The following is a 144,179-nucleotide window of genomic DNA, read 5'->3' on the forward strand; positions in this document are numbered from 1 at the left end:
ATCTGCACCATGCAGCTGTTATTCTATAGGCTGGGATCTGCACCATACAGCTGTTATTCTATAGGCTGGGATCTGCACCATGCAGCTGTTATTCTATAGGCTGGGATCTGCACCATGCAGCTGTTATTCTATAGGCTGGGATCTGCACTATGCAGCTGTTATTCTATAGGCTGGGATCCACACTATGCAGCTGTTATTCCATAGGCTGGGATCTGCACTATGCAGCTGTTATTCTATAGGCTGGGATCTGCACCATGCAGCTGTTATTCTATAGGCTGGGATCTGCACCATGCAGCTGTTATTCTATAGGCTGGGATCTGCACCATGCAGCTGTTATTCTATAGGCTGGGATCTGCACCATGCAGCTGTTATTCTATAGGCTGGGATCTGCACCATGCAGCTGTTATTCTATAGGCTGGGATCTGCACCATGCAGCTGTTATTCTATAGGCTGGGATCTGCACCATGCAGCTGTTATTCTATAGGCTGGGATCTGCACCATGCAGCTGCTCCAAGAGCACATTGTTTTCAAATACAATGATTGATAGGCAGCTTAAACTTCTTTAATTCAACCATTATTGGGTCCAAATACCCATTTCGATATGTAAACAGCCGTCCAGAACAACCACAATCCGTGAGGCCCAAATAGCTAAATGAGAGAGCAGCAGTGTGATTCACATCAATGCACTATGTAGATATCAATGATAAGTGGTGTCCATATCACCACTGCTGTCGTCCTTACAGGACCTCCAATGGAAGACATAGCTTGGACTGTAGCCGACAAAAGCCTGTTCCTGCCCTTTTTCCCGTAATCCATCAAACACATTTGGTGTGTCATCATAGTTGTCTCTGAATTATGGGCAGACTCATTCACATTGAACAAATTTAAGCTTGAGCCTTTTTTTCAACACTGATTTGAATGTCAAAAAAACCGAGAAGGATCAAGGATTTTATTTTTTGCAAACATTCTTTCTGAATTTAAAAGTAATCATTTAGTTTTTCAAAATAATCTGGAATCTGATTTCAACATTTTTGCTGGTAACGTAATGGATTAAAGTTACAGTTTTTTTTTTTGTGATCCGTTACAAAGTCTAAATTAAATAAATAAATAAGCATTTAATCCATTTTAAATTCAGGATACAACACAACAAAATCAGGAAAAAGTCAAGGGGTGTGAATACTTTTTGAATGCAACATTGCTCAGTATTTGAATAATTTATTTTATACAGTCAGTATCGCTCATCTTTATCAAGGGTATCAATCATTTCCGACCCCGCTGTCGGGACACACTACCGACCAAAAGTTTCATAGCACGTACTCATTTAAAGGGTTTTCTTTATTTTGACTATTTTCTATATTGTAGAATAAAAGTGAAAACATCAAAACCATGAAAAAAACACATTTGGGATCATGTTGCAACCGAATAAATGTTAAACACATCATAATATATTTTATAGATGAGATTCTTTTTAAGGTAGCCACACTTTACCTTCTTGACATCTTTGCACAAGCTTGGCATTCTCTCAACCAGTTTCACCTGGAATGCTTTTTATGACAGTCTTGAAGGAGTTCCCACATATGCAGAGCTCTTGTTTGCTGCTTTTCCTTCACTCTGTGGTCCAACTCATCCCAAATCATCTCAATCTGGTTGAGGTCAGTTGGTTGTGGAAACCAGGTCATCTGATGCAGCACTCCATCACTCTCCTTCTTGGTCAAGTAGCCCTTACACAGCCTGGAGGTGTGCTGGGTCATTGTCCTGTTGAAAAACAAATGATACGCCCAAACCAGATGGGATGGCGTATCGCTACAGAATGCTGTGGTGGCCATGCTGTTTAAGTGTGCCTTGAATTCTAAATAAATCACAGACAGTGTCACCAGCAAAGCACCCCCACACCATCACACCTCCTCCTCCATGCTTTACGGTGGGAAATACACATGCTGAGATCATCCGTTCACCCACACCGCATCTCACAAAGACACGGCTGTTGGAAACAACATTTGTCTCACATTTGGACTCATCAGACCAAAGGACAAATTTCCACCGTTCTTATGTCCATTGCTCGTGTTTCTTGGCCCAAGCAAGACTCTTCTTCTTATTGGTGTCCTTTAGTATTGGTTTCTTTGCAGCAAATTGACTATGAAGGCCTGATTCACAGTCTCCTCTGAACAATTGATGTTGAGATGTGTCTGTTACTTAAACTCTGTGAAGAATTAATTTGGGCTGCAATTTCTGAGGCTGGAAACTCTAATGAACATTTCCTCTACAGAAGAGGTAACCCTGGGTCTTCCATTCCTGTGGTGGTCCTCATGAGAGACAGTTTCATCATAGCGCTTGATGGTTTTTGAGAGTGCACTTGAAGAAATTTTAAAACGTATTACAATTTTCCTTATTGACTGACCTTCATGTCTTAAAGTAATGATGGACTATCATTTTGCTTTGCCTATTTGAGCTATTTTTGCCATTTTGCCATTGGTCTTTTACCAAAAAGGGCTATCTTCTCTATACACCCCTACCTTGATACAACACAACTGATTGGCTCAAAAACATCAAGAAGGAAAGAAATTCCGCAAATTAACTTTTAAGAAGGCACACTTGTTAACTGAAATTGAGAGAATGCCAAGAGTGTGCAAAGAAGCATCAAGGTAAAGGGTGGCTATTTTGAAGAATCTCAAATATAAAATAGATTTTGATTTGTTTAACACTTTTTTGGTTACTACATGGTTCCATATGTGTTATTTTGTAGTTTTGATTACTATTATTCTATAATGCAGAAAATAGTTTTTTTTTAAATAAAGAAAAACTCTTGAATGAGTAGGTGTTCTAAAACGTTTGACCAGTAGTGCATGTCAGTGAGATATCATTGTCAGGAGTTTAATACAACACAACATCCATCCCTACAGTGAGATATAATTGTCAGGAGTTTAATACAACACAACATCCGTCCCTACTGTGAGATGTCATACCCATGTGTATTTAGATGTCATACCCATTTACATTTACATTTAAGTCATTTAGCAGACGCTCTTATCCAGAGCGACTTACAAATTGGTGCATTCACCTTATGACATCCAGTGGAACAGCCACTTTACAATAGTGCATCTAAATCTTAAAGGGGGGTGAGAAGGATTATTTTATCCTATCCTAGGTATTCCTTAAAGAGGTGGGGTTTCAGGTGTCTCCGGGAGGTGGTGATTGACTCCGCTGTCCTGGCGTCGTGAGGGAGTTTGTTCCACCATTGGGGGGCCAGAGCAGCGAACAGTTTTGACTGGGCTGAGCGGGTGTATTTAGATACCATACCCATGTGTATTAGATGTCATACCCATGTGTATTAGATACCATACCCATGTGTATTAGATACCATACCCATGTGTATTAGATACCATACCCATGTGTATTAGATACCATACCCATGTGTATTAGATACCAGACCCATGTGTATTAGATACCATACCCATGTGTATTAGATACCATACCCATGTGTATTAGATTCCAGACCCATGTGTATTAGATACCATACCCATGTGTATTAGATACCATACCCATGTGTATTAGATACCATACCCATGTGTATTAGATACCATACCCATGTGTATTAGATACCAGACCCATGTGTATTAGATACCATACCCATGTGTATTAGATACCATACCCATGTGTATTAGATTCCAGACCCATGTGTATTAGATACCATACCCATGTGTATTAGATACCATACCCATGTGTATTAGATACCATACCCATGTGTATTAGATACCATACCCATGTGTATTAGATACCAGACCCATGTGTATTAGATACCATACCCATGTGTATTAGATACCATACACATGTGTATTAGATACCAGACCCATGTGTATTAGATACCATACCCATGTGTATTAGATACCATACCCATGTGTATTTCCAGAACGTTTTGTCTTTTGAACTCTCAGTTTGACAAGAACTGATTTGCATAGAAATTTGATTTTTTTTTTTTTAGATCGTTGAATTGATGAGATGAAGTTCAGATAAACAAGATCACATTAAATAAATGATGGTCTCCGTCTGTGAGATCAAGTTAAAAGTTTTTTTTTTATAAATAGAAAACACCCAAACCCATCATCCATAAAACAACTCCTCCTCATTATCATCCTGACTGAGCCCTCAGGAACAGAACACACCAGAACAGAGCAGAACAGAACAGAGTAGAACAGAGCAGAACAGAACAGAACAGAACAGAGCAGAACAGAACAGAACAGAACAGAGTAGAACAGAACAGAGCAGAGCATAACAGAACAGAGCATAACAGAACAGTACAGAACATAACAGAACAGTACAGAACATAATGGAGCAGAACAGAACAGAACAGAACAGAACAGAGTAGAACAGAACAGAACAGTACAGAGCATAACAGTACAGAGCAGAACAGAACAGAGTAGAACAGAACAGAGTAGAACAGAACAGAACAGAGTAGAACAGAGCAGAACAGAACAGAACAGAACAGAGCAGAACAGAACAGAACAGAGTAGAACAGAGCAGAACAGAACAGAACAGAACAGAACAGAGCAGAACAGAACAGAACAGAACAGAGTAGAACAGAACACACCAGAACAGAGCAGAACAGAACAGAACAGAACAGAGCAGAACAGAACAGAACAGAACAGAGTAGAACAGAGCAGAACAGAACAGAACAGAACAGAGCAGAACAGAACAGAACAGAACAGAGTAGAACAGAACACACCAGAACAGAGCAGAACAGAACAGAACGGAGCAGAACAGAACAGAACAGAACAGAACAGTACAGAACATAATGGAGCAGAACAGAACAGAACAGAACAGAACAGAACAGAGTAGAACAGAACAGAACAGTACAGAGCATAACAGTACAGAGCAGAACAGAACAGAGTAGAACAGAACAGAACAGAGTAGAACAGAACAGAACAGAGCATAACAGTACAGAGCAGAACAGAACAGAACAGAGTAGAACAGAACAGAACAGTACAGAGCATAACAGTACAGAGCAGAACAGAACAGAGTAGAACAGAACAGAACAGAACACAATGGAGCAGAACAGAACAGAACAGAACAGAGTAGAACAGAACAGAACAGTACAGAGCATAACAGTACAGAGCAGAACAGAACAGAGTAGAACAGAACAGAACAGAGTAGAACAGAACAGAGCATAACAGAACAGAACAGAACATAATGGAGCAGAACAGAACAGAACAGAACAGAACAGAGTAGAACAGAACAGAACAGTACAGAGCATAACAGTACAGAGCAGAACAGAACAGAGTAGAACAGAACAGAACAGAGTAGAACAGAACAGAACAGAGCATAACAGTACAGAGCAGAACAGAACAGAACAGAACATAATGGAGCAGAACAGAACAGAACAGAACAGAGTAGAACAGAACAGAACGAAGCAGAATATAACGGAACAGAACATAACAGAGAAGAATATAACAGAATGGAGCAGAACATAACAGAACAGAGCAGAAGAGAACAGAACAGAACACAGCAGAACATAACGGAACAGAACAGAACACAGCAGAACATAACGGAACAGAACAGAAGAGAACGGAGCAGAACAGAATATAATGGAGCAGAACAGAACAGAGCAGAACATAACAGAACATAATGGAGCAGAACAGAACGGAGCAGAACATAACAGAACATAATGGAGCAGAACAGAATGGAGCAGAACATAATGGAGCAGAACAGAACAGAGCAGAACATAATGGAGCAGAACAGAACAGAACAGAGCAGAACAGAACAGAACATAACAGAGCAGAACAGAACAGACCAGAACAGAACATAATGGAGCAGAACAGAACGGAGCAGAACAGCGCAGAACAGAACATAACGAAGCCCAACAGAGCAGCGCAGAACAGAACATCTGTACTGTAAGGGGAACCAGACAGACCAGAGTAGATGCATCCCAAATGGCTCACTATTCCCTATAGTGCACTGCTTTTGACCGAACGCTATGGAACCCTATTCCCGATATATATCTGGTCGAAGGTAGTACACTATATAGGGAATAGGGTGCCATATGGGAGACAACCTGTGTTTAGAGATCCATCAGGGTCAATGGTACTTCGCATTCAGAGGGAGAGAGGGAGCACTTCTGTTTCTGCTTCAGCTATCATAGATCATTCTGACACCTCTACATCACGCTCCACATATTCACCCACCCCTGGGTGCGTTCCAAATGGCTCCCTATTACCTTTTTAGTGCACTACTTTTGACCAGGGTCCATAGTTCCGGTCAAAAGTAGTGTGTCTCAATAGGGAATAGGGTGCCATTTGGGACGCCGTAAACCTGACACCTCTACGGCACGCTCATCACCGCCAGACACACCTCCTCTGTGGCACAGTCACTCTCTGTCTCCCATGGTCCCATGGTCCCATGGTCCCATGGTCCCATTCACAAATATAAGCAAACCGTAGCTTCACGAGGAAAAGGTAATGTCAATTTGTACCATCATACCCTAGGTCCCCATCTCTCTCCACATTAGGTCTCAGGTGAGTATATAAGAGTATATATTCTGTATTAAACATCTCTCTCCACATTAGGTCTCAGGTGAGTATATAAGAGTATATATTCTGTATTAAACAAGATGTCCGATATTATGTGAGGCGAGAGGAACAACAAAAATATAAACGCAACATGTAAAGTGTTGGTCCCATGTTTAATGAGCTGAAATAAATGATCCCCCAGAAAATGTCCATGTGCACAAAAAGCTTATTTCTCTCAAATGTTGTGCACAAATGTGTTTACATCCCTGTTAATGAGCATTTCTCCTTTGCCAAGATAATCCACCACCCGACAGGTGTTGCATATCAAGAAGCTGATTAAAAAGCATGATCATTACATACAGTAGGTGCAGTTTGTGCTGGGGGCCAATAAAAGGCCACTCTAAAATGTGCAGTTTTGTCACACAATGACACAGATGTCTCCAGTTTTGAGGGAGAGTGCAATTTGCATGCTGATTGCAGGAATGTCCACCAGAGATGTTGCCAGAGAATTGAATGTTAATTTCTCTCCCGTAAGCTGCCTCTGTTGTTTTAGAGAATTTGGCAGTAAGTCCAACCGGCCTCACAACCACAGACCACATGTAACAAGGCCAGCCCAGGACCTCCACATCTGGCTTCTTCACCTGCGGGATTGTCTGAAACCAGCCACCCGGACATCTGATTAAACTGTGGGTTTTCACAACCAATATCTGCACAAACAGAAACCGTCTCAGGGAAGCTCATCTATCTGCTCACCAGGACCTCACCAGGGTCTTGACCTGACTGCAGTTCGGCGTCGTAACCGACTTCAGTGGGCAAATGCTCACCGAGGGCCACTGGCACGCTGGAGAAAATGGGTACTTCATGGATGAATCCCGGTTTCACCTCTACGGCAGATGGTGTCGTGTGGGCCTCTGGGTCGTCTGGAGAGTGGTTTGCTGTTGTCAACGTTGTAAACAGAGGGGGTTGTGGTATGGGCAGGAATAAACTACAGACAACGAACACGATTGCATTTTATCGATGGCAATTTGAATGTCGAGAAATACCGTGACGAGATCATGAGGCCCATTTTCGTGCCATTCATTACCTCATCACAATGTCACAGTTCTTCCATGGCCTGCATACTCACTAGACGTGTCACCCGTTGAGCATGTTTGGGATGCTCTGGATCGACGTGTACGACAACGTGTTCCAGTTCCCACCAAATATCCAGCAACTTCGCACAGCCATTGAAGAGGAGTGGGACGACATTCCACAGACCACAATCAACAGCCTGATCAATTCTGTGCGAAGGAGATGTGTTGCACTGCATGAGGCAAATGGTGGTCACACCAGATACTGACTGGTTTTCTGATCCACACCCCCCTTTTTGTTAAGGTATCTGTGACCAACAGATGCATATCTGTATTCCCAGTCATGTGGAATCTACAGATTAGAACCTAATGAATTGATTTAAATGGACTAATTTCTCTATTTGAACCGTAACTCAGTCAAACCATCCAGGACAGGGATCAGGTTCCATCCCAGACAGGGATCAGGTTCCATCCAGGACAGGGATCAGGTTCCATCCCAGACAGGGATCAGGTTCCATCCAGGACAGGGATCAGGTTCCATCCAGGACAGGGATCAGGTTCCATCCCAGACAGGGATCAGGTTCCATCCCAGACAGGGATCAGGTTCCATCCAGGACAGGGATCAGGTTCCATCCAGGGCAGGGATCAGGTTCCATCCCAGACAGGGATCAGGTTCCATCCAGGACAGGGATCAGGTTCCATCCAGGACAGGGATCAGGTTCCATCCCAGACAGGGATCAGGTTCCATCCAGGACAGGGATCAGGTTCCATCCAGGGCAGGGATCTGGTCTTATGTCTAGTCCTCTACTCCGGTATGGCTCCAGCCTCTACTCAGTGTTCCTGTTTGTCTTATGTCCAGTCCTCTACTCCAGACTCTACTTACGGGTGTTATGTGTCTGCTGGTAACTCCAGCCTCTACTTAGGGGTGTTGTGTGTCTGCTGGTAACTCCAGCCTCTACTTAGGGGTGTTGTGTGTCTGCTGGTAACTCCAGCCTCTATTTAGGGGTGTTGTGTGTCTGCTGGTAACTCCAGCCTCTATTTAGGGGTGTTGTGTGTCTGCTGGTAACTCCAGCCTCTATTTAGGGGTGTTGTGTGTCTGCTGGTAGCTCCAGCCTCTAATTAGGGGTGTTGTGTATCTGCTGGTAGCTCCAGTCTCTACTTAGGGGTGTTGTGTGTCTGCTGGTAGCTCCAGCCTCTAATTAGGGGTGTTGTGTATCTGCTGGTAGCTCCAGCCTCTATTTGGGGGTGTTGTGTGTCTGCTGGTAGCTCCAGCCTCTAATTAGGGGTGTTGTGTATCTGCTGGTAGCTCCAGCCTCTATTCAGATATCTTGTGTCTGCTGGTACCAGTTGTAACAGAGTTAGTTTCACAGCCTCACTCACCAGCTTGTAATGTCTTCACTTGCGCTATTGACTTGGTACCTTTTCTATAGCGTAATTACTCTGTCATGTTATGTGTCTGCTTGTACCAATCCTCTACTCTGTCATGTTATGTGTCTGCTGGTACTGCTCCAGCTCCCTCTTCTTCTTCATGGCGATGTGCAGCTGCTGTTTGATGATGGTAATGTGTGTCTCCAGCTCTGACAGCTCCTGCAGCATGGGGTTGGTCCTGGTTTTTAGACCCACCTGGACCAGGTCTGTCCTCCCGTTAGAGGTGGCCTGTAGGGGGCTCTTCACCTGAGGAGGAAGAGGAGAAAATAAGAGACATTTAGATTACTTCCAACCAATCAAATGGCACGAATCAAAACATAAATAATATATGAGAAATTTGAGAAATGACCCTCTGATTTGATACATTAAATCTGACTAAATTATATCTACTGGTATTGCCTGTAACTGTATATAATAAGGCTGCAGAATACAGGAAATGGTGTCTGCAGGGGTTTAAAATATGTACAATTTCCCAACAAGACTTCCTCTCCTAAAAAAAAGTAAATACTCAAGCTATGTGTTCCTTATTTTTCTGTGCTTGAGCTGGCCTACCCGAGGAGGAGGAAGAAGAGGGCAGTCACAGTGGGGGTACTCCAGGTGGGACTCCTGAGGAGACAGCTTCCTTCTGTTGCAGTTGCAGTTGGACTCTGAGCTGTTCCATGGTACGCATGGCTGCTCCTGTTGTTGTTGGTGGTGGTTACCCATGTTGCACCTTTGGGGTCGAACAAATACACGTCTTTTTGCATCCCAAATGGCACTTTATTCCCTATAGTGTACTACTTTAGACCAGGGCCTATAGTGTACTACTTTAGACCAGGGCCTATAGTGTACTACTTTAGACCAGGGCCTATAGTGTACTACTTTAGACAAGGGCCTATAGTGTACTACTTTAGACCAGGGCCTATAGTGTACTACTTTAGACCAGGGCCTATAGTGTACTACTTTAGACCAGGGCCTATTGTGTACTACTTTAGACCAGGGCCTATAGTGTACTACTTTAGACCAGGGCCTATAGTGTACTACTTTAGACCAGGGCCTATAGTGTACTACTTTAGACCAGGGCCTATAGTGTACTACTTTAGACCAGGGCCTATAGTGTACTACTTTAGACCAGGGCCTATAGTGTACTACTTTAGACAAGGGCCTATAGTGTACTACTTTAGACCAGGGCCTATAGTGTACTACTTTAGACCAGGGCCTAGAGTGTACTACTTTAGAACAGGGCCTATAGTGTACTACTTTAGACCAGGGCCTATAGTGTACTACTTTAGACCAGGGCCTATAGTGTACTACTTTAGACCAGGGCCTATAGTGTACTACTTTAGACCAGGGCCTATAGTGTACTACTTTAGACCAGGGCCTATAGTGTACTACTTTAGACCAGGGCCTATAGTGTACTACTTTAGACCAGGGCCTATAGTGTACTACTTTAGACCAGGGCCTATAGTGTACTACTTTAGACCAGGGCCTATAGTGTACTACTTTAGACCAGGGCCTATAGTGTACTACTTTAGACCAGGGCCTATAGTGTACTACTTTAGACCAGGGCCTATAGTGTACTCCCTACTTCATCGGTCTTTCGGATGACTGCCTTGCCTGGTTCACCAATTACTTTGCAGACAGAGTTCAGTGTGTCAAATCGGAGGGCATGCTGTCCGGTCCTCTGGCAGTCTCTATGGGGGTGCCACAGGGTTCAATTCTCGGGCCGACTCTTTTCTCTGTATATATCAATGATGTTGCTCTTGCTGCGGGCGATTCCCTGATCCACCTCTACGCAGACGACACCATCTACTTTCGGCCCGTCATTGGACACTGTGCTATCTAACCTCCAAATGAGCTTCAATGCCATACAACACTCCTTCCGTGGCCTCCAACTGCTCTTAAACGCTAGTAAAACCAAATGCATGCTTTTCAACCGATCGCTGCCTGCACCCGCATGCCCGACTAGCATCACCACCCTGGATGGTTCCGACCTTGAATATGTGGACATCTATAAGTACCTAGGTGTCTGGCTAGACTGCAAATTCTCCTTCCAGACTCATATCAAACATCTCCAATCGAAAATCAAATCAAGAGTCGGCTTTCTATTCCGCAACAAAGCTTCCTTCACTCACGCCGCCAAGCTTACCCTAGTAAAACTGACTATCCTACCGATCCTCGACTTCGTCGATGTCATCTACAAAATGGCTTCCAACACTCTACTCAGCAAACTGGATGCAGTCTATCACAGTGCCATCCGTTTTGTCACTAAAGCACCTTATACCACCCACCACTGCGACTTGTATGCTCTAGTCGGCTGGCCCTCGCTACATATTCGTCGCCAGACCCACTGGCTCCAGGTCATCTACAAGTCCATGCTAGGTAAAGCTCCGCCTTATCTCAGTTCACTGGTTACGATGGCAACACCCATCCGTAGCACGCGCTCCAGCAGGTGTATCTCACTGATCATCCCTAAAGCCAACACCTCATTTGGCCGCCTTTCGTTCCAGTACTCTGCTGCCTGTGACTGGAACGAACTGCAAAAATCGCTGAAGTTGGAGACTTTTATCTCCCTCACCAACTTCAAACATCAGCTATCTGAGCAGCTAACCGATCGCTGCAGCTGTACATAGTCTATTGGTAAATAGCCCACCCATTTTCACCTACCTCATTCCCATACTGTTTTTATACTGTTTTTATTTATTTACTTTTCTGCTCTTTTGCACACCAATATCTCCACCTGTACATGATCATCTGATCATTTGTCACTCCAGTGTTAATCTGCAACATTGTAATTATTCGCCTACCTCCTCATGCCTTTTGCACACATTGTATATAGACTCCCCCTTTTTTCTACTGTGTTATTGACTTGTTAATTGTTTACTCCATGTGTAACTCTATGTTGTCTGTTCACACTGCTATGCTTTATCTTGGCCAGGTCGCAGTTGCAAATGAGAACTTGTTCTCAACTAGCCTACCTGGTTAAATAAAGGTGAAATAAAAAAAAACAGAGGGATGCTGTATTAGCTAGTTGGCTATAACAGAGGGATGCTATGTTAGCTAGCTGGCTATAACAGAGGGATGCTATGTTAGCTAGCTGGCTATAACAGAGGGATGCTATATTAGCTAGCTGGCTATAACAGGGGGTTGCTATCTTAGCTAGCTGGCTATAACAGAGGGATGCTATATTAGCTAGCTGGCTATAACAGAGGGATTATATATTAGCTAGCTGGCTATAACAGAGGGATGATATATTAGCTAGCTGGCTATAACAGAGGGATGATATATTAGCTAGCTGGCTATAACAGAGGGATGATATATTAGCTAGCTGGCTATAACAGAGGGATGATATATTAGCTAGCTGGCTATAACAGAGGGATTATATATTAGCTAGCTGGCTATAACAGAGGGATGATATATTAGCTAGCTGGCTATAACAGAGGGATGATATATTAGCTAGCTGGCTATAACAGAGGGATGATATATTAGCTAGCTGGCTATAACAGAGGGATGATATATTAGCTAGCTGGCTATAACAGAGGGATGATATATTAGCTAGCTGGCTATAACAGAGGGGTGCTATATTAGCTAGCTGGCTATAACAGAGGGATGATATATTAGCTAGCTGGCTAGGACTATCAAACACAACACTGGAATTCTTCCAAGTCAAGGTAAGCTTTGGATTTACTCATTTATTGCCACCGGGGCCCATCGGTGGCTTACTGTCTGTACACTGTAATATTACTGCATGGTTTTAGTGGGTTTATTAACATGTTTGTTTTATAAGATATGCTGACTATGAAATTACCTTAGCTAATATGGTGCCAACAATGTAGGCTGTGTGTAGCTGTTTGACTTGGAAAGGATTTTTCGCCTGGTCACTTACAGCTGATGTGTTTTGCATTTAAGTCCACCAGCAAAGGGACAAGGTGAGAGGAGTAGAGCGCAGAGATGCCAAAATGAATACAACGTGGCTGCTATGAAAGTGAACTGTGTTTACGCGTGATCAGGGATGTATTCATTCCACCGATTCTGTTTAAAAAACGTTTCTTAATAAACGGAGGCAAACGGAACAAAAACAGGGATAAACATACCTGAGTTTGTCCAATAGAAACTCTGGCTTGCAACTGCTGGATTAATAATGACACCTTACATCAGCTAGATGCAGGAACGAGTGTGCCAGGTGGTATTGAATGAGTATCTGTCTGTCCATGTGTCACTGTCTGTCACCTCAAATGTGTCTCTCGACCTGTGTGCACCTACGCTGTAAACATTCATTCATAGGCTAGGTTGTAGTAACCTCATGATGGGTGTAGGAAAAATTAGAGTATCATGTAGTAGCCTAAACCTATTAATGTCACATTGAGCTAGGATGACAGTCATCCAATACGCTGTAATAAGAATAAGGCCATTCTCATGAAAAATGAATGTAATCCGTCATCTGATCTGATGCTGACATGATCCACAGCCTGTAATCAGGGTGTCACCCATCATCCCGTCACTACTATCATCACTGACAATTCAATTTGCCAAAATGTGATTAATAAAAAAAAGTGACACATGCTGTCAAACTGGAACATTAAATCAAACGTTTCTCAAGTCAATAAATCAGCGGTCTGTCAATTTGCTTCATGCAATGACTTGTTACCTTTTTTCCTTCTTGGCCACAGTCTGCAGTTTACCGTCGTTGAAAGATATGTTCATAGCTCGGTGTAATCTCTGAGGGACAGAGCAAAAAACACACCAGACAGAAACACACCAGACATTATAAACACACCAGACATTAAAAACACACCAGACATTATAAACACACCAGACATTATAAACACACCACACATTATAAACACACCAGACAGAAACACACCAGACATTATAAACACACCAGACATTAGAAACACACCAGACAGAAACACACCAGACAAAAACACACCAGACAGAAACACACCAGACATTAGAAACACACCAGACATTATAAACACACCAGACATTATAAACACACCAGACATTATAAACACACCAGACATTATAAACACACCAGACATTAGAAACACACCAGACATTAGAAACACACCAGCCATTATAAACACACCAGACATTATAAACACACCAGACATTAGACACACACCAGACATTATAAACACACCAGACAGAAACACACCAGACATTATAAACACACCAGACATTATAAACACACCAGACATTAGAAACACACCAGACATTTGAAACACACCGGACAGAAACACACCAGACATTATAAACACACCCGACAGAAACACACCAGACATTAGAAACACACCAGACATTATAAACACACCAGACATTATAAACACACCAGACAGAAACACACCAGACAGAAACACGCCAGACATTAGAAACACACCAGACATTAGAAACACACCAGACATTATAAACACACCAGACATTATAAACACACCAGACATTATAAACACACCAGACATTATAAAAACACCAGACATTATAAACACACCAGACAGAAACACACCAGACAGAAACACACCAGACATTATAAACACACCAGACATTATAAACACACCAGACATTATAAACACACCAGACATTATAAACACACCCGACAGAAACACACCAGACATTATAAACACACCAGACATTATAAACACACCCGACAGAAACACACCAGACATTATAAACACACCAGACATTATAAACACACCAGACAGAAACACACCAGACAGAAACACACCAGACATTATAAACGCACCAGACATTATAAACACACCAGACAGAAACACACCAGACATTATAAACACACCAGACATTAGAAACACACCAGACATTAGAAACACACCAGACATTATAAACACACCAGACATTAGAAACACACCAGACATTATAAACACACCAGACAGAAACACACCAGACAGAAACACACCAGACATTATAAACACACCAGACATTATAAACACACCAGACATTATAAACACACCAGACAGAAACACACCAGACAGAAACACACCAGACATTATAAATACACCAGACGTTATAAACACACCAGACATTATAAACACACCCGACAGAAACACACCAGACATTATAAACACACCAGACATTAGAAACACACCAGACAGAAACACACCAGACATTAGAAACACACCAGACAGAAACACACCAGACATTATAAACACACCAGACAGAAACACACCAGACATTAGAAACACACCAGACAGAAACACACCACACATTAGAAACACACCAGACAGAAACACACCAGACATTAGAAACACACCAGACAGAAACACACCAGACATTATAAACACACCAGACATTATAAACACACCAGACAGAAACACACCAGACATTATAAACACACCAGACAGAAACACACCAGACATTATAAACACACCAGACATTATAAACACACCAGACATTAGAAACACACCAGACATTATAAACACACCAGACAGAAACACACCAGACATTATAAACACACCAGACATTATAAACACACCAGACATTAGAAACACACCAGACAGAAACACACCAGACATTATAAACACACCAGACAGAAACACACCAGACATTAGAAACACACCAGACATTAGAAACACACCAGATATGTAACAGAAACTGCAATGGTTGAGGTCAATCCATTTCATTTTGAGAAATCGACTAAATTAAAATATATTTGATCACAACCCAGACAGCTACGGTATGTATGGTTGAAAGTACATTTAATCTGAGAATATCTTTCTTCAGGAGTATGACTTTCTGGCATAGTGAAAGTTGTTTCTGGCATAGTGAAAGTCTATATTATTTTTTTTCATAGGTAGCACTGGTGCTCCTAACTATAGAAAGAAAGTAGCACCAGAAACAAAACCATTTTTGACTGACTGTCCGATCATTGTTAATTGTCATCAACTGTTACCTTAATGATGTAGAACACATGACTAGAGAGTGGGCCAGCCATTAGAATTAAAACTAACTTTAATCTTTGTATTCAAAAGTGAAAAAATATTTACATAGGTGATTTGTTTTTGGACAAACAAATGTAAAATACAAAACAACATTGATTGTATTTTAAAGTGTGACAGCAAAAATATTTATATAGGTGATTAAACATAACCTTTGTTGTATTTAAAAGTGTTACTGCAAACAGGAAACTGGTATCCATTATAGCATTTAACTAACAGACAATAATAATAATAATAATAATAATAAAAACACGAATAATATTAATAATAGTAATTATAATATTAATATACCTAATAATAAAGTTATAAAAATACAACTACTAATACTAATACAACTAATAATATTAACAGTAATAAAATACCACTACAAATACTAATAATACTAATCATATTAATAGCAATAAAAATAGTACTACTACTACTAAAAATACTACTACTAATAATACTAATAATATTAACAGTAATAAAAATACCACTACTAATACTAATACAACTAATAATATTAATAGCAATAAAAAATACTAGTAATAATAGTAATAGTAATAAAAATACTACTACTGATACTAATACAATTAATAATATTAATAGTAATAAAAACACTACTACTAATACTATTAATATCAATAATAGTAATACTAATAATATGGAAATTAATACTACTACTACTAATAATAATATTAATACTACTACTAATAATACTATTAATAATAATAATAATAACAATATTAATACTACTACTAATAATAAAATTAATACTACTACTACTAATAATAATATTAATACTACTACTAATAATACTATAAATAATAATAATAATAACAATATTAATACTACTACTAATAATAATATTAATACTACTACTAATAATAATACTATAAATAATAATAATAATAACAATATTAATACTACTACTAATAATAGTATTAATACTAATAATAACAATATTAATACTACTACTAATAATACTATTAATAATAATAATAACAATATTAATACTACTACTACTAATAATATTAATACTACTACTAATAATACTATTAATAATAATAATAACAATATTAATACTACTACTAATACTAATATTAATACTACTACTAATAATAATACTATAAATAATAATAATAATAACAATATTAATACTACTACTAATACTAATATTGATAATACTACTACTAATAATAATAATATTAATACTACTACTAATAATACTATTAATAATAATAATAACAATATTAATTCTACTACTACTAATAATACTATTAATAATAATAATAACAATATTAATACTACTACTAATACTAATATTGATAATACTACGACTAATAATACTACCAATAATAATACTAATAATATTGTAACCAGGCAACACGCTGACTATCTACTGATACTTGGATAATTAAATAAATATTTAGTATCCTCTCAAAATAACAAATACATTCCTTTGATCTAGAATGTAGCTAATAAATCAACTTGCTTTTAAGGTTGAAGGTTTAGGGTAGTGGCGTGCCAAGGATCCATGATGGCACTAAACCTCCTCTCGGATTGTGTCCGCGATGCTGCGATGCCAAATGCCAGTTACCTTTGTTCAGAACATCTCATTTCCATATGTCGGGATGATTTGTAATCCATTATTTTGCGTTTGAATTACAGAAAATCATTCTCCTCCTTGGCCGTAAGTGCTGTTAGATTTCATCTCTATCTCAGATAGCTCTGCCTGTTGACGGACTTGGGCTGCCAGCTGTTGCCTGTCAAATAGGTCTGGAAGTTGTGGTGTTCCTAGTGGTGTTGCTGCATCCCTTGTAGTTAGTAGACCTCGTGGTGTTGCCGTAGTCAGTAGGTCTAGTGGTGTTGCTATAGTCAGTAGGTCTAGTGGTGTTGCTGTAGTCAGTAGACCTAGTGGTGTTGCTCTAGTCAGTAGGTCTAGTGGTGTTGCTGTAGTCAGTAGGTCTAGTGTTGTTACTGTAGTCAGTAGGTCTAGTGGTGTTACTGTAGTCAGTAGGTCTAGTGGTGTTGCTATAGTCAGTAGACCTAGTGGTGTTGCTCTAGTCAGTAGGTCTAGTGGTGTTGCTGTACTCAGTAGGTCTAGTGGTGTTGCTGTAGTCAGTAGGTCTAGTGGTGTTGCTGTAGTCAGTAGGTCTAGTGGTGTTGCTATAGTCAGTAGACCTAGTGGTGTTGCTCTAGTCAGTAGGTCTAGTGGTGTTGCTGTACTCAGTAGGTCTAGTGGTGTTGCTGTAGTCAGTAGACCTAGTGGTGTTGCTGTAGTCAGTAGACCTAGTGGTGTTGCTGTAGTCAGTAGGTCTTGTGGTGTTGCTGTAGTCAGTAGACCTAGTGGTGTTGCTGTAGTTAGTAGGTCTAGTGGTGTTACTGTAGTCAGTAGGTCTAGTAGGTCGGGATGTTGCTGTAGTCAGTAGGCCTAGTGGTGTTGCTGTAGTCAGTAGACCTAGTGGTGTTACTGTAGTCAGTAGGTCTAGTAGGTCGGGATGTTGCTGTAGTCAGTAGGCCTAGTGGTGTTGCTGTAGTTAGTAGGTCTAGTGGTGTTGCTGTAGTCAGTAGGTCTAGTGGTGTTGCTGTAGTCAGTAGGCCTAGTGGTGTTGCTGTAGTCAGTAGGCCTAGTGGTGTTGCTGCAGTCAGTAGGTCTAGTGGTGTTGTGTAGTCAGTAGACCTGGTGGTGTTGCTGTAGTCAGTAGACCTAGTGGTGTTGCTGTAGTCAGTAGGTCTAGTGGTGTTGCTGTAGTCAGTAGGTCTAGTGTTGTTGCTGTAGTCAGTAGACCTAGTGGTGTTGCTGTAGTCAGTAGGTCTAGTGGTGTTGCTGTAGTCAGTAGGTCTAGTGGTGTTGCTGTAGTCAGTAGGCCTAGTGGTGTTGCTGTAGTCAGTAGGTCTAGTGTTGTTGCTGTAGTCAGTAGACCTAGTGGTGTTGCTGTAGTCAGTAGGCCTAGTGGTGTTGCTGTAGTCATTAGGCCTAGTGGTGTTGCTGTAGTCAGTAGACCTAGTGGTGTTGCTGTAGTTAGTAGACCTAGTGGTGTTGCTGTAGTCAGTAGGTCTAGTGGTGTTGCTGTAGTCAGTAGGTCTAGTGGTGTTGCTGTAGTCAGTAGGCCTAGTGGTGTTGCTGTAGTCATTAGGCCTAGTGGTGTTGCTGTAGTCAGTAGACCTAGTGGTGTTGCTGTAGTTAGTAGACCTAGTGGTGTTGCTGTAGTCAGTAGGTCTAGTGGTGTTGCTGTAGTCAGTAGACCTAGTGGTGTTGCTGTAGTCAGTAGGCCTAGTGGTGTTGCTGTAGTCATTAGGCCTAGTGGTGTTGCTGTAGTCAGTAGACCTAGTGGTGTTGCTGTAGTTAGTAGACCTAGTGGTGTTGCTGCATCCCCTGCCCGATGCACTTGTCTGAAGTAATGTTTCATAAACTACTCGTGTTGTAGGTTACTGGATCCCCTGTCTGATGTGTTGTAGGTTACTGGATCCCCTGTCTGATGTGTTGTAGGATACTGGATTCCCTGTCCGATGTGTTTTAGGTTACTGGATCCCCTGTCTGATGTGTTTTAGGTTACTGGATCCCCTGTCTGATGTGTTTTAGGTTACTGGATCCCCTGTCTGATGTGTTTTAGGTTACTGGATCCCCTGTCCGATGTGTTTTAGGTTACTGGATCCCCTGTCCGATGTGTTTTAGGTTACTGGATCCCCTGTCTGATGTGTTTTAGGTTACTGGATCCCCTGTCCGATGTGTTTTAGGTTACTGGATCCCCTGTCCGATGTGTTTTAGGTTGCTGGATCCAGATGAGTAATAAGTCTCCCCTGCTGCTATTACTCCACACGTTCCACAGAACTAACACAACATTTTGTCACTAGTTTTGTCCCTCCTAGGCCTCTTGAATTTGTGAAACAACCCCTCTCTAATCATAAATCAGCCTGTCTTGTTTGAGCAGCGATTTTTGGTGATTTGTCTAAATATTGTTACTCATTGAGTTTTTTAAATCTGATCATTATTTTGTTGTTACGGTGCTCCCAAAATAAATGTACTGGTCGCACAGCAGAAAATAAATAATTGCATGTGCTACCCAATTGGTCGTTCTTTAGAGCCCTGGGCGTATACTACACAAAGTTTTTGATATCGGAGACAAAACATCCATATCGTTGCTCGGTTAATGTGAGCAGGTCAGAGAAGCATCGTGTACTTTTCTAACCAAAGTCAAAGTGTCAAAAGTCCTTTCAACTCTGAAGTTAACAAGCACTGTCATTCAATTCAAAATGTATTGGCTCTGTATGGCAAACGTCAATGTCTTACTGGAAACGTTTCTGACACAGCTTTGAGCCACAGCTCCTTGTTGCTACAACAACAATCTCATCGCATCATCACATAATTGTTTTATAGAGACAGGGTGGTATTGAAAATCCTCATGACCAAGTGAAGAATCTCGTAGTGTGTAAACCCCCTGTCTGTGCCACAAGGTTTAGTGTGAGCATCACTATGTAAACAAGACAAAAAACTACAGGAAAGATGTTTGCTTAATGTGAGAGGCTCAGCAATGTTATGATTTTGCAAGTCGTGTAGTGTATGCCCAGTATTACCTGACTAGTATGCAGCCAGTACTTGAACTTGGGGTCCTTGACTCTGGGTATGACAAAGCGGTGGATTATGTGTTCAGCCAGGGTGGTGAGCAGAGACAGAACCAACCCGACACACAGCATCAAAAACAGGCCTGAGAAATGCTTGATGCCCATTTGTAAGGTCTGGAAAGAGACAAGACAAGACAAGACAGACAGGATCAGTATATGTAAGTCTCATCAAAATTGTCTGAAGAGAATAGAGCCAAACACACAGGATGTCTTTAACAGTAAAGTGTAATGTATCGGTTCAGCAGCATCACTATACACTATTCCACATCATCACTGTACACTATTACAAATCACTATTACACATCACTGTATACTATTACACATCACTATACACTATTACACATCACTATTACACATCACTATATACTATTACACATCACTATTACACATCACTATTACACATCACTATATACTATTACACATCACTATTACACATCACTATTACACATCACTATTACACATCACTGTATACTATTACACATCACTGTATACTATTACACATCACTATTACACATCACTATTACACATCACTATATACTATTACACATCACTATTACACATCACTATTACACATCACTATATACTATTACACATCACTATTACACATCACTATTACACATCACTGTTACACATCACTGTATACTATTACACATCACTGTATACTATTACACATCACTATTACACATCACTATTACACATCACTATATACTATTACACATCACTATTACACATCACTATTACACATCACTGTATACTATTACACATCACTATTACACATCACTATTACACATCACTATATACTATTACACATCACTATTACACATCACTATTACACATCACTATTATACATCATTATTACACATCACTATTACACATCACTGTATACTATTACACATCACTATACACTATTACACATCACTGTATACTATTACACATCACTATTACACATCACTATTACACATCACTATACACTATTACATATCACTATTACACATCACTATTACACATCACTATTACACATCACTATTACACATCACTATACACTATTACACATCACTATTACACATCACTATTACACATCACTATTACACATCACTATACACTATTACACATCACTATTACACATCACTATATACTATTACACATCACTATTACACATTACTATTACACATCACTATATACTATTACACATCACTATTACACATCACTATTACACATCACTATTACACATCACTATTACACATCACTGTATACTATTACACATCACTATTACACATCACTATTACACATCACTATATACTATTACACATCACTATTACACATCACTATATACTACACATCACTATTACACATCACTATTACACATCACTATATACTATTACACATCACTATTACACATCACTATTACACATCACACTATTACACATCACTATATCACTATTACACATCACTATTACACATATACTATTACACATCACTATATACTATTACACATCACTATTACTATTACACATCACTATTACACATCACTATATACTATTACACATATATACTATTACACATCACTATTACACATCACTATTACACATCACTATTACACATCACTATTACACATCACTATTACACATCACTATTACACATCACTATATACTATTACACATCACTATTACACATCACTATTACACATCACTATTACACATCACTATTACACATCACTATTACACATCACTATTACACATCACTATTACACATCACTGTATACTATTACACATCACTATTACACATCACTATTACACATCACTATTACACATCACTATACACTATTACACATCACTATTACACATCACTATATACTATTACACATCACTATTACACATTACTATTACACATCACTATATATACTATTACACATCACTATTACACATTACTATTACACATCACTATATACTATTACACATCACTATTACACATTACTATTACACATCACTATATATACTATTACACATCACTATTACACATCACTATACACTATTACACATCACTATATACTATTACACATCACTATTACACATCAGTATTACACATCACTATTACACATCACTATACACTATTACACATCACTATTACACATCACTATTACACATCACTATTACACATCACTATTACACATCACTATACACTATTACACATCACTATTACACATCACTATTACACATCACTATTACACATCACTATACACTATTACACATCACTATATACTATTACACATCACTATTACACATCACTATTACACATCACTATTACACATCACTATACACTATTACACATCACTATTACACATCACTATTACACATCACTATTACACATCACTATATACTATTACACATCACTATATACTATTACACATCACTATTACACATCACTGTATACTATTACACATCACTGTATACTATTACACATCACTATTACACATCACTATACACTATTACACATCACTATTACACATCACTATTACACATCACTATATATACTATTACACATCACTATTACACCTCACTATTACACATCACTATTACACATCACTATACACTATTACACATCACTATTACACATCACTATTACACATCACTATTACACATCACTATTACACATCACTATATACTATTACACATCACTATTACACATCACTGTATACTATTACACATCACTATATACTATTACATATCACTATTACACATCACTATACACTATTACACATCACTATTACACATCACTATATACTATTACACATCACTATTACACATTACTATTACACATCACTATTACACATCACTATATACTATTCCACATCACTATTACACATCACTATTACACATCACTATATATACTATTACACATGAAATGTTGTAATGTCTTTGAATTTTTTTTCTTCGCTTTTTTCGCTCCTGTCTCTGTGTTCTCTGCACCAGATAGGACTGTTTCCTGTCTCTGTGTTCTCTGCACCAGATAGGACTGTTTCCTGTCTCTGTGTTCTCTGCACCAGATAGGACTGTTTCCTGTCTCTGTGTTCTCTGCACCAGATAGGACTGTTTCCTGTCTCTGTGTTCTCTGCACCAGATAGGACTGTTTCCTGTCTCTGTGTTCTCTGCACCAGATAGGACTGTTTCCTGTCTCTGTGTTCTCTGCACCAGATAGGACTGTTTCCTGTCTCTGTGTTCTCTGCACCAGATAGGACTGTTTCCTGTCTCTGTGTTCTCTGCACCAGATAGGACTGTTTCCTGTCTCTGTGTTCTCTGTACCAGATAGGACTGTTTCCTGTCTCTGTGTTCTCTGCACCAGATAGGACTGTTTCCTGTCTCTGTGTTCTCTGCACCAGATAGGACTGTTTCCTGTCTCTGTGTTCTCTGCACTCTGGACTGTTTCGGGTTTTGCCACGTTTGTTGTTTTGTAATTGTGTTCATGTTTAGTTTCACTTATTAAAAAAACATGAACTCTAACCACGCTGCATTTTGGTCCTCGTCTCCTTCGACGGAAGAAAGCCCTTACATATTTCTTGTTTGTTTCACAATGACAAATATTTTGCGTCTTCAAAGTGGTAGTCAGGTTGTGTAAATCAAATGACACAAAACCCCCCCAAAAAATCTATTTGAATTCCAGTCTGTAAGGCAACAAAATAGGAAACTGCCAAGGGGTGTGAATAGTTTCACAAGCAACCTGTATTTCGTTAATATTAAAGTAGTATGATGTACATTACCTCAGTGACGGCGAAGCTCCGTTTTCCACAGGGCACCACCTTATACCACTTGTCATGCAGCATATCCATGAAGCCGTCTGACTTGTACTGGCTCACCAGCTCTGAGATGTTAGACGACAGGGGAGAGTTCTGGCGCAGGCCGATGCCATAACCTGGGAACAGATAAACACACAGAATGGCTTAGAAAACATCATCGTCCCTGTCTTCTTCCTCTGTACTATGGGTAAATAGATACAGACACCTAGACTGACACAGAAAACCCATTGATCAAATGAACTGATGTCATGTCGACGTTGTACAACACATACCGGTAGTGTTGAATATGCAGTACTTGTATGTCTGCAGGTTGGTCATAGCTTAATCTTGCATTATTATAATGTGTGGGTGTTGTTTAAATTCAGAATTTTGGAATTGTCTCCCATTCTAATTGAATTGGCCACATCCTACCGCAGGGGAGCTTCCAGGTTGTATGGCCCCCTGGGCGAACCTCCTACCCCCTTCCCCAAAAGAAGAAAAAAGAAGAAATACCATTCTGCACTATCTGTCATTTTAATTCAGACATTTGAACAAAACCAAAAAATTATCATAATATTTAAAACTATATAAATATAAAAATGTATACAAAAAATAAGTCATAAATATCAAAAAGACAAATAGAGTCTAACCTATTAACCTATTACCCTATTACCCTATTACCCTATTACCCTATTACCCTATTACCCCATTACACTATTACCCTATTACCCTATTACACTATTACCCTATTACCCCATTACACTATTACCCTATTACCCTATTACACTATTACCCTATTACCCTATTACCCTATTACCCTATTACACTATTACCCTATTAACCTATTACACTATTACCCTATTAACCTATTAACCTATTACCCTATTAACCTATTAACCTATTAACCTATTACACTATTACACTATTAACCTATTACACTATTACCCTATTAACCTATTACCCTATTAACCTATTACCCTATTACCCTATTACACTATTACCCTATTACACTATTACCCTATTACACTATTACCCTATTACACTATTACCCTATTACACTATTACACTATTACCCTATTACACTATTACCCTATTAACCTATTACCCTATTACCCTATTAACCTATTACCCTATTAACCTATTACCCTATTACCCTATTAACCTATTACCCTATTAACCTATTAACCTATTAACCTATTAACCTATTAACCTATTAAACTATTACACTATTACACTATTACCCTATTACCCTATTAAACTATTACACTATTACACTATTACCCTATTACCCTATTAACCTATTAACCTATTAACCTATTAACCTATTAACCTATTACACTATTACCCTATTAACCTATTAACCTATTAACCTATTAACCTATTACACTATTACACTATTAACCTATTACACTATTACACTATTACCCTATTAACCTATTAACCTATTAACCTATTAACCTATTAACCTATTACACTATTAACCTATTACACTATTACCCTATTAACCTATTACCCTATTAACCTATTACCCTATTACCCTATTACACTATTACCCTATTACACTATTACCCTATTACACTATTACCCTATTACACTATTACCCTATTACACTATTACACTATTACCCTATTACACTATTACCCTATTAACCTATTACCCTATTACCCTATTAACCTATTACCCTATTAACCTATTACCCTATTACCCTATTAACCTATTACCCTATTAACCTATTAACCTATTAACCTATTAACCTATTAACCTATTAACCTATTAAACTATTACACTATTACACTATTACCCTATTACCCTATTACACTATTACACTATTACCCTATTACCCTATTAAACTATTACACTATTACACTATTAATTACTATTACACTATTACCCCATTACACTATTACCCTATTACCCTATTACACTATTAACCTATTAACCTATTAACTATTACCCTATTACCCTATTAACCTATTAACCTATTACCCTATTAACCTATTAACCTATTTAAACTATTACCCTATTACCTATTAACCATTAACCTATTAACCTATTACCCTATTAAACTATTACCCTATTACCCTATTACACTATTAACCTATTAACCTATTAAACTATTAACCTATTACACTATTACCCTATTACCCCACTATTAAACTATTAACCTATTACCTATTAACCTATTAAACTATTAACCTATTACACTATTACCCTATTACACTATTAACCTATTAACCTATTAAACTATTAACCTATTACACTATTACCCTATTACCCTATTACACTATTACACTATTAACCTATTAACCTATTAAACTATTAACCTATTACCCTATTACACTATTAACCTATTAACCTATTAAACTATTAACCTATTACCCTATTACACTATTAACCTATTAACCTATTAAACTATTAACCTATTACCCTATTACACTATTAACCTATTAACCTATTAAACTATTAACCTATTACCCTATTACCCTATTACCCTATTACACTATTACACTATTAACCTATTACCCTATTACCCTATTACCCTATTACCCTATTACCCCATTACACTATTACCCTATTACCCTATTACACTATTACCCTATTACCCCATTACACTATTACCCTATTACCCTATTACACTATTACCCTATTACCCTATTACCCTATTACCCTATTACACTATTACCCTATTAACCTATTACACTATTACCCTATTAACCTATTAACCTATTACCCTATTAACCTATTAACCTATTAACCTATTAACCTATTAACCTATTACACTATTACACTATTAACCTATTACACTATTACCCCATTAAAACTATTAACCTATTACCCTATTACCCTATTACACTATTACCCTATTACACTATTACCCTATTACACTATTACCCTATTACACTATTACCCTATTACACTATTACACTATTACCCTATTACACTATTACCCTATTAACCTATTACCCTATTACCCTATTACCCTATTAATTAACTATTACCCTATTACCCTATTAACCTATTACCCTATTAACCTATTAACCTATTAACCTATTAACCTATTAACCATTAAACTATTACACTATTACACTATTACCCTATTACCCTATTAAACTATTACACTATTACACTATTACCCTATTACCCTATTAACCTATTAACCTATTAACCTATTAACCTATTAACCTATTACACTATTACCCTATTAACCTATTAACCTATTAACCTATTAACCTATTACACTATTACACTATTAACCTATTACACTATTACACTATTACCCTATTAACCTATTAACCTATTACCCTATTAACCTATTAACCTATTAACCTATTAACCTATTAACCTATTACACTATTACACTATTAACCTATTACACTATTACCCTATTAACCTATTACCCTATTAACCTATTACCCTATTACCCTATTACACTATTACCCTATTACACTATTACCCTATTACACTATTACCCTATTACACTATTACCCTATTACACTATTACACTATTACCCTATTACACTATTACCCTATTAACCTATTACCCTATTACCCTATTAACCTATTACCCTATTAACCTATTACCCTATTACCCTATTAACCTATTACCCTATTAACCTATTAACCTATTAACCTATTAACCTATTAAACTATTACACTATTACACTATTACCCTATTACCCTATTAAACTATTACACTATTACACTATTACCCTATTACCCTATTAAACTATTACACTATTACACTATTACCCTATTACCCTATTACACTATTACCCTATTACACTATTACCCTATTACCCTATTACACTATTAACCTATTAACCTATTACACTATTACCCTATTACCCTATTAACCTATTAACCTATTAACCTATTAACCTATTAACCTATTAACCTATTAACCTATTAACCTATTACACTATTACCCTATTACACTATTAACCTATTAACCTATTAACCTATTACCCTATTACACTATTACCCTATTACCCTATTACACTATTAACCTATTAACCTATTAAACTATTAACCTATTACACTATTACCCTATTACCCTATTACACTATTACACTATTAACCTATTAACCTATTAACCTATTAAACTATTAACCTATTACACTATTACCCTATTACACTATTAACCTATTAACCTATTAAACTATTAACCTATTACACTATTACCCTATTACCCTATTACACTATTACACTATTAACCTATTAACCTATTAAACTATTAACCTATTACCCTATTACACTATTAACCTATTAACCTATTAAACTATTAACCTATTACCCTATTACACTATTAACCTATTAACCTATTAAACTATTAACCTATTACCCTATTACACTATTAACCTATTAACCTATTAAACTATTAACCTATTACCCTATTACCCCATTAAACTATTAACCTATTAACCTATTACCCTATTACCCCATTAAACTATTAACCTATTAACCTATTACCCTATTACACTATTAACCTATTAACCTATTAAACTATTAACCTATTACCCTATTACCCTATTACCCCATTAAACTATTAACCTATTAACCTATTACACTATTACACTATTAACCTATTACACTATTAACCTATTACACTATTACACTATTAACCTATTACACTATTAACCTATTACCCTATTACACTATTAACCTATTACACTATTAACCTATTACCCTATTACCCTATTACCCCATTAAACTATTAACCTATTAACCTATTAAACTATTACACTATTACACTATTACCCTATTACCCTATTACACTATTACACTATTACCCCATTAAACTATTACCCTATTACACTATTACCCCATTAAACTATTAACCTATTACCCTATTACACTATTAACCTATTACCCTATTACCCTATTACACTATTACCCTATTACCCTATAACACTATTACACTATTACACTATTACACTATTACACTATTACCCTATTACCCTATTACACTATTACACTATTACACTATTACACTATTACACTATTACACTATTACACTATTACCCTATTACACTATTACCCTATTAACCTATTAACCTATTAACCTATTAACCTATTACACTATTACACTATTACACTATTACCCTATTACCCCATTAAACTATTACCCCATTAAACTATTACCCTATTAAACTATTACACTATTACCCTATTACCCTATTACCCCATTAAACTATTACCCTATTAACCCCTATTAAACTATTACACTATTACACTATTACCCTATTACCCCATTAAACTATTACCCTATTAAACTATTACACTATTACCCTATTACCCCATTAAACTATTACCCTATTAAACTATTACACTATTACCCTATTACCCCATTAAACTATTACCCTATTAAACTATTACACTATTACCCTATTACCCCATTAAACTATTACCCTATTAAACACTATTACCCTATTACCCCATTAAACTATTACCTATTAAACTATTACACTATTACCCTATTACCCCATTAAACTATTACCCTATTAAACTATTAACTATTACCCTATTACCCCATTAAACTATTACCCTATTAAACTATTACACTATTACCCTATTACCCCATTAAACTATTACCCTATTAAACTATTACACTATTACCCTATTACCCCATTAAACTATTACCCTATTAAACTATTAAACTATTACCCTATTACCCCATTAAACTATTACCCTATTAAACTATTACACTATTACCCTATTACCCCATTAAACTATTACCCTATTAAACTATTACACTATTACCCTATTACCCCATTAAACTATTACCCTATTACCCCATTAAACTATTACCCTATTACACTATTACCCTATTACCCCATTAAACTATTACCCTATTACCCCATTAAACTATTACCCTATTACCCCATTAAACTATTACCCTATTACACTATTACCCTATTACCCCATTAAACTATTACCCTATTACCCCATTAAACTATTACCCTATTAAACTATTACACTATTACCCTATTACCCCATTAAACTATTAACCTATTACCCCATTAATCTATTACCCTATTAAACGATTACACTATTACCCTATTACCCCATTAAACTATTACCCTATTACCCCATTAAACTATTACCCTATTACCCCATTAAACTATTACCCTATTACCCCATTAAACTATTACCCTATTACCCCATTAAACTATTACCCTATTACCCCATTAAACTATTACCCTATTACCCCATTAAACTATTACCCTATTACCCCATTAAACTATTACCCTATTACCCCATTAAACTATTACCCTATTACCCTATTAAACTATTACCCTATTACACTATTACCCCATTAAACTATTACCCTATTACACTATTACACTATTACCCCATTAAACTATTACCCTATTACCCCTATTACCCTATTACCCTATTACACTATTACACTAATATAGTATTAAACTATTACCCTATTACACTATTACACTAATAAACTATTACCCTATTACACTATTACACTATTACCCTATTACCCTATTAAACTATTAACTATTAACCTATTACCCTATTAAACTATTACCCTATTACACTATTAAACTATTACCCTATTACACTATTACACTATTACCCTATTACCCTATTACACTATTAAACTATTACCCTATTACACTATTAACCTATTACCCTATTAAACTATTACCCTATTACACTATTACACTATTACCCTATTACACTATTACACTATTACCCTATTACACTATTACACTATTACCCTATTACCTATTACACTATTACACTATAACTATTACCCTATTACACTATTACACTATTACCCTATTACCCTATTACACTATTACCCTATTACACTATTACACTATTACCCTATTACACTATTAAACTATTACCCTATTACACTATTACCACTATTACCCTATTACCCTATTACCTATTACACTATTAACCTATTACCCTATTACTATTACACTATTAACCTATTACCCTATTACACTATTACCCTATTACCCTATTACACTATTACACTATTACCCTATTAAACTATTAACCTATTACCCTATTAAACTATTACCCTATTACACTATTACACTATTACCCTATTACCTATTAAACTATTACACTATTACCCTATTACACTATTACTATTACCCTATTACACTATTACACTATACACTACCCTATTACACTATTAACCTATTACACTATTACACTATTAGTACACTATTACACTATTACACTATTACACTATTACCCTATTACACTATTACACTATTACACTATTACCCTATTACACTATTACACTATTACACTATTACACTATTACACTACTACACTATTACCCTATTACACTATTAACCTATTACACTATTACACTATTACCCTAGTAAACTATTACACTATTACACTATTACACTATTACCCTATTACACTATTACCCTATTACACTATTACACTATTACACTATTACCCTATTACCCTATTACACTATTACACTATTACCCTATTACCTATTACACTATTACACTATTACCCTATTACACTATTACACTATTACCCTATTACACTATTACACTATTAACCTATTACACTATTACACTATTACACTATTACACTATTACACTATTACACTATTAACCTATTACCCTATTACACTATTACACTATTACCCTATTACACTATTAACCTATTAAACTATTACTATTACCCTATTACACTATTACCCTATTACACTATTATTCTATTACACTATTACCCTATTAAACTATTACCCTATTACACTATTACACTATTACCCTATTACACTATTACACTATTATACTATTAACCTATTACACTATTACACTATTACCCTATTACACTATTACACTATTACCCTATTACACTATTACACTATTACCCTATTACCCTATTACACTATTACACTATTAAACTATTACACTATTACACTATTACACTATTACACTATTACACTATTACCCTATTACACTATTACCCTATTAACCTATTAACCTATTAACCTATTAACCTATTACACTATTACACTATTACACTATTACCCTATTACCCCATTAAACTATTACCCCATTAAACTATTACCCTATTAAACTATTACACTATTACCCTATTACCCTATTACCCCATTAAACTATTACCCTATTAACCTATTACACTATTAACCTATTACACTATTACACTATTACCCTATTACCCCATTAAACTATTACCCTATTAAACTATTACACTATTACCCTATTACCCCATTAAACTATTACCCTATTAAACTATTACACTATTACCCTATTACCCCATTAAACTATTACCCTATTAAACTATTACACTATTACCCTATTACCCCATTAAACTATTACCCTATTAAACTATTACACTATTACCCTATTACCCCATTAAACTATTACCCTATTAAACTATTACACTATTACCCTATTACCCCATTAAACTATTACCCTATTAAACTATTACACTATTACCCTATTACCCCATTAAACTATTACCCTATTAAACTATTACACTATTACCCTATTACCCCATTAAACTATTACCCTATTAAACTATTACAATATTACCCTATTACCCCATTAAACTATTACCCTATTACCCCATTAAACTATTACCCTATTAAACTATTACACTATTACCCTATTACCCCATTAAACTATTACCCTATTACCCTATTAAACTATTACCCTATTACCCCATTAAACTATTACCCTATTAAACTATTACACTATTACCCTATTACCCTATTAAACTATTACCCTATTACCCCATTAAACTATTACCCTATTAAACTATTACACTATTACCCTATTACCCCATTAAACTATTAACCTATTACCCCATTAAACTATTACCCTATTAAACGATTACACTATTACCCTATTACCCCATTAAACTATTACCCTATTACCCCATTAAACTATTACCCTATTACCCCATTAAACTATTACCCTATTACCCCATTAAACTATTACCCTATTACCCCATTAAACTATTACCCTATTACCCCATTAAACTATTACCCTATTACCCCATTAAACTATTACCCTATTACCCCATTAAACTATTACCCTATTGCCCCATTAAACTATTACCCTATTACCCTATTAAACTATTACCCTATTACACTATTACCCCATTAAACTATTACCCTATTACACTATTACACTATTACCCTATTACACTATTACCCTATTACACTATTTCCCTATTACCCTATTACCCTATTACACTATTACACTAATACTATTACCCTATTACCCTATTACACTATTACACTATTACCCTATTACACTATTACACTATTACCCTATTACCCTATTACACTATTACACTATTAACCTATTACCCTATTACACTATTACCCTATTACACTATTACACTATTACCCTATTACACTATTACTATTACCCTATTACCCTATTACACTATTACACTATTACCCTATTACACTATTAAACTATTACCCTATTACACTATTACCCTATTACACTATTACACTATTACCCTATTACACTATTACACTATTACCCTATTACACTATTACACTATTACCCTATTACACTATTACACTATTACACTATTACCCTATTACACTATTACACTATTACACTAATATAGTATTACCCTATTACACTATTACACTATTACCCTATTACCCTATTACACTATTACACTATTAACCTATTACCCTATTACACTATTACCCTATTACACTATTACACTATTACCCTATTACACTATTACACTATTACCCTATTACCCTATTACACTATTACACTATTACCCTATTACACTATTAACCTATTACCCTATTACCCTATTACACTATTACACTATTACCCTATTACCCTATTAAACTATTACCCTATTACACTATTACCCCATTAAACTATTACCCTATTACACTATTACCCTATTACACTATTACACTATTACCCTATTACACTATTACACTATTACCCTATTACACTATTACACTATTACACTATTACCCTATTACACTATTACACTATTACACTAATATAGTATTACCCTATTACACTATTACACTATTAACCTATTACCCTATTACACTATTACCCTATTACCCTATTACACTATTACACTAATATAGTATTACCCTATTACACTATTACACTATTACCCTATTACCCTATTACACTATTACACTATTAACCTATTACCCTATTACACTATTACCCTATTACACTATTACACTATTACCCTATTACACTATTACACTATTACCCTATTACCCTATTACACTATTACACTATTACCCTATTACACTATTAACCTATTACCCTATTACACTATTACCCTATTACACTATTACACTATTACCCTATTACACTATTACACTATTACCCTATTACACTATTACACTATTACCCTATTACACTATTACACTATTACACTATTACCCTATTACACTATTACACTATTACACTAATATAGTATTACCCTATTACACTATTACACTATTAACCTATTACCCTATTACACTATTACCCTATTACACTATTACACTATTACCCTATTACACTATTAACCTATTACCCTATTACACTATTACCCTATTACACTATTACACTATTACCCTATTACACTATTACACTATTACCCTATTACACTATTACACTATTACCCTATTACACTATTACACTATTACACTATTACCCTATTACACTATTACACTATTACACTATTACCCTATTACACTATTACACTATTAACTATTACCCTATTACACTATTACCCTATTACACTATTACACTATTACCCTATTACACTATTACACTATTACCCTATTACACTATTACACTATTACACTATTACCCTATTACACTATTACACTATTAACCTATTACCCTATTACACTATTACACTATTAACCTATTACCCTATTACACTATTACCCTATTACCCTATTACACTATTACACTACTATTACACTATTACACTATTACCCTATTACTATTACCCTATTACACTATTACACTATTACACTATTACCTATTACACTATTACACTATTACCCTATTACACTATTACACTATTACCCTATTACACCTATTACACTATTACACTATTACCCTATTACACTATTACACTATTACACTATTACACTATTACCCTATTACACTATTACACTATTACACTATTACCCTATTACACTATTACACTATTACACTATTACACTATTACACTATTACCCTATTACACTATTACACTATTACCCACTATTACACTATTACACTATTACACTATTACCCTATTACACTATTACCTATTACACTATTACACTATTACCTATTACCCTATTACACTATTACACTATTACACTATTACCCTATTACACTATTACTATTACACTATTACCCTATTACACTATTACACTATTACACTATTACACTATTACCCTATTAACCTATTACACTATTACACTATTACACTATTACACTATTACACTATTACACTATTAACCTATTACCCTATTACACTATTACACTATTACCCTATTACACTATTAACCTATTACACTATTACACTATTACCCTATTACACTATTACCCTATTACACTATTATTCTATTACACTATTACCCTATTACACTATTACCCTATTACACTATTACACTATTACCCTATTACACTATTACACTATTATACTATTAACCTATTACACTATTACACTATTACCCTATTACACTATTACACTATTACCCTATTACACTATTACCACTATTACCCTATTACACTATTACACTATTAAACTATTAACCTATTACACTATTAAACTATTACCCTATTACACTATTACACTATTACCCTATTACACTATTACCCTATTACACTATTACACTATTAAACTATTAACCTATTACACTATTACCCTATTACCCTATTACACTATTAACCTATTACACTACTACCCTATTACACTATTAACCTATTACCCTATTACCCTATTACACTATTACCCTATTACACTATTACACTATTACCCTATTACACTATTACCCTATTACACTATTACACTATTACCCTATTACACTATTACACTATTACCCTATTACCCTATTACACTATTACACTATTACCCTATTACACTATTAACCTATTACCCTATTACACTATTACCCTATTACACTATTACACTATTACCCTATTACACTATTACACTATTACCCTATTACACTATTACACTATTACCCTATTACACTATTAACCTATTACCCTATTACACTATTACCCTATTACACTATTACACTATTACACTATTACCCTATTACACTATTACACTATTAACCTATTACCCTATTACACTATTACACTATTACCCTATTACCCTATTACACTATTACACTATTAACCTATTACCCTATTACACTATTACCCTATTACACTATTACACTATTACACTATTACACTATTAAACTATTAACCTATTACACTATTACACTATTACACTATTACCCCATTAAACTATTACCCTATTAAACTATTACACTATTACCCTATTACCCCATTAAACTATTACCCTATTAAACTATTACACTATTACCCTATTACCCCATTAAACTATTACCCTATTAAACTATTACACTATTACCCTATTACCCCATTAAACTATTACCCTATTAAACTATTACACTATTACCCTATTACCCCATTAAACTATTACCCTATTAAACTATTACACTATTACCCTATTACCCCATTAAACTATTACCCTATTACCCCATTAAACTATTACCCTATTAAACTATTACACTATTACCCTATTACCCCATTAAACTATTACCCTATTACCCCATTAAACTATTACCCTATTACCCCATTAAACTATTACCCTATTAAACTATTACACTATTACCCTATTACCCCATTAAACTATTACCCTATTACCCCATTAAACTATTACCCTATTAAACTATTACACTATTACCCTATTACCCCATTAAACTATTAACCTATTACCCCATTAAACTATTACCCTATTAAACTATTACACTATTACCCTATTACCCCATTAAACTATTACCCTATTACCCCATTAAACTATTACCCTATTACCCCATTAAACTATTACCCTATTACCCCATTAAACTATTACCCTATTACCCCATTAAACTATTACCCTATTACCCCATTAAACTATTACCCTATTACCCCATTAAACTATTACCCTATTACCCCATTAAACTATTACCCTATTACCCCATTAAACTATTACCCTATTACCCTATTAAACTATTACCCTATTACACTATTACCCCATTAAACTATTACCCTATTACACTATTACACTATTACCCTATTACACTATTACCCTATTACACTATTTCCCTATTACCCTATTACCCTATTACACTATTACACTAATATAGTATTACCCTATTACCCTATTACACTATTACACTAATATAGTATTACCCTATTACACTATTACACTATTACCCTATTACCCTATTACACTATTACACTATTAACCTATTACCCTATTACACTATTACCCTATTACACTATTACACTATTACCCTATTACACTATTACACTATTACCCTATTACCCTATTACACTATTACACTATTACCCTATTACACTATTAACCTATTACCCTATTACACTATTACCCTATTACACTATTACACTATTACCCTATTACACTATTACACTATTACCCTATTACACTATTACACTATTACCCTATTACACTATTACACTATTACACTAATATAGTATTACCCTATTACACTATTACACTATTACCCTATTACCCTATTACACTATTACACTATTACCCTATTACACTATTACACTATTACCCTATTACACTATTACACTATTACCCTATTACACTATTACACTATTACACTAATATAGTATTACCCTATTACACTATTACACTATTAACCTATTACCCTATTACACTATTACCCTATTACACTATTACACTATTACCCTATTACACTATTACACTATTACCCTATTACCCTATTACACTATTACACTATTACCCTATTACACTATTAACCTATTACCCTATTACACTATTACCCTATTACACTATTACACTATTACCCTATTACACTATTACACTATTACCCTATTACACTATTACACTATTACCCTATTACACTATTACACTATTACACTAATATAGTATTACCCTATTACACTATTACACTATTACCCTATTACCCTATTACACTATTACACTATTACCCTATTACACTATTACACTATTACCCTATTACACTATTACACTATTACCCTATTACACTATTACACTATTACACTAATATAGTATTACCCTATTACACTATTACACTATTAACCTATTACCCTATTACACTATTACCCTATTACACTATTACACTATTACCCTATTACACTATTACACTATTACCCTATTACCCTATTACACTATTACACTATTACCCTATTACACTATTAACCTATTACCTATTACACTATTACCCTATTACACTATTACACTATTACACTATTACCCTATTACACTATTACACTATTAACCTATTACCCTATTACACTATTACACTATTAACCTATTACCCTATTACACTATTACCCTATTACCCTATTACACTATTACACTATTACCCTATTACACTATTAACCTATTACCCTATTACACTATTACCCTATTACACTATTACACTATTACCCTATTACACTATTACACTATTACACTATTACCCTATTACACTATTACACTCTTACCCTATTACACTATTACACTACTACACTATTTCCCTATTACACTATTAACCTATTACACTATTACACTATTACCCTAGTACACTATTACACTATTACACTATTACACTATTACCCTATTACACTATTACACTATTACACTATTACCCTATTACACTATTACACTATTACACTATTACACTATTACACTACTACACTATTTCCCTATTACACTATTAACCTATTACACTATTACACTATTACCCTAGTAAACTATTACACTATTACACTATTACACTATTACCCTATTACACTATTACCCTATTACACTATTACACTATTACACTATTACACTATTACCCTATTACCCTATTACACTATTACACTATTACCCTATTACCCTATTACACTATTACACTATTACCCTATTACACTATTACACTATTACCCTATTACACTATTACACTATTAACCTATTACACTATTACACTATTACACTATTACACTATTACACTATTACACTATTACACTATTAACCTATTACCCTATTACACTATTACACTATTACCCTATTACACTATTAACCTATTACACTATTACACTATTACCTATTACACTATTACCCTATTACACTATTATTCTATTACACTATTACCCTATTACACTATTACCCTATTACACTATTACACTATTACCCTATTACACTATTACACTATTATACTATTAACCTATTACACTATTACACTATTACCCTATTACACTATTACACTATTACCCTATTACACTATTACACTATTACACTATTACCCTATTACACTATTACACTATTAAACTATTAACCTATTACACTATTAAACTATTACCCTATTACACTATTACACTATTACCCTATTACACTATTACCCTATTACACTATTACACTATTAAACTATTAACCTATTACACTATTACCCTATTACCCTATTACACTATTAACCTATTACACTACTACCCTATTACACTATTAACCTATTACCCTATTACCCTATTACACTATTACCCTATTACACTATTACACTATTAACCTATTACCCTATTACACTATTACCCTATTACACTATTACACTATTACCCTATTACACTATTACACTATTACCCTATTACCCTATTACACTATTACACTATTACCCTATTACACTATTAACCTATTACCCTATTACACTATTACCCTATTACCCTATTACACTATTACCCTATTACACTATTACACTATTACCCTATTACACTATTACACTATTACCCTATTACACTATTAACCTATTACCCTATTACACTATTACCCTATTACACTATTACACTATTACACTATTACCCTATTACACTATTACACTATTAACCTATTACCCTATTACACTATTACACTATTACCCTATTACCCTATTACACTATTACACTATTAACCTATTACCCTATTACACTATTACCCTATTACACTATTACACTATTACACTATTACACTATTAAACTATTAACCTATTACACTATTACCCTATTACACTATTTCCCTATTACCCTATTACCCTATTACACTATTACACTAATATAGTATTACCCTATTACCCTATTACACTATTACACTAATATAGTATTACCCTATTACACTATTACACTATTACCCTATTACCCTATTACACTATTACACTATTAACCTATTACCCTATTACACTATTACCCTATTACACTATTACACTATTACCCTATTACACTATTACACTATTACCCTATTACCCTATTACACTATTACACTATTACCCTATTACACTATTAACCTATTACCCTATTACACTATTACCCTATTACACTATTACACTATTACCCTATTACACTATTACACTATTACCCTATTACACTATTACACTATTACCCTATTACACTATTACACTATTACACTAATATAGTATTACCCTATTACACTATTACACTATTACCCTATTACCCTATTACACTATTACACTATTACCCTATTACACTATTACACTATTACCCTATTACACTATTACACTATTACCCTATTACACTATTACACTATTACACTAATATAGTATTACCCTATTACACTATTACACTATTAACCTATTACCCTATTACACTATTACCCTATTACACTATTACACTATTACCCTATTACACTATTACACTATTACCCTATTACCCTATTACACTATTACCCTATTACACTATTAACCTATTACCCTATTACACTATTACCCTATTACACTATTACACTATTACACTATTACCCTATTACACTATTACACTATTAACCTATTACCCTATTACACTATTACACTATTAACCTATTACCCTATTACCCTATTACACTATTACACTATTACCCTATTACACTATTAACCTATTACCCTATTACACTATTACCCTATTACACTATTACACTATTACCCTATTACACTATTACACTATTACACTATTACCCTATTACACTATTACACTCTTACCCTATTACACTATTACACTACTACACTATTTCCCTATTACACTATTAACCTATTACACTATTACACTATTACCCTAGTACACTATTACACTATTACACTATTACACTATTACACTATTACACTATTACCCTATTACACTATTACACTATTACACTATTACACTATTACACTACTACACTATTTCCCTATTACACTATTAACCTATTACACTATTACACTATTACCCTAGTAAACTATTACACTATTACACTATTACACTATTACCCTATTACACTATTACCCTATTACACTATTACACTATTACACTATTACACTATTACCCTATTACCCTATTACACTATTACACTATTACCCTATTACCCTATTACACTATTACACTATTACCCTATTACACTATTACACTATTACCCTATTACACTATTACACTATTAACCTATTACACTATTACACTATTACACTATTACACTATTACACTATTACACTATTAACCTATTACCCTATTACACTATTACACTATTACCCTATTACACTATTAACCTATTACACTATTACACTATTACCCTATTACACTATTACCCTATTACACTATTATTCTATTACACTATTACCCTATTACACTATTACCCTATTACACTATTACACTATTACCCTATTACACTATTACACTATTATACTATTAACCTATTACACTATTACACTATTACCCTATTACACTATTACACTATTACCCTATTACACTATTACACTATTACACTATTACCCTATTACACTATTACACTATTACCCTATTACACTATTACCCTATTACACTATTACACTATTAAACTATTAACCTATTACACTATTACCCTATTACCCTATTACACTATTAACCTATTACACTACTACCCTATTACACTATTAACCTATTACCCTATTACACTATTACACTATTACACTATTACACTATTACCCTATTACACTATTACCCTATTACACTATTACACTATTAGCCTATTACCCTATTACACTATTACACTATTACACTATTAACCTATTACACTATTACACTATTACCCTATTACACTATTACCCTATTACACTATTACCCTATTACACTATTACACTATTAACCTATTACACTATTACCCTATTACACTATTACCCTATTACACTATTAACCTATTACACTATTAACCTATTACCCTATTACACTATTACACTATTAACTATTACCCTATTACCCTATTACACTATTACACTATTACACTATTACCCTATTACACTATTACACTATTACCCTATTACACTATTACCCTATTACACTATTAACCTATTACACTATTAACCTATTACCCTATTACACTATTACACTATTACACTATTACCCTATTACCCTATTACACTATTACACTATTACACTATTACACTATTACCCTATTACACTATTACACTATTAACCTATTACACTATTACACTATTAACCTATTACCCTAGTACACTATTACACTATTACACTATTAACCTATTACACTATTACACTATTACACTATTACACTATTACCCTATTAAACTATTACACTATTACCCTATTACCCCATTAAACTATTACCCTATTAAACTATTACACTATTACCCTATTACCCCATTAAACTATTACCCTATTAAACTATTACACTATTACCCTATTACCCCATTAAACTATTACCCTATTACCCCATTAAACTATTACCCTATTAAACTATTACACTATTACCCTATTACCCCATTAAACTATTACCCTATTACCCCATTAAACTATTACCCTATTACCCCATTAAACTATTACCCTATTAAACTATTACACTATTACCCTATTACCCCATTAAACTATTACCCTATTACCCCATTAAACTATTACCCTATTAAACTATTACACTATTACCCTATTACCCCATTAAACTATTAACCTATTACCCCATTAAACTATTACCCTATTAAACTATTACACTATTACCCTATTACCCCATTAAACTATTACCCTATTACCCCATTAAACTATTACCCTATTACCCCATTAAACTATTACCCTATTACCCCATTAAACTATTACCCTATTACCCCATTAAACTATTACCCTCCATTAAACTATTACCCTATTACACTATTACCCCATTAAACTATTACCCTATTACCCCATTAAACTATTACCCTATTACCCCATTAAACTATTACCCTATTACCCTATTAAACTATTACCCTATTACACTATTACCCCATTAAAATATTACCCTATTACACTATTACACTATTACCCTATTACACTATTACCCTATTACACTATTTCCCTATTACCCTATTACCCTATTACACTATTACACTAATATAGTATTACCCTATTACCCTATTACACTATTACACTAATATAGTATTACCCTATTACACTATTACACTATTACCCTATTACCCTATTACACTATTACACTATTAACCTATTACCCTATTACACTATTACCCTATTACACTATTACACTATTACCCTATTACACTATTACACTATTACCCTATTACCCTATTACACTATTACACTATTACCCTATTACACTATTAACCTATTACCCTATTACACTATTACCCTATTACACTATTACACTATTACCCTATTACACTATTACACTATTACCCTATTACACTATTACACTATTACCCTATTACACTATTACACTATTACACTAATATAGTATTACCCTATTACACTATTACACTATTACCCTATTACCCTATTACACTATTACACTATTACCCTATTACACTATTACACTATTACCCTATTACACTATTACACTATTACCCTATTACACTATTACACTATTACACTAATATAGTATTACCCTATTACACTATTACACTATTAACCTATTACCCTATTACACTATTACCCTATTACACTATTACACTATTACCCTATTACACTATTACACTATTACCCTATTACCCTATTACACTATTACACTATTACCCTATTACACTATTAACCTATTACCCTATTACACTATTACCCTATTACACTATTACACTATTACACTATTACCCTATTACACTATTACACTATTAACCTATTACCCTATTACACTATTACACTATTAACCTATTACCCTATTACACTATTACCCTATTACCCTATTACACTATTACACTATTACCCTATTACACTATTAACCTATTACCCTATTACACTATTACCCTATTACACTATTACACTATTACCCTATTACACTATTACACTATTACACTATTACCCTATTACACTATTACACTCTTACCCTATTACACTATTACACTACTACACTATTTCCCTATTACACTATTAACCTATTACACTATTACACTATTACCCTAGTACACTATTACACTATTACACTATTACACTATTACCCTATTACACTATTACACTATTACACTATTACCCTATTACACTATTACACTATTACACTATTACACTATTACACTATTAACCTATTACACTATTACACTATTACCCTAGTAAACTATTACACTATTACACTATTACACTATTACCCTATTACACTATTACCCTATTACACTATTACACTATTACACTATTACACTATTACCCTATTACCCTATTACACTATTACACTATTACCCTATTACCCTATTACACTATTACACTATTACCCTATTACACTATTACACTATTACCCTATTACACTATTAACCTATTACACTATTACACTATTACACTATTACACTATTACACTATTACACTATTAACCTATTACCCTATTACACTATTACACTATTACCCTATTACACTATTAACCTATTACACTATTACACTATTACCCTATTACACTATTACCCTATTACACTATTATTCTATTACACTATTACCCTATTACACTATTACCCTATTACACTATTACACTATTACCCTATTACACTATTACACTATTATACTATTAACCTATTACACTATTACACTATTACCCTATTACACTATTACACTATTACCCTATTACACTATTACACTATTACCCTATTACACTATTACACTATTAAACTATTAACCTATTACACTATTAAACTATTACCCTATTACACTATTACACTATTACCCTATTACACTATTACCCTATTACACTATTACACTATTAAACTATTAACCTATTACACTATTACCCTATTACCCTATTACACTATTAACCTATTACACTACTACCCTATTACACTATTAACCTATTACCCTATTACACTATTACACTATTACACTATTACACTATTACCCTATTACACTATTACCCTATTACACTATTACACTATTAGCCTATTACCCTATTACACTATTACACTATTACACTATTAACCTATTACACTATTACACTATTACCCTATTACACTATTACCCTATTACACTATTACTCTATTACACTATTACACTATTAACCTATTACACTATTACCCTATTACACTATTACCCTATTACACTATTAACCTATTACACTATTAACCTATTACCCTATTACACTATTACACTATTACACTATTACCCTATTACCCTATTACACTATTACACTATTACACTATTACCCTATTACACTATTACACTATTACCCTATTACACTATTACCCTATTACACTATTAACCTATTACACTATTAACCTATTACCCTATTACACTATTACACTATTACACTATTACCCTATTACCCTATTACACTATTACACTATTACACTATTACACTATTACCCTATTACACTATTACACTATTAACCTATTACACTATTACACTATTAACCTATTACCCTAGTACACTATTACACTATTACACTATTAACCTATTACACTATTACACTATTACACTATTACACTATTACCCTATTACACTATTACACTATTACACTATTACCCTATTACACTATTACCCTATTACCCTATTACACTATTACACTATTACCCTATTACACTATTAACCTATTACCCTATTACACTATTACCCTATTACACTATTACACTATTACACTATTACCCTATTACACTATTACACTATTAACCTATTACCCCATTAAACTATTACCCTATTAAACTATTACACTATTACCCTATTACCCCATTAAACTATTACCCTATTAAACTATTACACTATTACCCTATTACCCCATTAAACTATTACCCTATTAAACTATTACACTATTACCCTATTACCCCATTAAACTATTACCCTATTAAACTATTACACTATTACCCTATTACCCCATTAAACTATTACCCTATTAAACTATTACACTATTACCCTATTACCCCATTAAACTATTACCCTATTACCCCATTAAACTATTACCCTATTAAACTATTACACTATTACCCTATTACCCCATTAAACTATTACCCTATTACCCCATTAAACTATTACCCTATTACCCCATTAAACTATTACCCTATTAAACTATTACACTATTACCCTATTACCCCATTAAACTATTACCCTATTACCCCATTAAACTATTACCCTATTAAACTATTACACTATTACCCTATTACCCCATTAAACTATTAACCTATTACCCCATTAAACTATTACCCTATTAAACTATTACACTATTACCCTATTACCCCATTAAACTATTACCCTATTACCCCATTAAACTATTACCCTATTACCCCATTAAACTATTACCCTATTACCCCATTAAACTATTACCCTATTACCCCATTAAACTATTACCCTATTACCCCATTAAACTATTACCCTATTACCCCATTAAACTATTACCCTATTACCCCATTAAACTATTACCCTATTACCCCATTAAACTATTACCCTATTACCCTATTAAACTATTACCCTATTACACTATTACCCCATTAAACTATTACCCTATTACACTATTACACTATTACCCTATTACACTATTACCCTATTACACTATTACACTATTACCCTATTACCCTATTACACTATTACACTATTAACCTATTACCCTATTACACTATTACCCTATTACACTATTACACTATTACCCTATTACACTATTACACTATTACCCTATTACCCTATTACACTATTACACTATTACCCTATTACACTATTAACCTATTACCCTATTACACTATTACCCTATTACACTATTACACTATTACCCTATTACACTATTACACTATTACCCTATTACACTATTACACTATTACCCTATTACACTATTACACTATTACACTAATATAGTATTACCCTATTACACTATTACACTATTACCCTATTACCCTATTACACTATTACACTATTACCCTATTACACTATTACACTATTACCCTATTACACTATTACACTATTACCCTATTACACTATTACACTATTACACTAATATAGTATTACCCTATTACACTATTACACTATTAACCTATTACCCTATTACACTATTACCCTATTACACTATTACACTATTACCCTATTACACTATTACACTATTACCCTATTACCCTATTACACTATTACACTATTACCCTATTACACTATTAACCTATTACCCTATTACACTATTACCCTATTACACTATTACACTATTACACTATTACCCTATTACACTATTACACTATTAACCTATTACCCTATTACACTATTACACTATTAACCTATTACCCTATTACACTATTACCCTATTACCCTATTACACTATTACACTATTACCCTATTACACTATTAACCTATTACCCTATTACACTATTACCCTATTACACTATTACACTATTACCCTATTACACTATTACACTATTACACTATTACCCTATTACACTATTACACTCTTACCCTATTACACTATTACACTACTACACTATTTCCCTATTACACTATTAACCTATTACACTATTACACTATTACCCTAGTACACTATTACACTATTACACTATTACACTATTACCCTATTACACTATTACACTATTACACTATTACCCTATTACACTATTACACTATTACACTATTACACTATTACACTACTACACTATTTCCTATTACACTATTAACCTATTACACTATTACACTATTACCTAGTAAACTATTACACTATTACACTATTACACTATTACCCTATTACACTATTACCCTATTACACTATTACACTATTACACTATTACCCTATTACCCTATTACACTATTACACTATTACCCTATTACCCTATTACACTATTACACTATTACCCTATTACACTATTACACTATTACCCTATTACACTATTACACTATTAACCTATTACACTATTACACTATTACACTATTACACTATTACACTATTACACTATTAACCTATTACCCTATTACACTATTACACTATTACCCTATTACACTATTAACCTATTACACTATTACACTATTACCCTATTACACTATTACCCTATTACACTATTATTCTATTACACTATTACCCTATTACACTATTACCCTATTACACTATTACACTATTACCCTATTACACTATTACACTATTATACTATTAACCTATTACACTATTACACTATTACCCTATTACACTATTACACTATTACCCTATTACACTATTACACTATTACACTATTACCCTATTACACTATTACACTATTAAACTATTAACCTATTACACTATTAAACTATTACCCTATTACACTATTACACTATTACACTATTACCCTATTACACTATTACACTATTAAACTATTAACCTATTACACTATTACCCTATTACCCTATTACACTATTAACCTATTACACTACTACCCTATTACACTATTAACCTATTACCCTATTACACTATTACACTATTACACTATTACACTATTACCCTATTACACTATTACCCTATTACACTATTACACTATTAGCCTATTACCCTATTACACTATTACACTATTACACTATTAACCTATTACACTATTACACTATTACCCTATTACACTATTACCCTATTACACTATTACTCTATTACACTATTACACTATTAACCTATTACACTATTACCCTATTACACTATTACCCTATTACACTATTAACCTATTACACTATTAACCTATTACCCTATTACACTATTACACTATTACACTATTACCCTATTACCCTATTACACTATTACACTATTACACTATTACCCTATTACACTATTACACTATTACCCTATTACACTATTACCCTATTACACTATTAACCTATTACACTATTAACCTATTACCCTATTACACTATTACACTATTACACTATTACCCTATTACCCTATTACACTATTACACTATTACACTATTACACTATTACCCTATTACACTATTACTATTAACCTATTACACTATTACACTATTAACCTATTACCCTTACACTATTACACTATTACACTATTAACCTATTACACTATTACACTATTACACTATTACACTATTACCCTATTACACTATTACACTATTACACTATTACCCTATTACACTATTACCCTATTACCCTATTACACTATTACACTATTACCCTATTACACTATTAACCTATTACCCTATTACACTATTACCCTATTACACTATTACACTATTACACTATTACCCTATTACACTATTACACTATTAACCTATTACCCTATTACACTATTACACTATTAACCTATTACACTATTACACTATTACACTCTTACCCTATTACACTATTACACTATTAACCTATTACCCTATTACACTATTAACCTATTACACTATTACACTATTACCCTAGTACACTATTACACTATTACCCTATTACACTATTAACCTATTACACTATTACACTATTACACTATTACACTCTTACCCTATTACACTATTACACTACTACACTATTACCCATTACACTATTACACTATTAAACTATTAACCTATTACACTATTACCCTATTACCCTATTACACTATTAACCTATTACACTATTAAACTATTACCCTATTACACTATTACACTATTAACCTATTACACTATTAAACTATTACCCTATTACACTATTACACTATTACACTATTACACTATTACACTATTAAACTATTACCCTATTACCCTATTACACTATTAACCTATTACACTATTAAACTATTACCCTATTACACTATTAGACTATTAACCTATTACACTATTAAACTATTACCCTATTACCCTATTACACTATTAACCTATTACACTATTAAACTATTACCCTATTACACTATTACACTATTACCCTATTACACTATTACCCTATTACCCTATTACCCTATTACCCTATTACCCTATTACACTATTACCCTATTACCCTATTACCCTATTACCCTATTACACTATTACACTATTACACTATTACACTATTACACTATTACACTATTACACTATTACACTATTAACCTATTAATATAATAATAATAAATAATATATGCCATTTAGCAGACGCTTTTATTAACTTACAGTCATGTGTGCATACATTCTATTAACCCTGGCATTACATGCTCTACCAACTGAGCTACAGAAGGACCACTATTACACTATTAACTATTAACTACACTATTAACCTATTACACTATTACCCTATTACCCTATTACACTATTACACTATTACCCTATTACACTATTACACTATTACACTACCTGTGGATGTTTTTCAGGGCCTACCTTCAAACTCAGTGCCTCTATGTTTGACATCATGGGAAAATCAAAAGAAATCAGCCAAGACTTTTTGGTTGGGAGATCCACAAGTCTGGTTTATCCTTGGGAGCAATTTCCAATTTCGCCTGAAGTTACCACGCTCATCTTTACAAACAATAGTACGCAAATATAAACACCATGGGACCACGCAGCCATCAAACCACTCAAGGTATGAGACGCGTTCTGTCTCATAGAGATGAACGTACTTTTGTGTGAAAGTGCAAATCAATCCCAGAACAACAGCAAAGGACCTTGTGAAGATTCTGGAGGAAACAGGTACAAAAGTATCGATATCCAAACTAAAGCGAGTCGACAGTACCTGAAAGGCTACTCAGCAAGGAAGAAGTCACTGCTCCAAAACCGCCATAAAAAAACATACTACAGTTTGCAACTGCACATGGGGACAAAGATTGTATTTTTTGGAGAAATGTCCTCTGGTCTGATGAAACAAAAATGGAACTTTTTGACCATAATGACCATAATTGTGTTTAAAGGAAAAATGGGGAGGCTTGCAAGCCGAAGAACACCATCCCAACCGTGAAGCACAGGGGTGGCAGCATCATGTTGTGGGGGTGCATAACTGCAGGAAGGACTGGTGCACTTCACAAACTAGATGGCATCATGAGGTAGGAAAATTATGTGGAACTTTATTGAAGCAACATCTCAAGACATCAGTCAGGAAGTTAAAGCTTGGTCGCAAATGGGTCTTCCAAATGGACAATGACCCCAAGCATACTTCCAAAGTTGTGGCAAAATGGCTTAAGGGCAACAAAGTCAAGGTATTGGAGTGGCCATCACAAAGCCCTGACCTCAATCCTATAGAACGTTTGATGCATACTGAAAAAGCGTGAGTGAGCAAGGAGGCCTACAAACCTGACTCAGTTACACCAGCTCTGTCAGGAGGAGTTTAAATGTATTTGGCTAAGGTGTATGTAAACTTCCGACTTCAACTGTATTATCTTTGTGTGGGTGCCCCATGTCGCCCCTGGTAAGATGCCGATGTCGCCTAAATCCGCCACCACAGGATGTAGAGTTATAATTCATTATAATTTGGTTTGAGTGACAGGAAAAATAATTTAATTCCGTACCATTATAAATAAATTCCACTCCGACATAGAAGAAGATGAGAGTTATGTTGAATCTGACAGATCACACTTCCAGATAGCAAAGAATATATCACTTTTATCTGGAAACAATGTTCATAACCTTGTTTAACCTTAGTGTAATTCGCTATTCTAAGCACTGAGTGTACAAAACATTAGGAACTATTACTATTATCCTACTATTGAGTCGTACCCCCTTTTGCCCCCTTTTGCCCTCAGAACAGCCTCAATTTGTTTGGGCATGAACTGCAAGGTGTCGAAAGCGTTCCACAGGGATGCTGGCCCATGTTGACTCCAATTCTTCCCACCGTTGTGTCAAGTTAGCTGGATGTCATTTGGGTCATTTGACCATTTTTGATACACACAGGGAAATGTTGATACACACAGGGAAATGTTTAGCGTGAAAAACCCAGCCGTGTTGCGATTCTTGACACACTCAACCCGGTGTCCCTGGTACCTACTACCCCGTTCAAAGGCACTCAAATATTTTATCTTGCCCGTTCACCCTCTGAATGGCACACATACACAATCCATATATCAAGGCTTAAAAATAATTATTTAACCCGTCTCCTCCCCTTCATCTACAGTGGATTTAACAGGTGACATCAATAAGGGATCATAGCTTTCACCTGGATTCACCTGGCCAGTCACTTTATGTCATGGAAAGAGCAGGTTCCTAATGTTTTGTCCACTCCGTGTATATTTCTACCAACCATTTCATTTGTTTGGCTTTTTAAGGTTTTGGGGTCAACTTCAGGGTTAAATGAATGCATTCTGGGAAATGTAGTATTTTCCACATATTGAACAAAATGTAAGTATTTAATGAAATATAAATGAGAATTTTCTCATACAGGTCTTGTTTTCTTTGATCATACACTTTGTCCTAAAAATAAATTACTTCATCAATATTTTATATGCATGTATATAATGATATCTTTGATGTTTTATGTGATTTCAATTATATTTCCTTTAATTTCAATTATAATTGCACTTCTGTATCCCGTTTAACACTTAAATTCAAATTCAATTCAAATTCAAGAATTGAACTGGAATTTGATGCGTTCAGGTTTGAATTGAGAACAAACCTGTCACGTAGTTAGTTAGCCCTGTCTTACTATATACTTGCTACCAGTGGTTCTATATCTAGAGTGAAGAGAGTACAAAGGGCGTTCCGGGCACTAACACCATTTTTTCATGTCAATATACTTGCCTTCAATCGCGAACGGTTTCCCCACAGTGAGTGTCTTGCATTCTGCATCTATAGACACCTCGTAGTCTAGTAAGGCCTTGTCCATGATGAAAGCATCAAGTTGCTGTGGATCATGCCTGAAACAACAGAAGAAGATTTACTACTGAATTGCACCTCTATCTAACATTGACTAAAATGAATGGGATGAATCTTTTTTTTTTTTTCAATTCAAGTCAATTCATGTCAATTCAAGTCAATTCAAGTCAATTCAAGTCAATTCAGCCTTTAAATGTAGACGTTCAAAATACATACTTTTCTGTTTAATGTCCTAGCGGTTCTAGTTCAAGTGTGAGAATACTGAAGTTCATATTTTTCAAGAAAAAAAGTTCCTTGCACCCAAGTGGGTCACCCAGTAAAAAGTGCTTAGTAATATATTGTGTTGGAAATCAATGACCCAAGCAAAGCTCAGTTAATCCCTACCATTGTGTTGCTGAGTCATCATAATGCTTCAGTAAATGTACATTATCCCAGGGTTGTTTGAAGACACGATGTATATAACCTAATTTATGTCCCTCTAACTGCCCTGAATGCCTCTGCTGATCCTACAGCTATTGTATACAGTAATTATGTGCTTTTGAACCAGAGTTATACTGTTAGCACTGAGGCGGTGTACCCTAGTAGGAAGTTCACTGTGTTCAGCTCACCCTGCACTAACATAAATAACATGAGCATATCTACTTCTGCTAAGCTTCCCAGTAAAGCAATGAAAACAAGCAAGCATCCCAGAAAAGGGCAAAAAATAGCCTATATCAACATATGTAGCCTAAGAAACAAAGTTCATGAAATCAATCATTTGTATTGACATTCATATTATGAGAATCTCTGAAACTCACTTAGTTAATACCTTTGACGATACAGTGGTAGCAATACATGGTTATAACATCTACAGAAAAGACAGGAATGCCAACGGTGAAGGTGTGGCTGTTTATACTCACAACCGCATTCCTGTAAAGCTTAGAGAGGATCTCATGTTAAATAATGTTGTAGTAATATGACTACAGGTTCATCTGCCTCACCTAAAGCCCTTTCTGATGGGAAGCTGCTATAGACCTCCAAGTGCTAACAGTCAGTATCTGGATAACGTGTGAAATGCTTGATAATATATGTGATATCAACAGAGAGGTATCTTTTCTGGGTGATTTAAATATTGACTGGCTTTCATCAAGCTGCCCACTCAAGAAAACACTTCAAACTGTAACCAGTGCCTGCAACCTGGTTCAGGTTATCAGTCAACCTACCAGGGTAGTTTACAAACAGAACAGGAATTAAATCATCAACATGTATTGATCACATCTTTACTAATGCTGCATTAATTTGTTTTAAAACAGTATCCAAATCCATAGGATGTAGTGATCACAATATAGTAGCCATATCTAGGAAAACCAAAGTTCCAAAGGCGGGGCCTAATATAGTGTATCAGAGGTCATGGGGCCTAATATAGTGTATCAGAGGTCATGGGGCCTAATATAGTGTATCAGAGGTCATGGGGCCTAATATAGTGTATCAGAGGTCATGGGGCCTAGTATTGTGTATGAGAGGTCATACAATACATTTTGTAGTGATTGCTATGTTGTTGATGTAAAGATTATTTGTTGATATTTGGTATTGAGGGACAATCAGATGCTGCACTTGACATATTTATGACATTTCTTATTTTAGTTACCAATAAGCACAGTTACTAAAAAAACATGCGCCCATTAAGAAAATGACTGGAAAACTGTTAAATCCCTGTGGATTGATGAGAAATAGAAAAATGGTAAGTTTGAAGGGATGACGCAAAAGGAATGGCAAATAAGTCTGGCTGCACAACCGATTGGCAAACATACTGCAAATTGAGAATCATGTGACTAAACTGAATACAACTAAGAAGAAACTATGCTATAAAATTAAGATAAATTATATAAAGAATGATAGTAAAAAGCTTTGGAGCACCTTGGTCCTTCTGTAGCTCAGTTGGTAGAGTATGGCGCTTGTAACGCCAGGGTAGTGGGTTTGATTCCCGGGACCACCCATACGTAGAATGTATGCACACATGACTGTAAGTTGCTTTGCATAAAAGCGTCCGCTGAATGGCATATATTATTATTAAATAACATTTTGTGCAAAAAGGCAAACTCAGCTCCATCGTTCATTGAATCAGATGGCTCATTCATCACAAAACCCATTTTATTAGGTATATCTATTTATTTATTTATTTTTCTTGGCAAGATTTGCAAACGTAGGCATGACATGCTACCAACAAACACTACAAGTACAACTGACCAAAGACGAGCAAGTACAACTGACCAAAGACGAGCAAGTACAACTGACCAAAGACGAGCAAGTACAACTGACCAAAGACGAGCAAGTACAACTGACCAAAGACGAGCAAGTACAACTGACCAAAGACGAGCAAGTACAACTGACCAAAGACGAGCAAGTACAACTGACCAAAGACAAGCAAGTACAACTGCGTTTGGCAACCAGGAAGAGTAGCTGCTGCTGTGGCAGGAACTAATGGGGATCTATAATAAATCCCAGGAAGAGTAGCTGCTGCTGTGGCAGGAACTAATGGGGATCCATAATAAATCCCAGGAAGAGTAGCTGCTGCTGTGGCAGGAACTAATGGGGATCTATAATAAATCCCAGGAAGAGTAGCTGCTGCTGTGGCAGGAACTAATGGGGATCTATAATAAATCCCAGGAAGAGTAGCTGCTGCTGTGGCACGAACTAATGGGGATCCATAATAAATCCCAGGAAGAGTAGCTGCTGCCTTGGCAGGAACTAATGGGGATCCATAATAAACATCAGGAAGAGTAGCTGCTGCTGTGGCAGGAACTAATGTGTATCCATAATAAACCCCAGGAAGAGTAGCTGCTGGCTTGGCAGGAACTAATGTGTATCCATAATAAACCCCAGGAAGAGTAGCTGCTGGCTTGGCAGGAACTAATGTGTATCCATAATAAACCCCAGGAAGAGTAGCTGCTGGCTTGGCAGGAACTAATGTGTATCCATAATAAACCCCAGGAAGAGTAGCTGCTGCCTTGGCAGGAACTAATAAATACAAATACAAACTATTAACAGTAAATATATTAATGCTGTTTTTGAATGAAACCCAGACAAGCAGACACAGTTTGCAATTCCTTATAAAAATGAATGGATCTTAACATTTCAAAGCAAGTGCCGGTCTTCCCATAGAATAGTCCTGTCCTCTCGCACAATGGGAGAAAGATATTGTATATCCCGTCAACCCGATCTCAGCGCCCAGCTCCATTAACTCGGCTCTGCTCTGCTCCACAGAAGATGTGAGATGACTTGGAAACAGTTTCAGATTTCAAAAGGAAAAGTGAACAAAGCACAGGGCCACTTATGCTGTTACTCATTTCCAGAAGTATAGTTTGATATTGATGATGCCTGGAGACAGTTTCAGATTGGGTAGCAGAGTTGGAGACAGTTTCAGATTGGGTAGCAGAGTTGGAGACAGTTTCAGATTGGGTAGCAGAGTTGGAGACAGTTTCAGATTGGGTAGCAGAGTTGGAGACAGTTTCAGATTGGGTAGCAGAGTTGGAGACAGTTTCAGATTGGGTAGCAGAGTTGGAGACAGTTTCAGATTGGGTAGCAGAGTTGGAGACAGTTTCAGATTGGGTAGCAGAGTTGGAGACAGTTTCAGATTGGGTAGCAGAGTTGGAGACAGTTTCAGATTGGGTAGCAGAGTTGGAGACAGTTTCAGATTGGGTAGCAGAGTTGGAGAATTTGATATGATTTGATTTGAGCCAACTCCAGGCCGACTCACGCCAACTCCAGGCAGACTCAAGCCAACTCCAGGCCGACTCAAGCCAACTCCAGGCAGACTCAAGCCAACTCCAGGCAGACTCAAGCCAACTCCAGGCAGACTCTGTCATGTTTTGTCTTATATTGTCTTGTCATTTTGCTTTCCCTTCTGTTCGTTTTCCCCCTGCTGGTCTTTTTAGGTTCGTTCCCTTTTTTCTCTCTCCCTCCCTCTCTCTCTTCTCTCTATCGTTCCGTTCCTGCTCCCAGCTGTTCCTATTCCCCTAATCAATCATTTAGTCTTTCCACACCTGTTCCCTATCTTTTCCTCTGATTAGAGTCCCTATTTCTCCCCTTGTCTTCCGTTTCTGTCCTGTCGGATCCTTGTATATTGTTCACCGTGCTGTGTCTTTGTCTCGCCCTGTCGTGTCGTGTTTCCCTCAGATGCTGCGTGTGAGCAGGTGTCTGAGTCTGCTACGGTCAGTGCCTTCCCGAGGCAACCTACAGTTTATGGTCGAGTCTCCAGTCTGTCCTCGTCACTACGAGTGGAATTAGTTTTTTATGCTTTGTTTACCGCTCCGATTTGTCTAGGAGTATTGCATATTTCCTTTACTGGAATAAAGACTCTGTTTTCGCCAAGTCGCTTTTGGGTCCTCATTCACCTGCATAACAGAAGGATCCGACCAAGAATGGACCCAGCGACTATGGATTCTCTCTACTCTACTCTCGAGTTCCAGGGAGCGATGCTCGGCAGACACGAGCAGGAATTGTCTGCTGCTCGGCATGCCGTTGAGACCCTGGCCGCTCAGGTCTCCGACCTCTCAGGACAGTATCAGAGTCTTCGTCTCGTGCCACCAGCTACTTCCGGGTCTTCCGAGCCTCCGGAACCTAGGGTTAATAACCCACCATGTTATTCTGGGCAGCCCACTGAGTGCCGCTCCTTTCTCACCCAGTGTGATATAGTGTTCTCTCTCCAACCCAACACATACTCAGAGAGAGAGCTCGGATTGCCTACGTCATATCACTCCTTACTGGTCGGGCTCGGCAGTGGGGCACAGCTATCTGGGAGGCAAGCGCTGAGTGTACTAACAATTATCTGAACTTTAAAGAGGAGATGATAAGGGTTTTTGATCGTTCAGTTTTTGGGAAAGAAGCTTCCTGGTCCCTGTCTTCCCTATGTCAAGGTAATCGATCCATAACGGATTACTCTATAGAGTTTCGCACTCTTGCTGCCTCCAGTAACTGGAACGAGCAGGCGTTGCTCGCTCGTTTTCTGGAGGGACTCCACGCTAAGGTTAAGGATGAGATTCTCTCTCGGGAGGTTCCATCCAGCGTGGATTCTTTGATTGAACTCGCTATTCGCATTGAACGACGGGTAGATCTTCGTCACCGAGCTCATAGAAGAGAGCTCGCGTTAACTGTGTCTCCCCTCTCTCCGACACTACCATCTTTCCCCACTGACTCAGGTGTTGAGCCCATGCAGCTGGGGGTATTCGCATTTCGACTAAGGAGAGGGAACGGAGAATCACCAACCGCCTCTGTCTCTATTGCGGTTCCGCTGGTCATTTTGTCATTTCATGTCCAGTTAAAGGCCAGAGCTCATCAGTAAGCGGAGGGCGACTGATAAGCGCTACTAGACGGTCCTCTCCGTCAAGTACCTGTACTACCTTACCGGTCCATCTACGCTGGACCGGATCGGCAGCTTCCTGCAGTGCATTAATAGACTCTGGGGCGGAGGGCTGTTTTATGGACGAAGCCTGGGCTCGGGAACATGACATTCCTCTCAGTCAGTTAGGGGAGCCCACGGTCATGTTTGCCTTGGATGGTAGTCCTCTCCCCAGTATATTATGTGAAACACTACCTTTAACCCTCACTGTATCTGGTAACCATAGTGAGACCATTTCTTTTTTGATTTTTTGTTCACCTTTTACACCTGTTGTTTTGGGTCATCCCTGGCTTGTGTGTCATAATCCTTCTTTTGATTGGTCTAGTAATTCTATCCTTTCCTGGAACGTTTCTTGTCATGTGAAGTGTTTAATGTCTGCTATTTCTCCTGTTTGTTCTGCTCCCTCTTCACAGGAGGAACCTGGTGATTTGACAGGAGTGCCGGAGGAATATCATGGTCTGCGCACGGTCTTCAGTCGGTCCAGAACCAACTCCCTTCCTCCTCACCGGTCGTATGATTGTTGTTCTGATCTCCTCAAGAAGCGTTTTGCATCCGCTCCTATCCTTGTTGCACCTGACGTCACTAAACAGTTTATTGTCGAGGTTGACGCGTCGGGGTGGGCGTGGGAGCCATTCTGTCCCAGCGCTCCGATACTGACGATGGGGTCCACCCTTGCGCGTATTTTTCTCATCGCCTGTCACCGTCGGAACGTAACTATGATGTGGCTAACCGTGAACTGCTCGCCATCCGTTTAGCCCTAGGCAAATGGCGACAGTGGTTGGAGGGGGCGACCGTTCCTTTTGTCGTTTGGACTGACCAAAGGAACCTTGAGTACATCCGTTCTGCCAAACGACTGAATGCGCGTCATGCTCGTTGGGCGTTGTTTTTCACTCGTTTCGAGTTCGTTATTTCTTATTGCCCGGGTACTAAGAACACCAAGCCTCATGCTTTATCCCGTCTCTTTAGTTCTTCTGTGGCTTCTACTGTTCCCGAGGGGATCCTTCCTGTTGGGCGTGTTGTCGGGTTGACTGTCTGGGGAATTGAGAGACAGGTTAAGCAAGCACTCACGCACACTGCGTCGCCGCGCGCTTGTCCTAGTAACCTTCTTTTCGTTCCTGTTTCTACTCGTCTGGCTGTTCTTCAGTGGGCTCACTCTGCCAAGTTAGCTGGCCATCCCGGCGTTCGAGGTACTCTTGCTTCTATTCGCCAGCGCTTTTGGTGGCCTACTCAGGAGCGTGACACGCGCCGTTTCGTGGCTGCGTGTTCGGGCTGCGCGCAGAATAAGTCTGGTAATTTCTTTTCTGCTTCTGCTCCTGGTCTTGCTGGGTCTCAGTCTGTTCCCTGCCACCGCATCTCTCCTGTTCTTGTTCCTGCCCTTGCTGTGTCTCAGTCTGTCCCTAGTTGTTACTCTCCTGGCCTGTTTGGTCCTGTTTGCTCTAAAGCTTTCAGTTCTCTACCCGTGTCTCATTTTTTTTTTTAGAGTAGTACCCTAGTTTCCCTTTTTATCGTTTTCCGTTACGGTCCTGAGGAGAGGAGTTGGGTTCTTTCTCGGGACGTGCTGGACCGTTTGTGATCTATGATTTCCTCCGTTGCCGCCAGTGTTCCTCCTCGAGAGCGCCAGGAGGCGCTCGGTGAGTGGGGGGGTACTGTCATGTTTTGTCTGATATTGTCTTGTCATTATGCTTTCCCTTCTGTTCGTTTCCCCCTGCTGGTCTTATTAGGTTCGTTCCCTTTTTCTATCCCTCTCTCTCTCCCTCCCTCTCTCTCCTCTCTCTATCGTTCCTGCTCCCAGCTGTTCCTCATTCTCCTACTCACTCATTGATTGATGATTTCCTCCGTTGCCGCCAGGATTCCTCCTCGAGTGCGCCAGGAGGCGCTCGGTGAGTGGGGGGGTACTGTCATGTTTTGTCTTATATTGTCTTGTCATTTTGCTTTCCCTTCTGTTCGTTTTCCCCCTGCTGGTCTTTTTTAGGTTTGTTCCCTTTTTTCTCTCTCCCTCCCTCTCTCTCTTCTCTCTATCGTTCCGTTCCTGCTCCCAGCTGTTCCTATTCCCCTAATCAATCATTTAGTCTTTCCACACCTGTTCCCTATCTTTTCCTCTGATTAGAGTCCCTATTTCTCCCCTTGTCTTCCGTTTCTGTCCTGTCGGATCCTTGTATATTGTTCACCGTGCTGTGTCTTTGTCTCGCCCTGTCGTGTCGTGTTTCCCTCAGATGCTGCGTGTGAGCAGGTGTCTGAGTCTGCTACGGTCGGTGCCTTCCCGAGGCAACCTACAGTTTATGGTCGAGTCTCCAGTCTGTCCTCGTCACTACGAGTGGAATTAGTTTTTTATGCTTTGTTTACCGCTCCGATTTGTCTAGGAGTATTGCATATTTCCTTTACTGGAATAAAGACTCTGTTTTCGCCAAGTCGCTTTTGGGTCCTCATTCACCTGCATAACAGACTCAAGCCAAATGCAGGCAGACTCAAGCCAACTCCAGGCAGACTCAAGCCAACTCCAGGCCGACTCAAGCCAACTCCAGGCAGACTCAAGCCAACTCCAGGCATACTCAAGCCAACTCCAGGCAGACTCAAGCAAACTCCAGGCAGACTCAAGCCAACTCCAGGCCGACTCAAGCCAACTCCAGGCAGACTCAAGCCAACTCTAGGCAGACTCATGCCAATTCCATGCAGACTCAAGCCAACTCCAGGCAGACTCAAGCCAACTCCAGGCCGACTCAAGCCAACTCCAGGGCGACTCAAGCCAACTCCAGGCAGACTCAAGCCAACTCCAGGCAGACTCAAGCCAACTCCAGGCAGACTCAAGCCAACTCCAGGCAGACTTAAGCCAACTCCAGGCCGACTCAAGCCAACTCCAGGCAGACTCAAGCCAACTCCAGGCAGACTTAAGCCAACTCCAGGCTGACTCAAGCCAACTCCAGGCAGACTCAAGCCAACTCCAGGCAGACTCAAGCCAACTCCAGGCATACTCAAGCCAACTCCAGGCAGACTCAAGCAAACTCCAGGCAGACTCAAGCCAACTCCAGGCCGACTCAAGCCAACTCCAGGCAGACTCAAGCCAACTCTAGGCAGACTCATGCCAATTCCATGCAGACTCAAGCCAACTCCAGGCAGACTCAAGCCAACTCCAGGCCGACTCAAGCCAACTCCAGGGCGACTCAAGCCAACTCCAGGCAGACTCAAGCCAACTCCAGGCAGACTCAAGCCAACTCCAGGCAGACTCAAGCCAACTCCAGGCAGACTTAAGCCAACTCCAGGCAGACTCAAGCCAACTCCAGGCAGACTCAAGCCAACTCCAGGCAGACTTAAGCCAACTCCAGGCCGACTCAAGCCAACTCCAGGCAGACTCAAGCCAACTCCAGACAGACTCAAGCCAACTCCAGACAGACTAAGCCAAAACTCAAATGCAGACTCAAGCCGAGAGACTGAGAAACTGCATCTATCTCAAGGCCTTCAGACTGTTACAGTAAACAGCCATCAATAGCACATTAGATGCTGCTTTCCTATATACATAGACTTGAAATCACTGGTCACTTTAATAATAGAACACTAGTCACTTTAATAATGTTTACATATTTTACATTACTAATCTCACATGTATATACTGTATTCTATTCTACTGTATCTTAGTCTATGTATTACTAATCTCACATGTATATACTGTATTCTATTCTACTGTATCTTAGTCTATGTATTACTAATCTCACATGTATATACTGTATTCTATTCTACTGTATCTTAGTCTATGTCGCTTTGACATTGCTTCTCCAAATATTTACAGTAGCAGTCAAATGTTTGGACAAACCTACTCATTAAAAGGTTTTCTAAATGTTTACTATTTTCTATATTGTAGAATACTAGTGAAGACATCAAAACTAGGAAATAACACATATGGAATCATGTAGAAACCAACAAAGTGTTAAACTAATCAAAATATATTTTATATTATTCAAAGTAGCTACCCTTTGTCTTGATGACAGCTTTGCAAACTCTTGGCATTCTCTCAACCAGCTTCACCTGGAATGCTTTCCCAACAGTCTTGAAGTAGTTCCCACATATGCTGAGCAGTTGTTGGCTTTTTCTCATTCACTCTGCGGTTCGACTCAACCCAAACCATCTCAATTGGTGATTGTGGAGGCCAGGTCATCTGATGCAGTACTCCATCACTCTCCTTCTTGGTCACCTCCTCCTTCCTGCTTCACGGTGGGAACCACACACCTCCTCCTTCCTGCTTCACGGTGGGAACCACACATGCGGAGATCATCCGTTCATCTACTTTGCATCTGAAAAAGACACAATCTCAAATTTGGACTCATCAGACCAAGGATAGATTTCCACCACTCTATGTCCATTGCTCATGTTTCTTGGCCCAAGCAAGTCTCTTCTTGTTATTGGTGTCCTTTAGCAGTGGTTTCTTGGCAGCAATTCGACAATGAAGGCCTGATTCACACAGTCTTCTCGGAACAGTTGATGTGTCTGTTACTTGAACTCTGTGAAGCATTTATTTGGGCTGGAATTTATGAGGCTGGTAACTCTAATGAACGTATCCTCTGCAGCAGAGGTACCTCTGGATCTTCCTTTCCTGTGGAGGTCCTCATGAGAGCTAGTTTCATTATTGCTCTTGATGTTTTTTGCAACTGCACTTGAAGAAACTATCAAAGTTCTTGCAATTTTCCATATTGACTGACCTTCGTGTCTTAAAGTAATGATGGATGGTCGTTTCTCTTTGCTTATTTGAGCTGTTCTTGCCATAATATGAACTTAGTCTTTTACCAAATAGGGCTATATTCTGCATACCACCCCTACCTTGTCACAAAACAACTGATTGGCTAAAACACATTAAGGAGGGAAGAAATTCCATGAATTAACTTTTAACAAGGCGCACCTGTTAATTGAAATGCATTCCAGGTGACAACCTCATGAAGCTGGTTGAGAGAATGCCAAGAGTGTGCAAATATGTCATCAATAGAAAAGGGTGGCTACTTTGAAGAATCTAAAATATTAAATATATTGTGATTTGTTTAACAGTTATTTGTTGCATGATTCCATATGTGTTATTTCATAGACCTTTCTTCCTGACAGCTGAAGATCCAAGATGCTGGGTTTTCTACATAGTCTTGGTGTGGTTTACAAAACATCTTTGTCTGTTGTACCAGACTATTACAAACATAAGCACGACACAAACAGGCAGTCTATGTAGCAATGTAATGTTTTTTTTTTGGGGGAGGGAATAGGCCACATGCAGCCATTTAGACAGCACATTAAACACAAGCAAGACACAGACACTCTTAATACCGATTTAAGGATATATTTTCATTGCAAATATTGGCTAAAAGCTAACGGTAGACAGGCTAAAGGCTAAAGGCAGACAGGCTAACGGTAGACAGGCTAAAGGCAGACAGGCTAAAGGCAGACAGGCTAACGGGAGACAGACTAACGGCAGACAGGCTAACGGCAGACAGGCTAATGGCAGACAGGCTAATGGCAGACAGGCTAACGGCAGGCAGGCTAAAGGCAGACAGGCTAAAGGCTAAAGGCAGACAGGCTAACGGCAGACAGACTAACGGCAGACAGGCTAAAGGCAGACAGGCTAACGGCAGACAGGCTAACGGCAGGCAGGCTAACGGTAGACAGGCTAAAGGCAGACAGGCTAAAGGCTAAAGGCAGACAGGCTAACAGCAGACAGACTAACGGCAGACAGGCTAAAGGCAGAGGCAGGCTAACGGTAGACAGGCTAACGGCAGTCAGGCTAAAGGCAGAGACAGCAGACAGACTAACGGTGGACAGGCAGACAGGCTAACGGTAGACAGGCTAAAGGCAGACAGGCTAAAGGCTAAAGGCAGACAGGCTAACGGTAGACAGGCTAAAGGCAGACAGGCTAAAGGCAGACAGGCTAACGGCAGACAGACTAACGGCAGACAGGCTAAAGGCAGACAGGCTAATGGCAGACAGGCTAACGGCAGGCAGGCTAAAGGCAGACAGGCTAAAGGCTAAAGGCAGACAGGCTAAAGGACAGACAGGCAGACAGGCTAAAGGCAGACAGGCTAACGGCAGACAGGCTAACGGCAGGCAGGCTAACGGTAGACAGGCTAAAGGCAGACAGGCTAAAGGCTAAAGGCAGACAGGCTAACAGCAGATAGACAGGCTAACAGGCTAAAGGCAGACAGGCTAACAGGCACGGTAGACAGGCTAACGGCAGACAGGCTAAAGGCAGACAGGCTAATGGCAGACAGGCTGGACAGGCTAAAGGTAGACAGGCAGACAGGCTAAAGGCAGACAGGCTAAAGGCTAAAGGCAGACAGGCTAACGGCAGACAGGCTAAAGGCAGACAGGCTAAAGGCAGACAGGCTAACGGCAGACAGGCTAAAGGCTAAAGGCAGACAGGCTAAAGGCAGACAGGCTAAGGACAGACAGGCTAACGGCAGACAGGCTAACGGCAGACAGGCTAAAGGCTAAAGGCAGACAGGCTAAAGGCAGACAGGCTGGCGAATTTCAATCATGTGCTCTCTATGAAACAATGTAATCAATGCGTGATCATTGAGAAGAGAGTGGTGTTACAGGCTGACTACACCGCTCGCATTGCCAAATACATTTTGAAATCTATGAGATCTATGGCGCTCGCGCGCGCCAACGTGCTTCTGCGTTGCCAAGGGCTAAAATAGAAGTCAGTTCTATTTCTGACGCAGATCGCGCTGCAAGTCCTGCCTCTTCCATCTCCTCATTGGTTAAACCCACGTGGGTGACTGAAAGACGAACAAGGTCAGTGGCAGTAATGCACCTAATTTATAAAAGTTGCCAATCGCAATATAGAATCAAGAGAAGGAAAATCTTAGAAGGAGGAGAGATGAATAGAAACGATTCGGTTGACCATTTTATGTGTGGATTAATTGTCGGAGTAGAGGACCTTGTGCTTTTCAGGTAAAATAACAACTCCATGTTTATATCCCAGGACAAATTAGCTAGCAACAGCAAGCTATCTGTAATGAAGTTCGTCTGTTGTTTGAAGTGAGACAGACCGAAATGCAGCGTGTAGGTTACTCATGACTTTTACTGAAGAAAATAGCGGTACATGAAATAACTGAAAATACGAAAACAACAAACGAGTGAAACTAATACAGCCTATCTGGTGACTAACACAGAGACAGGTACAATCGCCCACGAAATACAACGCGCACTCAAGCTACCTAAATACGGTTCCCAATCCGAGACAACTAGAATCAGCTGACTCCAATTAGGAATCGCCTCAGGCAGCCAAGCCTAACTAGACACACCCCTACTAATACACACTCCCAATTAATACAAACCCCAATACGAAATACAACATATAAACCCATGTCACACCCTGGCCTACCCAAACATATAACAAAAACACAAGATACAATGACCAAGGCGTGACACTATCTAAATAGGACAAATTAGATAGCAAGTGCAAGATAGCTAACTAAATTGCCGTAAATGTTTAATGCTTTTTGACCTGTCCCCAAATTAATGTGTTTGTTTTGATATTTTAACCTGCGCGTCGTGATCACGATTGGTGTAAGGGGACAGCCAGTTTGGGTTCTGTGTTCCGCAGAATTTTCTACGTTACCTTTTTAGGGAAAGGGGGCAGCATTTTCACTTTGGATGAATTGCGTGCCGATGATGAACTGCCTCCTACTCTGTCCCAGATACTAATATATGCATAGTATTATTACTATTGCACAGAGATTATTAGTATATGTGTATAGAAACCACTCTGAAGTTTCCAAAAGTGTTTGAATTATGTCTGTGAGTATAACGGAACTTATATGCCAGGCAAACTTCCAAACAGGAAGTGGAAATTCTGGGGCTGGTTGATTTTCAACTCATTCACATCCCAGTAAGATATGGATCTGTTCGCACTTCCTACGCCTTCCACTAGATGTCAACAGTCAGTAGAACGTGGAATGAAGCCTCTAGTGTGATGTGGGGCCGGATGGCAGCTATTTGAGTCAGTGGTCTGGCAGAATGCCAGTTCCTGGTCAGGCTCATTTCTCATGATATCGCCATGCGTTCCATTACTCTGTTACTCTGTAGACAAAAAGGTTGGAACGTTATTTGAACGTTATGATGATAACACCCTGAACACCCTGAAGATTGATTCTCTACTTTGACCAGTTTATTCGACCTGGAATATAACTTTTTGAAGTTTGCGTCCAAGTTCGCCTGGACCAGAGCCAGCTTTTGGACATGTGAACTAAATGTGCTATCAAAAGTAGCTAATTGGACACTAGTAATGGACATTATGGAACAAAACAATGATTTATTGCGGAACTAGGATTCCTGGCACTGCATTCTGATGAAAGATCATCAAAGGTAAGGGAATATTTCTGATGTAATTTCGTATTTCTGTTGACTCCAACATGGCGGAGAAATGTTGTGTATTTCTGAGCTCCATCTCAAATTATTGCATGGTATGTATTTTTCGTAAAGTAAAAAAAAATCTGACACAGCGGTTGCATTAAGAACAAGTGTATCTTTAATTATATGTAAAACGTATATATATATATATATATATATATATATATATATATCTTTCATCAAATTTTATGATGAGTATTTCTGTTATATGACTCTCTGTAAATACTCCGGATACTTTGGAGGCATTTCTGAACATAAACCGAGATTTGTGGAAATAAATATGTATATTATCGAACAAAACATAAACCTATTGTGTAACATGATGTCCTATGAGTGTCATCTGATGAAGATTATCAAAGGTTAGTGATTAATTTTATCTCTATCTCTGCTTTTATGACTCTATCTTTGGCTGGGCAAAATGGCTGTGTGTTTTTTTGGATTTGGTGGTGATCTAACATAAATATATGTTGTGTTTTAGCTGTAAAAAAAAAAAAAATCAGACACGATGGGTAGATTAACAAGATGTTTATCTTTCATTTGCTGGAATTGTTAATGTGTGAAAGTTAAATAAATAAAAAAATACTTTTGAATTTCGCTGTCTTTTCAGCGTAATGTTGGGTGGGGTCCCGCTAGAGGAACCTGTGTCCTAGACAGGTTTTAACCAAATTGTTCTACGTTACAGTCTCATCCTGACCTTAGTTACCTTTGTTTTATTTGTTATTTTGGTTAGGTCAGGGTGTGACGAGGGTGGTATGTGTTTTTTTGTCTTGTTTTTGTATATCCATGGGGTTTTGGTTTGTCTATGTAAATGTAGGTCTATGGTGGCCTGAATTAGAGGCAGCGAAAGCGGAAGGAGACCTGAGCCAACTCCTCATGCTTACGGTGGGGAGCTGTTACTGGTCAGGCACCGTGTTATGCGGTAGAGCGCACGGTGTCTCCAGTGCGCTATTCTAGCCCGGTGCGCTCTATTCCAGCTCCTCGCATTGGCCGGGCTTCCAGCCAGGATGGAGGGTGCGACATTACCCGGTCCAGAGTGTCCGGCGACAGTACCCAGTCCAGAGTGTCCGGCGACAGTACCCAGTCCAGAGCGTCTGGTGACAGTACCCAGTCCAGAGCGTCTGGTGACAGTACCCAGTCCAGAGTGTCCGGCGACAGTACCCAGTCCAGAGTGTCCAGCGACAGTACCCAGTCCAGAGTGTCCGGCGACACTACCCAGTCCAGAGTGTCCGGCGACAGTACCCAGTCCAGAGCGTCTGGTGACAGTACCCAGTCCAGAGCGTCTGGTGACAGTACCCAGTCCAGAGCGTCTGGTGACAGTACCCAGTCCAGAGTGTCCGGCGACAGTACCCAGTCCAGAGTGTCCGGCGACAGTACCCAGTCCAGAGTGTCCGGCGACAGTACCCAGTCCAGAGCATCCAGCGACAGTTCACAGACTGGAAAATCCAACGACGGGCCACAGTCCAGAACATCCGGCGATGATCCACTCAGCGAGGGTCACCAGGACCAGGGCCTACAGTGAGGATCCGCAGTCCAGAGCCTCCGACGATGATCCACGGGTCAGTGCTACAAGAGCGGACTCAGTGTAAAGAAGGGGCAATGTCCAGAACCAGAGCCGCCACCGAGGTTAGATGTCCACTCAGACCCTCCCATATAGGTTTAGGTTTGCCGCCAGGAGTCCGCACCTTTGGCGGGGAGGGGGGGGGTGTGTACTGTCACGCCCTGACCCTAGTTATCTTTGTTTTCTTTATAATTTTGGTTAGGTCAGGGTGTGGTCAGGGTGATATATGTGTTTTTCTTGTCTAGGGGTTTTTGGGTTTTGGTTTGTCTAGGTAAATGTAGGTCTATGGTGGTCTGAATTGGTTCCAGATCAGAGACAGCTGTTTATCATTGTCTCTGATTGGGGATCCTATTTAGCTTGCCATTTCCATTTTGGTTTTGTGGGTTATTGTCTATGTGTTGTTGCATGTCAGCACTAGTTGTTTATAGCTTCACATTAGTTTTGTTGTTTTGTTAGTTTGTTTAGGTGTTCTTCTTTTTAATAAAAGGAGAATGAATTCCAATCACACTGTGCCTTGGTCTCCTCGTTACGACGAACGTGACAGTTACGCAAAGTGTTCTACGTTACGCAGATTGTTCTACGTTATGCAGATTGTTCTACGTTACGTTATGCAGATTGTTCTACGTTATGCAGATTGTTCCACGTTATGCAGATTGATCTACGTTACGTAGATTGTTCTACATTATGCAGATTGTTCTACATTATGCAGATTGTTCTACATTATGCAGATTGTTCTACGTTATGCAGATTGTTCTACGTTATGCAGATTGTTCTACGTTATGCAGATTGTTCTACGTTATGCAGATTGTTCTACGTTATGCAGATTGTTCTACGTTATGCAGATTGTTCTACGTTATGCAGATTGTTCTACGTTATGCAGATTGTTCTACGTTATGCAGATTGTTCTACATTACGTTATGCAGATTGCTCTACGTTACGTTATGCAGATTGTTCTATGTTACGTTATGCAGATTGTTCTACGTTATGCAGATTGTTCTACGTTATGCAGATTGTTCTACGTTATGCAGATTGTTCTACGTTATGCAGATTGTTCTACATTACGCAGATTGTTCTACGTTACGCAGATTGTTCTACGTTACGCAGATTGTTCTACGTTTAGCAGATTGTTCTACGTTATGCAGATTGTTCTACGTTATGCAGATTGTTCTATGTTACACAGATTGTCCTGCCCCAATGCAGTTATCTAGGCAGCATATCAAAAACAAGTATAGCCCCAGGGTTATTACTTCTGCTGTTCAGAAACATGAGGAAGAAACATAGGTGATGTCCTCATAGGTGATGTCCTCATGACAAATTAGTTGAGGTTTCGAAAAGAGGGTGAGTAAGCGAGAGACATGAAAGAGGGAAAGTTGTGCAGCGGATATGTAAAACAATGTGGGTGTAAAATAACACGTCTTCAGCTCTGGGGTAAATAGATCCAGGGGAGCTGGGCAGTTACCTACGGATCTGCAGTCTCAGGTGTAGCTTTGTGGGCGGTTACCTACGGATCTGCAGTCTCAGGTGTAGTTTTGTGGGCGGTTACCTGCGGATCTGCAGTCTCAGGTGTAGCTTTGTGGGCGGTTATCTACGGATCTGCAGTCTCAGGAGTAGTTTTGTGGGCGGTTACCTACGGATCTGCAGTCAGGTGTAGCTTTGTGGGCGGTTATCTACGGATCTGCAGTCTCAGGAGTAGTTTTGTGGGCGGTTACCTACGGATCTGCAGTCTCAGGTGTAGCTTTGTGGGCGGTTACCTACGGATCTGCAGGCTCCGATAACATTAACATGGTGTAGATTTGTTTAGAGTGCTGGCCACAGCCTTGTAAATCTGTCTCTCTGTGTCAGAGTATTTTATGCGGGATGTTCTGACATATTCAGAACAATGAAATCTCCCATTGCTGGGATTAAGCCTGTACTGGGTTGGCAGGTAGCCTAGTGGTTAGAGCGTTGGGCCAGTAACCGAAAGGTTGCAAGATCGAAACCCCAAACTGACAAGGGAATAATCAGTCATTCTGCCCCTGAACAAGGCAGTGAACCCACTGTTCCCCTGAACAAGGCAGTTAACCCACTGTTCCCCTGAACAAGGCAGTTAACCCACTGTTCCCCTGAGCAAGGCAGCGAAACCACTGTTCCCCTGAACAAGGCAGTGAACCCACTGTCCCCCGAACAAGGCAGTTAACCCACTGTTCCCCTGAACAAGGCAGTTAACCCACTGTTCCCCTGAACAAGGCAGTGAACCCACTGTTCCCCTGAACAAGGCAGTTAACCCACTGTTCCCCTGAACAAGGCAGTGAACCCACTGTTCCCCTGAACTAGGCACTTAACCCACTGTTCCCCTGAACAAGGCAGTTAACCCACTGTTCCCCTGAGCAAGGCAGTTAACCCACTGTTCCCCTGAACAAGGCAGTGAACCCACTGTTCCCCTGAACAAGGCAGTGAACCCACTGTTCCTAGCCTGTCATTGACAACATGTTGGTACCATGTTAAAGCTGTGATGAGTCAGTACTGTATCATGTTGGTACCCATGTTAAAGCTGTGATGAGTCAGTACTGTATCATCTTGGTACCCATGTTAAAGCTGTGATGAGTCAGTACTGTATAATCTTGTTAATGTTAAAGCTGTGATGAGTCAGTACTGTATCATGTTGGTACCATGTTAAAGCTGTGATGAGTCAGTACTGTATCATGTTGGTACCCATGTTACAGCTGTGATGAGTCAGTACTGTATCATCTTGGTACCCATGTTAAAGCTGTGATGAGTCAGTACTGTACAGTCATGACTCACTTCAGATGTTCTATTCCATCTGGGGTTGCTGGTACGTTGTACCGTCTCATGTATTCGTGCATCTCTGGAAAGCTTTTCTTCAGGTAATCCTCGGCACTGCTCTCCCGGACCGTGGCGAAGCGGAACCCCTGTGATGGGTGATGAAGCTGGAAGGACAGAACATATGGAACTGTGGTCTATTATCTCCTGGGACTGATACAGAGCTCTATCACCTCCCGGGTCTGATACAGAGCTCTATCACCTCCCGGGTCTGATACAGAGCTCTCTCACCTCCCGGGTCTGATACAGAGCTCTCTCACCTCCCGGGACTGATACAGAGCTCTATCACCTCCCGGGTCTGATACAGAGCTCTATCACCTCCCGGGTCTGATACAGAGCTCTCTCACCTCCCGGGTCTGATACAGAGCTCTATCACCTCCCGGGTCTGATACAGAGCTCTCTCACCTCCTGGGACTGATACAGAGCTCTATCACCTCCCGGGTCTGATACAGAGCTCTATCACCTCCCGGGTCTGATACAGAGCTCTCTCACCTCCTGGGACTGATACAGAGCTCTCTCACCTCCCGGGTCTGATACAGAGCTCTCTCACCTCCTGGGACTGATACAGAGCTCTATCACCTCCCGGGTCTGATACAGAGCTCTCTCACCTCCCGGGTCTGATACAGAACTCTATCAGAGCTCTAATAGTCTCCCCTGTATTATCTGTACTAGTCTCCCCTGTATTGTCTGTACTAGTCTCCCCTGTATTATCTGTACTAGTCTCCCCTCAGCCCTGTACTAGTCTCCCCTGTATTATCTGTACTAGTCTCCCCTGTATTATCTGTACTAGTCTCCCCTGTATTATCTGTACTAGTCTCCCCTGTATTATCTGTACTAGTCTCCCCTGTATTGTCTGTACTAGTCTCCCCTGTATTATCTGTACTAGTCTCCCCTGTATTATCTGTACTAGTCTCCCCTGTATTATCTGTACTAGTCTCCCCTGTATTATCTGTACTAGTCTCCCCTGTATGAGCTGTACTAGTCTCCCAATCAGCCCCATAACACCCTATGAACCCATCTTTCTATACTCACCAATCAGTCACCAAATCACAAATGAGGAACTATTTATGCACATATTACAAGTAGTACTCATCTACCCACCATACATTTTTATCCCATATTTGATAGGTGTTAGTACAGCTGAGTAGTCCTTACCTTTGGATCGTGTATTCCTGAGAGTTGCTCGAAGGTTTTCTCCCCCACCATGACGGCGGCCAGATTGGCTGTGTAGGTGGACAGACAGAACAGGCAGAAGATAGCCCAGAGATTCATTAGGAACCGCCCCGTCCAGCACTTAGGAGGTTTAATGGCAGCTGTACGGCCAAACAGGATGGCATAGCAGACGTTCAGAGCCGAGGAGAAGGAGAACACCTTATCTCTGTTCCTGCCTCGCGGCGTCATCCCAAACGGGCTGTTCCACTCGTAGATGGTCAGGAACAAGGCAGTAACGTGTAGCGAGACGAATATCCCCAGCCACATGGACCAGTGCAGGGGCCACATGAATGCCCCGATGGGCGCGGCCGTATCCCGGGTCCGTACCAGGATGCCCAGAGAGGTGGAGAAGAACGGGGAGGTGAAGTCTATAACCCTGCTCCGGGCCGAGTTGATACTGAAAGATGTGACGGCCAGGTGGGCCGCTCCGCTGAGAAGATCCCCCACCAGCCCTGTCCAGCGTCCGTTCTTAAACCCACCATACTTGCCATCGCCTACAATATACAGGTCGAAGTCAAACCCCACGTCCTCCGCCAGTTTCTCCAGTAGATCGACGCAGTAGCCGTAGCAACACTTCTTATACTCCATGGGAATGCTGTCGTTGGGCCCCCGCATCTGGAGGAAGAGAGACTGGAGCAGGACTGTGTTGTTGGTGAGGGGGTTCAGGCAGAGCTGACCAGCGGGACAGAGACCGTCCTCATCCACCTCCCGGGTGAAGACGAAGGGGTGCTCCACTAACGTCACCACCCGGAGGTGGAGCCGCGACGGGCGCCGCCAGTCACCTCTCTGGTGGGACGGCTAATTGTTAGACCAGGCAGCACAGTCCATAAGGGAGGGAGAGAGAGAGGGGAGGGGGAGGGGGGGGAGAGAGAGGGGAGGGGAGAGAGAGAGGAGAGAGAGAGAGAGAGAGAGAGAGAGAGAGAGAGAGAGAGAGAGGAGAGGGGGAGAGAGAGAGAGAGAGAGAGAGAGAGAGAGAGAGAGAGAGAGAGAGAGAGAGAGAGAGAGGGAGAGGGGGAGGGGGAGAGAGGGGGAGAGAGAGAGAGAGAGAGAGAGAGAGAGAGAGAGAGAGAGAGAGAGAGAGAGGAGAGAGGAGAGAGAGAGAGAGAGAGAGAGAGAGAGAGAGAGAGAGAGAGAGAGAGAGAGAGAGAGAGAGAGAGAGAGAGAGAGAGAATATAATAGTAGCAGCAGTATCATCATGTTTGGCATAAGTAAAGAGTGGAATGATAGCACAAACACTGGTACCCAGAATACAACGTTTTGACATCATAGACATTGTTGTCACCTGTTTGTTGGTCCAGGCAGTGTAGTCCAGTAGCACCTTGCCATGCTTCCATCGGCCCAGCCTGGCCCACATGGGCTTCCCTATGGGGTCGTGTTGCAGGGACCAGATGAAGTGATGGCTCTCAGAGGAGATCACTGTCTCCTCCTGGGACGAGATGAAACCACTCAGACCGTCAAACGACGTGTTGGACAGAAACCTGCAGGGAGGGGTGGCGGGGCAGGTTAGGGTTAGTGTCAGGTTAGGGTAATGTCAGGTTAGGGTCAGGGTAGTGTCAGGTTGGGGTAATGTCAGGTTAGGATCAGGTTAGTGTCCGGTTGGGTAATGTCAGGTTAGGATCAGGTTAGTGTCCGGTTGGGTAATGTCAGGTTTGGGCCAGGTTAGTGTCAGGTTGGGGTAATGTCAGGTTAGGGTCAGGTTAATGTCAGGTTGGTGTCAGGTTGGGGTTATGGCAGGTTAGTGTCAGGTTGGGGTAATGGCAGGTTAGGGTCAGGTTGGGGTAATGTCAGGTTAGGGTCAGGTTAATGTCAGGTTGGGTAATGACAGGTTAGGGCCAGGTTAGTGTCAGGTTGGGGTAATGTCAGGTTAGGGTCAGGTTGGGGTAATGGCAGGTTAGGGTCAGGTTGGGGTAATGTCAGGTTAGGGTCAGGTTAATGTCAGGTTGGGTAATGTCAGGTTAGGGCCAGGTTGGGGTAATGGCAGGTTAGGGTCAGGTTAGTGTCAGGTTGGGGTAATGTCAGGTTAGGGTCAGGTTGGGGTAATGTCAGGTTAGGGTCAGGTTAGTGTCAGGTTGGGGTAATGTCAGGTTAGGGTCAGGTTAATGTCAGGTTGGGGTAATGTCAGTTTAGGGTCAGGTTAGTGTCAGGTTGGGGTAATGTCAGGGTTAGGTTAATATCAGATTGGGGTAATGTCAGGTTAGGGTCAGGTTAGTGTCAGGTTGGGTAATGCCAGGTTAGGGTAATATCAGGTTGGGGTAATGTCAGGTTAGGGTCAGGTTAGTGTCAGGTTGGGTAATGCCAGGATAGGGTAATGTCAGGTTAGGGTAATGTCAGGTTTGGGTAATGTCAGGTCAGGGTCAGGTTAGGGTCAGGTTAATGTCAGGTTAGGGTCAGGTTAATGTCAGGTTAATGGGTCAGGTTAGTGTCAGGTTAGAGTAATGTCAGGTTAGGGTCAGGTTAATGTCAGGTTGGGGTAATGTCAGGTTAGGGTCAGGTTAGTGTCAGGTTGGGGTAATGTCAGGTTAGGGTCAGGTTGGGGTAATGTCAGGTTAGGGTCAGGTTAGTGTCAGGTTGGGGTAATGTCAGGTTAATGTCAGGTTAGTGTCAGGTTAGGGTAATGTCAGGTTAGGGTAATGTCAGGTTAATGTCAGGTTAATGTCAGGTTAGGGTAATGTCAGGTTAGGGTAATGTCAGGTTAGGGTCAGGTTAATGTCAGGTTAGGGTCAGGTTAGTGTCAGGTTAGGGTCAGGTTAGTGTCAGGTTGGGGTAATGTCAGGTTAGGGTCAGGTTAGTGTCAGGTTGGGGTAATGTCAGGTTAGGGTAATGTCATGTTAGGGTAATGTCAGGTTAGGGTCAGGTTAATGTCAGGTTGGGGTAATGTCAGGTTAATGTCAGGTTAGTGTCAGGTTAGGGTAATGTCAGGTTAAGGTCAGGTTAATGTCAGGTTGGGGTAATGTCAGTTTTTTTAGGGTCAGGTTAGGGTCAGTGTTAGGTTCAGGTTGGGGTAATGTCAGTTAGAACAAGGTTAATATCAGATTGGGGTAATGAGGTTAGGTCAGTGGGTTAACTGTCAGGTTGGGTCAGAATGTTAGGGTAATGTCAGGTTGGGGTAATGTCAGGTTAGGTTCAGGTTAGTGTCAGGTTGGGGTAATGTCAGGTTAATATCAGGTAAGTGTCAGGTTAGAGTAATGTCAGGTTGGGGTCAGGTTGGGGTAATGTCAGGTTAGAGTAATGTCAGGTTGGGGTCAGGTTGGGGTAATGTCAGGTTAGGGTCAGGTTATGTAATGTCAGGTTAGGGTCAGGTTAATGTCAGGTTAATGTCAGGTAATGTCAGGTTAGGTAATGTCAGGTTAGGGTCAGGTTAGTGTCAGGTTAGAGTAATGACAGGTTAGTGTCAGGTTGGGGTAATGTCAGGTTAGGGTAATGTCATGTTAGGGTAATGTCAGGTTGGGGTAATGTCAGGTTAGGGTAATGTCATGTTAGGGTAATGTCAGGTTAAGTTCAGGTTAGTGTCAGGTTAGTGTCAGGTTGGGGTAATGTCAGGTTAGGGTCAGGTTAGTGTCAGGTTGGGGTAATGTCAGGTTAGGGTAATGTCAGGTTAGGGTAATGTCAGGTTGGGGTAATGTCAGGTTAGGTTCAGGTTAGTGTCAGGTTGGGGTAATGTCAGGTTAGAGTAATCTCAGGTTAGAGTCAGGTTGGGGTAATGTCAGGTCAGGTCAGGTTAGTGTCAGCTACTAGCTACTGTGATGAGCTCTACAGTGGACAAGGCAGGTTCCTTCAGTGCCCATTTGGCAGTTTGACAAGGCATGAGCCCATGCCAGGACAGGCAAGGACAGGGCTCTGTCTGGTCAAACAGAACCAGCAGGGGGGTCAGACGTGCTCCAGATCTGAGATAATAAGGGGATCTTGCACACCGATGATGAAGACCGTGAACAGCAGATGCTACAGCCGGCTGTGTGTGAGCTGGAAGACCTTTCCTAAAACATAAACGCTTCCTATTTCATTGTTCTCTTGCAAGCTGTGCTTTTATTGATTTATTTTATTATTTTTATTATGGCAAACTGAGCTGTTGGAGTGACCGGTTGGTGGGTAACCAACAGCTGACTTTACAGTTGTGTTTGTTTGTGTGTGTGTGTGTGTGTGTGTGTGTGTGTGTGTGTGTGTGTGTGTGTGTGTGTGTGTGTGTGTGTGTGTGTGTGTGTGTGTGTGTGTGTGTGTGTGTGTGTGTGTGTGTGTGTGTGTGTGTGTGTGTGTGTGTGTGTGTGTGTGTGTGTGTGTTTGTGTGTGTGTGTGTGTCAGACCACAGGGAAGATTGTGTCAGGAAGGAACACTTTGTTTAGAAACACTGCAGATGTGTTTGTGTGTTTGTTTGCTTGTTGTGCTGGCTGCTACAGCTTAAACCTCCTCAGACTGCAGGGAAGATGTCTGACACAGGTCAAAATCTGTCAGGAAGGAACACTGCAGATAGCAGAATATTTAGAAACACTGCAGATAGCAGAATATTTAGAAACACTGCAGATAGCAGAATATTTAGAAACACTGCAGATAGCAGAATATTTAGAAACACTGCAGATAGCAGAATATTTAGAAACAGCAGAATATTTAGAAACACCGCAGATTGCAGAATGTTTAGAAACACCGCAGATAGGTGAATATTTAGAAACACTGCAGATAGCAGAATATTTAGAAACACTGCAGATAGGGAATATTTAGAAACACTGCAGATAGCAGAATATTTAGAAACACTGCAGATAGGGGAACAGGGGTGGCAGGTAAGGAGGAGGAGGATGAGGAGGAAGATGAGGAGGAAGAGTCTGCAGGCATAAGAGTGAATATGTCCCAAATGGCTCTCTATTCTCTTTACAGTCCACTACTAATATAGTGCACTACCCCACGGGACCTGATCAAAAGTAGTGCTCTATGCAGGGAATAGGTAGTCATTTGGGACGCTGTGGGATCCATCAAAACAGAAAGGTCCGCAGAGCATGACTCTCCTCAGGTCACTGACATGCTCTGAATTGACAGCGGAACCACTGAACCGTGTACCTACGGCAGCAGAATGTCAAGACACTTTCCACTGTCTAAAACTGTCATACAGGGCTCGCTTATCTCAGTCACCTACCTTCCCTGAATGACATTCTACTGAGCTCTATTCAATGTCACATCAGGTGGTCTGTTGTCAATGTTGTTGTGGCATTTTAAAAGAGACATATGTCATAAAACATGATACAGTACATCTAGTGTTGTCCCCATACCAGAGTTAAAACGTCAATATTGATACCAGGTTAAGTATTATAATACTCTATACCATCATATTTGTCAATACCATCATAATACTACATAATACTCCATGTCATCATGATACTCCATAATACTCCATACAATCGTAATACCCCATAATACTCCATACAATCGTGATACTCCATAATACTCCATACAGTCATAATACTCCATAGTACTCCATACAATTGTAATACTCCATGCATTCATAATACCCCATACAGCCGTAATCCTCCATAATTCTCCACACCATCACAATACTCCATAATACTCCCCCCCATCATAATACTCTGCAATACTCCATAATACTATATCCCATCATAATACTCCATAATACTCCACAAAATTCCATAATACTCCACAGCACTCCATCCCATCATAATACTCCATAATACTCCATGCAATCATAATACTCCATAATACTCCCTCCATCATAATACTCCAGAATACCCCCCCCATCATAATACTCCATAATACTCCATACTGTCATGCTACTCCATAATATTCCATAATACTCCCTCCCATCATAATACGCCATAATACTCCCTCCCATTATAATACTCCATAATACTCCATACCGTCATGCTACTCTATAATAATCCATAATACTCCCTCCCATCATAATACCTCCCCAACATAATACTCCATAATTCTCCATACTGTCATGATACTCCATAATACTCCATAATACTCCCTCCCATCATAATCCTCCATAATACTCCACACAATCATACTACTCCATAATACTCCCTCCCATCATAATACTCCATAATACTCCCTCCAATTATAATTACATTTACATTTTACATTTAAGTCATTTAGCAGACGCTCTTATCCAGAGCGACTTACAAATTGGTGCATTCACCTTATGGCATCCAGTGGAACAGTCACTTTACAATAGTGCATCTAAATCTTAAGGGGGGGGGGGTGAGAAGGATTAATCCTATCCTAGGTATTCCTTAAAGAGGTGGGGTTTCAGGTGTCTCCGGAAGGTGGTGATTGACTCCGCTGTCCTGGCGTCGTGAGGGAGTTTGTTCCACCATTGGGGGGCCAGAGCAGCGAACAGTTTTGACTGGGCTGAGCGGGAACTGTACTTCCTCAGTGGTAGGGAGGTGAGCAGGCCAGAGGTGGATGAACGCAGTGCCCTTGTTTGGGTGTAGGGCCTGATCAGAGCCTGGAGGTACTGAGGTGCCGTTCCCCTCACAGCTCCGTAGGCAAGCACCATGGTCTTGTAGCGGATGCGAGCTTCAACTGGAAGCCAGTGGAGAGAGCGGAGGAGCGGGGTGACGTGAGAGAACTTGGGAAGGTTGAACACCAGACGGGCTGCGGCGTTCTGGATGAGTTGTAGGATAATACTCCACACTGTCATAATACTCCATAATACTCCATGTGATCATAATACTCCATAATACTCCCTCCCATCATAATACTCCATGATACTCCCCACCATCATAATACTCCATAATACTCCATAATACCCCCTTCCATCATAATACTCCCTCCCGTCATAATACTCCATAATACTCCATACCGTCATGCTACTCCATATTACCCCATACCATCGTAATACTCCAAAATTCTCTGTGCCATCATGATACTCCGGAATACTCCGTACCGTCATAATACTCCATACCATCATAGTACTCCATACAATCATAGTACTACATACCATCATAGTACTCCATACAATCATAATACTCTAAAACCATCATAGTACTCCATACCATCATAGTACTCCATACCATCATAGTACTCCATACCATCATAATACTCCATACCATCATAGTACTCCATACCATCATAATACTCCATACCATCATAGTACTCCATACCATCATAATACTCCATACCATCATAGTACTCCATACCATCATAATACTCCATACCATCATAATACTCCATACCATCATAGTACTCCATACCATCATAATACTCCATACCTTCATATACTCCATACCATCATAGTACTCCATACCATCATAATACTCCATACCATCATAGTACTCCATACCATCATAGTACTCCATACCATCATAATACTCCATACCATCATAATACTCCATAGTACTCCATACCATCATAGTACTCCATACCATCATAATACTCCATACCATCATAATACTCCATACCATCATAGTACTCCATACCATCATAGTACTCCATACCATCATAATACTCCATACCATCATAATACTCCATACCATCATAGTACTCCATACCATCATAGTACTCCATACCATCATAATACTCCATACCATCATAATACTCCATACCATCATAATACTCCATACCATCATAGTACTCCATACCATCATAATACTCCATACCATCATAATACTCCATACCATCATAATACTCCATACCATCATAATACTCCATACCATCATAGTACTCCATACCATCATAATACTCCATACCATCATAATACTCCATACCATCATAGTACTCCATACCATCATAATACTCCATACCATCATAATACTCCATACCATCATAATACTCCATACCATCATAGTACTCCATACCATCATAATACTCCATACCATCATAATACTCCATACCATCATATCATACTCCATACCATCATAATACTCCATACCATCATAATACTCCATACCATCATAATACTCCATACCATCATAATACTCCATACCATCATAATACTCCATACCATCATAATACTCCATACCATCATAATACTCCATACCATCATAGTACTCCATACCATCATAATACTCCATACCATCATAATACTCCATACCATCATAATACTCCATAGTACTCCATACCATCATAATACTCCATACCATCATAATACTCCATAATTGTCCATACCATCATAATACTCCATACCATCATAATACTCCATAATTGTCCATACCATCATAATACTCCATAGTACTCCATACCATAATAATGCTCCATACCATCATGATAATTCTGAATAAATCTGATCCTTCGGGTGGAATTTAAACAGTAGTGTACATTACATTACATTTAAGTCATTTAGCAGATGCTCTTATCCAGAACGACTTACAAATTGGTGCATTCACCTTATGACATCCAGTGGAACAGCCACTTTACAATAGTGCATCTAAGCCTATTGTACTGACAGACTGGCCTCAAATTACATCCTATTTCTTATAGTAGAATGTGGAGGCAGGGGCGGCAGGTAGACTAGTGGTTAGAGCCTTGGACTAGTAACCAGCAGGTAGCCTAGTGGTTAGAGCATTGGACTAGTAACCAGCAGGTAGCCTAGTGGTTAGAGCGTTGGACTAGTAACCAGCTGGTAGCCTAGTGGTTAGAGCATTGGACTAGTAACCAGCAGGTAGCCTAGTGGTTAGAGTGTTGGACTAGTAACCAGCTGGTAGCCTAGTAGTTAGAGCGTTGGACTAGTAACCAGCAGGTAGCCTAGTGGTTAGAGCATTGGACTAGCAACCAGCTGGTAGCCTAGTGGTTAGAGCGTTGGACTAGTAAACAGCAGGTAGCCTAGTAGTTAGAACGTTGGACTAGTAACCAGCTGGTAGCCTAGTGGTTAGAGCGTTGGACTAGTAACCAGCAGGTAGCCTAGTAGTTAGAGCGTTGGACTAGTAACCAGCAGGTAGCCTAGTGGTTAGAGCGTTGGACCAGTAACCAGCTGGTAGCCTAGTAGTTAGAGCGTTGGACTAGTAACCAGCTGGTAGCCTAGTGGTTAGAGCGTTGGACTAGTAACCAGCAGGTAGCCTAGTAGTTAGAGCGTTGGACTAGTAACCAGCTGGTAGCCTAGTGGTTAGAGCATTGGCCTAGTAACCAGCTGGTAGCCTAGTGGTTAGAGCGTTGGACTAGTAACCAGCAGGTAGCCTAGTGGTTAGAGCGTTGGACTAGTAACCAGCTGGTAGCCTAGTAGTTAGAGCGTTGGACTAGTAACCTGCTGGTAGCCTAGTGGTTAGAGTGTTGGACTAGTAACCAGCTGGTAGCCTAGTAGTTAGAGCGTTGGACTAGTAACCAGCAGGTAGCCTAGTGGTTAGAACGTTGGACTAGTAACCAGCTGGTAGTCTAGTAGTTAGAGCGTTGGACTAGTAACCAGCTGGTAGCCTAGTGGTTAGAGTGTAGGGGCAGCAGGTAGCCTAGTGGTTAGAGCGTTGGACTAGTAACCGAAAGGTTCCTGGATCGAATCCCCGAGCTGACAAGTTACAAATCTGTTGTTCAGCCACTGAACAAGGCAGTTAACCTACTGTTCCTAGACCAGTTAACCCACTGTTCCCCTGAACAAGGCAGTTAACCTACTGTTCCCAGACCAGTTAACCCACTGTTCCCCTGAACAAGGCAGTTAACCTACTGTTCCTAGACCAGTTAACCTACTGTTCCTAGACCAGTTAACCCAGAGCGTCTGCTAAATGACTTAAATGTAATGTAATGTAATGTTCCTAGACCAGTTAACCCACTGTTCCCCTGAACAAGGCAGTTAACCTACTGTTCCTAGACCAGTTAACCCACTGTTCCCCTGAACAAGGCAGTTAACCTACTGTTCCTAGACCAGTTAACCCACTGTTCCCCTGAACAAGGCAGTTAACCTACTGTTCCTAGACCAGTTAACCCACTGTTCCCCTGAACAAGGCAGTTAACCTACTGTTCCTAGACCAGTTAACCCACTGTTCCCCTGAACAAGGCAGTTAACCTACTGTCCCTAGACCAGTTAACCCACTGTTCCCCTGAACAAGGCAGTTAACCTACTGTTCCGAGGCCGTCATTGAAAAAAAGAATTTGTTCCTAATTGACTTAGTTTAATAAAGGTTAAATAAATAGTGCACTACTGTTGAAGAGGGCTCTGGTTAAAATAACTTCACGACACTACATAGGGAGCCCTTTGAGTAATATCTCAGCATCAGTGTATTATCATACTTGACTGAGTAATATCTTAGAATCAGTGTATTATCATACTTGACTAAGTAATATCTCAGCATCAGTGTATTATCATACTTGACAGTAATATCTCAGCATCAGTGTATTTGTCATACTTGACTGAGTAATATCTCAGAATCAGTGTATGTATCATACCTGACAGTAATATCTCAGCATCAGTGTATTTATCATACTTGACTGAGTAATATCTTAGAATCAGTGTATTATCATACCTGACAGTAATATCTCAGCATCAGTGTATTATCATACTTGACTGAGTAATATCTTAGAATCAGTGTATTTGTCATACTTGACAGTAATATCTCAGCATCAGTGTATTTATCATACTTGACAGTAATATCTCAGCATCAGTGTATTTATCATACTTGACAGTAATATCTCAGCATCAGTGTATTTATCATACTTGACAGTAATATCTCAGCATCAGTGTATTTATCATACTTGACAGAGTAATATCTCAGCATCAGTGTATTTATCATACTTGACTGAGTAATATCTCAGCATCAGTGTATTTGTCATAGTTGACTGAGTAATATCTCAGCATCAGTGTATTTATCATACTTGACAGTAATATCTCAGCATCAGTGTATTTGTCATACTGACCAGTAATATCTCAGCATCAGTGTTATTCAATCTGAATAATATAGACCTAGAAATGAATCTATAGACATCAGTGTATTTGTCATACTGCACCAGAAATGAATCCAGATATTTACTGAATTATCATATTGAAATGAATCATTAACTATTGAAAGTAGAACTGAAATAATATAGACCTATTGAAATGAATCATATAGACCTATTGTACTGAATCATATAGACCTATTGAAATGAATCACATAGACCTATTGTACTGAATCATATAAACATATTGAAATGAATCATATAGACCTATTGAAATGAATCATATAGACCTATTGAAATGAATCATATAGACCTATTGAAATGAATCATATAAACCTACTGTACTGAATAATATAGACCTATTGAAATGAATCATATAGACCTATTGTACTGAATAATATAGACCTATTGAAATGAATAATATAGACCTATTGAAATGAATCATATAGACCTATTGAAATGAATCATATAGACCTATTGAAATGAATCATATAAACCTATTGTAATGAATAATATAGACCTATTGAAATGAATCATATAGACATATTGTACTGAATAATATAGACCTATTGAAATGAATAATATAGACCTATTGAAATGAATCATATAGACCTATTGTACTGAATCATATAGACCTATTGTACTGAATAATATAGACCTATTGAAATGAATCATATAGACCTATTGAAATGAATCATATAAACCTATTGTACTGAATCATATAGACCTATTGTACTGAATAATATAGACCTATTGAAATTAATCATATAAACCTACTGTACTGAATCATATAGACCTATTGAAATGAATCATATATTGTACTGAATCATATAGACCTATTGTACTGAATAATATAGACCTATTGAAATGAATCATATAGACCTATTGAAATGAATCATATAAACCTACTGTACTGAATCATATAGACCTATTGTACTGAATAATATAGACCTATTGAAATTAATCATATAAACCTACTGTACTGAATAATATAGACCTATTGAAATGAATCATATAGACCTATTGAAATGAATCATATAAACCTATTGTACTGAATCATATAGACCTATTGTACTGAATAATATAGACCTATTGAAATTAATCATATAAAACTACTGTACTGAATCATATAGACCTATTGAAATGAATCATATAGGCATATTGTACTGAACCATATAGATGTATTTTACTGAATTATATAGATCTATTGTACCGAATCACATAGACCTATTGTATTGAATCATATAGACTTATTGTGCTAAATCATATAGACCTATTGAAATGAATCATATAGACTTATTGCACTGAATCATATAGACCTATTGAACTTAATCATATAGACGTATTGAGCTGAATCATACAGACCTATTCTGAATCATGCAATTGGACTAAATCACCACAAACGTCTTTATTAATGCTTATTATGAGAAGTGAATCAGCATCAGTACTGCACCTGGACAGATATTTCCCTGAGGTCATGTTCCTGGTCTGGCTGTTCTGTGTATCCATGCAGTTGGTGATGGAGGGGATGAGGGCGAGCTCAGGGGAGCGGTACGCAGCTAACCCCACCACCCGGGCCACCAGCTCCAGCCCATCCTGTACGTAGTGATCCAGGGAGGGAGTCCCCATCCTGCCATGGGCCAGCAGTCCCGCCGGCAGCCCCTCGGTCCTCAGCTCCTCCACGTCCTGCGTGTCCCCCAACACCCAGTGGTACTCTGGCAGCATCAGGCCCAGCTTGGTCACCACGTTAAAGATCCTCTTGATGTCCCGGATGTCGCAGCCGAATGTTACGACTGTAGACGTTGACTCCTTGATGGACTCCAGGTATCCCCGTAGAGAGGTCTGGAAGTTGGCCTTGGAGACGGAGCTGTTAGGGTGAGAGTTGGGCGAGGTGCTGGAGTTGGTGATGTTGACCACAGAACCCAGGTGGAACTTGGTGTTGTTACGGAGACGAACCAGGAAACTGGAAACATTCCATTCCTGACAGAGCAGGAGGCTGACGTCATACCAGCTGTTGATCACCAGCAGGGAGTAGAGTAGCTCCACCTGGGGCAGGGCCGGGTTCTGCATCGGCATCTGGAAATGGAGAGGGTTCTGAAGGGAGGGAGAGAGGGAGGGAGGGAGGGAGGGAGGGAGAGAGAGAGAGAGAGAGAGAGAGAGAGAGAGAGAGAGAGAGAGAGAGAGAGAGAGAGAGAGAGAGAGAGAGAGACTTGTTAGTGATATGCAAAATAACCATGTTTAATTTATTTTTTTATTTTTTTATTTCACCTTTATTTAACCAGGTAGGCTAGTTGAGAACAAGTTCTCATTTGCAACTGCGACCTGGCCAAGATAAAGCATAGCAGTGTGAACATACAACACAGAGTTACACATGGAGTAAACAATTAACAAGTCTATAACACAGAGAAAAAAAGGGGAGTCTATATACAATGTGTATATACAAAGTCAATAACACAGATGATCATGTACAGAAAAAGAGCAGAAAAGTAAATAAATAAAAACTGTGGGGATGAGGTAGGTGAAAATGGGTGGGCTATTTACCAATAGACTATGTACAGCTGCAGCGATCGGTTAGGTGCTCAGATAGCTGATGTTTGAAGTTGGTGAGGGAGATAAAAGTCTCCAACTTCAGCGATTTTTGCAATTCGTTCCAGTCACAGGCAGCAGAGTACTGGAACGAAAGGCGGCCGAATGAAGTGTTGGCTTTAGGGATGATCAGTGAGATACACCTGCTGGAGCGCGTGCTACGGATGGGTGTTGCCATCGTGACCAGTGAACTGAGATAAGGCGGAGCTTTGCCTAGCATGGCCTTGTAGATGACCTGGAGCAAGTGGGTCTGGCGATGAATATGTAGCGAGGGCCAGCCGACTAGAGCATACAAGTCGCAGTGGTGGGTGGTATAAGGTGCTTTAGTGACAAAACGGATGGCACTGTGATAAACTGCATCCAGTTTGCTGAGTAGAGTGTTGGAAGCAATTTTGTAGATGACATCGCCGAAGTCGAGGATCGGTAGGATAGTCAGTTTTACTAGGGTAAGCTTGGCAGCGTGAGTGAAGGAGGCTTTGTTGCGGAATAGAAAGCCGACTCTTGATTTGATTTTCGATTGGAGATGTTTGATATGAGTCTGGAAGGAGAGTTTTCAGTCTAGCCAGACACCTAGGTACTTATAGATGTCCACATATTCAAGGTCGGAACCATCCAGGGTGGTGATGCTAGTCGGGCATGCGGGTGCAGGCAGCGATCGGTTGAAAAGCAAGCATTTGGTTTTACTAGCGTTTAAGACTAACTATAACTGGCTGACTAGAACCAGTGTGTCTGTCATCCTATTAGGTTATCACTAATCTCAGCACCCACTGGGTACAGATCAGATCAACATCCAGTTTTGATTTAAATTTGGATGAGTTGTCAATTCAACGTGAAATCAACCAAACATTTCACCATGCCATTGGCTTTAGGTTAAAAGTTGGGTGAAAAGAATAACTGAATTCCCTCCCTTACGTTGATTACTTTTTGCAAATCCAGTCAGTTTTCCACGTTGATTCAACGTCATCACACTGAATTCTTGCTGATGAAATAACATTGATTCAACCAGTTTTTGCCCAGTGACTAGGCCATCACTGAAGCTGTGGCACCAGGGCTTGGACTCAAACTGTATATATAGTATAAGTCAGAAGTTTACATACACCTTAGCCAAATACATTTCAACTCAGTTTTTCACAATTCCAGACAATTAATCAAAATAAAAATTCCCTGTCTTAGGTCAGTTAGGATCACCACTTTATTTTAAGAATGTGAAATGTCAGAGTAATCGGAGACAGAATTATTTATTTCAGCTTTTATTTCATTCATCACATTCCCAGTGGGTCAGAAGTTTACATACATTCAATTAGGAATTGGTAGCTTAACTTGGGTCAAACGTTTTGGGTAGCCTTCCACAAGCTTCCCACAATAAGTTGGGTGAATTTTGGCCCATTCATCCTGACAGAGCTGGTGTAACGGAGTCAGGTTTGTAGGCCTCCATGCACCCACACGCTTTTTCAGTTCTACCCACACATTTTCTATAGGATCGAGGTCAGGGCTTTGTGATGGCCACTCCAAAACCTTGACTTTGTTGTCCTTAAGCCATTTTGCCACATCTTTGGAAGTATGCTTGGAGTTATTGTTCATTTGGAAGACCATTTGCGACCAAGCTTTAACTTCCTGACTGATGTCTTGAGATGTTGCTTCAATATATCCACATCATTTTCCTCCCTCAGGAAGCCATCTATTTTGTGAAGAGCACCAGTCCCTACTGCAGCAAAGGACCCCCAGAACATGATGCTGCCACCCCCGTTCTTCATGGCTGGGATGGTATTCTTCGGCTTGCAAGACTCTTCTTTTTCCTCCAAACATAACATTATACGTCATTATAGCCAAACAGTTATACACTGCTTAAAACATTAAAGGGAGCCCTAAAATAATCCTAGATGTGAATGAATGAAATATTCTTATTAAATACTTTTTTCTTTACATAGTTGAATGTGCTGACAACAAAATCACACAAAAATGATCAATGGAAATCAAATTTATCAACCCATGGAGGTCTGGATTTGGAGTCACACTCAAAATTAAAGTGGAAAACCACACTACAGGCTGATCCAACTTTGATGCAATGACCTTAAAACAAGTCAAAATGAGGCTCAGTAGTGTGTGTCGCCTCCACATGCCTGTATGACCTCCCTATAACGCCTGGGCATGCTCCTGAGGGAACTCCTCCCAGACCTGGACTAAAGCATCCGCCAACTCCTGGACAGTCTGTGGTGCAACGTGGCGTTGGTGGATGGAGCGAGACATGATGTCCCAGATGTGCTCAATTGGATTCAGGTCTGGGGAACGGGCGGGCCAGTCCATATCATCAATGCCTTCCGCTTGCAGGAACTGCTGACCCACTCCAGCCGCATGAGGTCTAGCATTGTCATGCATTAGGAGGAACCCAGGACCAACCGCACCAGCATATGGTCTCACAAGGGGTCTGAGGATCTCATCTCGGTACCTAATGGCAGTCAGGCTACCTAGATGGTACCATAGTGCCTTCTTCCTCTCCGGCCGGGGCGGGGTTCTAAGAAGAAGGACGGTCTGGCGAGCACATGGAGGGCTCTGCGGCCCCCCAAAGAAATGCCACCCCACACCATGACTGACCCACCGCCAAACCGGTCATGCTGGAGGATGTTGCAGGCAGCAGAATGTTCTCCACGGCGTCTCCAGACTCTGTCACATCTGTCACATGTGCTCAGTGTGAACAGCTTTCATCTGTGAAGAGCACAGAGCGCCAGTGGCGAATTTGCCAATCTTGGTGTTCTCTGGCAAATGCCAAATGTCCTGCACGGTGTTGGGCTGTAAGCACAACCCCCTCCTGTGGACGTCGTGCCCTCATACCCCCCTCATGGAGTCTGTTTCTGACTGTTTAAGCAAACACATGCACATTTGTGGCCTGCTGGAGGTCATTTTAATATAATAATAATAATATATAATATAATAATATATGCCATTTAGCAGACGCTTTTATCCAAAGCGACTTACAGTCATGTGTGCATACATTCTACGTATGGGTGGTCCCGGGGATCGAACCCACTACCGTTCCTTTTGTCGTTTGGACAGACCATAAGAACCTTGAGTACTGGCGATGCCTTATCCATTGGCGTTACAAGCGTCATGCTCTACCAACTGAGCTACAGAAGGACCACCATTTTGCAGGGCTCTGGCAGTGCTCCTCCTGCTCCTCCTGCTCCTCCTTGCACAAAGGCGGAGGTAGCGGCCCTGCTGCTGGGTTGTTGCTGGGTTGTTGCCCTCCTACGGCCTCCTCCACGTCCAATTTGTAAGTCGCTCTGGATAAGACCGTCTGCTAAATGATTTTAATGTAAATGTAAATGTCTCCTGATGTACTGGCCTGTCTCCTGGTAGCGCCTCCATGCTCTGGACACTACGCTGACAGACACAGCAAACCTTCTTGCCACAGCTCGCATTGATGTTCCATCCTGGATGAGCTGCACTACCTGAGCCACTTGTGTGGGTTGTAGACTCCGTCTCATGCTACCACAAGAGTGAAAGCACCGCCAGCATTCAAAAGTGACCAAAACATCAGCCAGGAAGCATAGGAACTGAGAAGTGGTCTGTGGTCACCACCTGCAGAACCACTCCTTTATTGGGGGTGTCTTGCTAATTGCCTATAATTTCCACCTGTTGTCTATTCCATTTGCACAACAGCATGTGACATTTATTGTCAATCAGTGTTGCTTTGTGGAGGTCTACAATATTTTTTGAAGGTCTTGGCTCATTTCTTCTGATTTTCCCATGATGTCAAGCAAAGAGGCACTGAGTTTGAAGGTAGGCCTTGAAATATATCCACAGGTACACCTCCAATTGACTCAAATGATGTCAGAAGCTTCTAAAGCCATGACATCATTTCCTGGAATTTTCCAAGCTGTTTAAAGGCACAGTCAACTTAGTGTTTGTAAACTTCTGACCCACTGGAATTGTGATATAGTGAATTATAAGTGAAATAACCTGTCTGTAAACAATTATTTGAAAAATTACTTGTGTCATATACGTATATACAAAGTAGAAGTCCTAACCGACTTGCCAAAACTATAGTTGGTTAACAATACATTTGTGGAGTGGTTGAAAAATGAGTTTCAGTGACTCCAACCTAAGTGTATGTAAACATCTGACTTGAACTGTACAGTATACAGAACCAGTCAAAGTTTGGCCTACTCATTCTAGGATTTTTCTTTATTTGTACGATTTTCTAATAATTTGTTTGACATTTTATTGGTTACTATATGATTCCATATGTGCTATTTCATAGTTTTGATTTCTTCACTATTAATCTACATTGTAGACAAGAGTAAAAATAAAGAAAAACTCTAGAATGAGTAGGGGTGCCCAAACTTTTGACTGGTACTGTATATATATATATATATATATATATATATTCTCAACCAGCTTCATGAGGTAGTCACCTGGAATGCATTTCATTAACAGGCTTGTTAACAGATCATGTCATGTCACCTTAGTTCCTTTCCTTTCCTTTCTTGTTTAGAAACATAACAAGCCTATTTTAGTTTGGTCGGGGGCGTGAGTTGGGGTGGGCATTCGATGTGTTGTTCTAGTTTTGGTTTTCTATGTGTTTGGCCTGGTATGGTTCTCAATCAGATGCAGCTGTCAATCGTTGTCTCTCATTGAGAACCATATTTAGGCAGCCTGTTTTTTCCCACTTGATTTGTGGGTTGTTGTTTTCTGTTTTGTGTTGTTGCACCTTACAGGACTGTTTCGTTCACTCTCTTTGTTGTTTTGTCATTCAGTGTTCAGTTGATTAAATAAATATGAACATGGTCACATGGCATTTTGGTCCGATCTTGACTTGTCTTCCTCCGAGGAGAACTGTTACAGATCATTTGTGGAATTTATCTAATGTGTTTTAATGTTTGAGCCAATCAGTTGTGACAAGGTAGGGGTGGTAAACAGAAGATAGCCCCATTTGGTAAAATACCAAAGTCCATATTATGGCAAGAACAGCTCAAATAAGCAAAGAGAAACGACAGTCCATAATTACTTTAAGACGTGAAGGTCAGTCAATTCAGAAAATGTCAATAACTTTTAAAGTTTCTTCACGTGCAGTCGCAAAAACCATCAAGCGCTATGATGAAACTGGCTCTCATGAGGACCGCCACAGGAAAGAAAGACCCATAGTTACCTCTGCTGCAGAGGATAAGTTCAATAGAGTTACCAGCCACAGAAATTGCAGCCCAAATACATGCTTCACAGAGTTCACATCTCAACATCAACTGTTCAGAGGAGACTGCGTGAATAAGGCCTTCATGGTTGAATTGCTGCAAAGAAACCATTACTAAAGGACACCAATAACAAGAAGACACTTTCTTGGGCCAAGGAACACAAGAAATTGACATTAGACCAGTGGAAATCTGTCCTTTGGTCTGATGAGTACAAATTTGATTTGTTCCAACAGCCGTGTCTTTGTGAGACACAGAGGGGGAGAACAGATGATCTCTGCATGTGTGGTTCCCGCCATGAAGCATGGAGGAGGAGGTGTGATGGTGTGGGGGTGTTTTGCTGTTGACACTTTTGGTGATTATTTAGAATTCAAGGCACACTTAACCAGCATGGCTACTACAGCATTCTGCAGCGATACGCCATCCCATCTGGTTTGCGTGTAGTGGTACTATTATTTGTTTTTCAACAGGACAATGACCCAACACACCTTCAGGCTGTGTAAGGACTATTTGACAAAGAAGGAGAGTGATGAGTGCTGCATCAGATGACCTGGCCTCCACAATCACCAGACCTAAACCAAATTGAGATGGTTTTTGGATGAGTTGGACGGCACAGTGAAAGTAAAGCAGCCAAACTGGGTTCAGCATATGCGGGAACTCCTTCAAGACTGTTGGAAAAGCATTCCAGGTGAAGCTGGTTGAGAGAATGCCAAGACTGTACAAAGCTGTCATCAAGGCAAAGGGTGGCTACTTTGAAGAATCTAAATGATAACATATATTTTAATTTGTTTAACACTTTTTCAGTTACTACATGAATCCATATGTGTTATTTCATAGTTTTGATGTCTTCACTATTATTCTACAATGTAGAAAATAGTACAAATAAAGAAAACCCTTGAATGAGTAGGTGTCCAAACTGTTAACTGGAACTACATATACACACACTACCGTTCAAAAGTTTGGGGGCACTTAGAAATGTCCTTGTTTTTAAAAGAAAAGCAAAAATGTTGTCCATTAAAATAACATAACATTTATCAGAAATACAGTGTAGACATTGTTAATGTTGTAAATGACTATTGTAGCTGGAAACGGCAGATTTCTTCATGAAATATCTACATAGGAGTACAGAGACCCATTATCAGCAACCATCACTCCTGTGTTCCAATGACACGTTGTGTTAGCTAATCCAAGTTTATCATTTTAAAAGGCTAATTGATCATTAGAAAACCCTTTCGCAATTATGTTAGCACAGCTGAAAATGTTTGTTCTGATTAAATAAGCAATAAAACTGGCCCTTAGACTAGTTGAGTATCTGGAGCATCAGCATATGTAGGTTCGATTTACAGACTCAAAATGGCTAGAAACAAATAACTTTCTTCTGAAACTCGTCAGTCTATTCTTGTCCTGAGAAATTAAGGCTATTCCATGCGTTGTTACAACGCTGTGTACTACTCCCTTCACAGAACAGCGCAAACTGTCTCTAACCAGAGGAGTGGGAGGACAAGTACATTAGAGTGTCTAGTTTTGAGAAACAGATACCTCACAAGTCCTCAACTGGCAGCTTCATTAAATAGTACCCACAAAACACCCGTCTCAACATCAACAGTGAAGAGGCGACTCTGGGATGCTGGACTTCTAGGCAGTGTTGCAAAGAAAAAGCAATATCTTAGACTGGCCAAAAAATAGAAAAGTTTAAGATGGGCAAAAGAACACAAACACTGGACAGAGGAACTCTGGCTAGAAGGCCAGCATCCCGGAGTCGCCTCTTCACTGTTGACATTGAGACTGGTGTTTTGCGTTTCCTATTTAATTTGACCTAACTCCACTCAAAAATATCTTCAGCTCCAACGCACCAGCCCTGTTATCCTCACACAAAGCCCCGAAACTGTGTTGTGACTTTGAAACCGAAGCATAAAAAGAAGACGAGATTGATTAATTTGTAAAGGCACGGGTATAAGGGCCCAAAACAGTGTCTGACACATATTTCGTGAATATTTCTTTATGCAATTCAACCTTTACAATTGTTCATGCACTTGTGCTTTTGTTTTGGAATACGGCAAAAAATTTGACCCTTGACCTGATTGGTTATATTATTATTTTTATCTTTATGGTTTCTACAAAATAAGCTTTAACTGGACTTTATGAATTACTAAAACTATATAAATATATAAAACTATAACTCTATTACTAATCGAATCAACAAATAAAGTTGATTAAATGGATTATACTGTAACACTTTTATTGGGAAATGAAAACAGGCCAAAGTTTTTTTTTCTAGGACATTGTAGTATTATACCAAACATGTCCTTGACATCTATCTAACCTAATGACCGTTGTTTTGTTTTTGATTTATATATTTCCACTAATATTTCTTCAAGCAATTAATCCTTTGTAATAGCGCGTGCACTATTTATCAAGCTTCGGTGCTTATGTTTGTGCACCTTGTGAGTTGATATGCACCGGCAGACATTATCTAGCTGGTACCTACAGGCAGAAAGGCCAGGCGGTTCTGGTATTGAGGTCCAACCCCTGGTTGGTCAATAGGTGACTAGAATAGAACACTCATCAATGACTAATCGCTCATCCCCTAGCTGAACTGAGCACTAACCCCTCATCTCCTAGCATAACTGAGCACTAACCCCTCATCCCCTAGCTGAACTGAGCACTAACCCCTCATCCCGTAGCTGAGTTGAGCACTAACCCCTCATCCCCTAGCTGAACTGAGCACTAACCCCTCATCCCCTAGCTGAACTGAGCACTAACCCCTCATCCCGTAGCTGAACCTAGCACTAACCCCTCATCCCCTAGCTGAACTGAGCACTAACCCCTCATCCCCTAGCTGAACTGAGCACTAACCCCTCATCTCCTAGCTGAACTGAGCACTAACCCCTCATCCCCTAGCTGACCTGAGCACTAACCCCTCATCCCCTAGCTGAACTGAGCACTAACCCCTCATCTCCTAGCATAACTGAGCACTAACCCCTCATCCCCTAGCTGAACTGAGCACTAACCCCTCATCTCCTAGCATAACTGAGCACTAACCCCTCATCCCCTAGCTGAACTGAGCACTAACCCCTCATCCCGTAGCTGAGTTGAGCACTAACCCCTCATCCCCTAGCTGAACTGAGCACTATCCCCTCATCCCCTAGCTGAACTGAGCACTAACCCCTCATCCCGTAGCTGAACCTAGCACTAACCCCTCATCCCCTAGCTGAACTGAGCACTAACCCCTCATCCCGTAGCTGAGTTGAGCTTAGATTAGTTGAGTTAGGTGGTGTCTGACCCCAATTATGAAATCGAATCAAATCAAATATTATTGATCACATACACATATTTAGCAGATGTTATTGCAGGTGCAGTGAAATGCTTGTGTTCATAGCTCTAACAGTGCAGAGCTTGTGTTCCTAGCTCCAACAGTGCAGTAATGCTTGTGTTCATAGCTCCACTAGTGGAGTAATATCTAACTAAATGATTGTGTTTCTTGTTCCAACAGTACAGTAATATCTAACTAAATGCTTGTGTTCCTAGCTCCACTAGTGCAGTAATATCTAACTAAATGCTTGTGTTCCTATCTCCAACAGTGCAGTAATATCTAACAATTCACAACAATACACAAATCTAAAAGTAAAAGAATGGAATTAAGAAATATAGAAATATTAGGATGAGCAATGTTCGGAGTGGCATTCACTAAAATACAGGAGAATAGAATACAGTATATACATATGAGATGAGTAAAACATAGACTAAGATACAGTAGAATAGAATACAGTATATACATATGAGATGAGTAATACATAGACTAAGATACAGTAGAATAGAATACAGTATATACATATGAGATGAGTAATACATAGACTAAGATACAGTAGAATAGAATACAGTATATACATATGAGATGAGTAAAACATTATGTAAACATTATCACAGTGACTAGTTAGGTTAGTAAATACAGTAGAATAGAATACAGTACATACATATGAGATGAGTAAAGCAGTGTGTGAACGTTATTAAAGTGACTAGTGTTCCATTATTAAAGTGACCAGTGATTCCATGTCTATGTACATAGGGCAGCAGCCTCTAAGGTGCAGAGTTGACTAGCTGGGTGTTAGCCGGCTAGTGATGGCTATTGAACAGGCTGATGGCCTTGAGATTGAAGCTGTTTTTCAGTCTGTCGGTCCCGGCATTAATGCATCTGTACTGACCTCGCCTTCTGGACGAGACCAGGGTGAACAGGCCATGGCTCGGGTGGTTGATGTGCTTGATGATCTTTTTGGCCTTCCTGTGAAATAAGGTGCAGTAGGTGTCCTGGAGGGAAGGCAGTGTGCCCCCGGTGACACGTTGGGCAGACCACACAACCTTCTGCAGAGCCCTACCATTGTGGTTGGTGAAGTTGCCGAAGTTGACGTACCAGGCGGTGATACAGCTAGACAGGATGCTCTCAATTGTGCATCTGTAAATGTTTCTGAGGGTCTTACGGGCAAAGCCACATCTCTTCAGACACCTGAGGTTGAAGAGGCACTGTTGCGCCTTCTTCACCACATTGTCTCTGTGGGTGGACCATTTCTGATCGTCAGTGATGTGGGCACTGAGGAACTTAAAGCTTTCCACTTTCTCCACTGCGGTCCCGTCGATGTGGATAGGGGGGCGTGCTCCCTCTGCTCTTTCCTGAAGTCCTTGAGCAGCTCCTTAGTTTTGGTGACGTTGAGGCAGAGGTTATTTTCCTGGCACCACTCCGTCAGGGCCCTCACCTCCTCCCTGTAGGCTCATCATTGTTGTTGTTGTTGGTAATCAGGTGTAGACTACTGTTGTGAAGCTTGCAAACCTGATGATTGAGTTGGAGGCATGCGTGGCCATGCAGTCATTGGTTAACAGGGAGTACTGGAGGGGGCTGAGCACGCACCCTTGTGGGGCCCCTGTGTTGAGGATCAGCGAAGTGGAGCTGTTGTTTCCTACCTTCACCACATGGGGGCGGGCCATTAGGAAGTCCAGGACCCAGTTGCACAGGTCGTGGTTCAGACTCAGGGCCCCGAGAATAATGATGAGCTTGGAGGGTACTATGGTGTTGAAGGCTGAGCTATAGTCAATCAACAACATTTACATAGGTATTCCTCTTATCCAGATGGATTGCATTGTCTGTGGACCAATTGGGGCGGTAAACAAATTGGAGTGGGTCTAGAGTGTCAGGTAAGGTAGAGGTGATATCCTTAACTAGCATCTCAAAGTACTTCATGATGACAGAAGATAGGGCTACGGGGTGATAGTCAATTAGTTCAGTTACCTTCGCTTTCTTGGGTACAGGAACAATGGTGGACATCTTGACGCAAGTGGGGACAGCGGACTGGGATAGGGAGAGATTGAATATGTCCGTAAATACTCCAGATCGCTGGTCTGCGCATGCTCTGAGGACGCAGCTAGGAATGCTGTCTGGGCTAGCAGCCTTGCGAGGGTTAACACGCTCTAATGTCTTACTCACGTCGGCCACGGAAAATGAGATCCCATCCTTGGGAGCGTCGATGTGTTATCCTCAAAGCGGGCGAAAAAGGTGTTTAGTGTGTCCTGGAGCAAGATGTCTGTGTTTGCAACGTGACTGGATTTCACTTTGTAATCAACTTTGTAATTGTCTGTAGACCCTGCCACATACGTCTTGTGTCTGTCTACACTGTTTGTATTCGACCATATTCCCAGTCACTTTGCCTTAGTTAAATGCGGTGGTTCACGCTTTCAGTTTTAATAGTCACAGTGTGAACAACATCCCTTATCCACTTCCTGATGAACTCAGTCACCGTGTCCATGTATACGTCAATGTTATTCTCAGAGTCAACCCGGAACATATCCCAGTCCGCGTGATCAAAACAAACTTGAAGTGTGGATTCTGATTGGTCAGACCAGCGTTGACTAGACCTTAGCACGGGTGTACTTCCTGTTTGAATTTCTGCCTATAGGAAGGAAAGAGCAAAATGGAGTCGTGATCTGATTTCCCGATGAAGGCGGGGGAGGGCCTTGTAGGAATCTTGAAAAGGAGAGTAGAAGTGGGCTATTGAATTTCCAGATTGAGTGCTTAAGTCAATGTGTTGGTAGAGCTTCGGGACAGTTTTCCTCAAATTTGCTTTGTTAAAATCCCCAGCTACAATAAATGCGACCTCATCATATATAGTTTCCAGATTGCACAAATCCCAGTGTAGTTCCTTGAGGGCCGTCGTGGTATCAGACTTGAGGGGGAATATACACGGCTATGACTATAACCGAAGATAATTATCTTGGGAGGTAATATGGTCTGCATTTGATTGTGAGGTATTCTAAGTTGGGTGAACAATAGGACTTGAGGTTCTGTATGTTATCACAATCACACCATGAGTAGTTAATCATGAAAACATACACCACACAACATACACTTCTTCCGGGAGAGATATTTATTTCTGTCCGCACAATGAACTGAATATCCAGCTGGCTATATGGACAGGGTTAATATATTCAGAGAGTGCCATGATTCCGTGAGTATGTTACAGTTCCTGATGTCTCTCTGGAAGGAAACCCTCACCCTGAGCTTGTCTACTTTATTGTCCATAGACTGAACATTAGCGAGTAATATACTCGGAAGTGGTGGATGGAAGTGGTGGATGGTGTGCATGCCTCCTGAGCCGAACTAGAAGTCCACTTCGAATACCTCTTCTCCGCCAGCAGTGTCTTGGAGCAGCCTCTGGGATAAGTTCTATTGCCCTGGGGGGTACGAACAAAGGATACAATTTGGGAAAGTCGTATTCCTGGTCGTAATCCGGGTGAGTTACCGCCACTCTGATATCCCAAAGTTTTTCCAGCTGTAGGCAATAACACAAAAAAACGTTCTGGGCAACTAATACAATAAATAACACACAAAATAAAGAAATACTACGAAGTTTCTTAGGAGTTAGATGCAGAGCTGCCATGTCTGTCGGCACCATCTTGACGCAACGTAGTGGACGATACACTGAATTGCCTTGTTAAATAACACACGGAATTGGGTTCCAATTGGGACACAGTTGTTGTCTGGAGATGAGCTGAGGGTCTTTCCAGAGAGGCCGAATAAGATGCTTAGTGAGGTCATTTCCCCAGGGGGCCGGGGCTATAGTGAAGACAACTTCCTGTAATTGACAGACAGAAAACAGGCAAATCTACACACACTAAATAAGAGCTCTTCATCCCTTCATGAATGTATCTCCAGATGTCAAAACAAGGACGTTGTGCCACTTCAGCAGCATATTAAAATATGAGTCCCAATTGACCTGATGGTAACGGTGATTCCTTGTAAATGTCTGGGGACTTCAACCCTGAGATCAAACCTGACTCAGATGAACCTGACTCATATAAGCCTGACTTTGATCAACCTGACTTGGATAAACCTGATTTAGCTTCTGTGTGTGGGGGGGTCATCTATCTATTTTATCTATCTATCTATCCCCAGCGTGTGGCATGGCTCCCAGAATCCGTCAAGTTAACTAATTACAGAACCCTTCAGGGTAACTAATTGCAGAACCCGTCAGGGTAACTAATTACAGAATCCTTCAGGGTAGTAACTAATTACAGAACCCTTCCTAATTACAGGATTTATTTTTTATTTATCAGCCCAATCAACAGGGATTGAGCAACATAAAAACCCTTGTTGCCCTCAGGGCTCTACTCTCATCCCCTTCAAAAACAACTTTCAAGTCCAAAATGGCACCCTATTCCCTATGTAGTGCACTACTTTGGACCACAGTCCTATGGAACCCTATTCCCTATACAGTGCACTACTTTAGACCAGAGCCCTATGGAACCCTATTCCCTATACAGTGCACTACTTTAGACCAGGGCCCTATGATTCTACTCAAAAGTAGGGTATAGGGTGCCATTTGGGTCGCAGACAACCACACACCACTGTTGTAACTGTTATTCGATGTGTATTGATACACAGTAAATAGTTATTAATGGCTAATGAGCAGGAAGTGTTTTCTTGTGTTGCTATAACGTAGCAGGTGGCCTGGTTCTCAGCCTGGGTCTCAGCCTGGTCTCAGCCTGGGTCTCAGCCTGGTCTCAGCCTGGGTCTCTGCCTGGGTCTCTGCCTGGGTCTCTGCCTGGGTCTCTGCCTGGGTCTCAGCCTGGGTCTCAGCCTGGTCTCAGCCTGGGTCTCAGCCTGGGTCTCAGCCTGGGTCTCAGCCTGGGTCTCAGCCTGGGTCTCAGCCTGGGTCTCAGCCTGGGTCTCAGCCTGGGTCTCTGCCTGGGTCTCTGCCTGGGTCTCAGCCTGGGTCTCAGCCTGGGTCTCTGCCTGGGTCTCAGCCTGGTCAGAGAAGTGTGCTTGTAGAGCATAGATACCAATGTTCTGATGATAACTGTCTTATCTGATGTTTGGTATGAGAGAGAAAGAACTGTTAATTACTCTATTTTCAATTGTAACATTGTGCTTTGGCAATATGTATCAATACGTTACACGGTATACCAATAAAGCAACTTGAAATGGAGAGTGGGAGAGACAGAGAAAGAGAAGGGCAAAGTGAGAGAAGGGCAGAGAGAAAAGCAGAGAGAGAGAAGGGCAGAGAGACAGGCAGAAAAACAGAGAGAGAGAAGGGCAGAGAGACAGGCAGAGAGAAAAGCAGAGAGAGAGACGGGCAGAGAGACAGGCAGAGAGAAAAGCAGAGAGAGAGAGACAGAGATGGGCAGAGAAAATGAAGGGCAGAGAGACAGACAAAGTGACAGAGAGAGAAAGGCAGAGACCAGCAGAGAGATAGGGAGAGAGGGACAGAGAGACAGAGGGAGAGAAAGGCAGAGAGAAAGGCAGAGAGACAGGCAGAGAGGCAGAGAGAAAGAGAGAGAAAGAGAAAAAGAGAGAAAGAGAGAGAAGGAGAGAAAAGGGCAGAGAGACAGGCAGAGAGAGAAAGAGAGAGAGGCAGAGAGGTAGAGGCAGAGAGGCAGAGAGAAAGAGAGAGAAAGATAGAGAAAGGAGAGAGACAGGCAGAGAGAGATCATTCGATCCCAGTGGTGTGTACAGTTAATCTTATTTTTTAAATATTTTTAAATCGTTATCCATTATATTTTCTGGAACATGCTAATATATATCATCCAACACCCATGATGCTCTGGGGCACAACTACGGCAAGTCTGTAAGTACAAATGGAACAATCCCAATATATAACATCTCCTCTTATGATGAACCAGTTTGTTACACTTTCACAGCTCCACTCTCTTGTTTTTATCCAATCTCTGTCACTTCCTGTTGAACATGGAAACAGGGAGAGCTCGGTTTGTTCTTTTGGAAATGTATATTGGAAAGTTTCTTAGTGGCTAGCTAACTTTTTAGTTTGGATCCCACGACGCAGTTGGCATCAGTTGCTAGGACTGCTACTCTCTGTTCAGTGATCCTTCCGACCAAGTCCGTGTCTGAGCCTAGCTGTTAGCTATACGCTAGCTGGGGTTCTTGAGGGCTTGAATGCAGCCAGCGACGTGGTTAGCCATTGTGGCTGAGACCACGGATTGTCCACTAGATCCCTGCTGTTTGTTGTTTTTAATCAGTGACCTGCCCTGTCTGGAACTACGAGGAGTAACAGTGTAAACGGTGCTAGCTAATATAACAAAGACCAAAGCCGGTGGGATTACCGTTGAAGACAGTGGTGTCTCTCTATCACAGATAAAGGATCTTTTAAACAAACAAAAATAGTTCTACAAGCAGTTGTGACAACAACAAGAAAATTAGCTTCAAGTGTTTTGTCCAAATACTGGAGGATTCAACTAATAAAAGAATGGACGACCTGACAAGAGAGGTCCAGGTCCTGAAGAACAGTTTGCAGTCCTCCCAGGGTCTGCTCGATGAGTTGAAACAGGAGAACAGCAAGGTGACAGCAATCTGTAAATCATTGCTCTGTGTGTGAATCCATGATAACAATGAGGGACAATCAAAGCAGAACAACAGAATTGCAGAATCTCAACATTACACCTGGACGGAGATTAGAACAAAGTGAGGGAAATGATCTCTGAGAAACTGGAGAGGGACCACAAGTAGATTGAGGTGGAGCGCGCCCACAGGACTGGAAAACCCACCACCGGTGACAAGCCCAGGTGACAGGCCCAGGTGACAGGCCCAGGTGGTCAAGTGGTCAAGTTCCTGAGGTTCAAGGACAAGGTAGCTGTTCTGGAAAGAGCCAAGACCTTGAGAGGAACGTATATCTTCCTCAACGAGGACTATCCTGAAGCTGTGGCCAGAAGAGGAAGTAGCTGATCCCGGAAGCTGCCAGAGCGCGTGGGGACCTTGCTAACATCCACTACGACAGGCTCATTGTCCACCCTCCCTCCCAGAAGACTGGAAGAGATGAGAGAGCCAAGACTATGGGTTTGTAGCTTCAACCCCGCAGCAAAAACCAAATGATTAATGGACTGCTGAATGTATATTTACTCTATCTTGCTTTGTCTGCTCATTTCAATATTATGTCTCTCTGAAAAGCTATTTTTGTACCTTTATTTTACTAGGCGAGTCAGTTAAGAACAAATTCGTATTTTCAATGATGGCCTAGGAACAGTGGGTTAACTGCCTGTTCAGGGGCAGAACGACAGATTTGTATCTTGTCAGCTCAGGGATTCAAACTTGCAACCTTTCGGTTACTAGTCCAACGCACTAACCACTAGGCTACCCTGCCGCCCCTACACTCTAACCACTAGGCTACCCTGCCGCCCCTACACTCTAACCACTAGACTACCCTGCCGCCCCTCCACTCTAACCACTAGACTACCCTGCCGCCCCTCCACTCTAACCATTAGGCTACCCTGCCGCCCCTCCACTCTAACCACTAGGCTACCTGCCGCCCCTCCACTCTAACCACTAGGCTACCTTGCCGCCCCTCCACTCTAACCACTAGACTACCCTGCCGCCCCTCCACTCTAACCACTAGACTACCCTGCCGCCCCTCCACTCTAACCACTAGGCTACCCTGCCGCCCCTCCACTCTAACCACTAGACTACCCTGCCGCCCCTCCACTCTAACCACTAGGCTACCCTGCCGCCCCTCCACTCTAACCACTAGGCTACCTGCCGCCCCTCCACTCTAACCACTAGGCTACCTGCCACCCCTGCACTCTAACCACTAGGCTACCCTGCCGCCCCTACACTCTAACCACTAGGCTACCTGCCGCCCCTACACTCTAACCACTTGGCTACCCTGCCGCCCCTCCACTCTAACCACTAGGCTACCTGCCGCCCCTACACTCTAACGACTAGGCTACCCTGCCGCGCCTCCACTCTAACCACTAGGCTACCTGCCGCACCTACACTCTAACCACTAGGCTACCCTGCCGCCCCTACACTCTAACCACTAGGCTACCCTGCCGCCCCTCCACTCTAACCACTAGGCTACCCTGCCGCCCCTCCACTCTAACCACTAGGCTACCTGCCGCCCCTACACTCTAACCTCTAGGCTACCCTGCCGCCCCTACACTCTAACCACTAGGCTACCCTGCCACCCCTCCACTCTAACCACTAGGCTACCTTCCGCCCCTACACTCTAACCACTAGGCTACCCTGCCACCTCTACACTCTAACCACTAGGCTACCTGCCTCCTCTACACTCTAACCACTAGGCTACCCTGCCGCCCCTATGCAGGAAAGGGCTGAAAATAGCCCATTTTAATACAGTGGGGCAAAAAAGTATTTAGTCAGCCACCAATTGTGCAAGTTCTCCCACTTAAAAAGATGAGAGAGGCCTGTAATTTCCATCATAGGTACACTTCAACTATGACAGACAAAATGAGGAAAAGAAAATCCAGAAAATCACATTGTAGGATTTTTAATGAATTTATTTGCAAATTATGGTGGAAAATAAGTATTTGGTCACCTACGAACAAGCAAGTTTTTTTTATTTAAGCAACATCTCAAGACATCAGTCAGGAAGTTAAAGCCTTGTTGCAAAAAGTCTTCTAAATGGACAATGACCCCAAGCATACTTCCAAAGTTGTGGCAAAATGGCTTAAGGACATCAAAGTCAAGGTATTGAGGTGGCCATCACAAAGCCCTGACCTCAATCCCATAGAACATTTGTGGGCAGAACCGAAAAAGCGAGTGCGAGCAAGGAGGCCTACAAACCTGACTCAGTTACACCAGCTCTGTCAGGAGGAAGGGGCCAGAAATCACCCAACTTATTGTGGGAAGCTTGTGGAAGGCTACCCGAAACGTTTGACCCAAGTTAAACAATTTAAAGCAATGCTACCAAATACTAATTGAGTGTAGTTAAACTTCTGACCCACTGGAAATGTGATGAAAGAAATAAAAACTAAAATAAATAATTCTCTCTACTATTATTCTGACACTTCACATTCTTAAAATAAAGTGGTGATACCTAACTGACCTAAGACAGGGAATTGTTACTAGTATTAAATGTCTGGAATTGTGTAAAACTGATATTTAAATGTATTTGGCTAAGGTGTATGTTAACTTCCAACTTTAACTATATCTAGCCTTAGAAATAAGGTTCATGAAATCAATAACTTGCTAACATCAGATAAATCAAATCAAATCAAATTTATTTACATAGCCCTTCGTACATCAGCTGATATCTCAAAGTGCTGTACAGAAACCCAGCCTAAAACCCCAAACAGCAAACAATGCAGGTGTAAAAGCAAAAGATAACATTCATATATTAGCCATTTCTGAGACTCTCTTAGATAATTGATTGATGATACATCAGTAGCAATACAAGGATATAGCATTTATAGAAGAGACAGGACTGTAAACAGAGGTCTAAACATGCACCTGTTAAGAAACTGACTGTTAGAACTGTTAAGGCTCCATGGATTGATGAGGAATTGAAAAACTGTATGGTTGAAAGAGACGGGGCAAAAGGAGTGGCTGATAAGTCTGGCTGCACATCTGATTGGCTGACTTACTGCAAATGGGGAAATGATGTGACTAAACTCAACAAAAAGAAGAAGAAGAAGAAACGAATCAATGATATAAAGAATGATGGATAAAATACTTTGGAGTACTTTAAATTAAAAGTAAAAACCATTTGCCAATTATTGGTAAAGTGGGCACAAGAAAAAGGGATGCCAAAGTAATTACCCAAGAAAAACCAGCCTTTACTGGTTCTAACACCAATATGCTGTCTGCCAGCTCTTACCAAACTGTTGGAATAAAATGTGTTTAACCAAATACAATGCTACTTCTCTGTAAACAAATTAACAACAGACTTTCAGCATGCTTACGGAGAAGGGCACTCAACATGTACTGCACTGACGACACAAATGACTGATGATTGGTTGAAATAAATTGATAATTACACGATTGTGAGATCTGTACTGTTAGATTTCAATGCAGCCTTTGATATTATTGACCATAACCTGTTGTTGAAAAAACATATAGCTTTTCAACCTCTGCCATATTGTGGATTCAGAGCTAATAGATCTCAAAAGGGTTTTATTTAATGGAAGCTTCTCTAATGTCAAAGAGTGTGGTGTACCGCAGGGCAGCACTCTAGGCCCTCTACTCTTTTCTATTTTTACTAATGACCTGCCACTGGCATTAAACAATCAGAGACAATGACGAACACCTGCCTCTGATTGAGAACCATATCAGGCCAAACATAGAACTAGACAAACTAGACATGAGTGGGCATTCACACCCTGACCAACCAAAACATAGAAACATACAAAGCAAACTATGGTCAGGGTGTGACACCTGGTTTCAAAAAACAGATAAAGCAACACCTCACGGCACAACGCCTCTCCCCTATTTGACCAAGGTAGATTGTGTGTATGTATTGATGTATTGATATGTATTGATATGCATTGATAAATTGTAATGTATGTAGTTCTGTCCTTGAGCTGTTGTTTATTAATAATGCTCTGTATTATGTAATATGTTATGTTTTGTGTGGACTTCAGGAAGAGTAGTTGCTACTTTTGAAACAGCTAATGGGGATCCTAATAAAATACCAAATGAGCCACATGAAATAAATGAACAGCTTTGTAGATCTCCAATAAATAAACACATTTACAAGCTTCTCTTTTCATGAGTAGGCAAAGATTTTGTGGTTGTGTGTGGCGTGTTCCTGGATGGCAGGAAGTTGCGCAAGCATTGGTGTCCCTTGACCCTGAAACGCTTTCAAAGCATGTTTCATGGTCTGTACAAACCTCTCCGGCCGGCCCGTTGATGATAGGACCTGAGGACCTGTAGGAAGGTAGACATCTGCAGTAGTAGACCTCATGATGGCCACTTGTTATGAGGATCAATGACCACGAGAAACATTCTGTCTTCAAATGTACCTGTGAAGTCGATGTGTTGCCACGCCTCCTCTGGTCAATCCCACGGATGAAGAGGTGCAAGTTGAGTTTCATTGCAAACCGTCTGACATGAGGAACATATTTTTGCTTTCTCCTCAATGCTTCCATCCAATCCAGGCCACCAGAAGTAGCTTTCACCTGAGTGCAACAGTTTCAACACTGGTTTCCTCAGCGAAGGCCAGAGTGATAATTCTCCTCCCCCACAGAACACAACTGGACTGTACAGCTCAGTTCTCTTCAAAAGGCAAGGTTTCAGCTTCTGAGCATCTCCTGCGTTGATGTCCATCACTTCAGATAACACCGGGTTTTTTCTGGTGTTTCTCCACATTTGTCTGAAGTAGAAGACTGTTTGACCACAGGCGTTGCATTGCCGTTCTGACTTGTGGTACTTGATGTTGTAGTTGTGTGCTGACAACAACAAAGCCACCTTTGCATTCTGCTGGCAACAGTGACGGAATCCTTGTATGTGGTTCATCAACGGATGATGATCTATAAGGGTAAACTTCCTCCTGTACAGATACTGGTGAAACTTTTCCAAAAAACAATGCCCAGGCCTCCTCGTTCTATCTGTAGGTAGTTAATTTCTGCTTTGTTCAATGTCCGATGTGATAGCGATCGGCTTCTTTTCACCAGAAGGCATGATATGGGACAAAACTGTTCCCACGCCGTAGGGACTAGCATGTCAAGCTAGTTGTGCACTGACAGGTTGAAGTATGTCAGTGCCTTAGATTTCAAGTGGTTTTCACAAATGCTTTGTCCATTTCCATGATTTGGCCTGACCAAGCAATTGATGCAGTGGCTTCAGCTTCACTGCTAATCTCGGAATTAAGTGTCCGTATAAATCCGCAACCCCAGGAAATAATTTAATTGACTCACATTCTCAGGGGCTGGGGCATCCAAGATAGCCATTACCTTAGATTGAGTCTTGTGAAGGTATGTGTCGTCGATGTTGTGTCCAAGGTATTCAACTAATGATCGCTGTAAAGTTTCATGCAAGTTCTGGAGATGGTCCTCTTCATCTTTCCCAGTAACGTGGATGTCATCCAAGTATTCCTCTACTCAAGATCTGCCCTTTGGAACAGTGCTGGTGCACTTGTGATTCTAAACAGTAGATACCAGGACCTGAAGAGCCCCTTGCTTCATCCACGTGCATCTGCAAGTAGACAGAGTTCGATTTTGCTAAACCCCCCCCCACAGATGAGCCCGCAACAAGGTTGTCGATGTGTGTTAGTCCCCTCGTATCCAGATTCCACCATCCTTCTTAAGGACTGGTACGATGGGTGTAGCCCATCCACTCAAGCTGACTGGCTCCCAGTACTTTGTTCTTGACTAAAGCGTCCAAGTCAGCCTCAACTTTTGGTTTGATAGCATAAGGTACAGGGTTGTCCTTTCAGAAATGTTAGTTTGCTGTCAGGCTTAATGCTAAGCTTCACTGGAATGTCTTTCATGCTCTCCAATACATAATCCTCCATGTTTCTTTAAGATGACGGTTACAGCCTTAGTCTCCATGTGTCGTTGTATGCAACGATGGCCAGCCCAGTGTGATTGTCTCCGGCCACGAATGCCACAGTAGTGATGGATAGTCTCCTTTCACGACGTATAGTGTCAGCTTTTCAGTTTGTCCATTTAACTGAACTGTGACATCAGTGATGACTCTTTCACGGTGACAGATTCACCTGTGTAAGTCTTTAACACGATGTCTAGTATGCTGGATGAAGTGGAAGTCTTTAACACTATGTCTAGTATGCTGGATAAAGTGGAAGTCTTTAACACTATGTCTAGTATGCTGGATAAAGTGGAAGTCTTTAACACTATGTCTAGTATGCTGGATAAAGTGGAAGTCTTTAACACGATGTCTAGTATGCTGGATAAAGTGGAAGTCTTTAACACGATGTCTAGTATGCTGGTTGAAGTTGAAGTCTTTAACACGATGTCTAGTATGCTGGATGAAGTGGAAGTCTTTAACACGATGTGTAGTATGCTGGATGAAGTGGAAGGTCAGTGTCTTTCTGTAGACTGTGTCTGACACAAGATACAGCTACCCGTGTCGATCAGAGTATGTGGTCTGAAATCCCACTCTCATCACGGGGTACACGGGGTACGCTCATGGGGTACGCTCATGATCAATTGTATAAATGATAGAACGAAAATGAACTAAACTTTTAAGTGATAGGATTTTTTTGGTCTGTAAATACTTTGCTGCAATGACACACTTAGCTAGCTACCTACCTCGTTCCTTTTTGTTAGCATGTGCACATAGTAAGTACACCATCACATGCTTCCAGGATAGGTGTCTTTTCAGATATCCACAGTGATTCTTTAGTTGTGTACACTACATCACCGCACTCCCTCTCTAGCTCTTAGTCCTCACCTTCGGTAAGACACCTTCATTGTGCACCTGTGTGTCTTTATCAGTTTCTTTAATGAAAATATTTAGTGAACTCCATGACAGTAGCTAAAGCAAGGGGATATAGCCGCACACAAATAGAGCATGCCCTGAGCTCGTGAAGTGAGCACTACTTGGAGTGCTACTTGAGCAAAATTGGAGTGGGCAAAGAAAGCTCACTCCGCTCCAGCTCCTCTCTGCTCGAGTCTTCTTGGGTATGACGCTACCAGCTTGGCACACCTGTATTTGGGGAGTTTCTCCCATTCTTCTCTGCAGATCCTCTCAAGCTCTGTCAGGTTGGATGGTCTCCACAGAGATATTTGATCGGGATCGATGACATTCAGGCCAATGAGTTCAAGCGGGCTGTCATGTGGGCTTTACTGAGTAGTGTCTTCTGTCTGGCGACGTGTCCTTCTGGAAGGTTCTCCTTTTTCCATGGCGGAAATGTGGAGCTCTGTCAGAGTGACCATTGCGTTCTTGGTCACCTCCTTGATCAAGGCCCTTTTCCCCTGATTTCTCAGTTTTGGCCGGGCGGCCAGCTCTAGGAAGAGTCTTGGTGGTTCCAAACGTCTTCCATTTTAGAATGATGGAGGCCACTGTGTTCTTGGGGACCTTCAATGCTGCAGACATTTTTTGGTACCCTTCCCCAGTTCTGTGCCTCGACCTCATGGCTTGGTTTTTGCTCTGACATGCACTGTCAGCTGTGGGACCTTATATAGACAGGCATGTGCGTTTCCAAGTCAAGTCCAATCAATTGAATTTACCACAGATGGACTCCAATCAAATCACAGCTTGATACAGCCTAATCAAATCTCAAGTGATGATCACCATGGAAACTTAGACTGCTGAACCAGGGTCTCAGTGATTTTAGCACCAAGATCTCTTAGACTGCTGAACCAGGGTCTGAATAGTTATGGAAGATGCAGTTAGACTGCTGAACCAGGGTCTTTAATTTTGAGATGCAGTGCATTTGCTGAAAAATGTCTAGCAAAATTCACTGTTTTTTTTTTGGAAATTGAAAGGACACAGTTCAAAAAACTAGTCATAAAATGTTTAGGTTCAAGAGAAGAAATCAGGAAATGGGATAATCAGTGACAATGGTTGTCTGCTGTATTAACTACCAGAGCACGGTGAGTTTAACTCTGTTCTTTAGTACTGTCATGTTTGTCAGTTGTCATGTCTTGTCCCTGTGCTCCCCGTGCTGTTCGTTTCCCAGTCTGCTGGTCTTGTTTGGTTCTGTCCTTCTCTCTCCCCCAGTTCAATGGACACTCTCCATTTTTTCCCAGCTGTTTATTTTCATTTGGTCTTTAGCACCTGTTATCCTTTCCCCTGAGAACTCCCTGTTTATTCCTTTGTGATCCGTTCCTGTTCCGTCGGTTCCTTGTTTTGTATTCCATGCTGTAATTGCGTTTCGCCCTGTCCTGTCGTGTTTTTGCCGTGATTGTGTATCACCCTGTCCTGGGACTCTTCAAATCAGCAGGCTGGAGTGATACGGCCAGCCTGGAATCAACGACCTGCAGTCTGTGGCCGCTCCTCCGTTGCTTTTCCGGTTCCGTTGTTTCCCTGAGGGCATTCACTGCTGAACCAGATGGATTCCGCTGGGGTCCGGGCTGTCGGTGAACCAGGCAGTCTGCTAATTTCTAGTGATGGCCTCTAGCACCAAGATGCAGTGCCTTAGACTGCTGAACCAGGGTCTGTAGTGATGCCTCTAGCACTGTGCCACTTGGAGCCCTATTCTACTGTACTCTACTTTACTGCACTGTGGAAATCCTGAAAGGACACAGTTCACCAAAACCACTAGTCATTGCTAAAATGTTTAGGTTCAAGAGAAGAAATCAGGAAGAGGGATAATCAGTGACAATGGTTGTCTGCTGTATTAACTACCAGAGCACGGTGAGTTTAACTCTGTTCTTTAGTACACCTTTACAGACAGACTAGTAGTTGGGCTAAACTATGAAGTCAAACGTTGTATTATCATCTGTTCTGTCTTGACTGTAGCAAGTTGCGTAGCAAAATATATATATATATATATATATATATATATATATATATATATATATATATATATAATATATATATAATAAAATCAAATGTATTCACAGTTCAGACCGTTCTGTATGAGAGCCACTGCTCAATACTTCCATCAAACTGTCCAATGTTTCCAACAATTTCAGCCATTTTACGTTTCTCAAAAGGCTCCTGATTGTCACTCGGTTTTGTCCTCAACCACTGCAACGTGCTGTTCTGCCACGGCAATATTTTCCTCAGTGACGTGATCTTCACCCACTGATGTTTCGTCATCAATTTCACTAAATTAGTTAATAAGTTAATTCCAAGGTTTGTCTTTAACAGTTGAATAAATGTAATTTCCTTTACTCACTCTATATTCCTCCCTTTTTAATCACCTTGTTTTCCCGCTCCGACGTCCGTCTCTAATGCATTGTGAATGGAAAGCATTTACAAATCAAGCATGAATTAATTTTTAGGCCAAAGTATATTTCAGTTGGCATTGGTTTATTATTACAACAGTCAACCTCTCAAAAGGCCTACTTGGCATATTTTATAGTTCTCTAGTCTCTAGTTATTTCATGCTGAGGGAGGTACAAGGGGAAGGAGGTGAGGTCTCTCTCTCTCTCTCTCTGTGTGTTTGTGCGTGCATGCGCGCGTGTGTGTGTGAGTGCGTGTGCGTTCGTGCATGTGTCAGATTTTTTATTTTTTTTTACCTTTATTTAACCAGGCAAGTCAGTTAAGAACATATTCTTATTATCAATGTCGGCCTGGGAACAGTGGGTTAACTGCCTGTTCAGGGGCAGAACGACCTTGTCAGCTCGGGGGTTTGAACTCGCAACCTTCCGGTTACTAGTCCAACACTCTAACCACTAGGCTACGCTGAGGAGGGGAAGGTTTATACATATGATTTACCAGATGATCGGTTGTTTACTTTGACATGTAACATTATAATTTATGAGACATTACAGGAAATTACCCCATCTGTTTAATTGAATATTGACTTTTGGAGATAAATGCACCTGTTGAAGGTTTTGACGTTCATAGTGTTTTAATCAATAGCCGCCAGATGTGATGATGTGGTGCTATGTGCTGCTGCCGCAACGTGGAGCTATGCGGATGTTCTATAGGATATGTCTCGTCTGAGAGATAGCTACATGCATAGGTCCAATTTACAATTGTGGGTATAGCATATCATTTAATCTTCTAATAATATAGTCTACCCATTTATGCTAATTTGAATGAATGACTGACAATTTCCTTATTTGTTTATGCAGATATAGTTTGTTTAGTCAGATATTGTTATATTCGTTGACAGATTGTTCATGGAGTGTGATTGTGAATTTAGCTCATTACCTTACACAGGAGAGACATGGAAAGAAACATATCAACATTTAGGTTGTATTGTAAATCCCTAAAGCAGCAGGCTGCGCTGTCCCCGTGATGCTGAACACACACAGCATTCCTTCCTCAACTCTTAGTTGTTCTAGCATCTAGTTTCCAAGCGCTCTGTTCCGTTCATGCACCAGCAGTAGGTAAGACAACATTGACACTCGTGTTTATGCACAGGTGTATTGTGTTTGTACAGAGATAGTCGCTTTACCTTACTCTGCCGTTTGAATTCGTTCTGGACAACACTGATGACAGGAACCTGAAGCGCTGACGCGATGAATTCCATCTTCACCAGCTCGTCCCTGGTCTGAGGGAAAGCCATCATAGCAGAAACTCCTTGGACAATAACAGTATGACAAACACTCTGCAGAAACGACATGGGGTCTTCACACACAGGGGTAGGGGAAGATGAGAAGGAGAAAGCGGGTAATTCCCCGAGCCCCGCTTCCACAGCCATCACCAACTCCAGTGAGAGATTATACGGTAACAAACCGACCATGCGGTTTAACGTCTCCATGGCTAATATGATAGAATCTCTTGGCATAAACACACGACTCCCGCTCTCCACCTGTTTGTACATATTTTTACTTTTTGACCCCCTGTCCTTTTGTTGGTTGTTCCCCGCGCCTTTAGTCCTTAGGCTGCGTAAACCGTGGTCATTAACACTTTTGGTCATCTTTTCCAACTGTCTCTCCGCTGCCTCCCTCGAGCCTCCGTCCGTGTCCCATTCATCCACGGGGACAAGGGGTTCTTTCTTGCCCCTGGAGGTGGGATCGTGACTGAAGAGCCGTGGCTGTAGGTGCAGAGCCCCGACGCGCACCGTGTGTCCAATCCGTTTGAGAATCTGACAGGGCTGCGGGTGGGAGAGAGATTCTGGAATCAGAAAGCAGAGAAGCACCGTGCATGTTGCGAGTACAGGAAGCCGCGCAAACCGACCGAACGTACTCCGAATCCCGAGACCCGTCATTACTCAGACCAGAGCCTTCCAACCACACCGAAACACTGAGTTCCACTCGTTCCCCCCTGTTATGTCCCCGCGCAGCGCCAGTTAGATATCCGCTCCCTTCTAATAAATATCCCGGACAGAGAGAAGTTGTGCGCTTTTTCACCAACAGGCGCGAGTGCGGACACAACTCGTGCACAGACACAGAAATCTAAACCACAAATGCGGCTTTTCATGTTCAAAGCTTTTCATTTATTATATATATAAAAACATCGGTTTATAGAACATATCGAGTATTCCGTTTGGTTTCACATATCCATCCCAATGTAGGTAATAAAAAAAACATTTGTGAATGATGAACACAAGCTACTGCACATGATTATAGTTATGTTATTATTCATATCCATGATTTATAGTTAGGTTCTCTCTCAACTTCCATTTGTAAAATACATATACTTCCCAAAATGGATTGCAATATCATCTATTTGATCTTGAGAAAAAAAACATCTGTTATTCCCTTTCTCCTCTGTCCCTCCGTCACTCTCCGAATATCCGCGCTCTTAACCCTGAGACCATGCGCTTTACGGTAAAAATGGAAACCGTAATTTCCGGGCATACTGCAGCTGAAAAAATAAAAACTACAGTCACTCTCCCTCATCATGAGTATGTTTCAAGGATCCAAACACATTAAATTACACTCTGCATTCGTGTGTGTGTTTATTTTCTCCTAGAGTTTTTAAGGTGTTTGTAAAAACGAAATATTTCACTTTTAAGGCTAATTATAGTGGATATGATATATTTTTTTTATTTTTTTATTTCACCTTTATTTAACCAGGTAGGCTAGTTGAGAACAGGTTCTCATTTGCAACTGCGACCTGGCCGAGATAAAGCATAGCAGTGTGAACAGACAACACAGAGTTACACATGGAATAAACAATTAACAAGTCAATAACACAGAGAAAAAAGGGGAGTCTATATACAATGTGTGCAAAAGGCATGAGGAGGTAGGCGAATAATTACAATTTTGCAGATTAACACTGGAGTGATAAATGATCAGATGGTCATGTACAGGTAGAGATATTGGTGTGCAAAAGAGCAGAAAAGTAAATGAATAAAAACTGTGGGGATGAGGTAGGTGAAAATGGGTGTGCTATTTACCAATAGATTATGTACAGCTGCAGCGATCGGTTAGCTGCTCAGCTAGCTGATGTTTGAAGTTGGTGAGGGAGATAAAAGTCTCCAACTTCAGCGATTTTTGCAAATCGTTCCAGTCACAGGCAGCAGAGTACTGGAACGAAAGGCGGCCGAATGAGGTGTTGGCTTTAGGGATGATCAATGAGATACACCGCTTTGTTGCGGAATAGAAAGCCGATTCTTGATTTGATTTTCAATTGGAGATGTTTGATATGGGTCTGGAAGGAGAGTTTGCAGTCTAGCCAGACACCTAGGTACTTATAGGTGTCCACATATTCAAGGTCGGAGCCATCCAGTGTGGTGATGCTAGTCGGGCATGCGGGTGCAGGCAGCGATCGGTTGAAAAGCATGCATTTGGTTTTACTAGCGTTTAAGAGCAGTTGAAGGCCACGGAAGGAGTGTTGTATGGCATTGAAGCTCGATTGGAGGTTAGATAGCACAGTGTCCAATGACGGGCCGAAAGTGTATACAATGGTGTCGTCTGCGTAGAGGTGGATCAGGGAATCGCCCGCAGCAAGAGCAACATCATTGATATATACAGAGAAAAGAGTCGGCCCGAGAATTGAACCCTGTGGCACCCCCATAGAGACTGCCAGAGGACCGGACAACATGCCCTCCGATTTGACACACTGAACTCTGTCTGCGAAGTAATTGGTGAACCAGGCAAGGCAGTCATCCGAAAAACCGAGGCTACTGAGTCTGCCGATAAGAATATGGTGATTGACAGAGTCGAAAGCCTTGGCAAGGTCGAGGAAGACGGCTGCACAGTACTGTCTTTTATCGATGGCGGTTATGATGTCGTTTAGTACCTTGAGTGTGGCTGAGGTGCACCCGTGACCAGCTCGGAAACCGGATTGCATAGCGGAGAAGGTACGGTGGGATTCGAGATGGTCAGTCACCTGTTTGTTGACTTGGCTTTCGAAGACCTTAGATAGGCAGGGCAGGATGGATATAGGTCTGTAACAGTTTGGGTCCAGGGTGTCACCCCCTTTGAAGAGGGGGATGACTGCGGCAGCTTTCCAGTCCTTGGGGATCTCAGACGATATGAAAGAGAGGTTGAACAGGCTGGTAATAGGGGTTGCGACAATGGCGGCGGATAGTTTCAGAAATAGAGGGTCCAGATTGTCAAGCCCAGCTGATTTATACGGGTCCAGGTTTTGCAGCTCTTTCAGAACATCTGCTATCTGGATTTGGGTAAAGGAGAACCTGGAGAGGCTTGGGCGAGGAGCTGCGGGGGGGCCGGGGCTGTTGGCCGAGGTAGGAGTAACCAGGCGGAAGGCATGGCCAGCCGTTGAGAAATGCTTGTTGAAGTTTTCGATAATCATGGATTTGTCGGTGGTGACCGTGTTCCCTAGCCTCAGTGCAGTGGGCAGCTGGGAGGAGGTGCTCTTGTTCTCCATGGACTTCACAGTGTCCCAGAACTTTTTGGAGTTGGAGCTACAGGATGCAAACTTCTGCCTGAAGAAGCTGGCCTTAGCTTTCCTGACTGACTGCGTGTATTGGTTCCTGACTTCCCTGAACAGTTGCATATCGCGGGGACTGTTCGATGCTATTGCAGTCCGCCACAGGATGTTTTTGTGCTGGTCGAGGGCAGTCAGGTCTGGAGTGAACCAAGGGCTGTATCTGTTCTTAGTTCTGCATTTTTTGAACGGAGCATGCTTATCTAAAATGGTGAGGAAGTTACTCTTAAAGAATGACCAGGCATCCTCAACTGACGGGAGGATAGCAAAGCTACAGATGCCAGTTCTTAATTAGTTCATCCTGCTGTTGTAGCATTTTTCCTGCACAGTAGGTAATGCAAACTTGTAGTGTATTTGAGATTTAAAAAGCCTTCTAAAGTTTGTAATTTCCACTTTTACAATTCAGACTTTAATCCACCTAATAATTCACACATCACGTTGCTGCAGGATTATTTTTTCTGCTGTGTAAATCTGGGTCAAATTATGATACATCATCTGTAGGCCCTCTTGAGGTCAGGTAATATGATATTTCTGATGGTCTGCCAAGAGGTCTCGTAGAGTAAGTGAAGAACCTGCTTAGTCTGAATGGTTATTCAGATACATGGTATGCCTAATGTTCCTCTTAACATCGTGCCCAGGGGTATACTTCTACATCAAGCTGCCTCATGCAGAAACAGCTCCTGCCCTATGGGCCCATTTGGCCCGGACAAGGCTACTTTTTAATGCTCATCTCAGTAAGGACAGATGGACAATCCAAGGAAGGAGATATCAGATGATTGATTGCTCTAATCGATCTCACATTTAGAACCATGAGGTGAAAAGCTGACTAGTAATATGCAGAGAAAAATATATAAAATAGTGACCGGCCAGGCAAACTATTAAACAAACAGAAAAATGCATACGAGGAGTTGTGGTAACGGTGATGGTGATACATTAAAAATAATGACATAGGAGAGGAGAGGAGAGGAGAGGAGAGGAGAGGAGAGGAGAGGAGAGGAGAGGAGAGGAGAGGAGAGGAGAGGGAGGGAGGGAGGGGACAGGAGAAGAGAAAGAAAGGAGAGAAGAGAGGAGAGGATAGGGAGAGAGAGGAGAGAGAGAGAGAAGAGGAGAGAGGATGGGGAGAGAGGAGAATGGAGAGGAGAGAGAAGAGAGAGAGGAGAGAAGAGAAGAGAAGAGAGGAGAGAAGAGGAGAGAGGAGAGGAGAGGAGAGGAGAGAGAGAGAGAGAGAGAGAGAGAGAGAGAGAGAGAGAGAGAGAGAGAGAGAGAGAGAGAGAGAGAGAGAGAGGAGAAGAAAGGAGAGGAGGGAGGAAATTATTAATGAAGAGAAGAGAGAGGACAGGAAAAGAGATGAGAGGAGAGAGGACAGGAGAAGAGAGGAGAGGACAGGATTAAAGAAGAGAAGAGAGAGGACAGGAGAAGAGAGGAGAGGAGAGAGGACAGGAGAAGAGAGGAGAAGAGAGAGAGGAGAGGACAGGAGAAGAGAGGAGAGGAGAGAGGAAATGAGAGGGGAGAGGAAAGGCGAAGAGAGGACAGGAGAGGAGATTAGAGGAGAGAGGACAGCAGAGGAGAAGTGAGGACAGAATCAAATCAATGTATTTGCCATTTGCTTGGTAAACAATAGGTGGAGGCTAACAATGCAGAGTAAAGATCAAATCCCAAAATAATAATAACATGGCTATATACAGGGAGTGCCAGGTAATAACATTACATTTACATTTACATTTAAGTCATTTAGCAGACGCTCTTATTCAGAGCGACTTACAAATTGGTGCATTCACCTTATGACATCCAGTGGAACAGTCACTTTACAATAGTGCATCTAAATCTTAAATGGGGGGGGGTGAGAGGGATTACTTATCCTATCCTAGGTATTCCTTAAAGAGGTGGGGTTTCAGGTGTCTCTGGAAGGTGGTGATTGACTCAGCTGTCCTGGCGTCGTGAGGGAGTTTGTTCCACCATTGGGGGGCCAGAGCAGCGAACAGTTTTGACTGGGCTGAGCGGGAACTGTACTTCCTCAGTGGTAGGGAGGCGAGCGGACCAGAGGTGGATGAACGCAGGGCCCTTGTTTGGGTGTAGGGCCTGATCAGAGCCTGGAGGTACTGAGGTGCCGTTCCCCTCACAGCTCCGTAGGCAAGCACCATGGTCTTGTAGCGGATGAGAGTTTCAACTGGAAGCCAGTGGAGAGAGCGGAGGAGCGGGGTGACGTGAGAGCACTTGGGAAGGTTGAACACCAGACGGGCTGCGGCGTTCTGGATGAGTTGTAGGGGTTTAATGGCACAGGCAGGGAGCCCAGCCAACAGCGAGTTGCAGTAATCCAGACGGGAGATGACAAGTGCCTGGATTAGAAACTGCGCCGCTTCCTGTGTGAGGCAGGGTCGTACTCTGCGGATGTTGTAGAGCATGAACCTACAGGAACGGGCCACCGCCTTGATGTTAGTTGAGAACAATAGGGTGTTGTCCAGGATCACGCCAAGGTTCTTAGCGCTCTGGGAGGAGGACACAATGGAGTTGTCAACCGTGATGGCGAGATCATGGAACGGGCAGTCCTTCCCCGGGAGAAAGAGCAGCTCCGTCTTGCCGAGGTTCAGCTTGAGGTGGTGATCCGTCATCCACACTGATATGTCTGCCAGACATGCAGAGATGCGATTCGCCACCTGGTCATCAGAAGGGGGAAAGGAGAAGATTAATTGTGTGTCGTCTGCATAGCAATGATAGGAGAGACCATGTGAGGTTATGACAGAGCCAAGTGACTTGGTGTATAGCGAGAATAGGAGAGGGCATAGAACAGAGCCCTGGGGGACACCAGTGGTGAGAGCGCGTGGTGAGGAGACAGATTCTCGCCACGCCACCTGGTAGGAGCGACCTGTCAGGTAGGACGCAATCCAAGCGTGGGCCACGCTCCACCCAACTCCGAGAGGGTGGAGAGGAGGATCTGATGGTTCACAGTATCGAAGGCAGCCGATAGGTCTAGAAGGATGAGAGCAGAGGAGAGAGAGTTAGCTTTAGCAGTGCGGAGCGCCTCCGTGATACAGAGGAGAGCAGTCTCAGTTGAATGACTAATCTTGAAACCTGACTGATTTGGATCAAGAAGGTCATTCAGAGAGAGATAGCGGGAGAGCTGGCCAAGGATGGCACGTTCAAGAGTTTTGGAGAGAAAAGAAAGAAGGGATACTGGTCTGTAGTTGTTGACATCGGAGGGATCGAGTGTAGGTTTTTTCAGAAGGGGTGCAACTCTCGCTCTCTTGAAGACGGAAGGGACGTAGCCAGCGGTCAGGGATGAGTTGATGAGCGAGGTGAGGTAAGGGAGAAGGTCTCCGGAAAGGGTCTGGAGAAGAGAGGAGGGGATAGGGTCAAGCGGGCAGGTTGTTGGACGGCCGGCCGTCACAAGACGCGAGATTTCATCTGGAGAGAGAGGGGAGAAAGAGGTCAGAGCACAGGGTAGGGCAGTGTGAGCAGAACCAGCGGTGTCGTTTGACTTAACAAATGAGGATCGGATGTCGTCGACCTTCTTTTCAAAATGGTTGACGAAGTCATCTGCAGAGAGGGAGGAGGGGGAGGGGGAGGAGGATTCAGGAGGGAGGAGAAGGTGGCAAAGAGCTTCCTAGGGTTAGAGGCAGATGCTTGGAATTTAGAGTGGTAGAAAGTGGCTTTAGCAGCAGAGACAGAGGAGGAAAATGTAGAGAGGAGGGAGTGAAAGGATGCCAGGTCCGCAGGGAGGCGAGTTTTCCTCCATTTCCGCTCGGCTGCCCGGAGCCCTGTTCTGTGAGCTCGCAATGAGTCGTCGAGCCACGTAGCGGGAGGGGAGGACCGAGCCGGCCTGGAGGATAGGGGACATAGAGAGTCAACATGGTTATATAGAGGGAGTACCAGGTAATAACATGGCTATATACAGGGAGTACCAGGTAATACCATGGCTATATACAGGGAGTACCAGGTAATAACATGGCTATATACAGGGAGTACCAGGTAATAACATGGTTATATACAGGGAGTACCAGATAATAACGTGGCTATATACAGGGAGTACCAGGTAATAACATGGTTATATACAGGGAGTACCAGGTAATAACATGGCTATATACAGGGAGTACCAGGTAATACCATGGCTATATACAGGGAGTACCAGGTAATACCATGGCTATATACAGGGAGTACCAGGTAATAACATGGCTATATACAGGGAGTACCAGGTAATAACATGGCTATATACAGGTAGTACCAGGTAATAACATGGCTATATACAGGGAGTACCAGGTAATAACGTGGCTATATACAGGTAGTACCAGTACTGAGTCAATGTGAAGTGCCAGGTAATAACTTGGTTATATACAGGAGTACTATATACAGCAGAATAAAGGGAGCAGTAGCAGCAGAATATGTGGAACACAGTGTGTTGGGTAGAGTCCAGTGTGTTGGTAGAGTCCAGTGTGTTGGGTAGAGTCCAGTGTGTTGGGTAGAGTCCAGTGTGTTGGGTAGAGTCCAGTGTGTGGGTAGAGTCCAGTGTGTTGGGTAGAGTCCAGTGTGTTGGGTAGAGTCCAGTGTGTTGGGTAGAGTTCAGTGTGTGGGTAGAGTCCAGTGTGTTGGGTAGAGTCCAGTGTGTTGGGTAGAGTTCAGTGTGTGGGTAGAGTTCAGTGTGTGGGTAGAGTCCAGTGTGGGTAGAGTCCAGTGTGTGGGTAGAGTCCAGTGTGTGGGTAGAGTCCAGGGTGGTGGGTAGAGTCCAGTGTGTGGGTAGAGTCCAGTGTGGTGGGTAGAGCCCAGTATGGTTGTAGAGTTCAGCATGTGGGTAGAGTCCAGTGTGTGGGGCAGAGTCCAGTGTGTGGGTAGAGTCCAGTGTGTGGGGTAGAGTCCAGTGTGTAGGGTAGAGTCCAGTGTGTGGGTAGAGTCCAGTGTGTGGGGTAGAGTCCAGTGTGTGGGTAGAGTCCAGTGTGTGGGTAGAGTCCAGTGTGTAGGGTAGAGTCCAGTGTGGGTAGAGTCCAGTGTGTGGGTAGAGTCCAGTGTGTGGGTAGAGTCCAGGGTGGTGGGTAGAGTCCAGTGTGTGGGTAGAGTTCAGTGTGGTGGGTAGAGCCCAGTATGGTTGTAGAGTTCAGCATGTGGGTAGAGTCCAGTGTGTGGGGCAGAGTCCAGTGTGTGGGTAGAGTCCAGTGTGTGGGGTAGAGTCCAGTGTGTAGGGTAGAGTCCAGTGTGTGGGTAGAGTCCAGTGTGTGGGGTAGAGTCCAGTGTGTGGGTAGAGTCCAGTGTGTGGGTAGAGTCCAGTGTGTAGGGTAGAGTCCAGTGTGTGGGTAGAGTCCAGTGTGTAGGGTAGAGTCCAGTGTGTGGGTAGAGTCCAGTGTGTGGGTAGAGTCCAGTGTGTGGGGTAGAGTCCAGTGTGTGGGTAGAGTGCAGTGTGTAGGGTAGAGTCCAGTGTGTGGGTAGAGTCCAGTGTGTGGGTAGAGTCCAGTGTGTGGGGTAGAGTCCAGTGTGTGGGTAGAGTGCAGTGTGTGGGTAGAGTCCAGTGTGTGGGTAGAGCCCAGTGTGTGGGTAGAGTCCAGTGTGTTGGGTAGAGTCCAGTGTGTGGGTAGAGTTCAGTGTGTGGGTAGAGTCCAGTGTGTGGGTAGAGCCCAGTGTGTTGGGTAGAGTCCAGTGTGTGGGTAGAGTCCAGTGTGTGGGTAGAGCCCAGTGTGTTGGATAGAGTCCAGTGTGTAGGGTAGAGTCCAGTGTGTGGGTAGAGTCCAGTGTGTGGGTAGAGCCCAGTGTGTTGGGTAGAGTTCAGTGTGTGGGTAGAGTCCAGTGTGTGGGTAGAGCCCAGTGTGTGGGTAGAGTCCAGTGTGTTGGGTAGAGTCCAGTGTGTGGGTAGAGTTCAGTGTGTGGGTAGAGTTCAGTGTGTGGGTAGAGTCCAGTGTGTGGGTAGAGTTCAGTGTGTGGGTAGAGTCCAGTGTGTGGGTAGAGTCCAGTGTGTTGGGTAGAGCCCAGTATGGTTGTAGAGTTCAGCATGTGGGTAGAGTCCAGTGTGTGGGGCAGAGTCCAGTGTGTGGGGCAGAGTCCAGTGTGTTGGGTAGAGTCCAGTGTGTTGGGTAGAGTCCAGCATGTGGGTAGAGTCCAGTGTGTTGGGTAGAGTCCAGTGTGTTGGCTAGAGTCCAGTGTGTGGGTAGAGTCCAGTGTGTGGGTAGAGTTCAGTGTGTGGGTAGAGCCCAGTGTGTGGGTAGAGTTCAGTGTGTTGGGTAGAGTCCAGTGTGTGGGTAGAGTCCAGTGTGTGGGTAGAGTCCAGTGTGTGGGTAGAGTCCAGTGTGTGGGTAGAGTCCAGCGTGTGGGTAGAGTTCAGTGTGTTGGGTAGAGTCTAGTGTGTTGGGTAGAGTTTAGTGTGTGGGTAGAGTCCAGTGTGTTGGGTAGAGTTCAGTGTGTTGGGTAGAGTCCAGTGTGTGGGTAGAGTTCAGTGTGTTGGGTAGAGTCCAGTGTGTGGGTAGAGTCCAGTGTGTGGGTAGAGTTCAGGGTGTGGGTAGAGTTCAGTGCAAAATAGATACAATCAACATGTGATTTGTTATTTCGCAGTCTTGTTTAGCACTCTCATGACTTTGGGGTCGAAGCTGTTCAGGGTCATTTTGGATCCATACTTGATGCACGTGTGCAACTTTCTGTGCTGTAGCAGAGAGAACCATCCTTGGCTTGGGTGGATTTAGTCCTTGACAATTTAGTCCTTGACAGTGTTTCCTCTGACACTGACTGGTATAGAGGTCCTGGATGACATGGCCAGTGATGGTCAATAGCTGGAGGGAGGGCTTTCTCCTATAGAGCTCTATTTTATGGAATGGTCTGCCTACCCACGACATAGACACAGACTCAGTCTCGACCTTTAAGTCCTTATTGAAGACAGTAGGGCCAATGATTGAGTGTTATCTGGCCCAGGGGTGTGAAGGTGAATGGAAAGGCACTGGAGCGACGAACTGCCCTTGCTGTCTCTACCTGGCCAGTTCCCCTCTCTCCACTGGGATTCTCTGCCTCTAACCCTATTATGGTGGCTGAGTCACTGGCTTACTGGTGCTCTTCCATGCCGTCCCTAGGAGGGGTGCGTCACCTGAGTGGGTTGAGTCTCTGACGTGATCTTCCTGTCCGGGTTGGCGCCCCCCACGGGTTTGTGACGTAGGGGTGATCTTCCTGTCTGGCCTGGCGCCCCCCACGGGTTTGTGACGTAGGGGTGATCTTCCTGTCTGGCCTGGCGCCCCCCACGGGTTTGTGACGTAGGGGTGATCTTCCTGTCTGGCCTGGCGCCCCCCACGGGTTTGTGACGTAGGGGTGATCTTCCTGTCTGGCCTGGCGCCCCCCACGGGTTTGTGACGTAGGGGTGATCTTCCTGTCTGGCCTGGCGCCCCCCACGGGTTTGTGACGCAGGGGTGATCTTCCTGTCTGGCCTGGCGCCCCCCACGGGTTTGTGACGCAGGGGTGATCTTCCTGTCTGGCCTGGCGCCCCCCACGGGTTTGTGACGTAGGGGTGATCTTCCTGTCTGGCCTGGCGCCCCCCACGGGTTTGTGACGTAGGGGTGATCTTCCTGTCTGGCCTGGCGCCCCCCACGGGTTTGTGACGTAGGGGTGATCTTCCTGTCTGGCCTGGCGCCCCCCACGGGTTTGTGACGCAGGGGTGATCTTCCTGTCTGGCCTGGCGCCCCCCACGGGTTTGTGACGTAGGGGTGATCTTCATGTGCTATACTCGGCCTTGTCTCAGGGTAGGTTGGTGGTTGAAGATATCCCTCTAGTGGTGTGGGCGCTGTGCTTTGGCAAAGTGGGTGGGTGGGGGGGGGGGGCTAGGGTCAGTTTGTTATATCTGGAGTATTTCTCCTTTCTTATCCGGTGTCCTGTGTGAATTTTAGTATGCTCCTTCTAATTTCTCTCTCTCCCTCCCCTCTCGGAGGACCTGAGCCCTGGGACCTTGCCTCAGGACTACCTAGCTTGATGACTACTTGCTATCCCCAGTTGTGCTGCTGCTCCAGTTTCAACTGCTCTGCTTGCGGCTATAGAACTCTGACCTGTTCAACGGACATGCTACTTTTTCCCGGACGTGTTGTTTTCAACTTTCTCTCTCTCTATCGCACCTGCTGTCTCTAACTATTAATGCTCAGCTAGGAAATGCCACCTGCCATGTACTCCTGAGGTGCTGACCTGTTGCACCTTCTACAACCACTGTGATTATTCTTATTATTTGACCCTGCTGGTCATCTATGAACATTTCAACATCTTGGCCATGTTCTGTTATAATCTCCACCCGGCACAGTCAAAAGAGGACTGGCCACCCCTCATAGCCTGGTTCCTCTATAGGTTTCTTCCTCAGTTCCTGTCCCTCAGTTCCTGTCTCTATTTTTCCTGTTTTGGGTTTTAGGCTGGGGGGTTTCTGTATAGCACTTTGTGACATTGGCTGATGTAAAAAGGGCTTTATAAATACATTTGATTGATTGATTGATGTACTCGGCTGTAAACACTACCCTCTGTAGCACCTTGCAGTCGGATACCATGCAGTTGCCATACTAAGCGGTGATGCAGCCAGCCAAGATGCTCTCAATGGTAATGCTGTAGACTTTATGACCCATGCCAAATGTTTTCAGCCTCCTGAGGCGCCCTCGTCTGCCTTGCCCTCATCAGAACTGTGTGGGTGTGTGTACCATCATAGGTCCTTAGTGATGTGGACACCAAGGAACTTGAAGCTCTCGACCAGCTCCAGTACACCCCTGTGGATGGGGGTGGCCGTGCTCACCCTTCTGTTTCCTGTTGTCCATGATCAGCTCCTTTGTCTTGCTGAATTTGAGGGAGTGGTTGTTGGCCTGGCACCACACTGCCAGGTTTCTGACCTATAAACTGCATGGTCATCATCGATGATCAATCCGATCACCGTCGTGTCGTCAGTAAACTTAATGATGGTGTTGGAGTCGTGCGTGGCCACGCAGTCGTGGGTGAACAGAGAGTACAGGAGGGGTCTAAGCACACACCCCTGTGGGGCCCCAGTGTTGAGGATCAACGTGGTAGATGTGTTGTTATCACCTGGGGGCGGCCCGTCAGGAAGTCCAGGATCCAGTTGCAGGGGGCGGTGTTTAGTCCCAAGGTCCTTAGCTTAGCGATGAGCTTTGAGGGCACTATGGTGTTGAACGATGAGCTATAATCAATGGATATTCTCACGTATGTAGGTAATTTAGAGGCCGGCCGATTATGATTTTTCAACGCCGATACCGATACCGATTATTGCAGGACCAAAAAAGGCAATACCGATTAATCGGCCAATTTCTTTTATTTATTTGTAATTATGACAATTACAACCATTTTTATTTTACCTTTATTTAACTAGGCAAGTCAGTTAAGAACAAATTCTTATTTTCAATGACGGCCTAGGAACAGTGGGTTAACTGCCTGTTCAGGGGCAGAGCGACAGATTGTCAGCTCGAGGGTTTGAACTTGCAACCTTCCGGTTACCAACGCTGTAACCACCCTGCCACCCCAAACAATACTGAATGAACACTTGTTTGAACTTAATATTATACATCAATAAAATAAATTTAGCCTCAAATAAATAATGAAACATGTTCAATTGGGTTTAAATAATGCAAAAACAAAGTGTTGGGGAAGAAAGTAAAAGTGCAATATGTGCCATGTAAGAAAGCTAACGTTTAAGTTCCTTGCTCAGAAATGACTTAAATATGAAAGCTGGTGGTTCCTTTTAACATGAGTCTTCAATATTCCCAGGTAAGAAGTTTTAGGTTGTAGTTATTATAGGAATTATAGGACTATTTCCCTCTATACCATTTGTATTTCATATACCTTTGACTATTGGATGTTCTTATAGGCACTTTAGTATTGCCAGTGTAACAGTATAGCTCCCGTCCCTCTCCTCGCTTTCTCTCTCTCTTTCTCTTATTTGTTTATTGTCTTTCCATCACAACAACATTCACAACGTGTCATATTGACTTCTTGGAGACATTTATCTTCTTGTTCGATAGTCTGCCTGTCCACCCACTCACTCGGCTGTTTCAGTATGCAATTTTGTATTGGATTTTTCCACTATACAATTTCAACTCTTTCAACCAGACATCCCTGATGTGAGATAGAATAGGTACTGAGTTTGAATTACATTTAAAATGCACCTTCGCAGCTCTGAGTGTAAAATGCCTCCCTATTTCATAGGGCTCTGGTCAACAGCAGTGTGCTGTGTCAGTGATTATGATCAGAAACACAGAGAGGGCTACATGGTACATCGCATCACGGCACTGGCACAAAACAATCTAATTTATGAACCACATGTTTCAGTGAACTAACTCGGGCGCTGTAGCGACTAGGGGAGAACATTACTTTGCCTGAATTGAGGATATCCTATTGGGGAAAATAGTTATGCCTAAGCTGTGTCTTCTTCTGTGGAGCAGTGTATCCTAACAGGCAATGGCTGATTGGCTCACCAGATCAACAAGAGAGAGAGCACAACAACTGTCCACTATAATCTGTACAACAATACAACAGTATAGAACCATCACTCTGCACTACAATACAACAGTATAGAACCATCACTCTGCACTACAATACAACAGTATAGAACCATCACTCTGTATTACAATACAACAGTATAGAACCATCCATCTGTACTACAATACAACAGTATAGAACCATCACTCTGTACTACAATACAACAGTATAGAACCATCCATCTGTACTACAATACAACAGTATAGAACCATCCATCTGTACTACAATACAAACAGTACAGAACCATCACTCTGCACTAAAATACAACAGTATAGAACCATCAATCTGCACTACAATACAACATTGGGTAAATAGAAGGAAAAAGTGTTTTGTAGGCTCCAGTCCAAGCTTTATCTTCCATTGGTGTGACTGCTATCTGCATTCCAAAGATTATCCAATTTGAATAAACGCATGGAGGTAAGGATGACAGTAGTGGTGTTGTCTACGACGGAAATCACTTGTCATTGATATCTACATAGAGCATTGATGTGAATCACACTGCTGCTCTCTCATTTAGCTATTTGCATCTTACTGATTGTGGTTGTTGCGGATGGCTGTTTACAAATATAAATGTATATTTGAACACAATATTGGTTGAATTCAAGAATTTTAAGCTGCGTATCAATCATTGTTTTTGAAACCAGTGGACAGCCAGTGAAAAATGTGCTCTTGCAACAGCTGCATAGTGTGGATCCCAGCCTATAGAATAACAGCTACATAGTGTGGATCCCAGCCTATAGAATAACAGCTGCATAGTGTGGATCCCAGCCTATAGAATAACAGCTGCATAGTGTGGATCCCAGCCTATAGAATAACAGCTGCATAGTGTGGATCCCAGCCTATAGAATAACAGCTGCATAGTGTGGATCCCAGCCTATAGAATAACAGCTACATAGTGTGGATCCCAGCCTATAGAATAACAGCTGCACGGTGTGGATCCCAGCCTATAGAATAACAGCTGCATAGTGTGGATCCCAGCCTATAGAATAACAGCTGCACAGTGTGGATCCCAGCCTATAGAATAATGTCATGTTTGTCATTTATTATCATGTCTTGTCCCTGTGCTCCCCATTCTATTCGTTTCCCTCTGCTGGTCTTATTTGGTTCTTTCCCTCCTTCTATCCCTCTCTCTCCCCCTCCCTCTCTCACTCTCTCGCTCTCTCTTCTCTCTATCGTTCCGTTCCTGCTCCCAGCTGTTCCTATTCCCCTAATCATCATTTAGTCTTCCCACACCTGTTCCCGATCCTTTCCCCTGATTAGAGTCCCTATTTATTCCTTTGTGTTCCGTTCCTGTCCCGTCGGTTCCTTGTTTAGTATTCACCGTGCTGTGATTGTGTTTCGCCCTGTCCTGTCGTGTTTTTTGCCTTCATCAGATGCTGCGTGTGAGCAGGTGTCTCTGTCAACTACGGCCTGCGCCTACCCGAAGCGACCTGCAGTCTGTGGCCGCTTCTCTTGTTATTCCCCTCTACAGACTAGAGGATTTCTGTTATTCCCTGTTTGGACTTGAATAAACTCTGTTTCTGTTAAGTCGCTTTTGGGTCCTCTATCACCTGCATGACAGAAGGAACCGACCAAGGAATGGACCCAGCGACTTCAGACGCTCGTTACACTGCCGTCAAGATCCAAGGAGCTATGCTCGGCAGACACGAGCAGGAATTGTCTGCTGCTCGCCATGCCGTGGAGAACCTGGCCGCTCAGGTTTCCGACCTCTCTGGACAGTTCCAGAGTCTACGTCTCGTGCCACCTGTTACTTCCTGGCCTGCCGAGCCTCCAGAACCTAGGGTTAATAACCCACCTTGCTACTCCGGGCAGCCCACTGAGTGCCGCTCCTTTCTCACGCAGTGTGAGATTGTGTTCTCTCTCCAACCCAACACATACTCTAGAGAGAGCTCGGGTTGCTTACGTCATTTCACTCCTTACTGGCCGGGCTCGAGAATGGGGCACAGCTATCTGGGAGGCAAGGGCTGATTGCTCTAACAAGTTCCAGAACTTTAAAGAGGAGATGATTCGGGTTTTTGACCGTTCAGTTTTTGGTAGGGAGGCTTCTAGGGCCCTGGCTTCCTTATGCCAAGGTGAACGGTCCATAACGGATTATTCTATTGAGTTTCGCACTCTTGCTGCCTCTAGTGAGTGGAACGAGCCGGCGCTGCTCGCTCGTTTTCTGGAGGGACTCCACGCAGTGGTTAAGGATGAGATTCTCTCCCGGGAGGTTCCTTCAGATGTGGACTCTTTGATTGCTCTCGCCATCCGCATAGAACGACGGGTAGATCTTCGTCACCGGGCTCGTGGAAGAGAGCTCGCATCAACGGTGTTTCCCTGCTCCGCATCGCAACCATCTCCCTCCTCTGGCTTTGAGACTGAGCCCATGCAGCTGGGAGGGATTCGCATCTCGACTAAGGAGAGGGAACGGAGGATCACCAACCGCCTGTGCCTCTATTGCGGAGTTGCTGGACATTTTGTTAATTCAGGTCCAGTAAGAGGCCAGAGCCCATCAGTAAGCGGAGGGCTACTGGTGAGCGCTACTACTCAGGTCTCTTCATCTAGATCTTGTACTACTATGTCGGTCCATCTACGCTGGACCGGTTCGGGTGCTACATGCAGTGCCTTGATTGACTCTGGGGCTGAGGGTTGTTTCATGGACGAAGCATGGGTTCGGAAACATAACATTCCTTTCAGACCGTTAGACAAGCCTACGCCCATGTTTGCCTTAGATGGTAGTCATCTTCCCAGTATCAAATTTGAGACACTACCTTTAACTCTCACAGTATCTGGTAACCACAGTGAGACTATTTCTTTTTTGATTTTTCGTTCACCGTTTACACCTGTTGTTTTGGGTCATCCCTGGCTAGTATGTCATAATCCTTCTATTAATTGGTCTAGTAATTCTATCCTATCCTGGAACGTTTCTTGTCATGTGAAGTGTTTAATGTCTGCCATCCCTCCCGTTTCTTCTGTCCCTACTTCTCAGGAGGAACCTGGCGATTTGACAGGAGTGCCGGAGGAATATCATGATCTGCGCTCGGTCTTCAGTCGGTCCCGAGCCAACTCCCTTCCTCCTCACCGGTCGTATGATTGTAGTATTGATCTCCTTCCGGGGACCACTCCTCCTCGAGGTAGACTATACTCTCTGTCGGCTCCCGAACGTAAGGCTCTCGAGGATTATTTGTCTGTGTCTCTTGACGCCGGTACCATAGTGCCTTCTTCCTCTCCGGCCGGGGCGGGGTTCTTTTTGTTAAGAAGAAGGACGGTACTCTGCGCCCCTGCGTGGATTATCGAGGGCTGAATGACATAACGGTTAAGAATCGTTATCCGCTTCCCCTTATGTCATCAGCCTTCGAGATTCTGCAGGGAGCCAGGTGCTTTACTAAGTTGGACCTTCGTAACGCTTACCATCTCGTGCGCATCAGAGAGGGGGACGAGTGGAAAACGGCGTTTAACACTCCGTTAGGGCATTTTGAGTACCGGGTTCTGCCGTTCGGTCTCGCCAATGCGCCAGCTGTTTTTCAGGCATTAGTTAATGATGTTCTGAGAGACATGCTGAACATCTTTGTTTTTGTCTATCTTGACGATATCCTGATTTTTTCTCCGTCACTCGAGATTCATGTTCAGCACGTTCGACGTGTTCTACAGCGCCTTTTAGAGAATTGTCTCTACGTAAAGGCTGAGAAGTGCTCTTTTCATGTCTCCTCCGTTACTTTTCTCGGTTCCGTTATTTCCGCTGAAGGCATTCAGATGGATTCCGCTAAGGTCCAAGCTGTCAGTGATTGGCCCGTTCCAAGGTCACGTGTCGAGTTGCAGCGCTTTTAGGTTTCGCTAATTTCTATCGGCGTTTCATTCGTAATTTCGGTCAAGTTGCTGCCCCTCTCACAGCTCTTACTTCTGTCAAGACGTGTTTTAAGTGGTCCGGTTCCGCCCAGGGAGCTTTTGATCTTCTAAAAGAACGTTTTACGTCCGCTCCTATCCTCGTTACTCCTGACGTCACTAGACAATTCATTGTCGAGGTTGACGCTTCAGAGGTAGGCGTGGGAGCCATTCTATCCCAGCGCTTCCAGTCTGACGATAAGGTTCATCCTTGCGCTTATTTTCTCATCGCCTGTCGCCATCTGAGCGCAACTATGATGTGGGTAACCGTGAACTGCTCGCCATCCGCTTAGCCCTAGGCGAATGGCGACAGTGGTTGGAGGGGGCGACCGTTCCTTTTGTCGTTTGGACAGACCATAAGAACCTTGAGTACATCCGTTCTGCCAAACGACTTAATGCCCGTCAAGCTCGTTGGGCGTTGTTTTTCGCTCGTTTCGAGTTTGTGATTTCTTACCGTCCGGGTAGCAAGAACACCAAGCCTGATGCCTTATCCCGTCTGTTTAGTTCTTCTGTGGCTTCTACTGATCCCGAGGGATTCTTCCTTATGGGCGTGTTGTCGGGTTAACAGTCTGGGGAATTGAAAGACAGGTTAAGCAAGCACTCACGCACACTGCGTCGCCGCGCGCTTGTCCTAGTAACCTCCTTTTCGTTCCTGTTTCCACTCGTCTGGCTGTTCTTCAGTGGGCTCACTCTGCCAAGTTAGCTGGTCATCCCGGTGTTCGAGGCACTCTTGCGTCTATTCGCCAGCGCTTTTGGTGGCCGACTCAGGAGCGTGACACGCGCCGTTTCGTGGCTGCTTGTTCGGACTGCGCGCAGACTAAGTCGGGTAACTCTCCTCCTGCCGGTCGTCTCAGACCGCTCCCATTCCTTCTCGACCATGGTCTCACATCGCCTTAGACTTCATTACCGGTCTGCCTTTGTCTGCGGGAAGACTGTGAGAGCCGCCAATAAACGCAGGATTAAGAGTCCAAGGTATTGTTGCGGCCAGAGAGTGTGGCTTTCCACTCGCAACCTTCCTCTTACGACAGCTTCTCGTAAGTTGACTCCGCGGTTCATTGGTCCGTTCCGTGTCTCCCAGGTCGTCAATCCTGTCGCTGTGCGACTGCTTCTTCCGCGACATCTTCGTCGCGTCCATCCTGTCTTCCATGTCTCCTGTGTTAAGCCCTTTCTTCGCACCCCGTTCGTCTTCCCTCCCCCCTCCCGTCCTTGTCGAGCGCACCTATTTACAAGGTACATAAGATCATGGACATGCGTTCTCGGGGACGGGGTCTCCAATACTTAGTGGATTGGGAGGGTTACGGTCCTGAGGAGAGGAGTTGGGTTCCGTCTCGGGGACGTGCTGGACCGTTCACTCATCGATGATTTCCTCCGTTGCCGCCAGGATTCCTCCTCGAGTGCGCCAGGAGGCGCTCGGTGAGTGGGGGTACTGTCATGTTTGTCATTTATTATCATGTCTTGTCCCTGTGCTCCCCATTCTATTCGTTTCCCTCTGCTGGTCTTATTTGGTTCTTTCCCTCCTTCTATCCCTCTCTCTCCCCCTCCCTCTCTCACTCTCTCGCTCTCTCTTCTCTCTATCGTTCCGTTCCTGCTCCCAGCTGTTCCTATTCCCCTAATCATCATTTAGTCTTCCCACACCTGTTCCCGATCCTTTCCCCTGATTAGAGTCCCTATTTATTCCTTTGTGTTCCGTTCCTGTCCCGTCGGTTCCTTGTTTAGTATTCACCGTGCTGTGATTGTGTTTCGCCCTGTCCTGTCGTGTTTTTGCCTTCATCAGATGCTGCGTGTGAGCAGGTGTCTCTGTCAACTACGGCCTGCGCCTACCCGAAGCGACCTGCAGTCTGTGGCCGCTTCTCTTGTTATTCCCCTCTACAGACTAGAGGATTTCTGTTATTCCCTGTTTGGACTTGAATAAACTCTGTTTCTGTTAAGTCGCTTTTGGGTCCTCTATCACCTGCATGACAGAATAACAGCTGCATAGTGTGGATCCCAGCCTATAGAATAACAGCTGCATAGTGTGGATCCCAGCCTATAGAATAACAGCTGCATAGTGTGGATCCCAGCCTATAGAATAACAGCTGCACAGTGTGGATCCCAGCCTATAGAATAACAGCTGCACGGTGTGGATCCCAGCCTATAGAATAACAGCTACATAGTGTGGATCCCAGCCTATAGAATAACAGCTGCATAGTGTGGATCCCAGCCTATAGAATAACAGCTGCATAGTGTGGATCCCAGCCTATAGAATAACAGCTGCATAGTGTGGATCCCAGCCTATAGAATAACAGCTGCATAGTGTGGATCCCAGCCTATAGAATAACAGCTGCATAGTGTGGATCCCAGCCTATAGAATAACAGCTGCACAGTGTGGATCCCAGCCTATAGAATAACAGCTGCACAGTGTGGATCCCAGCCTATAGAATAACAGCTGCACAGTGTGGATCCCAGCCTATAGAATAACAGCTGCACAGTGTGGATCCCAGCCTATAGAATAACAGCTACATAGTGTGGATCCCAGCCTATAGAATAACAGCTGCACAGTGTGGATCCCAGCCTATAGAATAACAGCTGCATAGTGTGGATCCCAGCCTATAGAATAACAGCTGCACAGTGTGGATCCCAGCCTATAGAATAACAGCTGCATAGTGTGGATCCCAGCCTATAGAATAACAGCTACATAGTGTGGATCCCAGCCTATAGAATAACAGCTGCATAGTGTGGATCCCAGCCTATAGAATAACAGCTGCACAGTGTGGATCCCAGCCTATAGAATAACAGCTGCATAGTGTGGATCCCAGCCTATAGAATAACAGCTACATAGTGTGGATCCCAGCCTATAGAATAACAGCTACATAGTGTGGATCCCAGCCTATAGAATAACAGCTACATAGTGTGGATCCCAGCCTATAGAATAACAGCTACATAGTGTGGATCCCAGCCTATAGAATAACAGCTACATAGTGTCAATCCCAGCCTATAGAATAACAGTGTGGATCCCAGCCTATAGAATAACAGCTGCATGGTGCAGATCCCAGCCTATAGAATAACAGCTGCACGGTGTGGATCCCAGCCTATAGAATAACAGTGTGGATCCCAGCCTATAGAATAACAGCTACATAGTGTGGATCCCAGCCTATAGAATAACAGCTGCACAGTGTGGATCCCAGCCTATAGAATAACAGCTACATAGTGTGGATCCCAGCCTATAGAATAACAGCTACATAGTGTCAATCCCAGCCTATAGAATAACAGTGTGGATCCCAGCCTATAGAATAACAGCTGCATGGTGCAGATCCCAGCCTATAGAATAACAGCTGCACGGTGTGGATCCCAGCCTATAGAATAACAGTGTGGATCCCAGCCTATAGAATAACAGCTACATAGTGTGGATCCCAGCCTATAGAATAACAGCTGCACAGTGTGGATCCCAGCCTATAGAATAACAGCTGCATAGTGTGGATCCCAGCCTATAGAATAACAGCTACATAGTGTGGATCCCAGCCTATAGAATAACAGCTACATAGTGTGGATCCCAGCCTATAGAATAACAGCTACATAGTGTGGATCCCAGCCTATAGAATAACAGCTACATAGTGTGGATCCCAGCCTATAGAATAACAGCTACATAGTGTCAATCCCAGCCTATAGAATAACAGTGTGGATCCCAGCCTATAGAATAACAGCTGCATGGTGCAGATCCCAGCCTATAGAATAACAGCTGCACGGTGTGGATCCCAGCCTATAGAATAACAGTGTGGATCCCAGCCTATAGAATAACAGCTGCATAGTGTGGATCCCAGCCTATAGAATAACAGCTGCATAGTGTGGATCCCAGCCTATAGAATAACAGCTGCATAGTGTGGATCCCAGCCTATAGAATAACAGCTGCACAGTGTGGATCCCAGCCTATAGAATAACAGCTGCATAGTGTGGATCCCAGCCTATAGAATAACAGCTACATAGTGTGGATCCCAGCCTATAGAATAACAGCTACATAGTGTGGATCCCAGCCTATAGAATAACAGCTACATAGTGTGGATCCCAGCCTATAGAATAACAGCTACATAGTGTGGATCCCAGCCTATAGAATAACAGCTACATAGTGTCAATCCCAGCCTATAGAATAACAGTGTGGATCCCAGCCTATAGAATAACAGCTGCATGGTGCAGATCCCAGCCTATAGAATAACAGCTGCACGGTGTGGATCCCAGCCTATAGAATAACAGTGTGGATCCCAGCCTATAGAATAACAGCTACATAGTGTGGATCCCAGCCTATAGAATAACAGCTACATAGTGTGGATCCCAGCCTATAGAATAACAGCTGCATAGTGTGGATCCCAGCCTATAGAATAACAGCTGCATAGTGTGGATCCCAGCCTATAGAATAACAGCTGCATAGTGTGGATCCCAGCCTATAGAATAACAGCTGCATAGTGTGGATCCCAGCCTATAGAATAACAGCTGCATAGTGTGGATCCCAGCCTATAGAATAACAGCTGCACAGTGTGGATCCCAGCCTATAGAATAACAGCTGCACAGTGTGGATCCCAGCCTATAGAATAACAGCTGCACAGTGTGGATCCCAGCCTATAGAATAACAGCTGCACAGTGTGGATCCCAGCCTATAGAATAACAGCTGCACAGTGTGGATCCCAGCCTATAGAATAACAGCTACATAGTGTGGATCCCAGCCTATAGAATAACAGCTGCACAGTGTGGATCCCAGCCTATAGAATAACAGCTGCATAGTGTGGATCCCAGCCTATAGAATAACAGCTGCACAGTGTGGATCCCAGCCTATAGAATAACAGCTGCATAGTGTGGATCCCAGCCTATAGAATAACAGCTACATAGTGTGGATCCCAGCCTATAGAATAACAGCTGCATAGTGTGGATCCCAGCCTATAGAATAACAGCTGCACAGTGTGGATCCCAGCCTATAGAATAACAGCTGCATAGTGTGGATCCCAGCCTATAGAATAACAGCTGCATGGTGCAGATCCCAGCCTATAGAATAACAGCTGCACGGTGTGGATCCCAGCCTATAGAATAACAGTGTGGATCCCAGCCTATAGAATAACAGCTGCATAGTGTGGATCCCAGCCTATAGAATAACAGCTGCATAGTGTGGATCCCATCCTATAGAATAACAGTGTGGATCCCAGCCTATACAATAACAGCTGCACGGTGTGGATCCCAGCCTATAGAATAACAGCTGCATAGTGTGGATCCCAGCCTATAGAATAAGAGTGTGGATCCCAGCCTATAGAATAACAGCTGCATAGTGTGGATCCCAGCCTATAGAATAATAGCTGCATAGTGTGGATCCCAGCCTATAGAATAAGAGTGTGGATCCCAGCCTATAGAATAACAGCTGCATAGTGTGGATCCCAGCCTATAGAATAACAGCTGCATGGTATGGATCCCAGCCTATAGAATAACAGCTGCACGGTGTGGATCCCAGCCTATAGAATAACAGTGAGGATCCCAGCCTATAGAATAAGAGTGTGGATCCCAGCCTATAGAATAACAGTGAGGATCCCATCCTATAGAATAACAGCTGCATGGTATGGATCCCAGCCTATAGAATAACAGCTGCACGCTGTGGATCCCAGCCTAAAGAATAACAGCTGCACAGTGTGGATCCCAGCCTATACAATAACATCTGCACGGTGTGGATCCCAGCCTATAGAATAACAGCTGCATGGTGCAGATCCCAGCCTATAGAATAACAGCTGCACGGTGTGGATCCCAGCCTATAGAATAACAGTGTGGATCCCAGCCTATAGAATAACAGCTACATAGTGTGGATCCCAGCCTATAGAATAACAGCTGCACAGTGTGGATCCCAGCCTATAGAATAACAGCTACATAGTGTGGATCCCAGCCTATAGAATAACAGCTACATAGTGTCAATCCCAGCCTATAGAATAACAGTGTGGATCCCAGCCTATAGAATAACAGCTGCATGGTGCAGATCCCAGCCTATAGAATAACAGCTGCACGGTGTGGATCCCAGCCTATAGAATAACAGTGTGGATCCCAGCCTATAGAATAACAGCTACATAGTGTGGATCCCAGCCTATAGAATAACAGCTACATAGTGTGGATCCCAGCCTATAGAATAACAGCTGCACAGTGTGGATCCCAGCCTATAGAATAACAGCTGCATAGTGTGGATCCCAGCCTATAGAATAACAGCTACATAGTGTGGATCCCAGCCTATAGAATAACAGCTACATAGTGTGGATCCCAGCCTATAGAATAACAGCTACATAGTGTGGATCCCAGCCTATAGAATAACAGCTACATAGTGTGGATCCCAGCCTATAGAATAACAGCTACATAGTGTCAATCCCAGTCTATAGAATAACAGTGTGGATCCCAGCCTATAGAATAACAGCTGCATGGTGCAGATCCCAGCCTATAGAATAACAGCTGCACGGTGTGGATCCCAGCCTATAGAATAACAGTGTGGATCCCAGCCTATAGAATAACAGCTGCATAGTGTGGATCCCAGCCTATAGAATAACAGCTGCATAGTGTGGATCCCATCCTATAGAATAACAGTGTGGATCCCAGCCTATACAATAACAGCTGCACGGTGTGGATCCCAGCCTATAGAATAACAGCTGCATAGTGTGGATCCCAGCCTATAGAATAAGAGTGTGGATCCCAGCCTATAGAATAACAGCTGCATAGTGTGGATCCCAGCCTATAGAATAATAGCTGCATAGTGTGGATCCCAGCCTATAGAATAAGAGTGTGGATCCCAGCCTATAGAATAACAGCTGCATAGTGTGGATCCCAGCCTATAGAATAACAGCTGCATGGTATGGATCCCAGCCTATAGAATAACAGCTGCACGGTGTGGATCCCAGCCTATAGAATAACAGTGAGGATCCCAGCCTATAGAATAAGAGTGTGGATCCCAGCCTATAGAATAACAGTGAGGATCCCATCCTATAGAATAACAGCTGCATGGTATGGATCCCAGCCTATAGAATAACAGCTGCACGCTGTGGATCCCAGCCTAAAGAATAACAGCTGCACAGTGTGGATCCCAGCCTATACAATAACATCTGCACGGTGTGGATCCCAGCCTATAGAATAACAGCTGCACGGTGTGGATCCCAGCCTATAGAATAACAGCTGCATAGTGTGGATCCCAGCCTATAGAATAAGAGTGTGGATCCCAGCCTATAGAATAACAGCTGCACGGTGTGGATCCCAGCCTATAGAATAACAGCTGCATAGTGTGGATCCCAGCCTATAGAATAAGAGTGTGGATCCCAGCCTATAGAATAACAGCTGCATAGTGTGGATCCCAGCCTATAGAATAACAGCTGCATAGTGTGGATCCCAGCCTATAGAATAAGAGTGTGGATCCCAGCCTAAAGAATAACAGCTGCACAGTGTGGATCCCAGCCTATACAATAACAGCTGCACGGTGTGGATCCCAGCCTATAGAATAACAGCTGCATAGTGTGGATCCCAGCCTATAGAATAACAGCTGCACGGTGTGGATCCCAGCCTATAGAATAACAGCTGCATAGTGTGGATCCCAGCCTATAGAATAACAGCTGCATAGTGTGGATCCCAGCCTATAGAATAACAGCTGCATAGTGTGGATCCCAGCCTATAGAATAATAGTGTGGATCCCAGCCTATAGAATAACAGTTGCATAGTGTGGATCCCAGCCTATAGAATAACAGCTGCATAGTGTGGGTCCCAGCCTATAGAATAACAGTGTGGATCCCAGCCTATAGAATAACAGCTGCATAGTGTGGGTCCCAGCCTATAGAATAACAGTGTGGATCCCAGCCTATAGAATAACAGCTGCATAGTGTGGATCCCAGCCTATAGAATAACAGCTGCACGGTGTGGATCCCAGCCTATAGAATAACAGCTGCACGGTGTGGATCCCAGCCTATAGAATAACAGCTGCACGGTGTGGATCCCAGCCTATAGAATAACAGCTGCACGGTGTGGATCCTAGCCTATAGAATAACAGCTGCACGGTGCGGATCCCAGCCTATAGAATAACAGCTGCATAGTGTGGATCCCAGCCTATAGAATAACAGCTGTATGGTGCAGATCCCAGCCTATAGAATAACAGCTGCATAGTGCAGATCCCAGCCTATAGAATAACAGCTGCATAGTGCAGATCCCAGCCTATAGAATAACAGCTGCATAGTGCAGATCCCAGCCTATAGAATAACAGCTGCATAGTGCAGATCCCAGCCTATAGAATAACAGCTGCATAGTGCAGATCCCAGCCTATAGAATAACAGCTGCATAGTGCAGATCCCAGCCTATAGAATAACAGCTGCATAGTGCAGATCCCAGCCTATAGAATAACAGCTGCATAGTGCAGATCCCAGCCTATAGAATAACAGCTGCATAGTGTGGGTCCCAGCCTATATAATAACAGTGTGGATCCCAGCTTATAGAATAACAGCTGCATAGTGTGGGTCCCAGCCTATAGAATAACAGCTGCACGGTGTGGATCCCAGCCTATAGAATAACAGCTGCACGGTGCGGATCCCAGCCTATAGAATAACAGCTGCATGGTGCGGATCCCAGCCTATAGAATAACAGCTGCATGGTATGGATCCCAGCCTATGGAATTAAAGTGGGGCTTTTATTGCTCAATCTAATTCATGCTGATGACAACAACAAAAAATGTTGGCCTAATGGACACATGCTCAAACGTGCACCCCTTTGAAAGGTTTAAAGTGGCAGTCTGTATTTCTATATGTATAACTTACAAGTTATACATATATACAGTATATATACAGTACATGTCAAAAATTTGGAAACACCTACACATTCAAGGGTTTTTCTTTATTTTTACTATTTTATACATTGTAGAATAATAGTGAAGACATCAAAACTATGAAATAACACATATGGAATCATGTAGTAACCAAAACATTTTTTTAACAAATCAAAATAGATTTTATATTTGAGATGCTTCAAAGTAGCTACCCTTTATCTCGATGACAGCTTTGGAAACTCTTGGCATTCTCTCAACCAGCTACATGAGGAATGCTTTTCCAACAGTCTTGAAGTAGTTCCCACATATGCTGAGCACATGTTGACTGCTTTCCTTTCACTATGAGGTCCATCTCATCCCAAAACATCTCATTTGTGTTGAGGTCGGGTGATTTGTGGAGGCCAGGTCATCTGATGCAGCACTCATCACTCTCCTTGGTCAAATAGCCCTTACACAGCCTGGAGGTGTGTTGGGTCATTGTCCTATTGAAAAACAAATGATAGTCCCACTTCGCGCAAACCAGATGGGATGGCGTTAGGATGCAGAATGCTGTGGTAGCCATGCTGGTTAAGTGTGCCTTGAAATCAAAATAAATCACAGACAGTGTCAGCAGTAAAGCACCCCACACCATCACACCTCCTCCTCCATGCTTCACGATGGGAACCACACATGCAGAGATTATCCCATTCACCTACTCTGCGTCTCACAAAGACATGGCGGTTGGAACAAAAAATCTCCAATTTAGACTCATCAGACCAAAGTACAGATTTCCAATGTTCTAATGTCCATTGCTCGTGTTTCTTGGCCCAAAGGACAGATTTTCACCAGTCTAATGTCCATTGCTCGTGTTTCTTGGCCCAATTAAGTATCTTCTTCTTATTGGTGTCCTTTAGTAGTGGTTTCTTTGCGGCAATTCAACCATGAAGCCTGATTCACTCAGTCTCCTCTGTTGGATATGAGATGTGTCTGTTATTTAAACTCTGTGAAGCATTTATTTAGGCTACAATCTGAGATGCAGTTAAGTCTAATGAACTTCTCCTCTGCAGCAGAGGTAACTCTGGGTCTTCCTTTCCTGTGGTGGTCCTCGTGAGTCAGTTAACTCTAATGAACTTCTCCTCTGCAGCAGAGGTAACTCTGGGTCTTCCTTTCCTGTGGCGGTCCTCGTGAGAGCCAGTTTCATCATAGAGCGTGATGTTTTTTTACGACTGCACTTGAAGAAACTTTCAAAGTTTTAGAAATGATTCCGGATTGACGGTAGGACTTTCGTTTCTCTTTGCTTATTTGAGCTGTTCTTGGTCTTTTACCAAATAGGGCTATCTTCTGTTTACCACCCCTACCTTCCCACAACACAACTGATTGGATCAAACACATTAAGAATTAAATGAATTCCACACCTGTTAAATAAAGGCACATCTGTTAATTGAAATGCATTCCAGGTGACTGGTTGAGAGAATGCCAAGAGTGTGCAAAGCTGTCATCAAGGCAAAGGCTATTTTGAAGAATATAAAATATAAAATACTTCTGATATCATGGATGGTCAGTCCTTGCGTCCACAGCTCTGTCTATTAATCTGAGAGTGGTTACATTTCTCCAGCCCCATCCTTCATCTTTTTACCAAAACAGAGGTGGGGCAGCCATTCTGTTATTATTTCATCTGTGGATTTGCCCTTTAAACAGCTGCAAACTATCAAGATATCAGAGTGTCACCATCAAAAAGGTAAACAATAGGCCTATAGCAAATGCAGCATATGGCATTCATGTTTCACATGTAAATAGCCCTTTTCAGTAGTGCTTCAAAGCCATTCCATGAACGCAGCATTTATATTCCAACAGAAATCAATGAGTCCCAATCAGTCATCCATGACAACTACATCGTAAACAACAGAGTAGGGCTGGCTAATAAGTCCTTCATTCTGGGGTCATGATCAGATAAAACAATTTGGATAATCTGTACTTCCATATTTCCACGTCTAATTCCTGAAGATCAAGGGGTATTACAATGACTGGAAAACTTTGGTTTTTATAGTAAATATATAATTTCATCATATTATTATATGTAGTAGAAAGCGATGGGTTAGAAGAAGTCTACATAAAGTAAAATTTAACATCCATATATGACCAGCTGTGTAAACTTTGATTTATCCTGCAATAGATGTCGTTCAATTGGTAACCTCGCCAGAAGGCGAGATCAGTACAGGTGCATCAAAGCTGGGACCGAGAGACTGAAAAACAGCTTCTATCTCAAGGCCATCAGAATGTTAAACAGCCACCACTAACACAGAGAGGCTGCTGCCTACATACAGACTAGAAATCATTGGCCAATTTAATAAGTGGATCACTCGTCACTTTAAAAATGTCACTTTAAAAATGTTTACATATCTTACATTACTCATCTCATATGTATATACTGTATAATATACTATCGATTGCAACTTTAATAATGGGAATTGATGGAAATTATGTAAATATATCACTAGCCACTTTAAACAATGCTACTTAATATAATATTTACATACCGCACATTATTAATCTCATATGCATACGTATATACTGTACTATTTACCATCTACTGCATCTTTATGTAATACATGTATCACTAGCCACTTTAAACTGTCACTTTGTTTACATAGCCTACATCTCATATGTATATACTGTACTCGATACCATCTACTGCATCTTGCCTATGCCGCTCTGTACCATCACTCATTCATATATCTGTATGTACATATTCTTTATCCCCTTACACTGTGTATTAGACAGTAGTTGTGGAATTGTTAGTTAGATTACTTGTTGGAACTAGAAGCACAAGCATTTCGCTACACTCGCATTAACATCTGCTAACCATGTGTATGTGACCAATACATTTGATTTGATTTGATATGTGTTTGTGACCATTAACATCTGCTAACCATGTGTATGTGACCAATACATTTGATTTGATTTGATATGTGTTTGTGACCATTAACATCTGCTAACCATGTGTATGTGACAAATACATTTGATTTGATTTGATATGTGTTTGTGACCATTAACATCTGCTAACCATGTGTATGTGACCAATACATTTGATTTGATTTGATATGTGTTTGTGACCATTAACATCTGCTAACCATGTGTATGTGACAAATACATTTGATTTGATTTGATATGTGTTTGTGACCATTAACATCTGCTAACCATGTGTATGTGACCAATACATTTGATTTGATTTGATATGTGTTTGTGACCATTAACATCTGCTAACCATGTGTATGTGACAAATACATTTGATTTGATTTGATATGTGTTTGTGACCATTAACATCTGCTAACCATGTGTATGTGACCAATACATTTGATTTGATTTGATATGTGTTTGTGACCATTAACATCTGCTAACCATGTGTATGTGACCAATACATTTGATTTGATTTGATATGTGTTTGTGACCATTAACATCTGCTAACCATGTGTATGTGACAAATACATTTGATTTGATTTGATATGTGTTTGTGACCATTAACATCTGCTAACCATGTGTATGTGACCAATACATTTGATTTGATTTGATATGTGTTTGTGACCATTAACATCTGCTAACCATGTGTATGTGACAAATACATTTGATTTGATTTGATATGTGTTTGTGACCATTAACATCTGCTAACCATGTGTATGTGACCAATACATTTGATTTGATTTGATATGTGTTTGTGACCATTAACATCTGCTAACCATGTGTATGTGACCAATACATTTGATTTGATTTGATATGTGTTTGTGACCATTAACATCTGCTAACCATGTGTATGTGACCAATACATTTGATTTGATTTGATCTCAGCTGCTCTGACTCTGCTCGTCCAAAGATGTTATATTTATATATTCTTAACCCATTCCTTTACTTAAATTTGTGTTTGTTATGCATTTGTTGTGGAATTGTTACATATTGCTGCACTGTTGGGAAATAGAAGCAAAAGCATTTAGTTACACTCGCAATAACGTCTTCTAACCAGGTGTATGTGACCAATACATTATGATTTTATTTGAGTTGATACATGTTTTGTCTTCTTCTAATGCCTCTTAACATTTACATTACATTTAAGTCATTTAGCAGATGCTCTTATCCAGAGCGACTTACAGGGAAAGTAATCTAAAAGTAAATGAATGTAATCAGATTACATTACTGAGTTTGGGTAATACAAAAGTTACTGATGACTATTTTGGACTTGTAACAAGTTACTGTAACAGATTACATTTAGAAAGTAACTTTGCAACCCAACAATCTGTACTACAATACAAACAGTACAGAACCATCAATCTGTACTACAATACAAACAGTACAGAACCATCACTCTGTACTACAATACAAACAGTACAGAACCATCACTCTGTACTACAATACAAACAGTACAGAACCATCACTCTGTACTACAATACAACAGTATAGAACCATCAATCTGTACTGCAATACAAACAGTACAGAACCATCACTCTGTACTACAATACAACAGCATAGAACCATCACTCTGTACTACAATACAACAGTATAGAACCATCAATCTGTACTGCAATACAAACAGTACAGAACCATCACTCTGTACTACAATACAACAGCATAGAACCATCACTCTGTACTACAATACAACAGTATAGAACCATCAATCTGTACTGCAATACAAACAGTACAGAACCATCAATCTGTACTGCAATACAAACAGTACAGAACCATCACTCTGTACTACAATACAACAGCATAGAACCATCACTCTGCACTACAATACAAACAGTACAGAACCATCACTCTGTACTACAATACAACAGCATAGAACCATCACTCTGTACTACAATACAACAGTATAGAACCATCAATCTGTACTGCAATACAAACAGTACAGAACCATCACTCTGTACTACAATACAACAGCATAGAACCATCACTCTGCACTACAATACAAACAGTACAGAACCATCAATCTGTACTGCAATACAAACAGTACAGAACCATCACTCTGTACTACAATACAACAGCATAGAACCATCACTCTGTACTACAATACAACAGTATAGAACCATCACTCTGCACTAAAATACAAACAGTACAGAACCATCAATCTGTACTACAATACAACAGCATAGAACCATCACTCTGTACTACAATACAACAGCATAGAACCATCAATCTGCACTACAATACAACAGCATAGAACCATCACTCTGTACTACAATACAAACAGTATAGAACCATCACTCTGCACTAAAATACAACAGCATAGAACCATCACTCTGCACTACAATACAACAGCATAGAACCATCACTCTGCACTACAATACAACAGCATAGAACCATCACTCTGCACTACAATACAACAGGATAGAACCATCAATCTGCACTACAATACAACAGCATAGAACCATCAATCTGCACTACAATACAACAGTATAGAACCATCACTCTGCACTTTAATACAAAGGTATAGAGAGTATATTTTACCCAGTATCTAATCATATTAATATCATCATTTTCTCAAGCATTGACATATTGTGAATAATAGAGATTATATTATGTTAAATTTATCAGAATAGAAATAAAAAATAAAATTCAGTTCAAATCTCCTTTATGAGAATGTCTCATCAGATTATGATCTCTGAACTATTTATCGTTCTGCTTGTACAGAACAGAACAGAGCAGAACAGAGCAGAGCAGAGCAGAACAGAACAGGACAGAGCAGAAGAGAACAGAACAGAACAGAGCAGAACAGAGCTGAACAGAGCAGAGCAGAACCGAAAAGAGCAGAACAGAGCAGAACAGAGCAAAGCAGAACAGGACAGAACAGGACAGAGCAGAACAGGACAGGACAGAACAGGACAGAACAGGACAGAACAGGACAGGACAGAACAGAACAGAACAGGACAGATAAAAACAGAACAGAACAGAAAGGAACAGAACAGAACAGGACAGGACAGAACAGGGCAGAACAGAAC

General features: G+C 41.1%; 1 protein-coding gene across 1 annotated transcript; it reads right to left on the reverse strand.

Annotated features, from left to right (window-relative positions):
- Positions 1–7,864: 7,864 nt before the first annotated feature.
- grin3a (glutamate receptor, ionotropic, N-methyl-D-aspartate 3A) lies at positions 7,865–112,908 on the reverse strand. The gene is made up of 11 exons (XM_046306774.1): positions 111,724–112,908; positions 85,141–85,781; positions 74,167–74,362; positions 72,828–73,682; positions 71,634–71,779; positions 53,464–53,579; positions 24,287–24,438; positions 20,485–20,646; positions 13,626–13,696; positions 9,551–9,710; positions 7,865–9,244 (listed from the first exon to the last, which is right to left on the reverse strand). Exons 1-11 carry the CDS (start codon positions 112,477–112,479, stop codon positions 9,044–9,046), a joined length of 3,456 nt encoding a protein of 1,151 aa, XP_046162730.1. The 5' UTR covers positions 112,480–112,908; the 3' UTR covers positions 7,865–9,043.
- Positions 112,909–144,179: the final 31,271 nt, after the last annotated feature.

Source organism: Oncorhynchus gorbuscha, linkage group LG16 (assembly GCF_021184085.1).
Source record: "Oncorhynchus gorbuscha isolate QuinsamMale2020 ecotype Even-year linkage group LG16, OgorEven_v1.0, whole genome shotgun sequence".
NCBI lineage: Eukaryota > Metazoa > Chordata > Actinopteri > Salmoniformes > Salmonidae > Oncorhynchus > Oncorhynchus gorbuscha.

What these genes read in the sequence shown, in the direction of transcription:
- grin3a (XM_046306774.1), bottom strand. Translation starts at nt 112,479, where the DNA reads ATGACGGGTCTCGGGATTCGGAGTACGTTCGGTCGGTTTGCGCGGCTT. An exon ending in GATGGAATAGAACATCTGAA is followed by an intron (nt 53,580 to 71,633) that starts GTGAGTCATGAC and finishes CTGTTGTTTCAG; the next exon opens with GCATGATCCACAGCAACTTG. An exon ending in ACTGGCTGCATACTAGTCAG is followed by an intron (nt 13,697 to 20,484) that starts GTAATACTGGGC and finishes TCTGTCCCTCAG; the next exon opens with AGATTACACCGAGCTATGAA.